Here is a 144,179-nt window from a genome sequence, read left to right as displayed (position 1 = left end):
AAGCAAACATTCACAAACTAAAACTATATTCACATATGAGATTAGACAAAAGAAACAATTAAGGAATGCAAACCCAAAAAAAGGGAAACACTCCATGCTTTCTTGATTTTGTAGATGTGTCCTTTGATGTGGATGTATGCTCAAATGCTCAAAGTTGTTTCAATGGTGGAGATGGATAATAGAAAATTGGTAGCTTTGTGAGCTCTCAATTTGGCATTATAAGGGTATGAGTATGACTTTTGGCTCTCAAAAGGGCATGGTAACTTTACCTCAAAGATTGTTGATGAAATGGCTTGGGATGGGATTCAATTTATAGGCTAAGGGGTAGAGGGATGGAGGCCTTAGATGCAAGGATGGATGAAGGCTTAAGGAGGGCTAGGATGCACTCAAAGGAGAGCACATGGATTTTGCTTGTTTAACACCAATGGGAAGGTGACACTTGTCACAAGGAGGATGAGTGTGAGAGGGTAGGGTAAAGGGTTGGTTAAAGGCATGATGAGTGGGGTTGAGTATGTAAGAGGGATGTAAGAAGAATGAGTGTGGAAGATGGGTGTAAGAGTCATGAGTGGGCTTGTAAGAGTCTTTTATGTTTTTTAAGAGCACTCATGACTTAGTGGTTGGGCTTTTTGAGGGGAGACTTTGGTTTGGATTAGGAAAGTCTTAAACTTGTTTAAGGAATGTGACAACATTAGGGGGTGGATTAGGCTTGGGTTTAGGATTAGATTAGAGATGTTAGAGATGTGCAAGTGGATGGCATTAATGAGGGTGGGTGAGTTAGTGGCTAAGCTTGGTTAGTATGGGTGGATGGGGTGGATTAGGCTAAATGGAGGATTAGGGATAGGTTAGGGGTTTTTGGATTTGAGGATTTCATTTATCAAATAGATTTATTTAATAAATGAGGATTTTCGGAATTAGATAGAAGAATAAGATTTAATTGATAAATAATAGATTATTTGATTTATCAATTAGGACTATAGATGATTAATTAAATTAATCAACTAGGGATGGCAAAGGATTAATTAAATAAGAATTTAATTAATGATGCCTTTAGAGATGGCTAAATTAGATTACCAAAGTAGTGTAATCAAATTTAGGTGTCTACACTTACATCATGTGAGCATATCCAAGAGTCATATGTAGACACACAGATCAACTACTTCCTATTATAGGCCAGAGAGCTCTGGTAGCCATTGGCCATCAGAGTGTAGTGATAGGCATTGTGATAGATAGGGCCATTGGCCATATACGTATGAAAACTTAAATCACTTTGTGATGAATGAAAAACTTTTTTTATTATTTAGTTCTATGTTTGATATAAAACTTAATAGAAAGAAAGAAGATGCATAAATATATTCAATATGTAATTTTACTAAAACTACATAACCTATAAAACAATGTCTGTAAGGAATATATAAATGTAGAAAGAAAAAAAGAATAAAATTCAGGAAAATAACATTTAAGATGCACTGGTATCCATATCAACAAGTTATAAGCACCCGAACCAAAATCTTCAATAACAACAAAAGGTCCAAGCCAATTAGGGCTAAACTTTCATTTTTCACCTGGTAAAGCATTCAAATTTCATTGATTCTCACATAAAACTAAATCACCAACCAAAAATGTTTGTTTAGTTACCTTATGATTATATTTCTTATGTAAATATTTATGATAAGCTTTATATGTTTTAATGCATGTATTTTTTGTTCATCCAACATTTCTAACTCTTGTAAATTTTGTTCTCGAAAAGTATGTTTGTGAATAATCCCATGAAATGAAACACAAAAATAAGGTATTTCTAACTTAAAAGGTATAATAGTGTCAGTACCATAAATGAGATTGTAAGGAGAAGTGCCCGTGGTAGTACAAACACTTGTCCTATAAGCCCATAAAGCATATTTCAATTGAGTATGCCAATCTTTCACATGATTGTTGACTATTTTTCCTAAAATTTGACAAATGATTTTATTTGATGCTTCACCTTGAAAATTAGATTGAGGATAATAAGGAGTTGAGAATTTACATTGAATTCATTATTTCTCCAAGAATTTTGCGACTTCTTTCTATAGTCACCTAAAAATTGCCAAAGACCTAAAATAACACAATTTTGATCAAACGTCACAAAATTAAGGATAAAATTAGAGAAAAACAATGGACTTTCAAATCAATAATTACATTAGGTCATTAATCAATTAAATCATCCATCAAATAAAAAATGACCTAAATCAACTTTAGAAAGGGGAAAAACAATTTAAAAAATCATAAAATGAAATAAAAAAGGAAAAAGCAAAAGACAAAAGTTGAAAAGAAATGGAATATTTATTAAATCAATAAATCCATTTATCCTCACAAAAGTGAAAATCTTCCTTTTTACATTTAAAAGAATTGAAAAAACCTCTTTTATCCTCACAAAATAGGGCTATTGGACTCATCCTCTTGGTTCCTTATTATATATTTACAATTTTACCATTACTCTCTAGTCAAAGATGGAATCTTGACCTTTACCCCAATCCCTTATGAAATCCTATAAATAGGAGGGAAACTCAAGAGCAAATAGAATCATGTTTTAGGCATCTGCAGTTCAGGAATATTTAGACTTATCATCTTTTAGTGTAGACATTATAGAAAATTCATGTCATTTTGATAGCATTTCAGCATTCTTTTCATGTTTTTTAGTATCATTTAGCATATGATTAGTCTATTGCATACTCATATCATAATATTCTAGGGTTATTATACTCGTATAATCTGAACTTTCACATAGATCTTGCATACATCTTTGTAGATCTACATTTATGGCATATTCTTGTTCTAGAACTATCATTGAGATGTTGGTCTAAGGGAAATCTTAGCAGTCGTAGTTAGGGAAACATAGAATGTTTGTAGAGTATCTATTTGATAATGGTTTTTTGGGTTTAGATTAGTTTGTTGTTATTTTATTTGCACTCTGCTCTAAGGTCTTATGAATATGCAAATCCACCATGTACAAATTGGCATCAACCATGTGGCTCAGTCTTAAAGCCTCTCTATTCTTCCAGTTTTTTTGCTAATATTTTCTTTTTCTTTTAGATCTATGTTTTCCTCTATTTTTTGGTGCAAATATGACCTATTGCAAGTTCTAAAATGTTTGGGAAGCTCCATAACAAGATCAATAGATTAAAAGATGTTCCCAAGCTCATGAAGACTGGATCTACCATTTTCTTGATTTTGTAGTGCTTTTAAACATTTTTTTAATGCTTTTGACTAGTAATTTAATGCATTTGAAGTGCTCTGTAACATAGTTGAACTCAAATGGACTCAGACTCTCTCAAATAATCTCCTTTTGTAAAAACTCATGAACTTTCCTATTCAACTCTTCACTTTCTGCTAGTGTCATTCTATGTGCTGTGTTGCTTGGAAAACTAGCTCATGCAACTAAATCCATTTGGTGACTGATCTTCCTCATTGGGGGCAATCCATTAGGTAAATTTTTTGATACAATATCAAAAAACTCTCTTAACATTTCTACAATTTTGCAGGTACCTCCTCTACATCTTCTTTACTATCTTTAGGAATTATAGCAAAACACATATGCTCAGACCTCATACCTTTGAGAAACTCTTTTCTATCAACAAAAAATATTCTAGCAACACTACATACCTTTTCTTCTTTCTCCTTTAATGGCTTCAACTTATATTTCACTCCATCCTTAGTTAGAGTGTAGGTATTTTCTCACCCATCATATACAACATGCCTGTCAAACTACCATGACCTACCCAAAAACATATGACATATGTCCATAGGTATGATATCACATATTACCTCATCTTGGTAGTTTCTGATCTTGAACTTCATTGAGCATTGCTCATTGACCATGACTTTGTGGCCATCTTTCACCCAAGCAATATGATATGGACATGGGTGTTTCTATCTCTTTAGCTTTAACTTGGTGACCATCATTTCTAACACTAGATTGTTAGTACTCTCACCATAAATGATCACATCACAACACTTATCTTCACATCTACACCTTGTGTGAAACAAGTTTAGGTTCATTCTTGACACTCCACAGGAATCTTCTGCTAACTAGGACTTCTCCTCTTTCATTATCTTTAGAATGTGATGATCTAATATCTTCATCAACATGTACAACTCTTGCTTGGCCTTCTATTCTTCAATTTTCCCTTGCTTGGAACTGGGTACATTCAAATTCTCTATACCATTCTTCCCACAATGAAAATATTTTAGACAGAAGCCTCCTCTTTTAAATCCTTGTCCTCTACCTCCTCCTCTTTTATCTCTATTATTTTGATCATAGAAATGATTAGAATTGTTTTCCCTTGGTTCTAACTACTACTCCCAGCCTCATCCTTGTTCTTTTGATCATCATTATGGCCTCCATAAGATCGTCTACTAGATCTTCCACCATGACATCTTCTATCATTCTTGTTTTCAAAGTTCGTGCTTAGTTTCTCCTCCACCCTTAGGAAAAACTAGTTTTCCTCCTCAATACTGTTCATTTGAACTAGACTCAACTATTCCTAAATACTTGGCCTTAACCCATTAAGATAATAGGCCACTTTCTCCTTATTAACTTTTGCATGGCCGGTTCTAATGAGAACTCAATAGAACTCTTTGGTATACTCCTGAAAAGATTTTTTGCTTGCTTTAACCTTGCATTTTCTTCAATAGATCAAGCTCATAATCTATGGGAATGAATTGTCACTTTAGTTTAGCTATCATCTGATCCCATCTAGTGATTTTGTCCTTTCCCTTCCTATTTTACTCCAACTAAACCTCCTGCCACTAGATCTTTGCACGTCCTTTTAGTTTTGCCTTCACAAACTTGACCCTATCAGGATCCTCAATATCTTCATACTCAAAGTACTCCTCTAGTTCATTGATCTAATCAACCAACTCCTCTGGGTTAAGATTTCCCAAAAATGTGGGAACTTTAAACTTAGGTCTTTTTCAAATCTTAGAGATGGCCCTAAAAATTGTCTCTTTCTCTAGGTTTAGAACTGCCTTTGGTTTGACATTTTCTTCTACTTCATCCTCATCCATTCTTTCATCTCTTTTAGGAATATTTATTCCTCTATGCATTTTTTTTTTCTAATGCTTGCATTTTTCTTTGGAGGGCTCTAAAACCCTCAAGTGTAACACCTACAACTATTTTTCCACGTACTCTTCATGGAAGCATTTTCATGCATCTGCTAAAACCCTAGTGCAAACTACCTCAAAATTGGTGATTTGTCTACATGCTCAGCCCAAACTATAGTCATGATACAAATTATCTCATTGTCAATAATTTGTCCACACACACAGGAACTCTAGCTCTCCCCTTAATACCATAAACGATAACAAAAACAAACAAACAATAACAAATGTGAGAAGAAAATAGGGACTTCTTATTTGTGCCACAAATGTAGAATTATAGAATTCACAAGTAGAATATGCTAACCCACATGGGCACCTTCATTACAGTAATCTGTAAGACTAAGCTGCAAACTACTATCAAAGGGCTTGTTTGGTTGTTGGAATATGATTTGAGGATTGGCATTTGAAATCTTGGATTTGGGATTCTAGAACTTGAAATCCAGATTATAGTTTTGAGAGTTTGATTTGGTATAGTTTGGTTCAATAAGAATTCATCATGAGAATACACATTTGCTCCATTTGGTTGCACATTAGTAGAATTGGAATACCAACTAGAATACCTTGGTCAAAAAAAGGTTTGTATTTAGATCGAAATTGATGAAGAAATGACCCTCATTTTTCACCCTTGTTTAGCCTAATACATTCAAACAAATAGACAAACAATAATGGGGTGTCTGCATATGTGGCATCCTCATTGAGTGGGCTAGGGATGATGAGTTTATATGCATTTTTGGCAGCATCAAACACAGAATCAAACCAAAAGAACCACTCTATGAGCTTTTTTTGCACATCTCCTTAGCCTTAAAGTGTCACCCACAAAATCAAAATTAATTCCAAGAAGGATGATATCTATCACCACTTCATCCACACCAAGGTTTAAATTTTTTGATTCTTACTTTTCTCTGTGCTGGCCAATTCATCTTGAAAGCCTGATCTTCATCAATTTTTGTTCTTCATTGTCATCATACTCCTCTTCATCATCATCAAGGGCATCTTGGTATTGCATGCACTCAAAGACCATATCATTCTTATTGCTCTCAACATCAATGAACTCCATCAACGGTGGCAACCTGATATTGTTCTCATGCAAAGGTAGAAAAAATTAACACAACAACATGAGTGATTATAAGGCAAAGCATGTAAGCGAAAGACTAGGATGGACTTAAAAAAAAATTCATTTTTAGTTATTTTGTAATGCTCATTTTGAACAGATTGGAATTAAAATGAGAATTAAACCAATAACACCTATTTAGATGGAAGACATAATTCGAGGTTTGAGGGATAAATGGGGATACCAAGTTCTAATTTTTTCCAATTCTAATTCCAATTTTGCACACATAAACAGTGAATTTGAAATTTTTAAAAATTCCAACTGCCAATTCCATTCTAATTCTAGCAACCAAACGAGCCCTAAAGCTATCCTAGAAACTGTTTAGGCCTTTCTTAAATAGGAAATTTTATGTTGTTCGAGAAGATTCTAGACATTGAAAATTAATACCTAGGGCCAACATACCCTAGCAAAACATATAAAGTTAGCCAAGTACATATTTGACAATTATTTTATAAATTTTAGATAGCCCTACTTTGGAATCTTGCTTCAATTGGCTATTATAACTACTTTTCATAAATGCCATCTCCTAATCTAGATGCTTGAAATAATGCAACTACCCTTTCATCAAGTTTTTAGACCTCATCTGGGCAGTATAAGGCCTCCAACGATGAGCCTAAAGATTTTTTTGCAAACTTTTCTTTTGAAAATTCGCAATAACTTCTTTGATACTTAGCTGGAGCAATGAAATTTTTATGGTAGGCTTATAAGTCTAAAATTAACCTTCATATAGAAAATGATAACATTCTACGCTCATATGACAAAGTTACTAAAAATAGAAAGTTCCCATAATTAGTAACCACCGTATCTACTAGTCCTTATTAAAATGGAAAAGACTATAAAGAAAATATTTTTGGGTTATGGAAGATTTCTCTTACACCTAGGATGCCCTTGCATAAGACACCCGTGAAAATTTGAGAAGTGAATCCATCATGTCTTAGGCATTCAAAGGAAAACCAAGGTGGTCAACCTCCTCCTTTGCTAACCATGATGAATCCTCTACTAGCATCCCTTTCAATTTGACTAGGCATTCCTTATAAATTTTGTTCCTTGTACTTTTACCAATATAACTATCCAACATCTCCTCAATCTTCTTTGTAGTTGACCGAGTTGATGTTATAGTCCACTGCGTATTTGCAACTTCATCACCATCACCTCCTTCATAATAATTTTTCATATCTAAAATGTTAAATACTGGTGAAATATTCAATTCACCAAGAAAATCTGCCTCATAAGCATTTCCTGAATCATGCCTTTTCACTATCTTGCATGGTCCAAACTTCTTCATCTTTAGTTCATTATATGTACCCACTGGAAAATGATTGTTTCTCAAATGAACCATGACTTCATCTCCAATCTAAAATTACTTATACCTCACTTTCACATGTGCCTTAGCCTTATGCTATGTATTCATTTTTATGATGTGCTTCCTCACCTCCTCATGGATGTCCTTCAAATGTTCAACAAATTCTTATGCTTGAACACTACTTCTCTCTCCTATATCCAACTGTCACAATTCCGAAGCATTTATGGGACTATTCCCATATACAATCTAGAATGGTGATTTATTAGTACTCATTTTAATTGAATTTTTATATGCAAATTCCACCTGTGGTAAAATTATATCTCATCCTTTTGGCTTGTCACCAACCAAACATCTTAGCAAGTTTCCCAAACTCCTATTCACAACTTCTGTATGTCTAGTAGTCTATGGATGATGTCATGAGCTAAACTTCAAATCTATCTTCAACTTCTTCGATAACATATGCCAAAAATATTAAACAAATTTGGCGTCTTGATCTAAAACTATACTCTTTGGCAGACCATGTAGTGTCACCACTTCTTTGAAAAACAACTCTACCATATGGACAACATCACTAGTCTTCTTGCAAGGAATAAAATGTTCCATATTTGAAAACTTGTCAACCACCATAAAAATAGAATCATGCTCACATTGTGTCCTTGGTAATCCAAGAAAAATTCCATGTTGACATCCTCTCATGGATTCTCTAGTATAGCTAATGGCTGATACAACCCTATATTCTACTTCACTCCTTTCACCATTTGACATACTTTGCAACTTTGTACGAAATTCTTCACATCTTTCTACAACTATGGCCAATAATAATTATCAGCAATCAAAGCTATAGTTTTATCTCTCTGAAAATGTCTAGCCAATCCTCCATTATGTTTCTCTTTGATGAGATTCTCTCTCATTGAACTTTTGGGAATGCATATCTGGCTTCTTTTGAAAAACATACTATCCTGGATCATGAAATCCAACCAATTTGTCATGTCAATTGTAATAAGTTCTGTACAAGCTTTCCATGCTTCACCAAACTCAGGATCATCTAGATATAAAGTACTGAGTTCCTTGAACCCAACCACCTCTATCTACATTTTTGTCAGCAAACGTTGTTTTCTACTAAGAGCATCTACAAGTCTATTAGACTTCCCACTCCTTTGTTTCAAAAAAAATCTATAACTCTGCAAAAACACAACCCACTTCAAATGCCTTTGGTTTAATTTTCTTTGATTATTCAAATATTGCAAAGCTTGATGATCAATATACAAAACAAACTTCTTAGGAAGAAGACAATGTCTCCACTTCTTCAATGCTTGAACTATAGCATAAAATTCCTAATCATAAACAAAATATTTTATTTTTGCATCATTTAAATTCTCATTAAAATAAGCAATAGGTCTACCTTCTTGGCTCAAAACATTTCCTATTGTAGTACCACTAGCATCACAATCTACTTGAAACATCTTGTTAAAATCTAGAAGTGCTAAAACAAGTTACTTAGTAACTTTCTATTTCAAAAGATTAAAACTCTTATTTGCTCCTATAGTCCACTTAAATTCTTTCCTATCCCCTCTCATTGTTTTGGTCAAGGGTCAATAAATACTTCTCAAGCCTCTTATGGACTTTCTATAAAAACTATCTAGTTCATGAAAAAATCTTACTTGTCACACTTCTTGTAGTAGGCCATTCAAGGATAGCTTTCACTTTCTTTGAATCCATTTTCAGACCTTATGTTGAGACTAAAAATCCTAGGCATTCCAACTCTTCTTTACAAAACTACACTTCTTTATGTTTATCAACAAATTTTCTTCCCTCAACTTATCAAACACCTTGTGAATATGGATCAAATGCTCCTCGAATTTCTTATTAAAAATCAAAATAACATCTAGGTAAACAATGAAAAAATTACCCAAAAGCTCCTTTAGTACCTCACTCATGGGCCTCATGAAAGTTCTCAGTACATTGGTTAGCCTAGAAGACATGACTAACCACTCATATAGTTCTTTTTCCTTGAAGGTAGTTGTCCACTCATCACCATCTCTAATATGAATCTGATGGTATCTACTCTTCAGATCTATCTTGGTGAAATACTTAGCTCCACTCATACAGTCCATAATATCATCCATCTTTGGAAATGGAAATCTATACTTAATTGTGATCTTACTAAGAGCACAAGAATATGTGCGCATCCTCCATTTTCCATTCTTCTTAGGTGCTAATATGACTGGCACAAAAAATGGACTTAGACTCTCTGAAATTAACCCCTTTTACAAAAACTAATGAACTTTCCTGTTCAAATCTTCACTTTCTATTGGTTTCAATCTGTATGCTACCTTGTTTGGAAAATTGGCTCTTGGAGCCAAATCCATCTGGTGATTGATCTTCCTTGTTAGGGGCAATCCATCAAGTACATTATCTGATACAATATCAAAAAAATCTCCCAACATATTTGCAACTTCTTAAGGCACCTCATCTACTTCTTTACTATCTTTAGGAATTATAGAAAAACACATATGCTCACACATCACATGTTTAAGAAACTCTTTTCCATCAAAAAAACATATTCTGGTAGCACTACATACATTTTAGGTATTTTCTCTACCATCATGTACAACATACCTATCAAACTACCATGGCCTACCCAACAACATATGACATATGCCCATAAGTATGATATCAAAAAATACCTCATCCTAGTAGCTTTCAATCTTGAACTTCACGGAGCACTACTCATTGACCATGACCTTATGGTCATCTTGCACCTAAGCAATGCGGTATGGACATGTGTGTTTTTGTATCTTCAACTTCAAATTGGTGATCATAATTTGTAACACCATATTATCAATACTCTCATCATTAATGATCACATCACAACACTTATCTTCACATCTGCACCAAGCTCCTTCTTTGATCAAGTTCTTTCTCACCACTCATCATGACTCTTCTTTTAACTAGGACTTCACCCCTTTTAAAATCTTTAGAATGAGATCATCTAACATCTTTATCAACATGTGCAACTCTGGCATGGCCTTATATTCTTTGATCTAACCTTCCTAGGCACTAGGTACATTCAAATGCTCTATGCCCTTCTTCCTCGCATGAAAACTTTTTCCACAAAAGCCTCCTCTTCCAGATCCTTGTCCTCTTGCTCTTCCTCTCTGATATCTATTATTCTTATCCTAGAAATGATTGGAATTTTTTTCCCTCTAATTTTGACTTCTAATCCTAGGCTCATCCTTTTTCTTTTGACCATCATCATGTTGTCCATAAGATTGTTTTCCAGATCTTCCACCAGACCTCTTCCACTATTCTTGTTGTAAAACTTCTTGCTCAGTTTCTCCTCAACTCTTAGGGAAAAATGGTATGCCTCCTCAATACCATTCCTTCAAACTAGACTCAACTCATCTTGAATACTTGGTCATAACCCATTAAGATAACATGCCACTTTCTCCTTATCAAATTCTGCATGGCTAGTTCTAATGCAAACTCAGTAGAATTCTTTAGTATACTCTTGAGTAGATTTTTCTAGTTGCTTCAACCCTTGCATTTTCTTCAACAAATCAAGCTCATAATCCATAGGAGTGAATTGTCGCTTTAATTTAGATATCATTTTATCCCATCTAGTGATTTTGTCCTTTCTCTTTCTATTTCTCTCTAACTGAACCTCCTGCCACCTAATCTTTGCATGTCATCTTCATAAACTTGACCCTATCAAGATCCTTGATATCTTCATACTCAAAAAACTCCTCTAGTTGATTGGTCCAATCAATCAACTCCCACAAGTTTAGATTTTACAAAAATGTGGGAACCTCAAACTTAGGTCTTAATCCAATCTTGGAGATGGACCTAAAAAGCCTCTCTTACTTTGGGTTTAGAACTGCCTCTGGTTTGAAATTTTCTTCTACTTTGTCCTCATCCTTACTTTTATTTCTTACAAAAAGATTTATTTCTCTCTGCATTTGTGCTTCCATTGCTTGCATTTTTCTGTGGAGGGCTCTAAAAACCTTAGGTGTAACACCTATAGCTCTTCCACCATTCTCTCTTCATGGAGGCATTTTTGCACTTTCACTAAAACCCTAGTGTAAACTGCCTCACAATAAGAATCCTATCCATATGCTTAACCAAAAACATAGTCCTAGTGCAAACTGCCTCATAGTCGATGATCTGTTCACACACTCAAGAACTCTATCTCTAATACCACTTCATGAAGGGTGCTCTTGTTAATGCCATAAACCATAATAGAAAAAAATAAACAACAACAAATGTGAGAACAAAATATGGACTTCTTATTTGCACTGTAAATGTAGAATTACAAAATTCACAAGTAGAATATGCTAACCCACATAGGTGCCTTCATTATAGTAATCTACAAGACTAAGGTGCAAACTACTACCCAAAGTTGTCCTAGACAATGTTCAACCCATTCTTAAATAGGTAATTTTATGTCACTTGGGAAGGTTCTAGACATTGAAACTTAATACCTAGGGCTGATAGACCCTAACAAAACATATAAAGTTGGCCAAATAAATCTTTGACAATTATTTTAGAAATTTTGGGTAGCCCAACTTTGGAAGACCATAACTCATGAACCATTGCTTTGATTGGCTATTATAAGCACTTTTCGAAAAAAACAACTCCTGATCTATAGGCTCAAGACAATAGAAGCAACCTTTTATCAAGATCTCAGACCTTATCTAAGCAATCTAAGGCCTCTAATGGTGAGCCTAAAGATTTTTCTGCAAATGTTTAAACCAAAAAATTGCAATAAATCCTCTGATACTTAAGATGGACCAATGATATTTTTATGGTAGGCTTGAAAGTTTAAAATGAAACTTCATGTAGAAAATGAGAACATTCTGAGCTCATACAAAAAACTTACTAAAAATAGAAATTTCTCATAAATAGTAACCACCCTATCTACTAGTCCTTATTAAAATATAAAAGACTGTAAAGAAAATATTTTTGGCTAATGCAAGATTGCTCTTACAATTAGGATGCTCTTGCATCAATATACTCAATAGACCAAAACTTGGTGAACTGTGAAAAAATATATATACTCATTGAAATAATGCATCCAAGACTTTCTATAGTGTATTTGAGAAACATCCCAAAATAGAGGCTATCTGCACATGTTATTTTAAAAAATGAACTACATATTTGGATACCCTTTTCCCTTGTTGACATTTTGCGAAATTGAGAGATTCAAAATTTGACTATCACCATTTTTCAAACAAGCAATGTTCTAACTCCAAAAGAGAGCCTTATCCAATATTTATTATTATTTTATCCCCACACATCAAGTTAGAAACAAAGTAGAAACACACATCCATTTCCTACCTGACTTTGCAAGCTTGAGTTTCACTATTATCAACATTGTCAAGTTCAACTTTTTTCGACATAGATTGTTTCTTAATGAACTACGGTCTACAAGAGACTCTAATGTTTTCACAATGAAAATGAACTAAAGGAATCCTATCTACATCTCAAGCCACTACAAAAAATCAATAGAGCCATGAAACTAAAATGATTACCTATATAGGTGAGTGCCAGAATAACCAAAAGAACCATCCAATGCACACAATCTCCAAACCTCTGTGAGCTTGCTACACCTACCAATTGTTCACCTAACACAACTACCCATGAATCACCCTTGTTCAACTAAAACTAATAGCCATTTTCCAAAATGGGTTCATCCAACATGTGGGATGAGAAGAGCATCAAATTTTTTTTTGAAGATTTTCAGCAAAACCATGAACTCGATGATATCATGGACAAGATAGTTGAAAAACACAAAGAATGATACTTACTGGCATTAGCACAATAGGGTGCCAAGATACCACCCAATTTTGATGTTTCAAATCTTAAATGAGATGAGGAAGAATTACCATTATATTTTCTTCAACAAAAACTACAAGACTTATAGCTAGAAATGGAAAGGATGAAAAGAGGGAAAGCCCAACCCATAGAATTTAGCCTTGAGAAGGTGTGTCCCCTTTGTTTTGAGAAGAGTATCACCTGTACACATTTTTTTTAGAATGTACAACTACCAAAATACGATAAATATTTTGTTACATCTTATCCTCAAGATCACCTTAGACAATTCTATACTCTAAGTATGGAATTTTTCCACAACACAACTTACCTAATGCAGCTATTTCCTAGAAGCCTAGGAGGACAAGCCATGTAGTGGTTTTCAAAAATCCCCTCCAACATCAAATCATTTGATCAACTATCTATTATGTTTATCATGGAATACTCATATAACATTAAAATGGAGACCACCATGATCGACCTATGTAACACCAAACAACTGTTGGGAGAATCCTTCAAAACATTCCTACAAAGATGGAGGCATACCTTTGCCAAATATCATTGGGACATCCTTGATAAAGAAAAAATAGATATATTCATTAATAGCCTCTCCAAAAAAATGAATTATTGGCTACAATTTCAAGGTTCTAAGGACTTTAAAACTACATTAGAAAATGTAGCCAAAGTAAAAGAGATCTTGATAAACAAGGATATCATAAAGCTATCTAAAGATGGTAAGGGTTTCTCAAACAACTCCTCACTGACTCACAATTCATCTAATTGGTCCACCGATAAACAAAAGTCATGGTGATGAAATAACAAAAAAAATATAGTAAATTGTGTGGTGGTTGAAGCTAACCATGTTAAACAAAAAACTCAACCCCATCCAAACCAAGAGTATCATATTGTCAATAACACCAGTGTAAACACTAGACAAAACCCACCCAAACAAGATGATATTCATCCATTGTACTAATGCAATCTGGCTACTCTTTCAACATCCAATCAACAAGTAGCTTATAATCAAGATCCTCCCTTGAGAGGATACCAATCTTTAGATATACCTAAAGAATATACACCTATTGGAGTGTCTTAAAAGAGTACATTGCAAACACTATTAACTTATGAACTCATTGTACTCCTTGAGGCTAAGCCCTATGAACCACAAATTAAATCAAAGTGGTGGAGTGGGAAGCATATTTGTGCCTACCACCAAAATAGGGGCACTTAACCAACAACTATCATGCCCTTAAAATGGCTATACAAAAATTGATCAATGAAGGTACTATTGAAGTGAATAATCTCTGCAATAATGAAGACCACACGACCTTCAAAAACCCTTTGATGATCCATCAGTAGGGTGAATCCTCTAGAACAAACCAGAACACATCTTCCCATAACAAGGTTAATTATGCTCATCATTATAATAAGACCATCGACATGATCTCTAGATTTGATGACATTGTAAATGTGATCATAATTAAAGATAAAAATAAGAAAAACTAATCAAACACTATTACCTAAGATCAAGCATCTAAAGTAATCCTACTAGGGTCCATGATAGGTTTCAATCATGCAACTACAAGTTCCACTAGTTAGCCAACACTCTTTCCCATATCTCTTTTCAAGTTGCAAATTTCAGCTAAACATAAGGAGATCCTCACCAAAGCCTTAGTTCCAAATAATCTAGATGTTACCAGACTTCAAAATATGGTAAGTAACCTTGTCACCCCTCATTGCATATCTTTCTAGCCCAAGATGACATGTCTGTCATCCATCCAAAAAATTCTCCATTGCACATTAAAGTCTTTATCCATAGAAGTAGAGTCAAGAGAGCCTTGGTTGACAAGGAGGCAAACCTAAATATTTGCACATTGAATTTGGTAAGGGCCTTAGGATATATGGAAGATGTAGTTGATCCAAAGAAGAAAGTCACCTTTAAGGCTTATGAAGATGAGAAGAGATACTCCAAGGGCATGGTTATTCTACCAATCAGGGTAGGTCTAGTCATAAAATAAATTGTTTATCAAGGCTTGGACTTAAAATTAACTTACAATATCCTATGGTTGTGGATCCAGGACATGAAAGTTGTTCCTTACACTTACCATCAATGTGTCAAATTTACATACATGGGTCAAGAGGTGACCATACCTAAGTGTCAAAACCTCTCCCAGTATTGAAATTCCCTTGTTCCTCATAATAGAGAAGAAACTAGCACCCCAAAAGATGACATCAATCGGTCCACATCAATAGATACTTCATGTTCCACTAGCCAAGACAACGACCATTTATCTACATCAACTAAGGGTAAAGAGAAAGTTGGTTATTCAAAATTTTTCATTCCTTCACAATCATCATCAAAAACTATAAACAATTACATTATGAGGAAATGGATAGGTTAATGAAGGAGTTTGATAGGAAGTACAAACTACAATAAGGGGTAGGTGAGTCCTTAGTCTCATTATTTAATCCCCCTCTCTCTCAAAGATCTCATGACAAACCATCATGCACCACTCAGTCTTATCATGTACATTTTGTCAAAGAAAGTATTGTATCTTTAGGTCCCATAGAGGAAACTAGTGAACAAATACAAAATATTGACATCTTCCCTCACTTAAATGGGAAAGGTTTTGATTTAATGAAAAAGATGGTATATAAGGGTGATGTCCCTTTGGGGAAAGGGAAAGGTATCATCGAACCCCTAGTAGCATAGTTTAGGTCTAACAAATCAAAAATAGGGATAGGGTATAGTGAAAAAGACAATGCATAGACCACTTCCAAGTCCCATTCCAAATACACTAATTGCTCCTCTTCCACCTTGGTATGGGTACCCAAGGAAAAAGATGCCAACAACAAAACAACAACTAAAAACAAGAATATAAACCTATCCATCTTGGATCTACATTCTACAAGGGAACCATTCATGGATAGCTCTAATAATGAAGATGATGATGATTCCACCAAGTGGGAATTCAAATCATTATTTGAAGAGTCTATTCATAATAAATAATGTGATTTTTTTCACATTACCACTTCCAATAGTTTCATTACACAAGGATCAACCTCTCATTTAGACTTTATTTCACCAAGGGCCAACATACATCAGAGCAACTTAGAGGCTAATATAGAATAGACACATCACATCACATCATATGAGGATGATGAACCTATTGATGGGTTTTAGTTTCAAAATTTATTTCTTGACTTATTTCTAGCAAAAGTCAAAGATGAGTACTATGAGCCACTCGTGAGCTCTACTTTTCCTAATACTTTAGAGTAAGCACATGTTATAGACCTAACTGATACAACATATAAACTATTCAATGAGGTAATGTCTTTAAACCCTATTTAATCCTATTCCTATTATGAACCACTCTCCTTAGTCCATCCCAAGCTCACTAGCTAGGATACAACCAACCCTCACTATATTCCTAATTTTGACACTGACCATGAAGTTTTCATCTACGTTAATGTAGTTGAACCATCTTAGTCATAAAAAACAAGAAAAATGCACATAGATGGTATGATATCAATCATCTTATTCATACTAGAATTGGTCGAGTACATCAAAGTATTAATAAACACCACAAGGTCATCACTGATCTTGAGAAAAAAATTGAAATAAATAGAAATGACACATCCCAAGGTGAAAATCCAACTTTGGCACCTATGGATGAGATGATTGATACCTTACCTAAGAACTTAAAGGAAATATTATCTATCCTAATTGAACCTATAGAAAAAATCAACATTGGAACATAGTAGGAACTAAGGATAATCCATTTGGCACACTCTTTAAACTTAGAAGAAAGAAGTGAATTCATTTGCTTCTTCAAAGAGAGGAAAATAAAATTTGTATGGTCTTATGCAAACATGCCAAGGTTAGATCCAACTCTAATCTTTCATCACCTTAACATTTCTCCAAAGGATAAGCTAGATAAGAAAAAGCTAAGGAAAATGCATCCCCACATAGCCTTGCTAGTCAAAATAGAGATAGAGAAATTTTTCAGCACCAACTTCATTCGACCCTTAGCTTATGCATCATGGATCACAAATGTTATGCCTATCTCAAAAAAGGATGGTACCATACACATCTGTATTGATTTACAGGATGTCAATAGGGCACATCATAAATATGAATTCCCCCTTTCCAACAACGACATAATTTTAGATTGGACAATGGGCCATTCCATGTTTTCACTCATGGACAAATTTTTAGGGTACAACTAAATTTAGATTGCATTGGATATGCATATGGGGCACATTTTTTTCGAATGTCATGCCATTTTTCCTCAAGAACATAGGGCCACTTATTAGTGGGCAATGAATACTATCTTCCATGACATGATACACCTTTTTATGGAAGATTATGTTGATGATATCCTTGCCAAATCTCATACCCAATAAGATCATCTTCCCATCTTGGACAAGATATTTACCCATCTAGAAGCATTCAAAGTTAGGCTAAACCCTAAAAAATGTCCTTTTGGTGTATAATTTGGAAAAATCCTAGGGTACATTTTTTTAGCCAAAGGGATTGAAGTGGATCCTAAAAGGTACAAGCTATAATAAACAAACAACCTCCAAAGAACTTGAGTCAGCTATGTTCTCTTCAAGGAAGACTTCAACTAGTCCGTCACTTCATCTCTTAGTTAGGAAAAAAGCATGTGCCTTTCACCCACCTTCTCCACAAGGAAATCATTTTTAAATGGGATGATCAATGTTAGATGACCTTTGATTTACTCAAAAACTACTTGATGAATCCACTTCTATTGGTACCTCTAGTATCTCACAAACCATTGTTGCTATATTTTTCCCTAATAGATAAATCAATTGGAGCCCTCTTGAAATAGGAAGATAACCATGGAAAAGAAAGGGCCATTTATTACATCAGTCACACCTTGTTTAACTATAAGCTCAATTACACCTTTATTAAAAAATCTTGCTTGGCTGTAGTTTTTGCTTCACAAGAGCTACACCTTTATCTTTTGACACATAAGGTTAAACTCATTTCTAAGATTGATCCCCTCTTAGCAAGACAACATTAATAAGAATATTGGCCAAGTGGGTAATGATCTTGAATGAGTTTTATATTGAGTATGTCGATAAGAAAGAAATAAAAGGACAAGCCATTGACAACCAACTGGTAGATGCACCCATAGAGAGTTTGAATCCTTTCCTACCTGATTTTCCATCTATTCACATTCTTCAAATATAGCTAGTCACTTGGAAGTTCTACTTTGATGGTTCTTGCACACACCATGGTTTAGGTGCTAGTATTTTTTTTATTATGCCCTTAGACATTACCATCCCCAAGTCCTACAAACTACTTTTCCCCTGCACCAACAACATGGTAGAATATGAAGCCTTGGTTTTAGGTCTCAAACTAGCCTTAGAATAGATGTTAAGAGTTGTAGAAGTCTATTGGAATTCTTAGTTGATCATCAATCAAGTCATAGACACATATCATACCAAAGATGAAAAATTATTACCTTACAAGCACATGGTTGATATACTTAAGGAATGTTTTGTTCATATTACTTTTGAACAAATTCCTAGATATAGGAATAGAGTAGTAGATGCCATGGCCACCTTGGTCTCTTTACTTCAATTACCATAGCAACACAAGTGGTATGAGTTCTTAATAGAAGAGGTGGCTCAACCCACATTTACTCAACCTAATTCCATCATTTTTTTCCATTTAGACATCCTTGACTCCCTTTGGTATAACTCCATCATTACCTACCTCCACGATAACATCATTCCTAATATCTCATGAAACCAAAGACATAATTTCATCTAATAGACCTTGTGCTATACTTTGATGGCTGATACACTATATAAAAAAGGTCTTGACGGTACTTCATTTAGATGTCTTGAAAAGGATGAGTCAAGAGTTGCTCTATAAGATGTCCATGCAAGCATCTATGGTTCACACTCTAGTGGGTTTATGCTAGCAAAGAAAATTCTTAGGATGGGCTATTTTTGGCCAACTATGGAAAATGATTCTATTGACTATATTAAAACTTGCAAAAAGAATCAAATCCATGGTAAACTTATTCATGCACTAGCCGAAGAGCTCAACCCTTTAGCCACACCATGGCCTTTTTATTAGTGGGGCTTTGATTTGATTAGAGCCATCCACCTGCCTTCCTCCAATAGACATAAATGGATTATCACAGCAACATAATATTTTACCAAGTGGGTTGAAGTAGCACCACTTGTCGACTCTAAAGGAAAACAATTTTCTTCCTTCATTCTAAACCATTTCATTTGTTAGTTTGGCATACCTCATGCCATCCTAATGGATAATGCCTTGTACTTTAAAAATCAAATAATTGAAAAATTATGTGAGAAATTTTATATTATATACCATTCCTCGTCAATCTATTATCCCCAAGGCAATGGCCAAGAATAGGCCACTAACAAGACCAATATCAACATTCTTAAGAGAATCATTAATGATATTGGCAGAGACTAGAACCCTACCCTCTGGGCCAATAAGATGAGTGTTAGGTGTAATCACCTAAAAATGGTCATCTAGACTATTAGCCCCCCTTCTCAGCATTTTGGCTAAATTAATTTAATCATTTATCTAGACGAAATTGCTAATAATCAATTTATTTGTGTCACACTCTAAGCCCTTCTATCCAAACAATTCCATGAGTTTGGAATGCTTGGATGTCAGCTTAGAGCTCCCTATCCACAGAGTGCAAGAGAGTGTATTTCAAGTTCAAGGACTCTCAGTTGAGCCTTAGGACTACTTTTCTTGCTAGTAAACCATGCAATGGGAGGTTCCAAAGACAAGATGCAAGAATGCAAATGTCTCAAGGAGTTCTTCAAGAATGCAATGCAAGTGTGGAAACTAAGCTAAGATGATAATGCAAAATGCAACTATGCTAGAACATGGATGAGAGTGTTACAATACAACTATTAGACTATATGATTTAAGCTACATGTAAAAATGAAATCTAAGCTAAGCTAGAATGCCATGGATGAGAGAATGTAGACAAGAAAGAGAAGTTCACCAAAAAGCTCCAAAGAAAATTGTTAGAAAACCTCCACCATAACAATACTCAAAAGATGGATGGATCCCTTGAAGGGGAAAGCTCTCTCCCTTTTAAAGTCGTACGGACAGTAGAGATCAAGATGAAGATGGTGGATGATCAACGGTGGAATTCAAAAATAGGTGTGATCCATGTACACACACAAGTCAACCAATAGAATATAAGTTGACTTGTCATATAAGACAAAAGTCTCACAAGCCTTTTCTTTTAATTGTAAAACAGAAAAATGACTTTATGTGTGCACTTTAAGTGGGTTAGAAGAATGGGGTGTTTTATTTAATTAAAAGGGGACATGTTCTTTTAATCAAATGATGAACTTAGGATAGCATAGTCAAACTATAGGTTATAATCAAATAAATTGATTACTAGAAATTTGGTCTAGATAAATGATTAAATTAGTTTAGCCAAAATGCTAAGAAGGGGGGCTAATAGTCTAGATGACCATTTTTAGGTGATTACATTAGGATGCCTGCAAGTGCTACACCCTTCTCCTTCATTTTTGGTTGTGAAGCTATTCTTCCTTTAGAGGTTGAGATCCTATCCTTTAGAGTTACTCTTCATGATATTCTATTTGATGAAGACTAAAGAGTGGCCTTTCTAGAGCAACTGGAACTCTTAGAAGAACATCAATGTACAACACATGAGCATCTCAAGGTATATCAAAATAGGTTATCCAGACACTACAATAAAAAAGTCAAACCTTGTTTCTTTCAAGTTGGAGACCTAGTTCTCTGAGAAAACCCTAAGAATTAGGTAGCTAGATAAAAGAAAGGAAAATGGGAGGCCAATTAGATTGGTTATTACATTATCATAGAATCCTTTGGGACTAGCACCTACAAACTTTTAGATTATGATGGAGAAGAACTAGTAGAGCCCATCAACAATATCCATCTCAAAAGGTTTTATGTCTAAAGCTTTGAGGAAACACCTCATCATTGAAAATACAAAAAAATAAAAAACATCATTAAATATTCCAAAAAAAAAAAAACTACTATAGAAGGAATGAGAAAAACCACCTTTGGTTTAACAAGAGCAAGAGATAACACCTTTGGACTTCCCTAAACAACACAAGTCCTTTAATGCCAAAAGAGAGCAAGGAATGACACAAGAAAATCTCTCTAAGATAAAATTTTCTTGTTTTTAGCCTTCTCAGAGTTGAGTTAATTTTACACATACCCAATTGAGAAACACTTATGGGTTACAATTCAGTGCTTTTTGAGCATCAGACATAGTTCATAGTAGCAAAGACAACCGACAAAACAACAACAATGGGAATACTAGAAACTTAGAGGAAACGTGGAGTTTGATTATGTTCTAAGATATCATAGACGTGAATTGTAGGAAAATTAGTGCACATCTTAAACCTCCACCATGGTCCATAGTTCCCATTATTTAGCCTTAATAACATCCATTTGAAGTTCCTATTATTTAGGAATTCGAGATTCAATATGGATCGTAGATCCATACCTAACCCTAAGTCTTCACATTCTTTATAAGGAAGATGAATGGACCATTGTATGTGTAGAAGAAAAGTTGCATAACTAGAGATTATGGTGAAATATTAGTATGAAATAAAAACTTAGTGAAATGGATAGCAGTTATATTCAGTTGACCATAGTAGAACAATAGAAATATACAAAGATTAGATCAAGTGAGGATTAGAAGAGAAAGAGTAGATCAAATGCGTGAACCCAACAATTCAAGATTGCATTCAATTAGGTCAATAGTTCTAATACTCTCTCACAATTGTATTAGAAATTGAGATTCTACGGTGGTAGGTTAGCTTCACAGCTAGATAGGAAAGTTTTTGGATAAGGACAAGAAAATCCTATTTATTAGGTAGGCTTAACAACCTTTATGTAAATCCTTCAACAGGGTGACACTTCATGTAAAGTGTTACTAAATCCTTTCAACAGGTCACTATTGACATAGTGTAAAGCTTTTAATAGGGCAGGCCTTTAACAGGGCAAACCATTAGAAGTGGTTGAATTCATTGCTGCAGTAATTTTGTGGGTGTCATCCCTACCCCAGTTTTACCTTCTTATTCCTTGAGGGTTTCTGAGTAACCAAAATCTATTGTGTTATGTGTTGATGCATGCTCTCATTTTATGTTTGTTTACTTGTATGCATGCTAATTTCAGTTATATGCTACTATTAATTTGAAAGAATGAAAAATTGGTACTTTTGATTTACCCCCCTTCTCAGAAGCACTCTTCCCATTTGAATATTCCAACAATTGGTATTAGAGCCACTAGTTCTCATCAGGAGAAGCCTAACAACTTGGAGAAAAAGGTTAGAAGATGGAAGTATTCAAACTTGGGAAGGTCATTGACAATTAAGTGATTGATGTGCAACTAGCTCTACATAAAGTAGAGGAAGCCAGGGAGGAATTTAGAAAATCTTTGAAAAGAAGGAAGGAGATAGCCATAGTTGAAAATGACATACACTACAAGGAGATTCATACCACACACATATTTGCCAATGGAGATTCCAAGGAATTTGATGTAGCAATAGCCAAATGAATGGAGAAAAATAGAGCACAAGCTGAAGAAATCAGATTACTCCAGCTTGAACAAGAATCACAAGCCACAATTTTTTGTGAAGTAACTGAACAAAAGAAAAGAGCTATTGAAGAAAAGGTCATGGTAGAAAATGAAAAGAGAAATCTCATTATTAAATTGAAAGAAAAGACAATTTAATTTGAAAAGATTTCAAACATGCAGCTAGACACCTTGAGCCAGATGATGAATGCTCATCATGAGCTGAACATGAAGGACATTGAGATCTCCACCTTGAAGATGCAAAATGAACAATTGCAAAATGAATTAAAGAGAGAAAAGGAAATAGCAGAAAGGTACAACAAACCCAATGAGGCCATCAAGTATTTTGAACAATTGCTAAAATCACCAAGGGCTAGTAATGATACTTCAAGACTTGGCTACATCAGCACTAAACAAGGAGAATCATCTAAGACTATAGAAGAAAGAATAAACAAAGGTAAGAACACTAAACCCACTTGTCATTGTTGTTGTAAAAAGGGACATACCTATAATATGTGTAGAAGCAAGTTTTTGTCACAAGTACAAAAAACAAGGACATCAAGTGCATGAATGTAGACCCAAGACACTAAGATTTGAAGGTCATTGCTACAACTACAAAAATATGGACATAGAGCATTTGAATGTAGATCAAAGCCTATGTGGACACCAAATCAGTCTACAAGAAGAACCAATCATACACATTACTACAATTGGGATTATAACACCAAGTACAACTATCACTATTGTCAAGATTATGGACACATTCCTGAAAATTACATAAGAACACATTTTAAGGGAAATTACAGTAGATGGTTAAATGAAACTACTTGTTTTAGTTGGTTGAAGACTGGTCATATCAATAGAAATTGTCCAACAAAAGTCAAAGCACCCAAGACTAAAGTTAATAAGGGCAAATAAAAAGTTAATGAGGAGCACATTAGGGGAGATATGAAGAAGACATGAAAGAAGAAAGGTGAATGCAACACATCAAATGGAGAGACCACTTCACCCAAGAGGTCAAGTGATCACACCTCATCAAATTAAGAACTAGAAAGGCACATAGGGCTGATACATATAAATATGTATCATACATCAGCCCAAAAAAAACATAGGAACACTACAAAGAAGAAATAAACATAAGTTAAGATGCCAGGATAAAAGTTGGAAGATGATGCTAAGCTATCTTTGGTTGCCGAGTAAAACTCTAGTTCAGACTGAGTTAAATAGATTAGTGGATGCTGAGCAAAGTGATAATAGTAGCTGTCGAGTGAGTGGAAAAATGTTGATGCCAAGCTCAGCATATGACTATAAAGTATGAAAGCAATAAATGCTATGTTTAAAGACTAATAAAAGTGAAAATCGTTCATTTTCATGGCATTCAAATGAAGAGAAAAAAAATTAGGAGAGCTAAGAGGTGATCAAGCAGCTATCTTATAGGCACTCGCATCAAACAACATAGAGATTCAACATGAACTTATCCATCTAATGGTATTTATCAAGTGCCAAGCCTGCAAAGCTTTAATTTTTAATACATTTTAAAGCCCTAGTTTGGTAATATGGCTTCTAGCTCAAGAAACCCTAAGGCTAAGGGAGATCATGAGATTCAACTAGTTAGCAATGAAGTTAAATAGCCTAAATTCAAACCAATACCCAAAGTAACCTATGAAAATGACCCGATTGGTGCACTATCTATCATTCCACCCAAAGTCATTATGGTTCAAGACATAAGGAAATGCTACAATTGTAAAATTGGTGCTATAGGTGACCTAGAAATCTTTAATGCCTATGATAAGTTATGTGAGAATAAGATATTAAAGGATGAGTTTTCAATCATTCAGAAGAAGGGTTTAACTAAAACCATAGTTTTTCCCATAGTGTTTAAAAAAGAATGGATCTGCATTGTTCTGAGCCAAATTTATGATGGATGTTTGTGGCTAGAGTCAAGACCGGTGAAGATTACTAAGAGGATTATGCATAGGGTTACTGGTCTTCCAACCCTAGATCAACCAAAAACATTGAGAAGTGATAGAAAGGAGGTAATTGAGAAGAACACAGGCACAAAATGGAACAACAGGGGAATGACTATTGATACTGTGAATGACCCCCTACTTGACTTTGCTGTAAGGATAATCTCACATAAAATTTATCAATCCAGTAGACTAAACAAAGTTCCCTGTATAGCTATTGATGTGACATACAAGTTAGTGAAGAAAGATCACACCTATGATCTAGCTGAACTCATGTTGCAAAAAATCAATAAGAACTTAGGAGCCATAAGGAGATCAAAAGGTGCATAGTGTAAATTTGACTCAGTTCTCATGTGCACATTCTTTTATGTGATGGAAGAATTCCCTTCATTTGGGAAGGTAAGCTAGAATTCTAACAAGATAGAAGTTAGTCAAATTAATGAGTTTATTGATAAAATGGGTGACAATTTTGAAGCCCAGATGACTAGCTATTTTGAGGATTTAAAGAAGTCTATGAAGCAAAGGATGAGGATACTAGTCTCACTAGTTGAGAAACATGTAAATGACATATGCTTCTTAGTAGATATTGACTTCACATATATTCAAGATGCAATACCAAGGGTAAGATGGCTAAGGCCATTAGGATATGAACTGGATAATCATGAAGCCTCCATAGCAATCACAACATTGTTAGCAGAAGAAATTGATAAAGTAGCTCCTCACTTTGTAGTTTATGATTTTGTTAAGTCCAAAATTGAGACAGAACTAAAAATTGCTTCAATTGTTAAGAAGGATAAAATGGTGAGGAAAATAAATAAGAACTTTGGAGCAAATATTGGAGAAGAAGTAGAAGAAGTGGAAGGAGAGAGTGAAGAAGAAAAATAAAAAGGGCAAGAAAAGGACAAAGAGGAAGGTGTCAAGGAAACAACTACATCTGCCAAGTAGAAGAAAAGAAAGGCAAAAACATAGCTTGCAACTCAATCAAAGCCCAAGAAAGAAACAAAATCAGCCCCAATTAGGCTACCTCTAACCAAGCCAACAACAACAAGGGTCACAATAAGAGCATCAACTCAAAAGGCCAAAGAAGCAACAAAGCAAAAGAAGAAAGCTACTACATAGCTAGTAGAAGAGCCCAAGAAAAGAAGAAGATATGTGGCTCAACCAAACATAGAAGATGAAAGGATAGAATCTGAAGATATAAGCCAATTTAAAGTGGTAACTCATCGACAAAAGTCTTCCATTGACACATTATGTGCTAAGATTAAGAATGGAGACTTAAATGATTTGAAGAATGTAAATTTTAATAAACTCACTAAAGATGAGCAAAATAAAATAGAGACATCTATCTATTATATGATGGTAGAATATAAACATACACCTCTTGAACTAGATAGTTCATTGCCAAAGGAATTATACAAGATTGTAGAAGAAAAATGGCATTTTTGTTTGCAAACTAAGAAAGAAATAAGGGAGTCTACCTTAGCAAGGATGTTGCCTAATTTGACTAAAAGTCAAATAACAAATGCAGTCAAAAGACACAATAGTAGATTTACTCCCAAATATAGAGAATTTAGTATTTTACAAAATAAAATTGAAGAGGTTGTGAGTAAAACCAAAAAAGTGTGGAATGTTATCTACAATAAAATTGATAATGTATTTGATGAACAATATAAGGAAAAAGCAAGTGCCAAAACAAAGGAAACAAAAGAAGCAAGAAGAAAGAAAATAGAAGAAAAGAAAGCGGAGGAAGAAGAAAAGGATGAAGAAGAAAATGAGGAGGAAATAAGTAAAGATGAAGAAAAGGGGATAGGTGAGCAACACAAAAAAAGTGTCCAAGACACACAATTGCCACCTCCCAGTCCTCCTTACTCAACTACTACACCTACAGAGATACTCATTATAAAAGATGTTACTAACAAAATAGTTCAAAAAATCAACCCACTCAATGTAGAGGATCTCTCAAAGATCCTTCACCAATCTACTCTTTAGGCACAATTATGCACAAATCCTGTATTGGTGAGTGTATCTATGAAATACAAAGAGTAGCAGTAGCACCACAAAGAAAAAAGCTGAAGCCAAAGGTACAAACTTTTACATACACTAAAGCAAAAGCTTTGATGTTTCCACCACCACCTCCACCATGTTTAAATATGGATAATGCTCAGATGCCGAGTACAGAGGCAAGTAAAGTTGATGAGAAGGATGATACAACAAGAGAAAAGGATCAGGTCACCATTTAGACATTGGTAGAATTACAAAAGACTGGCACTCCTACTAAGACTATTCAGGAGCTAAGCACTAAAGCTATTCCATTGAAATTTTCCATGCCATGCTTGAGTTCAATAAGAGTGGCCAAGGTACTTCACTATGGAGATCCTAAACTTGATAAAGAAATTGAGATACCCTCCTATGATTCAAAAACTATCACAATGGCATAAATGATTGAAATGAAAAATGAATTGGAATAGAAGGATGAGGCAGAAAATTTTGAGAAAAGAGTTCAAATAAAAGCAAGAACTTCATGATATCAAGGACATCTTCATGGATGCCTTTAGCTTGCAATCACTAGATGAAGGAAAACATATAATTGAGCAACTATCAGATATAGTTAATCAGGTGACAAATGAGGACCAGGACATGAATGTTAAACTAGTGGAATGGTCAAAAAGAAAGTTTCAAGGAAACTTTAATGAGAAGATATCAAGTGGCATTGCACTTGAATAGGTAAAGTTGGTCAAAAAAATTGATAAGGCCAATATTGTTCTTGAAAATATTTTTTCATTATACAAAAAGTTGTGTGATTTTTAAAATTTCACACAAGAAACTAATCAACAAATAATGAGCTTGGAAAGGAACTTGAAAATCTCTAGTATGTAATTATCTAGAGATCTAGCTCAAAGTGAGAAGCATTTTGCACAGACACTTCACACACAAAGGGAGTTAGCTCTGCTAAAAGCAGAGGAGACAAATATAAAGGCAAAAAAATGTAGATCTAGTCCTCTATAACCCCTCATTTAGAAATCCTCCACAAGGAAGTGGTCTATGCTGAGACAATATTAAAGAAAGATCCCAATCTTTCTACTCTTGATAGACTTGTACACCTTGCTATAGAAACTACCATCCAACACAAGTCATTGGAAATTGCTTTGGAGAATTGGGATGCAGTTTTGAAAACAATAATGTAGGTAAATAGAAATCTTTTGGCTAAATATGGTATTACTCCATAGAACCCTTTGATATTAGTGTCAAAAAGGGGGAGAATGAAGAAAGAAGGGGACATATATTATAGGGGGAGTAATAAAAAGAGGAGGAGAAGATATAACATTTACCAAATTTAGACAAAATTATGACAAATTTTGATCATTCTTTCATTTTGAGAATAAAGTGGAAGGACTGTGTATAGCTATTTGACATGAGTGTCAAAAAAACTTATCTTATAGCTCCCCCCTAATTTGATTATGCCTTTGAATTTTGAAATCATGTACCAATATGCCTGATCCTTTCTACCCTTTGATCTATATGATGTGCCTGTATTCCATGTGGTTACCAAAAGTTTACATCTCTTCTTCACTCCTTTATTCCTTGTCTCCCAAAGTTTACCAAAAGTTTACATCTCTTCTTCACTCCTGTATTCCATGTGATTACCAAAAGTATAACACATGCCGAGCAAGACAAGAATTGTTCATGTGCCAGGTAATGGAATCATTTAGATGTTGAGAAACTTATAACAACATATGCCAAGTGATACAGGACACAATAGATGCTGAGAAACCAGGAAATGTAGTAGATGTCGAGCAACCCAGAAATAGTATATGTTGAGCAACACAAGATCAACATAAGAGTTTGTGCCTACAAGAACTAAGATGCAAATCATTTTTGGAGCCGACTTAGAGAAATCTCAAAGGAGAAAGAGGATAAGGATGAGTCATTTGCAATCCCTATGAAATCTACATGCAACCAATCAAGAAAATTTTGAAGGCATGCAACCAATAAGAAAAATGCAAAATCTGAGCGAGAATTTGAGATTCAATATGGATCATATATCCATACCTAACCCTAAGTGTTCGCATTCTTTATAAGGAAGATGAATGGACCATTGTATGTGTGGAAGAAAAGTTTCATAAAGAGAGATTATGGTGAAATATTAGTATGAAATAAAAACTTAGTGAAATAGATAGCAGTTATATTCAATTGACCATAGTAGAATAGGAGACATATACAAAGATTAGATCAAGTGAGGACTAGAAGAGAAAGAGTAGGTCAGGTGCCTGAACCCAACAATTCAAGATTGCATTCAATCAGGTCAAAAGTTCTAATACTCTCTCACAATTGTATTAGAAATTGAAATCCTATGGTGATAGGTTAGCTTAACAACTAGATAGAGAAGTCTTTAGATAAGGACAAGAAAATCCTATGTATGAGGCAGGCTTAACAACCTTTATGTAAATCCTTTAACAGGGTGACACTTCATGTAAAGTGTTTCTAAATCCTTTCAACATGTCACTATTGACACAGTGTAAAGCCTTTAATAGGGAAAACCATCATAAGTGGTTGAATTCATTGTTATAGTAATTTTGTGGGTGTCATCCCCACCCCAGTTTTAGCTTCTTATTCTTGGAGGGTTTCTAGGTAACCAAAATCTCTTGTGTTATGTGTTGATGCATGCTCTCATTTTATGTTTGTTTACTTGTATGCATGCTAATTTAAATTATATGTTACTATGAATTTGAAAGAATGAAAATTTGGTACTTCAGATTCACCCCCCCTCTCAGAAGCACTCTTCCCATTTGAATATTCTAACACATTCTTCACCAACTTGTTTATTCCTAGTATAGTAATCACTTATTGTGCCACATCCCACTCCTATTCCATTTGATCACTCACCATTCTCTAGTGCTCTACATCCACTTTCACTTCACTCAATTGTTACTATAACTACCTCACCTTTGACTCACACAATGCTAACTGCTGTTGCAACTGCAATGGTAGGGTAATAAATTTTGTGATTGCCTCCCTAAACAACTAAAATTATGCTTGAAATAACACTAGTTCATTCTACATACTTTCCAAACCCACTTGTGCCATCCTTAGTGACTCCTACAATCTTTGTACTCATAAGCTCTACCCAGAAACCTACATTATTTCCGTCTACTTGCAATTGTTTCACTCGCAGTTCCACTTTACTTCTATTTTTGCTCTATCCTTGTGATCTTTCTCCATCAATCCCAACAAAAATGAAACTTCTTGCTCTACATTATCCACTTGGAGTCTCTCCGTGGCTAGCATTTTCTAGAAGTACTCCACCTCACTTGTCACATGTGTTCCTCCCTCTACTTCTGCCAGTGGCTTCACCACACCCAATCCACCCCCCTCCTCTTTCATCAACTTTTGCCCCAAAATCCCAAGGCTAATCAATGGATTTATTGCACTTGTTACATCACCCATGCATATGTCTTTGTCCTCTCTTTGAGCTTTCCTCGTAATCTTCTCAAACAAATCCATCTCCCCCATCTCTACCGTTGCTGCTGACACATTCTTAGTCACCTCGGATGGACTAGTCTCCGCTTATGCCATTGGTTCCTCATCCAATAACACCTATAATGCAAACTATTTTGTACTCCTCAACAATTTCATTAATGCCTACAATGGTGTTTCTTCCACTCTAACTCTTGAACCCCCATGTTGCACTTGCACTAGTCCTGCATGACTTTATTCACCTTGCTCATGGAAAAATGCTTGAAATTTAGCCTAATACACCAATTCACTAGAGGTTTTCCAAATGCACTTGGCCCTTTGTACTTGCCTCACCCATCCTCCCTGGTTCACCTCACCCTTCTGTTATGACTAATCTGGTGAGCCTGACATGCTCTCACTTACACAATTCCTCAGAATTCTTAGTAAAATCAATGACTACACTATCCCCTTCATCATCCTTCATTTCATTTACATATTATCTAGCTATTTATGTACATCACTCATCACATCTCACACTTTACTAGTCTAGCCACGTGTCTACCCATTGCATCTCACTACACCAGTACCAAGTACACTTGCCACTTGACTCTGATACTCAGACACCTTGATCTATGCTGACACATATCTTTTGCCACAATTGCATGATCTCACTACTGAATCACTACCGACACTGCTAGATTCCTACATTAGTTGCATCCACCAAGAATGGAATAAACTTGTCACTATTGTACACAATTGTCAACATTAGTGATCCACAAACAATAGTTTTTTTCCTACTATTATGAGCTTCTAGTACCTTGATGATGTACTTGACTAGAGGTACCATGATGAAGTCATGATATTTTATTTTCCTTTGGTTTTTCACTATTTTTCTCTAGTGATTCTTTGATATTCTACATCATTGGTGTCTACTTGTAAGTGCCTCCTCTCATCTAGAAGGCCATGTGTACCTCAACCACTTTTGTACAATATCTTAGGTGGGGTTCTTTATTTGACATGTGACTATTTGCATGCCTATTTACCTTTGCTATAGCTATAAATTTTGTTCTTAATATTTTTCATGTCTTTCATGTACATTGCATATGTTTAGTGGTACTTCTCAGTGTGATATAGTATTCATATCACCATAGTTGAGCTAGTGGTGGTTGTCCTAGGTCACTTTATACTAAACACTCTATGATGACAATTAATTTACATATCTTTATAAAAAGAGACAGATAGTTGCATTCATTTAGATTGTATTTTCATCTTGGGTCCTTGAAAACAAATGGTTGGCACAAAATACAGACAATCTTAACAAACACCATTCAACAAAATAGCTACACAATTTAGAAAAAGCTATCAAATAGTAGAACACAAAATAACTTGTGCATGGTTAACACTAAATTATTGTGGACTTTGTCTCATCCCAAAACTATCATGTTGCATCACACTTCATTCTCACATATCATTTATTGCACCTACTACATTATGTGACCTTCAAATCTCAAACAATTTTGGTCACTAATTTCTGCTATTTTCATCTCATACTTCATTGCACCACATTATCTATTACATTGTATGACCTTCGAATATCAAACAATTTCTGTCACTATTCATTACAACATTCATCATATTATATGCATTCACTATTTCACCTATTCTTACTTGGATCTTAAGTTTCATTTGTGACTTTTCAATCTCAAATGTTGAGTCCCATCCCTTCACATATTTTTCATCTCTAGCACAATCATTTCCTTCCATTTTTCACTTCCATTCATATTATTTTCCCTCTTCTATTTTAATTTCATTATTATCATCTCATTTTCATGTCTCCTTTACACATTCCATTACATCTCAATTCATTGCATTTCGTTTTATTATATTTGTTTTCATTTCATATTTCACTTTACCACATTTCATTTTATCACATCACATACCATTTTATCATATTTTATTCCATTATATATTATCACATCATATTTCATTTCACTTCATTCCATTTTATCACATTTCATTCCATTACATATCATTACATCGTATTTCATTTCACTTCATTCTATTTCATCACATTACATTCTATTTTATCATGTTACATATCATTGTGTCATATTTCATTTCATCCATTACATTTCATCACATTTCATTTTATTACATTTCATTTCATTTCATCACATTTCATTCCATTTATGCATTTCATTATCTAACATTTCATTCATACATGTCATTTATCTAGTTCATTTCTACATTCATAATCCACATATCATGTTATTACATTAAGAAACTATATACTACATTAATCATTCATGTTACATCAAAATCTATAACTACCATCTCAATCAAATCACAACATACATATATGCATCCATCCATAACATTAGATATTTAAAGTCCATGATATAACAAGTGCACAAATCTGAACATCAAAAAGGTCAAATATGTCATATATCAAAAGATCAAATCATCAACATCAAAGGGTCATTAATATCACCATGAAAAGGTCATCATCATAAATGACATACATGATAAGCCAATAAAATGAACACAAAAACTCCACAAATCAACCTTGTGTCACACCACCTATATCATCTGTCCATGTCTAATCCGAAGATCCCTGCTCATTGGGGGCACTCATCCCATCTTGAACAACTAAACACTGAACAAAGACATCTATTTTTTTATCACAAGTGATCATCCTACATCAATCAAATCTCAACATCTAGCTATTTAGCCAATGGTTCTATCTTGAACCTATTATTTTTCGTACTCTATATCGTAAGATAGATATGTTAGTTTTCCCTACTCTATATCCTGAGGGGGGCACTATTTTCTATCTATCCAACATCACCTAATGGATTTTTATGCATCGCTTTGTTGAAATTCATTGTTCAACCTATTATTTTTTCCACTCTATATCCTAAGATGGACATATTAGTTTTCCCTACTCTGTATCTTGAGGGGGGCACTATCCAACATCACTTGATTGATTTTACACATCATTTTGTTGAACACAATGTTGAACCTGTTATTTTTTTTGCTCTATATCTAGAGATAGACATCTCAATTTTTTGTACTATGTATCCTGAGAGGCAGAACTTTTTTTTATCTATCAATATCATATTATTGATTATACACATTACTTTGTACATACACATTCCCTATCCATTGTTCTCATCAAAATTTTTAGAAATAAAATTGGAATATCCCTATTTTGACCCATCACTTTTTCCAATTTTATTTTTGAGGAGGCAGTATACTGGGGCATCAAAAAAGTTTCAAATATAAAAAATGTTCTACTCTAGGGCACAATTTTTTTTTCAAATATAAAAAATGTTCTACCCCAGCCAACATTTTAACATCAAATCAAATAGGGGCATCCAATCAAGTTATCCTAAACGAAGGATTTTAAAACATCAACATTGAATCAAACATCAAATTGTCAGCTATTAGACATCAAATCATCGATAGTCAGATGGAAAATTATCGACAATCAAGCATCATATCAACCTCATATCAATCAAACATCATTGATCTAGAAATTTAGTTATCAAAATTTGACCTAAAATTAGAAATTTAGATATTCTTTGAACTAATATGCTTCACATATTATCTCAAAGAGGGGCATTTGTAGACACCTAAAAATTGACAAAAACCTAAAACAACACAATTTTGATTAGATGATGCAAAATTAGGATAAAATTAGAGGAAAACAATAAAGTTTCAAATCAATTGTTACATTAGGTCATTAATCAATCAAATCATCTATCAAGTCAAAAAGGACATAAATCAACTTTAAAAAGGGGAAAAACAATTCACAAAATCATAAAATGAAATAAAAAAGGAAAAAGGAAAAGATAAAAGTTAAAAATAAATGGAACATTTATTAAATCAATAAATCCATTTATCCTCACAAATTAAGTCTGTTGGACTCTTCCTCTTGGTGCCTTATGAGATATTTATAGTTTCATCATCACCCTCTAGTCAAAGGTGAAATCTTGATCTTTATGCCAACCCCTTCTGAAATCTTATAAATAGGAGGAAAATTCAAGAGCAAATGGACCCAAATTTTAGGCATCTACACTATAGGTACATTTAGAGTTATCATCTTTTTGCATAGTCATTATAGCGAATTCATGTCATTTTGATAGCACTTTATCATTATTTTCATGTTATTTAGTATCATTAAGCATATTTTTAGTCTATTATATGCTCATATTATAATATTCGAGGGTTATTATAGTCGTATAATCTACATTTTAACATAGATCTTTCATACATCTTTCTAGATCTGCATTCATGGCATACTGTCATTCTAGAACTATCACTGAGATGCTAGTCTAGGGGCAATCTTAGTGGTTGTAGTTAGGGAAACATGGGATGTTCATAGAGTCTCTATTTGACAATGATTTCTTGGGTTTAGATTAGTTCACCATCATTATATTTGCACTCTGCTCTAAGGTCTTATGAATGTGCAAATCTACCATGTAAACTTTGATTTTGAAAGAACAATTGTAATCCAAAACTAAATCACAAATAACATCCACTGTTGTTGAATGAAGAGGAACAAATTTAACCTACTTCATAAAATAATCCATAGTAGTTAGATGGAATTATGTCCTTGAGAAGAAGGTGGTGAGATTTTTCCAATAATACCAAAACCCCAAATACTAAAAGGCCACGGACAACCTTGATTATGAAGCTCATGAGTAGGGGCATGAATCAAATTACTATGTTGTTGACATTGAAGATATTTTTTAACAAACATAAAAGAATCTTGCTCCATCATTTTCCAATAATATCCCATTATGAGTAATTTATTAACCAGAGATTTTCCACCAAAATGCCCCCCACAAGAACCAAAATGAGCTTCTCCCAAAGCAAGCAAAATTTTAGTTATATTGAAACATCTTAATAACAATCTTTTGTAAGAGAGTTTGTAAAGAGTATCTCCAAAAATTATGTAACACACTGCAAGCTTCCTAATAAAATTATGCATGTTTCTTGTTGCTGATTTAGGAAAAGTACCATCTTTCAAAAAATGAAAAATGTGAGAATACCATTCATCCAAATGCAAGTTAAAAAAACTAGAGGTAATATTTTTAGAAACATTTAGGTTTTCAAGAATTTGTATAGTAAATTGAAAGTTATTTGCATTATTTTTAAGACACAAAAAAGAAGTTGTGCTTTCCATGATGTCCTCATGTTGATTATCTTTTCTAAGTAAGATTTGAATTGTATAAGAAGAGAATTGTGAAAGCACATCAAGAGCTAAATCTCTATATTGTGTAATTTTATCATTCTTAGTTTGATAACCTTCCTTAATTTGTTCAACAATCAATTGTGAATCTCCATAAATTTGCAAATGTTTGGTGTTAATGGATGAAGTTTATCGTAAACTTGCTATAAGAGCTTCATACTCCACAATGTTATTAGTACAAGGAAAGGTTAATTTGTATGATAAATGTATTGTCTTTCTCATAGGAGGAATTAAGATAATAATAACACCAAATCATGTCTTAGATTTAGATCCATCAAACTACAATTCCCAAATATCATCTTGTTGAATAGTGAGAATATTATCATCAAGAAATTCTATTGAAGTAGAAAAAGTTTCCAAATAAGGACAAGGAGCTTTAGCTAAATAATCTATTAAATCTTTTCCCTTAATAGATTTTTGACTAAAGAAACTAAGATCAAATTCTATAAGTAACATCACCCACTTTGAAAAATGGCCAGAGAGACCAATTTGTGAGAAAAGATGTTTCAAAGGATCAAACTTGACAATCACATTAACTTCAACATTTATAAGATAATGCTTGAGTTTCTGACATGCATAAACTACAACAAGACATTGTCTTTCAAAATTTTTGTATCTTATTTCATAATAAAGTAAAGTCCAACTAATGTAATACACAAGTCTTTCCTTACCATCATCATCATTTTGAACTAACAAGGCACTCATGCCATTCGAAATCACTAAAGTATATAAGTGAAATGACCTATAAAATTTAGCTAGTTGCAAGATACTCCTTCAATTGCTCAAAAGTTTGTTTACATTCATCATTCCAAGAGAAAGTGGTATCCTTTCTAAAAAAGGAAGTAAAAGGAATTGTTCAATTAGCTAACTTAAAAAAAAGAAACAAATAACTTGTAGCGGAGAAATATTCTAAGGAGGAGGAATATTAACAACAACATCAATCTTTTTAGTATCAATCTCAATGCCTTGCTTATAGATTATAAGTTCTAATAGTTTACTAGAGTAAACTCCAAAAAAATTTCTTAGGATTCAATATCATGTTGTACTTCTAATCCATTCAAATATTGGTCATAAAATAGTAACATGATCTTCTCCTTGTATAGACTTGCTAAAATATCATCTACATAGTCTCCAAGAATCTTATGGATGTAATCATAAAAAAGAGAAGTCATAGCATGTTGATAAGTTGGTCCTACATTCTTTAATTTGAAAGGCATCATAACCCAAAAAAATGTTTTGCAAAGTTTTATAAATGTAGTGTTAAATTAATCTTTAGGAGGAATAAAGATTTGATTATATCTAGAAAAACATCCAGAAAAGATAACAAAGCATGACCTATTGTTGAATCCACATTCATATCAATAGTGGGTAATGAGAAATCATCCTTTAAGGATGCCATGTTTAAATCTCTAAAATTAGTTCACATCCTTATCTTATTCTCTCCTTTTGAAATACATACAATGTTTGAAATCCAATTAGATTAATCAATAGAATGGATAAATCTAGAATCCAATGACTTCTCAATTTCACTTTTGACTAATAAAGCAATCTGTTGATTCATCTTAAAAATTTTCTACTTCATAAGCTTCATATTTGGTTTTAAAACAATATTATGAGTAATAATCTTAGAATCAATACCCAACATATCCAAATATGCCCAAGAAAAAATGTCCTTAAACTCCAGTAAAAGGGAACCTATTTGATCACGTTCATCCTGATTCAAACATTTTCCAATCTTTATTATCTTCTCAGGGTTATTCTCATCAGTTTGAATATCAACAATGTCAGTTATTAATAATTCACTTCATATTAGAGTATCTATTAGTAAAGGAAGAATATCCTGATTATCATGTTATCCAAAATAAGCATTGATACTCAAACAATAAGGCTTTCTTCATTTGTGATGGAACTTAGGTAAATCATCATAAATCCCCAAAAAATTGATTAACCTCTCATCTTCAAGAAAAAAATCCAAAGTAGGTGCTTGATTTATGTCAACAAGTAGTGGGTTAACCAATTTAAACTGACCACCACATATATGATTGACATTAAGAGGAAAATCCATGCTTGTTTATATAGATTAAACCTTAATCCATATGTATGATCATAAATTTCATTATCCAAAGGTACTTGTATACCTTGCTCATATTTATCACATCCTTTTCCATTAAACCCCAATTTCTTAAGAAAATGATAACTAGAACCATACCAATCAACCATTTTAGATGGAGTCCAAGGAGCGGCATATATCACAATATCAAAACAATCAAGTTTTATCATTTCAATCATTTCATTAATTGAAGTAGCAACAAACTTACTGTTTAGTTGCTTAGAAAGTGGAGAAGGAATAAAAACTTTTTTTTCAAATTTAATTTGTTGCTTCATGAATTCCAAATCAAAGACCTTATATTCTCCAATAAAAGTAGGATTAAAATCCAACGTCACCCAATCATCCTCAGTTAAAGAAGAAGATGAAGTTTTTGGCTATTGAATCTCGGGTTGTTTTATCACAGGTTGATGTATCTCAAGTTGTTTTTCAATCTCTTTACTTGATTGAAGAGGCTCAAAGATTTTAACATATTCTAAATTTAAGCAAGGATTCAGCCCATCATCCACATGTAATTTATACATTAAGTTTTTCTAAATAAATTGAACCTTACAATGAAGAGTAGAAGGAACCATATGCATAGTATGCAACCAAGTTCTTCCTAAAAGAAGATTATAACAGGTGTATTCAGAATAGCTAGACTAACTTTAATAGGTCAAGAAATAATGCCCAAAGTTTCATTCACAATATTATAATACCCTCATATAGGAACATTATCAAGTTGAATAGTAGTAAGACCAACCTTACTTCCTTTAAGAATTTCCATGTGATAAATATTAAGTCTAGATCCATTATCAATTAATGCTCTTTGAATGATACTCTAATTAATATAATCAACCATAAGAGCATCATATTTGCACCTCAAGTGAAGGTAAAACATTATTAGAAAATACAATAGGAGGCATAGAAGGCATAGCATGCATGCAATCCAAATAGAATGAATGTGTTCTTGATTAGGAGGAAAATAAGGAAGATAAGATAAAGATTTTTGCAATGCCTCATAATATTTTAGAGAAGTTTGAAGTAACTCCCATAAAGATATTTTAGTAGTAGTATCACGTAATTGATCAACTAAGTTATACTCCTTAAAGGTAGAAGAAACCTTAGGATTTTGAGCAAGAATAGGTTGAGAAGGCAGTAAAGATACTAGAACAATAGGCTAAGGGTTATTCTATGTGTGATAAGCATGGAAAATAGAATTAGTATTATCAAATAAATCCAAATTATTTCTAGGTTTACCCTTAATTATTATTCGAGGACATTCCTTAACCGTCATAAAAGGTGTAGGATATATCATCTTAGGTTTATCAATATTGCATATAGTGGAACATGAAGGTAACTGTGCACACACCCTATGGTAAAGGTCAATTGGAGAGGTTGTGGAGGAGAGTTAAATAGGAATAGGATCAATGGATCAAAGGATGAACTCAACCTCAACCTAGGTCAGGTTCAACCTTAACCTTTCCCTAGGTCAATATTGACCTAGTTAACCTTACCCTAGGTCAAGGTCAACCAAGGAATCATCATCAGGTAGAATAGAAAAAAATGGGGATTCTGAGGATGTCTAAAAACTTAGAAATGATGTTAGAACATGAATAAATGCCCATAATAGAAATCAAGTCCTATAAAGAATATGATAAAGGCTAGGAGGGCCTATTCCAAAGTCCTACCCAGAGAATAGAGCAATTGAGGAGGCAAATTAAGGAGAATCTTTGAGATCTTAACCCTAATTTCATCTAGAATGAAGGAATCAAATGCAAAATACATCCTTAATAATAATATATCATGGTAAATTTACTAAGATAGGGTACTAAACCTACCACAATGGAAGAGGTTCCATTTTAAGATGATAGAGGAACAAAAAAAAAAGATAGAAGAGATATCTTCTAAGTTGAACCCAGATGTTTTTGGGGACAATGATGAGTTAAGATAAAAAATTCAAGAGAAGGAAAACCTCTTAAAAGAAAAAGAAAGGCTAGTCATATCTGAAGTCCAATCTTATAGGCCTATTGAGCTAGAGGTCATAGATCTAATAGTGAAACACCCCAACAAAGGAAAGTAGAAGGTTGTGGGAATATAGATAAATGAACATTAAGTCATTTGTAGCAAATATACAAGTGAGGTCATGGCTAAACTAGATTTAGTCTTAGACAAAGAAAAGAAGGAGAGGGAAGATTTAGCTAAAGATCTTGAGAAGGTTGAGAATGAAGCCCAAGAAGCTAAAACTAGAAGGAAAATACAATTTATTAAATCTAATTTTTCCTCACAATTTGCACCTTTTGTCCCTTCTTGTATACCAACAATACCTAGCCAAAACATATCATAGTCAATCCCTTCTTCATCTTCTACTACAAGTAGTCAATACCTACTACTCAAAAAATTAAGTAACCTCAAATCCCAATAAAAACTTAAGCTATTGGACCAATCACATCAACTATTGTTGGTTTCCACAAGAGACCCATTTATATGGAGAAGTATAAACACATGTCCTTTCTAGGAATTCCTAGGTTTCCACATCCCATTTCCAATGATTTGAGAGATAAGGTCATAAAATTTTTAGGAAACAATGCCATTACTATTGAAGAGCACCTCAAGAAATTTAGTGACATTCTTAATTATTATGAGGTTGAACTTGAAGATGTGGTGAAGAAGTTATTTGTTCATTCATTGACTGAAGATGCCAGGGATTGGTTCAGGAGTTTTCTTGATGACAACATTAGTTCATGGAGTGATTTGGATAAGTTTTTTAAAGAGTAGTGTGAGGATAATACCAATGATGGCTTTATGCTAAATGACTTTAATAATATAAAGAAGAGTCCTAATGAGTCTACTTTTGACTTTGATGTGAGATTTCAAAAGGGAATGTACAAACTATTCCAAGTGATGAGACTAAGTGAAGATGTTTGTCTCACTACTTACTTCAATGCATTTGATAGTAAAATGACTTATACCCTCAGAGACAAAGATCCTAGGACACTAAGAGATTCTATTAAGATGGCTATGAATATTGAGAAAAATATAAGAGGCTCTAGTAATTTGGGAAGAAGGGATGACCCAAAATTGTCTAATCCAAGAAACAATAAGAAAGAAGGTGAAAATCCTACTATAGGTAAGAAGCTTGAAGAGGATAAAATGGGTCAAGTTCTAAAGCTACATAAGTATATGAATCCACCAATATACAATGCAAATAAGCCCAATATTAGTGAGAAATCCCCATTCAACAATAATTATAATAGGAAAAATAGAATGCATAATTTTCCCTATACCACTCAATGAAAGGATGAGAAGCTTGTGGTTATCATTTTTTGTTGATCAAGAAAAGAATGAGAACAACTAGGTTATGATGGTGGAGTTGAAGATATTGGATGTAATATGGTTGGGTCATATTCTAATAATGCTTTTGAATGTGATGGTAATGAATATGATGTTCATGACAGAAGGTATTTCAATAGTACAATACACTAGTAGATTTTCTTAATTGAGGAGGATGAGGATGATACTATTTTGAATATGATGTCATCAAAAAATCATGTCACCTTGAGAATTCGAAAAAAGGAAGAAATTGACCAGATCACTGTAGACATGGTTGCTCATGTCTAGACAAGAGGTATGATGCACAAGGCTGAAGGTAACAATATGTCTATTGTTTTTATTAAGAAGACTTATCCAAAAAAAATAAAGATTAGTAAGCCAAAGAATAAGAGCAATATCAAGGTAAAAATTGTTAATAAGAAGTGGGAAGCCAAGAAAGAAGATATTGAAAAAGGTCCTGAAATTTAGACTAATGACAATAAGAAATAAAATGGATCATTAATGATTACTACTGTGAGTGAGAAATAGAAAGGTCAAAAGAATCCAAGCTCATCTGAAAAGCAAAGGGAGATGAAAGGTATGTCAATTGATAACTCTACTACCCCTCCTATTGATATGTTTTCATTATTATCAAAAATCATAGTAAAAGTTTCTTTATTAGAATTAAAAAGAATCACTGAATATAAGAGTAAAGCCATAGCATGGGCCAAGGGTGTAGATAGAAAGATTAATCAAGATCATAACAACAATTATATCCTTGATGAGCCTAAAAAGAAAATAGAAATTGAGGTTGTATTATCCCAAATTCCACCTATATATTTAGATGATTCTATAAATTAGTGTCTAGGAAGTGTAGAATCTTTCTTTCTAAGTATCATTGTAAATGGAAAAAATTTGAAAAATAAAATGATTGATTTTGGAACATCTAATACTGTCATGCCTTATGAGGTAATGAAGGGGCTAGGACTAAAAGTGGATACCCCTTAGGATAGGTGCTATGCTATGGATAAAAGCGAAGTTTCTATCATAGGGACCATAAATGAAACACTTACAAATTACTTGCCTATCTTGGAAAGGAACAAACCATGAGTGTGTTAGTTGTAGACATCCCACCCTAGTATGACATGTTACTATCTAGAAAATGGAGTCTAGTAGTGGGGGGGAAGTCTGCAATGTGATATGTCACATGCAATGTTTCAAATTGATGATAAGTTGGTGAAGGTAAATAGAGAGCCCAAAAGTATCTACATGATTGAGCAAGAAGTTGAAGATGATATGACATGCTTTATAGATACTGATGTGAATTCTTTTAGGGCTGAAGTTTTGATAATGAATAAAGATAAGATAAAGGAACCCATTACAAAAGAAGCTGATTCAAAATTAGAAAAAGGTGACCAACAAATGATGTACATTGATGGGGCTTGTTGCAAGGAGGGATTAGGGGTAGGTATTCTTTTGATTTGTCCTGAGGATTGTACTTATAAGTTTTCTTTTACTATAAATTTTCCATGAACAAATAATATAGCAGAGTATGAAGCCCTATTGCTAGGACTGAGATTAGCTCATAAACATGGAATCAAATGCTTGTATGTCATTAGTGATTATGAACTGATTGTTTCTCAAGTTAGAGGAGTATATGTTTCAAAGTATAAACTATTGAAGCAATATAGAAATGTTTTTTGGGATATGATTGAATGTTTTGATGCTTTTGGGATAATATGGAAGGATAGAAGTAATAATAAGATGGAAAACCTATTAGAAAATATTTCTATTAGGCCCAAGGATGTAACTTTTTTTTGTCTATCAAAAGTGGAAGTATAGATAAGACCCTCAGTCCCTGATAACATCCAAAATTGGTAAGTCTTTGAAGAAGACAAAGATATAATAAGATTTTTGAATTGTGAAGAATAGTTTTTGGGGGAATAAATTGAGTGTGCAACTTATGTAGAGAATATTTATGGTAAGGAATTTGTCTTTGGACATGAGGTTGTGCAGTTAAAAACCAACAAGATTCCAAAAGGGATGGTTGATTTAGAGACTATCATTCATAGTCATGACAAACCTAAGGTGGAAAAAAAAGAATTTGTGGCTAAGGATCTGCAAGACGTGAATCTATGAACTAATGAAGCACCTAAGAAGGTATACATTGGTAAAAAATTAGCCCCTAAGGTTAGGCAGGGATTTATTGGTTTATTAAGAAAATATAGAAATGCATTTTCTTTGTCCTATATGATTTAAAGGTGCATATAGAAGATTTATTTTAATATGAAATTCCTTTGAAGGATGGTGCAAAGCCTTTTAGATAGAAGGGTGATCCCACAATAGTGGATGCCAACTTTTGACTAATTTTGACACTAAAATCAATATTTTTCAAATAAACCTCACATTTGAGTGACTACATCTCTAAAACTATGAATAATTTATGTTAGAATTCTTTAGAATAATTGAGAGGGTGGGGGTGAATTATTTATCCAAGTCCTATATGTACAAATAAAACTTTTCAAAACTTAGTGAACCTATAAAACATTTATCATGATGCATGTATCCATAAGATTATGCAATCACTTAAAACTTGTAGGGTACTATCAGATCAATTTGCAAAAATGTAAACATGAAACATAGCAGATTCAATAACACACTTGACACAATGATTTACATGGAAACTCAATTACTAGTAACATGCTACTCTTTCTCACTCTTTTGAAGTGATGCTCTGTGAAAGACCAACCCTGTTAAAGGTTACACTGTACGCTGTTAAATGCGAACTAGTTAAAGGATTTTAATCACCCTATTAGGAGTGAGCCTTGTTAGAGGACTTTAGGTCATTCACTTGGAATGTCACTTGGTTAAAGGATTTACAAATGACTATTAGGTCAACTTTAATCCAAACAATTTACCCTAGAATGATACAATTATTAGAGAGTAATAGTAAGGCTTGATCTGGTAATAACTTAAAAATCCATATGCAGATTACAAAGCTCTAATATAGTCCTCGATTCTACTTGGCTTTCACACAATTTAGCTCTAATAGCTTGTTCATCCTTTAGGCATCTATACCATTAAGTCTTCTTGCTTAACTTGCTAATGCAAACTCTTTACTTAGGTCACTAAATGAAGCAATACCCTAGATTCCTTGTCTTCCTTAGGTTATTGCGCATGACAACCTTTTCTTCTGACTAACCATCCCTATAAATAGAGAATTAAGATATTTTTCTATTTATTCTCCATCTTCCAATTTAGGGCTAGGAAAGATTAGGTAGGATTCAATGAATCTAGCCCTTTTTTTCATTTCATTCTCATTCTAGAAACTTCTCTTACAATCCTTTTTGAAGTCACCTCAAAATGGTTTACCATGAATTTTGTACCACCAACTCATCAATCTTATCTTCCACATGGTTCACACAATCCAATAAAACAAACTTGTCAGCTCAGATCCATCAAACTCACAATATTTCTCATAATGCTAATGCTCAACATTAACTTTCTTTTGATGCTCAACACATACTAAATTTCTCAAAATCCTCTAAAAACTTAGTTGGCATGAACTAAAGTTTACTGATGCCCGACATCAACTGAGCTTTACTTGACATCAACTATTTCACTCAACTTACACTAGAATAGAGTTTTACTTGGCTCCAACTAATTTTCTACTCGGCTTGCACTAACTTTATTAGGCACCTACTATCCACCCAGCCAAGCTTGGCAAACAAACTTTGTTTAACTTGTTCTTTTGAACTTTCTTAGTGGAACCAACCTTTGCAACCTTAAGTAGGTAATAAATGCACTATGTTATCACTATCTTAGCTAATTCTTGTACTCTTTTTCATATCATAACTTAGCCTTTCCTTTAGTTTCTTTTGTTACATCATTTTATCAAATCCTTTGCATCAATAAAATAAGTGATAGTACTTAAGTCATATAAGTAGTTTTCCTACCACAAAAAAGTAGGTTTGACATCAGTGACAAAACAATGATTGGAACACATTTATCATACTTGTATCAATCTATTTTCAACAATTTAAATATGACGTAAACTAGTGATTTCTAGTACTCTTTTCCTACTTTGTATCCATATTTTTTAATTAAGCTTTTTAAAATTTAAGTCAATATTTTGAAAGAGAGACAATCATTTTGACAAGAATAGCTTTTTTTTTTTGTATAAATGATAATGAGGTAATTTTTTCAATGTTGGATTTGTAACATCAATATCTATGGGATGCATCTTGTTTGATTCAATTTGGTTGAATATTGTATTGTTTATGAAGTTTTGAAGTGACATCAATCGTAATTCAGACATATGTTCATTTTGACAAGGATAATTTGAACTCAATTTATCATAAATATTTTTTTTTGATAAAAATCTATATCAGTATCATATTTCATAGATATTTTTAAAAATAATTGACCTAATTTACAATTTTTTCTGAAGTGTCAAAGTCAATTGATGTTGAATCATTAATCAACCTATAATGAGCTAAACTCATATTTGAAAGTCTTAAATAAATAATACCTATTAAAATTATAGTCATTGGAAAGTTTTCTTTGAGAAGCAATATTTGACATTTTTAGATTTATGGTAAGAGGTCATTTGATCCTATTTGTGTGGGTCAAAATGCAATTTTTTTTCTTTTTTTTTTTGAAAATAACATAGGTTTTTTATTAAAAAATATGTTCACACAAACATGTTTTTTTTACAATTATGTATAAAGTTGCAAGATTTTTTCAGTATATGTTTGCACAAACATGAAAATTATGTTCGTGGAAATACATAATGAAATAGTTTTTGCCTAAACAAAATTTTAATGTTTGCAGGAACATGTACAGTTTGTGCAAACAATCTTAATTCATTTTTAAAAAGAATTTGCAATTGTTTTCCTATTGTCCCAATATTGTGGGATAAGCCAGAAGAAAAGACCAATAAATCCCACTCTTGCACCCAAAATGCTGAAAGAATTGACAAAGTTAAGAGATGTTGAGATCATCAAGCCTATCAGGCATTCATCTCGGGTCTTAGATTTGGTTCTAGTTAGGACGAAGAATAGAGATATTTGGTTATGTGTTGATTTCAGAAACTTAAACATATCTTCATTTAAGGACAAATATTATCTACCTAACATGGAGGCAATTTTACAAAGAGTTAATGGAGCAGAACTCATGTCCATGATGGATGGGTTCTTAGGCTATAACTAGATGGTTGTAAAAGAATCAGTGTAGTATAAAATAACATTTACAACACCTTGGGGCACCTATGTTTACAATAGAATGTCATTTAGCTTAACAAATGTTGGTGCTACTTTCAAAAAAGTTACAAATGTAGCCTTTGTAGATATTATTGATGATTTTTAAGTAGTGTACTAGGATGACTTGACAATTTACTTAAAAGACGAGAATTATCATTTCATGCACCTTGAAAAGGTATTCATCAAAGCTTTAAAGTTTGGTATCTCTTTGAATCCTAGGAAGTGTGCATTTTTTTTTACCAAGGGTAAGCTATTGAGGTACTTAGTTGGAAAAGCAGTTAGAATAGATCTTGAGAGAGTTAAAGCTATAGATAAAATTTAGAAGCCAAAGAATGTAAAGGGTATTTAGTAATTCTTTGGAAAAATATTTTTTCTTAAAAGATTTGTCACCAACTTTTCTTAGATAAGTAGGCCCATTTGTAAGATGGTAAAAAAGGGTCCAGAGATCAAATAGGATGAAAAACCAATCATTGCATTTCATAAGATAAAACCAACTATCAAGGATGCCCCTATTTTAAGAGCTCCAAATTATGCAAAGCCTATGCATATATTTTCCTTTGCATCTTTTGCAATAGTTGTTGTTTTATCATAGAAGAATGAGGATGGTTTTGAATAGCCAATTGCATTTTTCAGTAAGTCTTTGCAAGATGAAAAAATTAAGTATGATATAAATGAGAAGTAGACCTATGAATTGGTTAAAGAATTAAAGGCATTTAGGTGCTACTTGATGGGAGCTACTATAATTGTATTTGTTCCAAGTGTTGTAGTGAAAGATATTTCTCATAGTGAGAGGTCTCAAGGGGAAGATGTAGATGGATCAATTGAATCCAAGAGTTTAATATTAATATTCAAATTAACAAGTTGGTTAGAGGTCAAGGCCTTGCTAAGCTGATGCTAGAGGCTAACTTAGAAGCAAATCAGGTTAATCAACTTGATGATGACTGTAGGAGTGATCTTTGTGACATAGAAACTTCTAATTGACAAAGGTATACCATTTTACCTACAAAATATGAAGGCTTCATCATTACTCACTAGAAACTAGAAGAGGGCTTTGAAGTTGCAGGTCATCAGATATATTATTATGAGAGGTTAGTTGTGGTGGAGAAACATAAAAGGTGTTCTTCTAAAATGTATAAATGAAGAAGAACCAAAGAAGATCTTGAGTAACATGCATGAAGTAGTGTGTGGGGGACATTATATGGTGAAAACAAAAAAACATAAAGTCCATAGGTTTGGCTTTTGGTGACCTACATTGTTCAAAGATGCACATGAGCTGGTATAGAAATGTGATGCATGTCAAAGATTTAGTGGAATATTGAAGTTTTTGAGAAATATTCCATTGAGGCTAGTAGAGGTGCAAGCAACTTTCTAGTAAAGGAGTATTGATTTCATTGGTGAAATCTCAAATAAGTCCAGTGGAGGGCATTCTTGGATCTTGGTTTCCACAGATTACTTCACAAAATGGGTAGAGGTGATTCCTACTAGGAATGCATCCAGTAATGTGGTAATAAATTTAACATTGAATAATATCATTATTATATTTGAACACCCATAGAAAATTGTCATTGATAATGCCTTGTGCTTTAGATCATATGAGTTTAAAAGTTTTTGCAAGAAATATGGCATCACTAGATCTACATAATCACATTACCATCCTTAGGGAAATGGTCATGATGAGTCTACCAATAAAATTTTTCTCAAGATTGTCACAATAATTTTAGGAGAGAACAAGAGAGCCTAATATTCTAAATTACCTTTGGCAGTATTGGTAGATAGGGTTGTATTGAAAAAGGCTATTGGTTGTGCCCCTTTTGATTTAGTATATAGGATCCAGGAAAGGTTGCCTCAGAACAGCCTAAATGAGATGTATAGTTTTATCCAAGTTTATAATGAAGATATTAATGATTAAATACAAGTAATAATGGATGATATATTACAGTTGGATGAGATAAGGAGGGATGCTTCTACATAGAATGCAAGATTACAGAAATAGGTGAAGTATTTCTATGACAAGAGTGCATTAGATAGGAAGTTTCAACTTGAGGATCTGGTATTAATATGGGATGCTAGATTGGAAGAAAAAGGAAAGCAAGGTAAATTTGATCCCATCTAGCATGGTCCTTATCTAATTTATGGTAATAAAGGTGAAATAGAGAACTATTTGGTGATATTCTTGAGCTGCTATTTCATGGATAGTTCTTGAAGAGTTATTTTTGTTAAAATACTTAAAATTCCATGAACAATAGCCTAAGGTTTTCTAAACATCCTATAAATTTTGTAATGCCTCTATAAATTGTTGTGTAATATTTTTCTTGTGTGGTTTTGTGTTTTCCCTACTTATTTAGAAGTGTTCTATGAAGAAGTTGTCATCTTTTGTATCTAGTATGTGGTCTACTTATCCATCATCCCTAGATAGAACCACTGATGGCTTGATTTTTTACCTACCCAAAATTTTGTGGAATCTTGTGAAAATTTGGAAGAATTTTATTCTCATTTGCTTAGGGTTTATGAAAACTTGTCATTCCTCATGAAAGAACCCTAGGAAAAAAGGTTATGTTCTATGCCTTGTTGAACTATTCATAAGTTGACTTGAAGCACCAAATAGAGATAGCGAAAAAACATTTCTTATGCAATTATATCCCTAAGTATTGTTGCATTATATTTTATGCATCTCTTATTTCTTAAGTTGCAACATTGCGATCATCTTTTAATCACAATATCACTTTGATTTGATTACTGACCATTTTGAAAATTTTAAGTCTTTGAAATAGTCTTAAGGATGTGAAATAGTCTATCTTAAGTTTGGTGTGGCTTCTTATTAGTGTTAACTATCAAGTTAAGGGTGTGAAGAAGTTACATAATAGAGATTGCATCATTGAATATTAGTTGTAACTTAAATATTTTCAAGTTGTGATGGTGTGAAGGATATAGGTGGTAGTTTAAATTTGGATTAGTGCATGATCACAAGTATTAAAATTAACTCTAAATTCTAATTTGAGATGCTAAGAATAAAAGGAAATAGTTAGCTTCAAATAGCTATCTCAAGGTTGCAAGATAGAAAGCATTGAGTATGTTTTAAGTTGTGAAACTACAAAGAGTATCTTACAATCAAAGTCTAGGTAATTGCAACATCATTGGGCTAAAAGACATGTTAGAGTTTAGAGTTTTGAGGATGTGAAAGATAATATTGGTTATGTTTTAAGATTATCACATGTTCTTAGATTGTTAATAAAAAATTAGGTTAAGGTGGCAAGACTGCAAAAGCTTGTAATCATGCCTCCACAAGGTTACTTTTCGAGTTAAGTGTTTAAGTTGTGAAGCAGTGGCAAAGGAGAAAATCGTCAAGTTAATAGTTCATCATAGCATCATACAGGAAAGATAGAAGCTAATGTTTTAAGTTGCGAAGCTATGAGGACATCAGATGGTTAGAAGAAATAGTTTTTACTCTTTTGAAAGGGTTTGAAGTAGAATGAAAACTTAAGTTGCAATGATGTAGAAAGTAGTCAAGCAGTCAAAATTCAAACCATCACAACATCACAAGGATTAGCTAAGGTTAAGATGTTGTGGGAGCAACATTGCAAAGTAAATTGGCAGTTAATATAAATGGTTGTCACAACATCATATATCCAGGCAATTCTTTGTATCTAATAGTTGTGAATGTGCGAATAGTGACCTGACAGTTAAGGTCAAAGAAATTGTAGCATCATAAGGAGTCAAAGTTGACTTGAGGTCAAAGATACAAAATAGTGAAATATTCATGATCACATCCTCACAAGTTAGAAGTTGTGGTTAAGAAATGAAGTTGGAAGCTTTTGAACAAAAGAAAATGTTAAGGTTAAAGGGTTAGCATAGTGTCACATGGTTTAAGATAGTTAAAATTTTGAGTTGCGATGTTGTGAGATAAAGTAGAAGATAAGGAAAATGGTCAATGAAATGTTGCATGGATAGAGTAAGAATCATGTCTGACAGTTGTGAGGAAGCAACAAGGTAATTATATGAATCATCACATCATTGTGGCTTTTAGTTTTAATGCATAAAATAATTTTCAATGGCCATATTTGAGCTTGATAAAAATAATATGAGTTGGAAGTATGAAATATGAAAAAGAAAATATTTTTCCATATTTTTGATGATTGATAGGTTTTGAAGTCTATCAATTTAAATTCCATTAATGAAATGCTCCTATTGCATAGGTAGATAAATTCTATAAGTCATGAAGATTGTAATCACTAGTTGCATAATTGTTTTAGTTTTCTAAGAAAAATTTGAGTTGTAGAGTGATTTTTAGTGATTATCTAGCATATATCATTTAGAATTGATTGAATTACTTGGAGAAATGGCTTATAAAGAAGGTGAACTAATTACACAGGTCCAAATTAAAGAATCTAGATTACAAACAAAAAACACTAGTTTTTTTGTGGAAGAATGGATGCATATTCTACTTGGTTCTACTAATGCACAATCTGCAAATGACCACACCTTCAAAGATCCATATGCATTCTGTAGAGATGTAGAGGTTGCAAATAGGAATATATATGAATTTTCTAGTTCTTTTACAAAAAAAATGAAGAACATACTAGTTTGCAACCCTTGGGTTAGAAATTTTGGTAAGCTAATCATGCGAGAAGTATTTGTGAATGTTGACTTGGTAAAGGAATTAATCAAATGTTACAATATAGTCAGCAAGCCATTCCACTATAGAGATAGAAGCATTTTCCTAGCTCTAGAGAAGTAGACATTCATAGAGGCATTTGACTTGGGAGGCCCAATGTCATTGCCTATTGACATTAATGACCTAATTGAAAATTTCAAGAGTCAAAAGAGCTCTTATATGGGTAAGGAAATGACAAGACACATCCCTATATCTAGAAATGAAAAGGGAGAGATTCCAAAGAAGAAGGAAGTGGACAAAATCATGCCTCTTGAATTATTTCAAATGTATTTCAAGAATATTGTTTTTGGCCTCAACAAAAGTCCTAGGTTCAGATGGAACTAAGAATGCCCTAGAAGGACACTATTTCATGACATTGAATATTCAAGGCCCTAACATCAATGTTGGGTATAATTATGTGACATACATCATCGAAAAGATTCATGAGGAGATTATTACTGCACAATAGGGACAATTGCAGAATTTTAGGTTCCCTCACTACTCTTTGATCATGCATTTGATCTTGTTCAAAAATGTTGATTCCTTTGATCATAGTTTTTTTCAGTGTATAGAGGAAGGTGGAGAAAGGCTACTAGTGCAAAGGTGGACAAGGGTATGGAAAAGATTATATCCATATTCAAATATCATTTCTTTTTATAATGATTTTGTGCATCTTATTTTGAAAATGATAGGATTGGTTAATGAAAGAATACCTAGAAGTGTTAGCAAAATTGTTAAACCTAAAATGTGTTTTGATGCTGGGAAACAATTGACAAATGATTGCAAAAGTATTTTTCTATTTGAAGAGTATACTATTATAAAAATATATGGATGCCCTCAAGAACCTCACATTCTACCCAAATATATCCCAGAGAGACTAGGGTTTGTAGAATTTTTCTTGCAATTCTCATTAAACAGGTCATAAAAGCATAAACCTGTGTCACACTTTTACAAAGGAAAAGTCTAAAAAAGTATAAGTGTTCACCTTCAATGACATAAAACTAGTACTATTGTTTATAATTTGAACATGAAGTAAACTAATAAAATGTGTAGAAATGGATGAATTTTAGGATTATAATTTTTAATAATTATTTGAAATAAGAATTGATATATTTTCCTAATTTTTATAGATAATTTTTGAGTTGCTAAAAAATGCTAAAAATTAGGGCTCTAGTTCCCACCACAAAACTATATGAAAATAAATTTATTTCCCTTTTATTTCAAACTATTTTATAGATACCATATATAGCTATAAAAAAAGGGAAACAAGAAAATTAAAGTTGATAAGGTGGTTGAGGTTGTTGGAGAGGATTTTGGTGAGGATATTGGGGGAAAAGCAAGAAGAAGGTCTGGTAGGTTAGCTAAGTCCCAGGCTAGGGTTAAGAAAAAGTCCATCAGATACCCTGTTGAGGAAGTTGAAGAAGATAGCTCAAGCAATAAAAGTGATAGAAGGGAGGAGGAAAATATTTCCAACTCTAAAAAGGATGAAGGTAATGAGGAGGGGGAAAATTTTTTCAATTCTGGGAATATTTCGATGGATGATAATCAAACTCAAGTGTCAAACGACAAAGAAAGGAATACTAAGACAACCCATATTTTAACCAGCTTCTCACTTAAACATATTACTTTTTGTGAGGAGATGAGGAAAAAGGATAATTCCCCAATTACCATTTCTTCCCCTATTAAGGAAAATTTGAATATTTCTTCTAACCCACGAGTGCTGCAAGATAAACCACAAGGACAAAAAATGAAGGAGGTTGTTGCAAAGAAGGTCGAGGAGCATAAAGAGGAGACTAAGGTGGTGGAGGAGCATTACATGAACCTGGAGAAAAAGGGTCAAAGATTTGGAGGAGGGGTTTTTCACCTTCTCCAAGTTTGGACTTAAAGTTACTCATGCTGCTACTACTACCCTCCAATTGTTGGCATAGGAGAAGGAGGAAGCTGGCTTGGACATAGAGGACAACAAATTACTCTTCAAGTTTCTTGCCAATGATTGGGCCCAGATTCTACTTCATGCAAGGGGAAAAGGGAAAAAAGAAATCTAAGTCTTTTTTAGTTCTATTTAGTTATGGGGATTTAAGGATCCAAAGACTTTATATACTTTTATGGCAGTTATGGTTTTGCTGGTAATCAGTTGTATTTAAGATTTTATTAGGCCTGGGTAGCTAGGTTGTTTCCTTTCTGGTTCTAGCTTATTTTTGGTTTAAGGTTTAAGTCTCTGCTTGCTGGTACTCCTGTTCTATTTGTCTATTTTTGTTACTAGCTAGTAATGTGTTTGTTACCAGCCTTTTGACTATTAAGGACCAACCCCCTTATTTTTGGTCACTTTTAATTTCAAAAACATATATAGCTAGAACAATAAAAAATAAAAACTGTCTTTAGACCTATATTTTCTCTTTTATAATGATTCAAAATTTACCTCGCCTGAAATTGATAGTTTTCATCTCCCACCACATTTTCAAAACAAATCTATTCTAACTAGAAGAAAAATTTATACATTCTCGAAGAGGACTCTCTCCTCTAGGATGTCACTCATTTTTATTTTATTTTGATATGATTTAATAGTTTTTCTTTCTCAAAATTGACATCATTTTGAGTGTTAAAATATGTGCTTGTAGAATTTATTCAATTACAATATAGTTTATTTGATTAAAACACTATAAACTCTATATGAGAATATTCTTGTCTTTGAGCTCTATAAAATGGTGTTTATATGTTATTAAAAATATATCATACAAATTAGTAAGAGTTATTGAAATGTTCGTTTTCTAAAATAATTTTATTTCTTGAGTTATTGGATATAGACTAGTATAAAACATGTATTTAATGGACATTTCCAATCGAAAAAGTGTGAGACCATATATAACTTAGCTAGAATGAATTTATCTAGATCATATATTTGAAAAAAAATGATTTTTAGATAGAAATACTAAAATTTAGTCATTATGACAAGTTAGCTTGAGAGGTGACACAACTTTGTACTTTTACCCATGAATATTTAGGAAAACTTGTCAACAAAGGAACACTTTTGTGTAGATGCATTAAGGTAGGAGATTTTGAGATAGGTAAGAATGCTATGGAGGAGACTAATAGCTATTTGAGAGGCTATAAATTTCCAACTAGACTAGCAAGAACATATGCCCCCTATAATGTAGTTAGACATTCCCTAAAGAACATGAGGGGATAAAATATGCCTCCTAAAAAACCTCTATGGGAGGATGATGTCATTGCTAACAAATTGACTGAGGACATTTGTAGAGAAAGAATGATGAAATAGAGTTATGTTCCCAGCTTTGAGTAGGAGATGAGAAAAGTAGATCCATCCTTTAAGGGATTATATCCTAAAGAAGACTATTGGTCAAGGTTGCACATGTGTGTGCATAATTTTGATGAAATATCAACACAATTGCCTAAAGAAATAAGGAAGAAAGTTGATCCTAACTACTTTGATGAAGACATTATAGTTGAAGCCAGTGATAATGAGGAAGATCAACCTGAGAGTGTAGAATTGGTAGAGCAGAGGAATAAGAAATAGAAGATGGTGGAAATTCCACAAAAGGCTCAACAAAAGGCCTTGCAAATCTTGCCTAGGGGTAGCTAGTATTTTGATGATGTCATAAGAATATATTTGCTAGCTTAGGCTTTGAGGATGAACAAAGGGCTAAGAAACTGAAACTACAAGCTTTGATGATTGATGACAGAATCATAGAAGAAAGCAAATTCATGAGTAATGATAAATTCATCAAAATAGAAGAATTTAAAAGCTTCATGTTCAAGTTGAAACAAAATGAGCTATCCCTACAAATGTAGCCAAATGATTTTGATGAGGTGGTTGTTGAGTTAGTATAGAAACTATAAGAATATGGTCATGCTAGTGAAACCCTCAATGTAGAAGAGGCCAGAGACCTAGTGAGAAGAAGTGGTATGATTTTCTTCCTAGGATGTGATATTAGTTCCTCTTTTCTACTAGACTAGATGAGGAGATAAGACAAGTCAATCTCCATTGAATATGAAAATTAGTTGGGAGATTTGAAAGGTTTAGGATACAACATTGATGCTCAAACAATGGCTATATGGAGTCTAGCTCTAGAGCATCAAAAGCCTACCCTGAAAGAAATCAAAGAGTCCCTTAGAGGGAATGTTATATTTTGGAATGTGCATTCCACATAACATAGCTAGAAATATGGAATGCAAACTTTAGTGGCACTATTGGGAAAAAAAAAGAAGATGTTCTTGAAGCATAGCTAGAGGAAGCCTATGAGTGGTACATCAAAACTAGGAGGCACTATGAGGAAGAAATGAAAAAGACTTATGTCTTGGAATAGAAAACCATCAAGTTGGAAAATGAAATAGTAGCACTAAAAAATACTTTCAAATTAGCTATAGAGGTTAAAGACCAGGGCATCTAGATAGAGGGCCAAACATCTAAGATTGAAGGCACATCAAGTTAGGCCATGGAATTTTATGAACAAAATATATAATTAGGGAAGGAGATTGAAATTAGAACCATCAATAACTTTTTGGCTCAAAAAATAAATGCACTAAAACTTGTCTCCCAGAGTGTACATATCAACTATCTTATTTTGCAGGAGGCAAACTATAGGTGTTTAGAGGCAGTTGCTCTGTTATCTCCTCTTTTTACCACATGTGGTCCTTATACTCCATTTTTTGATAGTCTTTTACCTATATTGGCATAGAAGAAATATTTCCCCAAGATAATTGTTATAAATACCATAGTGATCAATAAGGTAAAGGATCTGAATGGTTTCTTTGCTAGAAAAATGCAACTAATCCAAAAATAAAATGAAAGTAATTATCACAGGAACACTGAGTCTTGTGCATACAATTTTGGATAAAGATGGAGGAGTTAAGGATTAAGTGGAATGGTTAGCATTTTTTCAATATTTTGAATCATCCTAGATTCCTTGCATATTGCAATGATGATGTAGGTGTAGTAGTAGTTTATGGTTTGAGTTACATGCTCTATAAGTTAGAAGAAGAGATGTCAAAGATAACTAGGTTAAGGAAATAACATATGCCAAATGGAATGAATGTCTGAAAGAATTAGATGCAGTTAAGGATGCCACCTAGCTTGATGTATATATAGACATAGCCATTTGTGAAGTCATTGCAAATATTCAAGCTTTAACCATCTGGTCATAGTGACTAGGTAGTTTAAGGATGCAGTTAGAGGAAAAAGAGATAAAAGGAACAAAGAAAAGATAAGGAATGCAACAAGAGCTTGAAGACCAATAGAAAGATGCTCAAGAAAACTACAAAAAATGCCACCTACCTATTTTGTAACTACATTCTATTTTGTGTTCCAATATAAAGATTGTTTACAAAGAAAAATATAAAATATCTTTGTATTTGTTTTTCAACGAATTTGTTACATGTGTACTCCCATTTGAAGCTTGTTGCAATCCTTCCTATAAAAGGATTTCCAAGATGTGTAGTGAGGGTCTGAAGTTTGTACAATTTTAGTGTTTATGATATTTTGCAATTGGTATGGTTAGTGTTTTTGTCAATTTTTCAATTTTGCAATGTAGGAATATAGATAAATCTTGAATAACAATTTTGTCAGGCCTTTAGTTATTCTTGAGTTTATACTAGTAATGTATTATTTTCAAGGAAGATTAATACAAAGGAAGGTTCTACAATATCTATGTCTTTGGTTTTTTTCTCCATTTCCATATATCTATAATTTTGGGATTGAAATCAACAAGGTCCTTTCATTGTAATGCAACTTGGATGGGTTATATATCTTTTCATTGATTACTTTGAATTAAAGGGGTTAAGTAAATTCTTTCATGAATTGATAAAGTTTCTAGGTATATAGGAGGGATGTTATAAGAATTAAATTCATGGTTATCTACCAATAAATTTAATTGCAAGGCAATTAATTAGGTCAAGTTTTGTTGGTTAGACTTTTTATAACAATGGATAAGGCATTGATCATTAGTTTAGATGCAAATTGATAAGTTCATATGATTGCATAAATAACATCAATATCAAATCAATATTTACTTTTCTATAATGAAGAATCGAACTAGTAGTGATTACTTATTTGTAATAGTTTCCCCCTAAATTATAGTTAGCCATTGTAATAGAGGAGTCATTACAAATATAAGAAGAATTGTTGACCATGTTCTACTATAAGGGATAGATCTAGAGAGAAAATTATAGATGAATGATCTATGAAGAAGAATATTAGATAACCAATCATTTCCATCCATAAGGTGCACCTACCTTGGCCCTACAGAGCCTAAAGTGTAGAGAGTCCTCTACAATTCTATTAAAGTTGGTCTAGATCTGAAGAAAATTTAGTTGAATATAGGAAATAGCTAACCCTTAGATTAAGTCTTGTATTCTTCATCCTAGTATTAGGTCCTTTGCAACTTGGTAATTTTAAAACACCAACACTTCACATGAATTATAAAATTTAATCACATGTGGATGAATGTGATTATCAACTACTTCCCCCAAACATGATAAGGAAATAACTATTCCATTATCTTCATGATTGTAAACAACTAAAGTATGGTTGGTATGAAGAACATCAAAATCAGCATTAAATATATCTTCATCAATACTCTCCTTATCACATGAGTCATCATGAGCATGGAAACATATATTTGAAATGTTGTCATTTATACCTTCATGATAAAACTTTGGAAGAACATATTCATAATGAGAAGAATCATAATCAGGACAAGAATAGATGTCCTTAATACTCTTTGCAAACATTAGTTTCAATTCTTCACCATATGAGGCAACAATGAATCCATCTTGACTATGTGCACTATTATTATGCAATACCTCATGTTCATGTTTAGTCCCTTCAAAATATACATGTTGCTCATGAAAAGAATAAAAATATATATATTAATCACACCTTACAACTCTAGTGTCACTTTCATCCTAATGTAAAATCACATGTGCTGGTAATAACAACTTTGAGTGATCATCATATGCATACCTTTCAAAGTCATTGTTGGAAATATAAGAGTAACTGATAGGGGAGGGGTGAATTAGTTACCACAAAAATAAATTCTAGATCCCTTAGATTTCAATACTAATCAAAACATAAACTCTGATTAAATTGTATTCTACTATTACTCAACAAACACACAGGCACTTTGTTAACACTAGCAAATACCGTAACTTGAAAAGCATTGAATATATTGATCTTAATGTGATTAACCATAAACTTAGTTTAACACACATAAAATAAATAGCATGACCACAAATGAAACCAATATTTAACATGGAAATGTAATTTATGAAAGACCAGCAATTATAACTAGTTATTTTTTTTCTGTCTTTTGAAGTGAGCCCGTTAGGAACCAACCCTATTAAAGGTTACAAAAAACACTGTTAGGTGTGACCCTATTAGAGGATTTAATCACCCTATTATGAGTGGCCTTGTTAGAGGTCTTCAATATATTTCAAATAGAAATGCCATCTCATTCGAGGATTTACAAATAGTTGTTAAGCCAACTCTATTAAGAGACTTAAATCACTAATACAGTGGTTAGAGAGTAATAGTGAGATGTCCAAATTTTTGATGTAATTGAATTGCTAATTATAGATCTCAATTTTGGCTTTAATACTTGATTCTTCCTAATCAAATGTATCTTTGCAGCTCAACAAGGATATTTTGCTTATCCTTCAAATTCACTTCCTCTTGGCATCTTCAAATCTTCTATTTTCTACCATACATTCAATTCTCAAGTCGACCTTATATTTATATCTTATACATTTTCAAGTTGTATTGAATACAACTTAGAATACTTAATATTCATCTCCTTAGTAGGCTAGAACCAAAAAATAAATCAATTGAACTGAATATGCCAAAATAAGAAAATCCTTCATTAGCTGACCTTGCTTGGTAGACACTAAGACACAATTTTCCTATGTTAACCAAGTGAATTTGATAACACTGCATATTGAAAAAAATTCTTTGGTAATATAATGAGCTTGATTAAAATTGATTCCATCCAACATTTCCTTTATTAACTAAGTGAGCTTAGTTAACATGCAACTTTTGAGATATTCACTTTGGTGCCCGTGTGAACTTGGTAGACACTCTCTTCTGAACTTGGAAAAGTTTGGAATGCTTGAAAGACACAAGAAATTGTATTCATCACCCGAGTGAGCTTGACATTCACTAACTAGAAATGATATGAAATTTTGTGCAACATCAAAGACAATACACAACTAACCAATTGCTTTCAATAATCTCCCTCTTTGGTATTGATGGCAACACAACATGTCATAATACAATGAAATTTTAGAGCAAGAATAAAGTAAGGAACATATCCTTAGTTTCATTTTGATTCTCATCCATGAGAACTCCCTCTATCATTTTGAACTCCCTCTACCTTCTTTTGATTTCAACATCTTCTTTTGCTAGCAAACTCTCCCTTTTTGATATCAAACCAAGTTCATCTCCTTTCTTAGACATCTTTAAAAAAAAATTCTGTGAAATGTGTATGCTTGCTCTTTATAAGATTTTCTATTATATGATAGCAAACTCTCCCTTTTTGACATCTCATGCTAAAGACATTATTTGGAGAAAATTAGTGTACCTTATGTACTGATTCATATGCACTATGCCCTTTTCATTATTGCATCAACTGAGTAATTCTCAACATACTTTGGTTTATGCATCACCAAACTTCATTTAGTGAGCTTTAGATAGGAGAATGACCCATAACTTACCTCTGAGATACATAAATGCATTCTTAGGTAATGGCTTAGTGAATATGTCTACAAATTGTTCTTTAGTATTCATTAATTCCAATCTTACCTCTTTATCTTGTACCAATTCTTTAAAATGTGAAATTTAATAGCAATTTTCTTAGTTTTGGTTTGCATCACTAGATTATTTGATATGTTGATTACACTAGTGTTATCATAGAAGATAACCACTAGATCCTTTATTTTTATCTTCATACCTACCAATAGTTGCTTGAACCAAACAACATTGAAACAATTAACTACTACAACCACACATTTTACCTTTATTGTGGACTAAGAAATACAATTCTTCTTTTTTATTGTCCAAGATACTAGTCTTTTACCAAGAAATAATGCCCAACAATTGATGCTCTTTCTATCATCAATGCTTCCTATCCAATCAACATCAGTGATAGATTGTAACTCTAAGTTTCCTCCTTTCTTGTACCATAAGCCATAATTGATGTAGATACACTTAAGGTTCCAATAATATAAACTTAAATTAAGGTTCAATCTTGCATCCTCCAAAATTCTTATGCTTTTCTCTACCAAATTGTCTCCTAGGTATAGTTGATTTGATAAGGAATCAACTCACTCATAGGCACTAGTCCAACTAGTTCCAATCCTAGAACCCTGACCCACACTTATGATCTTAACCTCCTTGAGGTCTATTAACCATGTAGATACCCCCCTTTTCCTTTTTGATCTCACTTGTCACAACAAAATACTAAGAATGTCCCAACACTCCACTTAGGGTAGATAGGCCTATTATCCTTTAGGTGTAGTGACCCTATTTTTTTTCCATTCTTATATTTTATCCAAACAATCCTTTAAAAAAACTTAGGAATCTAGTAGCTATCTCCTAGCACACCAAGAAACCAAACTTTGATGGTTCAATGACACCCACAACCCTAATTAGTATCAAGCCCTAGTTTTCAGCCTTAACATTAGGCCTCTCATCCAATCAAAAAACTAAAATATTCCCAAAAGTTAGAACTCATCAACAAGCCTCCGTTCCTTTTTCATACTCACTCTGACATCCTATGTCTTCTAGGAAGACACTAGTTTTCCTTATCTAAATCATGGGTGTTGCCCTGCATTTCCATTTGGCAAACTGTCTAAGCTCACTGATTTCCAATAGTTAGCCTAGGGCTTTACCTCTTGGCTTCAAATACCATCAAAAAAATGAAAAAAAAAAGGAAACAATATGTCCATCTCCTAACCTATCACCCCATAGGTTTCATGCATTTTCTACCATGGGATGATCAAGTTAGAGGGATTTTATGCAAACAACACTATAAACTAGTGCCTCAACTAGTCAACAAAAAAAAACTTGAGGCTTTCAAAACTTAACCCTCAAACACCTAAATGACTATGAAATAGAATTGGTAAAGTCTAAGCTATCAAAAACATAAGATGAATTTACTATGCCAATCCGTACAAGACTATACAATTGGCTGAGAACACAAGATAACCTATAGAGAAATCTGTACAGAATTGTCTCATATGGAAAACTTATTGGTAATTCTTCCAACTCCTCAAAATATCATCTACCCTACTCAATAACCTAAGCACGGGTAGTTACAACAACTAAAATAGATAAAATGCATTTTCTTGCAAAAAATGCAAAAGTTGCTCAAGCAATGTTTTTGCAATTTTGCAACTTTGGAGCAACTTTTTGCTCACAAGACTTTGTGGAAAAATTGGCCCACCTAGGACCATCCTAGGAACTTAGATAGAATACATAGGAACTATTTGGATAATCAAAGACCCTAGTTACTGATCTCTTCTCAAATTTTCACTATTGAGCAACTTTGGCTCAATGAGCAATTTTTGAATAATTAAGGCCTAATGAGAATTTGAGCTCTTACAATTGGAGTAGTTGCCTTTCTAGGACATATGGAAGTTATTAAACACACACTCACCCTTGAAAACCTCTAATCACACCAAACACTCAAGTTTAGGGAGATTCCCTGCACCATACTCCCCCAGGAAAAAGAACTCAAGTACCTTGAGTTAGGAGGTCTTTAATGGTGATCCCATGTTTTAGACTGTCTACTTCAATCATCCAAGTGGCCTTAGCATCTGGTAGTCCCTTCCAAATTACCAAATAGTTCTTGTAGGTACCCTTCCTAGTCTTCTTGATCACCTTAGAATCCACAATTCATTTCAATTGTAAAGATTGATGTGTGGGTAAATCTTGTATCCAATCAGTCCCTTCCAAATTTGCAAGAGTATGGTTATCAATAGCCATATGAGTGCCCTTATATGGAAACAAATCACATACATTGAAAATAAGAGATATGCCAATGTTTGGAGAAAGTTCTACTTCATAGGCATTATTGCTATACTTATGGAGGATTCTTAAAGGTCCTATCTTTTTCATTAGTAGCTTAGTTGGATGGCCTTTGGGTAGTCTCTCCTTTCTGAGGTAGGCAAGTACTAAATCCCCCACTTTGAATTGAAAATCCCTGCTTGTCTTATCTACCCTTGATTTATACTTGTCCACTTGGCTTTGTAAGGTCTACCTTACTTCGTCATGTAGCTCCTTCATCTAATCAAGAAAAGACTCCCCTTGGGCACTCCTTTTTTCATGTAGGCTGAGATCCTTCAACTCTAAGATCCCCCTAGGGTGAGCTCCATGTACCACTTCAAATGGGGTCTTTCCAGCGCTCCTATTGATGGAGTCATTATAAGTGAATTCTGCATGCCCTATAACATAATCCCAAGATTGACCATGCTATTTGGTTAAATAACTTAACTGATTTCCCAAAGATTTGTTCACCACCTTTATTTTCCCATCAAATTAATGGTGGTAGGCTAAAGAGAAATAATAATTAGTCCCCAACAGCCTGCAAAAGGGTCCTCCAAAAGTGCCCTATGAACTTAGTGTCTCTATCTCTCACAGTGTTAAGTGGTAAGCCATGAATCTTCACTATTTCCCTGAAGAGTAGTCCTGCGATATGTTAAGCATCATTTTTTTATTTGCATGGAGTGAAGTGTGCCATCTTGGTAAAATGATCCATAACCAAAAACACACTATCATGTCCCCTACGTATTCTAGGAAGTCCTAAAACAAAGTCCATACTCAAGCAATCCCATGGTATGTGTGGTATGTTGAGTAGTTAATATAACCCTACATTATTACTATGTCCTTTAGCTCTTTGACACAGATGTCATTGCTCCACAAACTTCCTCACATCTATTTGTAATCTAGGCCAATGATAATACCTAGAAACTTGCTCCAATGTTTTGTCTATGCCAAAATGGCCTCGCAAGCTACCTTGATGCTTTTCCTTGAGGATATTCTCCCTCATAGAAAATTGAGGAATACGTAATAGATGTCCCTTAAATAATAACCCTTCATGTACCATAAAATCAATAAAATCAATTTCAAAACCTTGTTGAAATTTCACATATACATCATATGCTTCCTTGAAATCTTTTTCCTTGTAAAGGTCATTGAGGTCATTCATCCCCACACTTGGCAACTAAGTCTCTTGGATGGATAGAAATCTTCTACTAAGAGCATCAACAACCTTGTTTCTCACACCTTTCTTATGTTTTATTACAAAAGTGAATACTTGTAGATATTCCACCCTTTTGAGATGTATTTGATTCAATTTCTCTTGCCCATTTAAAAAACTAAGGGCATGGTTATCAGTATAGACCACAAACTCCTTTAGGAGGAGGTAATGCTTCCACTTGTTCAAGGCCCGCACCATTTAATATAATTCCAAATCATAGGTGTGTTGAGAGATTGTTAGAAGCATGAATGCTAATGATATTCCTTTTGGGGAATATTATAGATATATTACTATGATGATATGTTATTGTTAACCAAAATTACCTCCAACCAAAAAATTGAATTTAAATGTCAAATCCTACCTAATGATCACTTTCCATATTTAAATATTAAACAATGTTATGGAAATATAAAATAAATTAAATAAAAACCTTATAATATTTTTGTGTTTTCCTAATTTTATTTTTCTAGCCCCCACATGTTTCATCCAACGTTAGATCTCCCATAGATCTACGATAGTTTCTTTCCCACATTTTGGAATTTCCTAGTGTTTAATACATGTGGGGAAGTGTCCTTATGACACACATCCAAGGTGGAGCCTTGTTTCTTGTTTGTGGCCCATATTTTGACTATATTGACATATTGGTGTTTGTTGGTATTTTGATTGGTCATTGCTTTCCCACATTCTATGTTTTTTTAGAATTTTTGACAATGTGGGAAAACAACTTTCTACCATGTAGATTCATTGGATGAAGGTATTGACATGGATAGTTTTTTGGTTGCATATTTTTGGGCTATCCAATCTCAGATGGATCAACAATAGGTGCTTCCCCACTTCTTGATGATGTGATATGTTTAAAAATTGTAGGGAAGTGATAATGTAATGTATGGGATGGAGGACCTAAATCTAGTGTGGGCCTCTGAGATTTTCCAGTCATTTTGATTGGCCATCACTTTCCCACATTCTGTGTTTTGCTAGAATTTCTAACAATGTGAGAAATTAACTTTTTGCTCTGTGGATTCATGGGTCCAACTTCTTTAGTGGGCTACCACAGACAAGGTGGATGAGTTTTCAGAGCATATTGGCATATAGAGGTAGTTTGGTGTCATGTCATTGGTCGAAGATATTGACATGGAAAATTTGTTGGCTGCATGTTTTTGGGTCATCTATTCTTAGATGGATCAATGATAGGTGCTTCCCTACTTCCTGAAGATGCGATATGTTTAAACATTGTGGGAAGTGACAATACAATGCATGGCATGTAGGACCTAATTCTAGTATGGGCCTCTAGGATTTTAAAGATAGTGCTAGTTAGGGTGCTAGGTAGTGTTGAGGTGGAAATTATGTGCCAATTACTTCTTACTAATTCACCAGAAGGGTTGACATGCTTGATGAAGGTGGATGTTGAGTGTCTAGTGGGCCCAAAAGTTTTAAAAGAAAACACCATGATAATTGGGATCTTCCATGATGATTGATCTTATAGAGATTGAAAATTAGTACTTTCCTGCATTTTGAAGCTATGAGGATTTCAAATAATGTAGGAATGTTCCTAATCACCATGTGTCCTCATGGACCTAGTTTGGAAGAAAAGTAGTCATAGTTTAGGTTGACAGTTATGTGACATTATGGTTAAGTTGGAAATTTGGCATGGTTAGTAGGTTATGTGGTCAAACACATGAAGCATTTGTGGGGTGGTGAAAGAAATAGAACTATTGGCCCATGTGGCCCATCTTCGTTACAAGACTTAGTTAACCTATTGAATTTTCTAGTTTGTCGAGATAACTATAAAGAAGAGATATTTTCTTGCATGATCCAATCTTCATGATTGATTCCAACCACTCTCAAATGAAACCCATGCCTGGTAAATGAAGGAAAATACTCCACCATCTCTACTTTTATCCATCTACTTGGTTAGAGTGACCTAATGGTGTCATTTTGTCTTATCAAGGCTCTATTTTGGCAAAATTTGGGATTTCATTGCATCTGAATCTGTGCTAAGATTAGATTTTCTCCAAAGCTATGTTACTGTTCTCTATAAGACTTAATGGAAATGGTTGTGGAGTAATTTAGTAAGAAAATATCTTAGTTATGCCTAAGCTATAAAGGCATTTTTTGTAAATTTTATTAAAGTTGACTCTTCTCTATTTTCTTGACATTTCTCTACAAGTTTAGTATAAATTCCCTTTTCCTCTAAACCTATATGACATTCTACTTTATCTCCTCTAGATATTGATGCATTGTGCTAGACCTATTTGCCTCTCATTAGTGTATTTTGGATATTTACAATCTTGCATGATTGTATCTTCTTTTGACCTATGAATGATATATAAGTGAATTCTCTTCTTCCTTGTGTCATTTATTTGGATCTTCTAATCTACATTTGCATGTGATTTTTAGAGTAAAACAAGTCTATATGTGTATATCTTTTGTTGTCATGATGGTTCAGGCATGCATGTAAGGGTGGAGATTGTTTTGAACACTCTATTTTGGTACATCACCCCTTAGGCTAGAATAGGTAGATTTTCTTTCTATGTATTTCTTCTTCCTTTTCCTCTCCAAGAGTAGTTAGATGCACCTTGATAACAAAGGAATTGAAGCTTCTCTAGAGACTCAATCTCATAGTTCAAATCTCATAGCTTAGCAATTGTTTCCATGTTTCACAAGGTTGTCCTTAGGTAAAAACTTTGGACAAGGGTGAAAAATTTTGTGACAATTTTTTTTGGCATGCCTAGTGGGACAAAGAAGATTCAACTATATAAGTCTACTAGTTAGCTTATTGATCTGAATATACTAAGAATTTTGGTGTTATTCACAGTGCCATCAACCTTTGGAGGCATTCAATCAAACACCATGGCAACTATAGTGCAAATCTAATGGTTTCAAGTAGAAATAGTGCTGGTATTTAAAGATCATCTTTGATCTTTTGTGATTTTCAAGTTTTCTATGAAATTGCAACATTGTATGAAACTATGAGCATGGATCCATTTCATAGAAATAATTACTAATCTCTCCCCCATATTGCGAATTTTTTATTTCTTAGCCCTCACATTGCCAGTTTCAATCTCAAACCCAAACTATTTATAGTCCTTCTGCTTAAAATTATTATCCTCCCCCTACCGCTACTCCATTAGTCCCAACATCCTTATTTGAAGAACTTAAAGATATGTTGTTGGAATCCCAAAGGAAGATGGATACATGGGATAGGAAAGTAGATGAAGGCCATGAGAAAATGCTGCACCTTGATAGGTAACTTGATGAGATTGCAAGGCAACAACAATAAAAAGACAATAGGAGGAGATGGCTGATAAGGCCTATCTCCAACAAGAACAAGAAGAAGAGAGGGAGAGACACAGACATTTTGAGGAAAATCCTGCAAGGCAAGTTTCTGTAGCAAGAGAGGAGGAAATAAGGCTCCAATAAACTTATTTTCAAGGCAAGGAGGTAGATGCCCCCCCTTCTCTAAAGTATGTCATTCCAAGCTTCAAGAAGCCCCCTCCACCCCTTGTAAAAGAAAGTAGGGTTAGTCATGAACCCCAAAGACCTATCACTATTTTCCTATTTCAAGATGGACTAATCATATGGACTCCTAATGGTCCAAATAGGGATTTTTGGGAGAATGAAACAAATTAAGTAGAACCATAAGGGGAGGAATTGTAGCCTACTAAGGAGGAAAATGAGGTAGTTGAAGAAAAAAAGGAAGAGGATTCAATCCTCTTATTTGAAGAGCTTCCCTATTTTGTTGAAGAAGAATAAGAAGAAAAGGTTGTCCCTCCCTTTAAGGGACAAGTCATGACTTTTGAGCCTTTCAAAGAAGATAAGGATCTTTTGCAAGCTGGGCAAGAAGAGAACCATTCAATGTAGTGGAAAGTACTCCATAATATGGAAGATGGAAAAGAGAGCCTTAAGGATAGCTCTGTCCTTGAGGAGGAGCATGTTGATATGCATGAGGTTGCCCCCTAGCCTATGCATATTACTGCATCAGAGAAAGAATAATCTAATGAGTAGACTTTTTGAGATGAGATGGAGATGTTTTGTTCATCCCTGGACATGAAACAATTTGATCCTTCATCAGATGATCATGAGTTGCACCAGTAGCAAGGGGAGAGTCAGACCATACTAGTAGCTCCCAAGGAAGTGATTCTTAAGCATCATGAGCAAGATGTGGAGATTCTTTCTTCACAAAAGGAGAAGACACTTCCAAAACATAAAGATACTACCATTATAGAGAAAAATCAAGTGATCAAGCATGGTTCCTTTGGCCTTGTACCATCAAGAGGATGCCCCATAAGGCATCTAGCTCTATAACAAATCAACAAGTTTCCCCTAGTCATGCTTACACCTGAACATGATGATGAAGGTCACAAAGAGGAAAAAAGATGTTTTTTTCCACAAGGTTATGCCCCAATGCTAGAAAGCTTCATTTTTTTCATTATTGTGTAGGAGGTTTTGCATGCAACAACATGTTTGTTATGCTTGCTATTATTTTCAGCTGCCCTCCTGCATGGGAACAGAAATCAACTAGTAAGGAAAGGGAGTTACTTCAACAAACTAGTCAATGAGTTTGTTTAACCTTGCATATATGTAAGCAATGTACATAGTAGAGTAGTTTCCTTTTGTTTTATTTCTTTTAAAGAAGTGTCAAGCATAGGTTTTCTCTCTCTGAGATACCTAGTTTTTTGAAGTTTAGAAGTTGTAGATTTTTTTTTTGTAGTCAAAGGTAGAATTTTTGATGTTTTTCTATCATAGATGTAGGGTTAGGTTCATAATGCATAAGATCCATATTCCTATTACTCTATAGCCCAATGGGTGTTTTAGGCTACTAGTCTTATGCATAGTAGGCTTGCATCCCCTCTGAGTCACCAAAACTATTAACCAAAATTGCCTCTCGCCAAAAAATTGAATTTAAATGCCAATACCCACCTAACGGTCACTTTCTATATTTAATTATTAAACAATGCTATGGAAATAAAAAATAAATTAAATAAAAACCTTATAATATTTTCATGTTTTCCTAAGTTTATTTTTCTGGCCCTCACATGTTTCATCCAACATTAGATCTCCCATAGATATATGGTAGTCACTGTCCTGCATTTTGGAATTGCCCAGTGTTTAATGTATGTAGGGAAGCAACCTTGTGGCATGTGTCCAAGGTGGAGCCTTGTTTCTTATTTATGTCCCATCTTTTGACAATGCTAACATGTTGGTGTTCATTGGCATTTTGATTGGTCATCGCTTTCCCACATTTTGTGTTTTATTAATTTTTTTTAACAATGGAGGAAATAAACTTTCTACCATGTCAATTCATGGGTCCAACTTCTTCAGTGGGCTACTATAGACAAGGTGGAAAATCTATCAGAGCATGTTGGCATATAGATGCATTTTGGTGTTATGTCATTGGTCAAAGTTATTGACATGGATAGTTTGTTGGTTACATGTTTCTTGGCCATCTGATCTTAAATGGATCAAAGATAGGTTCTTCCTCACTTCCCATAGAAGGAATATGTTTAAACATTTTGGGGAAGTGACAGTGTGATACATGGCATGTAGAACCTATTTCCAGTGTGGGCCTCTAAGATTTAAAAGATAGTGCTAGTTTGGGTACCAGGTAGTGCTGAGGTGGAAAGTATGTGCTAGTTACTTCCTATTGATTCACTAGAAGGGTTGACATGTTTGATGAAGGTTGATGCTGAGTGCTTGGTGGGCTTGAAAGTTTTAAAAGAAAATGTTATGATAACTACAATCTTCCACGATCATTGATCTTGCAAAAATTGATGATCATCACTTTCCCACATTTTGAAGCGGTAAGGATTTTAGACAATGTGGAAATGTGCCTAATTGCCACATGTCCTCATGGACTCAGTTTAGAAGAAAAGTAGTCACAGTTAAGGCTAACAGTTATGTAACATCATAGTTAAGTTAGAAAGTTGGCAATATGAGTAGGTTATATGGTCAAACACATGAAGAATTTGTAGGGTGGAAAAAGAAATAGGAATATTGTCCCATGTGGCTCATCTTGGTTGCAGGACTCAGTTGACCTATTGACTTTGCTGGTTTGTCAAGACAACTATGAAGAAGAGATGTTTTCTTGCATGATCCAATCTTCACAATCAATTCCAACCACTCTCAAATGAATTCCATGCTTGGTAAATGAAGGAAAACACTCCACAATCTCTACTTTTATCCATCTACTTGGTTAGAGTGACTTAATGGTGTTGTTATGTCTTCTCAAGGCTCTATTTTGGCAAAATTTTGGATTTCATTGCATCTGAATCTATGCCAAGATTAGATTTTCTCTAGAGCTATGTGATTGTTCTTTGTAAGACTTAATGATAGTGGTTGTGGAGTAAATTTAGTCAAAAAATATTTCAGTTATGCCTAAAGCTATAAAGGAAATTTTTGTAAATTTTGTAAAAGTCAACTCTTCTCTATTTTCTTGATATTGCTCTACCAGTTCACTATAAATTCCCTTTGCCACTGAACCTTTATGAGATTCTACTTTATCTCCTTTAGAAATTGTTGTATTGTACAAGACCTATTTTCCTCTCATTAGTGTATTGTGGATATCTAAAATCTTGTATAAATAGATCTCCTTTTGACCTATGAATGATATATAAGTGAATTCTCTTCTTCCTTGTGTCATTTATTTTGGTTTTTTGATCTACATCTACATGTGATCGTTAGACTAAAAAAAGTTTGGATGTGCATATCTTTTGGTGTTATGATGGTTCAAGTGTGGATGTATGGGTGGAGATTGGTTTGAGTAGTTTATTTTCATGCATCACCCCTTAGGTTAGAATTGGTAGATTTTCTTTCTATGATTCCTTCTCCCTTTTCCTCTCCAAGAGTAGTTAGATGCACCCTGATAGCAAAGAAATCTGACCTTCTTTGGAGACTCAACCTCATCATTCATGTCTCATAGCTTGGAGGTTGTTTCCATGTTTCACAAGGTTTTCCTTAGGTAAAAAGTTTGGAAAAGGGTGCAAACTTTTGTAACAACAATTACATTCATGATTGAGTTTTTCATTGATGTCAAAATAGCAATTTTCTATAGTATCTAACATAAGAATAGAGGATATATCAAGTTGGTATAGATGACTAGTTGAGTATTATCACTATCCAAGTTTATGGAAGATACACCTAATTATTTAGTATATGTACTTAACATTGGATGAAGAAATGATAATTATAGAAGAAGTTATGTACATTTTGGTGATATGTGCTCTAGGATAGAGTTTATAGAGGCCTATTCTAGTAAACTTGTTATATTTCTTAGCACAATTATTATTCTAAGAATTGAGGTTTAGGATGTGAAGAAGACATGTTGTTGATGATGTGGCTAAGTTTTCTTATCATAATATTTTGTGTATGGAAAGATATATAAGTTGTAAGCTAGATGATAAATATCATCACTAAGTGTAATGTGTTCTTAATGTGGTCATATAATTATTAATTGAGGAGATCTAACATCTGAATCAGGGAATTGTTTAATGGACTTGTTATAAAGGAAGGTCATTTTCCTTTATCATCATATGGATGAGGATGATATTTTTAAGTAGCACATGAGAAGAATGTGAAGTTGAGCAGAGTAGAGTGGAAGTGAAGGAAACTTCATTGCCAAGGTTTTGCTGAGTGATTTGAGGTTTGATATTTGGATTAAAGGTTTGTGACCTAGTCTACAAGGTTTGATAGTGTTTGGTTTAGTTGATAGAATAAATGATGGAGACACAACCCAAGAATAGAATGGACACAACAGAAAAGGGAAATTGTATTAATTGAGAAAATAAGCTAGTAAAAACAATATAGAGAAAATAAACTTCAAAACATGCCCTAAGGGCTTACAATAGCATAAATCTGGAGATAATTTCTCCTTTCAGTACCTCCTCTCAAACTCCACTCCGAACTACCTTTTACAATGCCAAAAATCTCCTTAAATAGACCCCGGAGGGTTAAGGACTAGGAGTACATTCTAGAAAGTGCTAGTAGGCACCCACCGACCAAATAGAAGGTTTCAGAAGCTGTGGTAGAAGTCGGCGCAAATCTAGAAGAATCTAGAAACAGTAACCGAACTTTAAGGAGGCATAAATTTTGAACCGTAGCTCCAATTGACGAACTGTTTATATTTATGGAAAGCTCTCGAAGCACTCTATAGCCTTATGGACCAGATTTTCTTGTCCCCCATATTTTGACCCTTTTCAAGGTCATTTAATTCCCCTAACCTGACTTTGAAGCATTCTTAGGAGGTCTCAAAAACTCAAAAAACTGCAATAACTTTCAAACAATGGGGCCTTTTGACCTGATTCTTTTTCTGGAATGCTCTAAATCACAATTACATTCATCTGGCCAATTCACACCTTCTAGGTCACCAAAATGATGGCCAAATTGCATGCTCCTATTTTTTTGAGATTTTTTAGCACACTAATAGTTGATCTGTGAGAGTTGGAACTTTATTTGACCCAAATGGGTGTCCAAAAATGAAAACACATGAAATAGAAACTAAGTCTAAGTACATTTTTTTGGGTGACACAGGATTGCCCTTATACCTTTGGATGCTCCTGCATCAATGAAGGAAAGAAGAACATAATAGTAAATTTCATGTTTGAGTAGTGAGCTCCTCTTGTAGTTGAAATTACATGTTTGTGCAGTGGGCTCTTCTTGCATACATTGTACTACAACTCCTAATAGGGTTGGGACAACTTCTAATAGGGTTGAAATCTCCTAACAGGGATTCAAAGTCTCCTAATAGGGAATCATATGTACCAAATGTTTTAATTGACTCCTAATAGGGTTGATCCTCTAACAAGGAATATTTATATTAATACATCATCTTGTGGGAATCATTCCCCCTAGGGTTTTCCCTTTGATCAAGGGTTTTTCTAGTTAACATATCTGGTGTTATTATCTATGTGCATCTTATTATGGTTGTTGTTTACTTTAGTTGAAGGGTTAAGTTTTTTTAAAGAAGATAAATGTTTTAATTTTTGGATAACTGATTCACCCCCCCTCCTCTCACTTATCTTGGTGGACTGTTGCTTCTAACAATCGGTATCAGAACATTAGGTCCTTGAAGAAAAAGTTTAACAAATTTGGGAGATCCATGGGAAGCATGTTTACAAAAGATATTCCAAAGTTAGATGGAACAAATTATGATGGATAGAAGGAAAAGATGAAGACACATCTATTGTGTATAGGCCCAAAAAATTGGATCTTGAAAGAATTAGTGAAGACAATCATTGCTAAAAAGGACTTGAAAAATTGTACCAAGGATGAAAGAGATATTTTTATGTGCAATAAGAGAGCTAGAGAAGCATTATTATTTGCACTTCTTAAAATTGAATACAATAAGGTAAAATCACTTGCTACTTCACATTTGATTTGGAAATCATTGGAAACTAGTTTTGAAGGTGATGAACATTCTAAGAAGTTGAGGTTACAATGTTGGCTTTGTGCATTTCAAGATGCTAGAATGACACAAAGTGAATCTATAAGAACTTATGTAGTTAGAATATCAAAAATTACTCCAGGTATTAAATCTCAAGGAGGAACCAAAGAAGATAATAATGTTATATGGAAGATATTGAAGACTTTAACACAACCATTTAAGTCAACAATTTAAATGATACAATTTTTGATATCTTGTACCAAAGATTTCACAAAGGAGACATTGCTTGGAAGACTTGAAGCAGTTGAGAATGAGCTTAGATAGTCTAGAGAATTGATTAGAATAGAGACAACTTTTAGTGCCTTGAAATTTCAATCTAGTTTATCAAGGAGCAGAAGTGCTAGAGGAGATTTTGCTAGCAACAATAGATCCAAGGAAGATAGGAAGATTGAAGAAGGAGTAGCCCTTCTAATAAGAAGACAAAAAAATGCAAAGAAAATATTTTAATGTTAAACTTGTGATGAATATGGTCATTAGGAATCTAAATATCATTAAAGATCAAAAAAGTATAAAGAAATTATAAACCTAGAAGAAATAGAGAGTGTTAGTATGTAGATGAAGAAAATGATTATGATGAACAAGAAACAAGTGCTAGTGATGATGAAATTGGATTTTTGGCAATTAAAGAAGAAAGTCCAGAAAAAGTAGCTTTGGTGTCATAGGTTGAAAATAAATCTAATTAGATAATTGAAAGTGATTGTTCAGATCACATGACTAGTGATACGAACAAGTTTGTTGACTTCAAAAGTTAGGATAGAGGCATTATCAGAGTTGGAAACAATGTAACATGCCAAGTTAAAGGTATTAGATCTATAACTCTTGATGGTGTAAGGAAACTCAGGTGCAAAAATAGCTTCCTACACTAATCTCATAAGGAAAGTATGATGCAAATCCTATTAAAATATTCTACACTTACAGATTCAATATCATGTAAACAACAATATTGCAGCCAACCATGCATACAGAAAATAGATAGAGAAAGGAACACATAACACAATTCAAGATGTCGACACATCAACATTATTTGCAAGAAATACATTTTACAAAACAAATAATAAGAATAGGAATTATACAAGGTTGAGACACCTTATTCCTAACAGATGGTAAAACTAATATTGAGGATGTATATTTTGTTGATGGTTTGAAGCTCAAAATTTTGAGTGTCGAACAACTAGTGGAAAAAGATTATCAATTGTAGTTCACAAAAAAGACATGTATGATCAGACACAAAGATTCAAAGGTAATTGGAATAGGAACCAAATCTAGAGGTAATGTATTTCATTTGAATCCTACTAAAATGACAGGTTTGGTTGCTAAGGTAGATGAAAGTTGATTATGGCATAAGAGATTTTGTCATATAATTTTGACAGTATTGTGAAGACTAGTAGTATGTTTGCAATTAAAGATTTTCCTAAGATTATAAAACCTACAAACACAATTTGCAAGGAATGTGTGTTGGCAAAGCATATAAAAACTTATTTTCACTATAAAAAGTTTCCTACTACAAAAAAAATGCAGATTGTATAGACAGATCTTAGCAGCCCTAAAAAAACTAAAGGATTCTATGGAAAAATGTATTTTATGATTCTAGTTGATGAATTTTCTAGAATGATGTGAGTTGCATTTGTTAAAAATGAATCTAAGGCATTTGATAAATTCAAGATATTCAAGAATAGAGTTGAGAATGAATTTGGTATGAAGGTTAAATGTTTATGATCAGATAGAGGAGGAGAATTTACTTCAAATGAGTTTAACATTTTTTGTGAAGAAAATGGAATCAAAAGATAGTTATCAGCTCCGAGAAGCCTTGAACAGAATGACATTGTAGAGAGAAGGATTGGGTTAGATATAGAAATAGTAAGAGTTATATTAGGTGAGAATGATGTATCCAAGATGTTTTGGAGAGAAGCTGTGAATACAACAGTTTACACTATGAATAGAGTGCAATTTAGAAAAGATACAAACAAGATCCCTTATGAATTGTGGTTTGGTCACTCACCTACAATTGAAGGAGAGAAAATGTAGGAACACATCTTGGAACCTTCAATAGAGCCAAGAGTTGAGATAGCAACACCTACTTTGGGAAAGAATATGATAAAGAATCACCCACTTGAGTAGATCATTAGAAGCAAAGATAAATGTGTGATGAAAAGAAGCAGAGTCAATGAAGAACTATGTTTGATATCTAAAGTTAAACCTAGGATTGTAGATGAAGCATGTAAAGATAATTATTGGAAACAAGCTATGAAAGAAGAATTGGAACAGATAGTAAATAATGAGACATGGGAATTTGTCCCTAGACGAATTGACAAGAATGTGATAGGAACTAAATGGGTATTCATGAATAAAATGAATGAACAAGGTGAAGTTGTAAGGAACAAGGAAAGATTGGTATGTAAAGGTTACTCACAATAAGAAGGAATAGACTATGATGAGACCTATGCTCTAGTGGCTAGAATAGAAGTAGTAAGATTATTCTTAGATTGTACAACACAAAAGAAATTCAAAGTAAATCAGATGGATGTCAAGTCAACATTTCTAAATGGAGAACTTGAAGAAAAGGTATACGTTGAACAACTTGAAGGTTGTCCTTTTATATATAACAAGGACATAGTATGTAGACTAAAGAAAGCTGTAGTGCCTCTGAAGTTTGCAGTCTATGTCTTGTCTATTTTGATTCGAGAGATACTTGATACTCTTTTTATTTTGTACCTTATGATGACCCGAGGGTCGGATGTTATACTTGGATTCAGTACCATAGATGCTTTACTGCTATACTGTTCAGTTTATCACATTTGCATGTGGATGCCATTTTGAGATGATAGTAGATCTATGATGATATCTAGTTATATGATGTATTGGACCTAATTGTTGATTATGTTATGAGATGGGTTCTATGCTATGGTTATTTACTTCATTCTTGTATCTTCACATTTTCTGCGAATGTGAGTGATGTAAATGGATTAAATAGGTATTTTAATACATGTTGCTTCGGCTATGATATTATTTGCCATTGCACTTGATCATGTGTTTTAGTGTGCAGGAATTATATCCCTGGCAGTGGCACATGGAGTTAGTGATTTAGCTATTCATATTTACCCATTTCATTCCTATATGGTCGACAGAACCTTATTGTTATTGTTTAGATCAAAACCTTTCGGTGAATAGTAAATCCGAACTCATTTGCATTATGTGATTAGACCAGTGAGCATGTTTGTGCATTTAGAAGTTCACATTTGTTGCGAAAGTGTTAAGTGTTTTACTATGTTTTTGGGGTTTTCAGGTTTTAATCTTTCCAAATTTAATTTCTGGCAGCTTTGCCTTAGGTGAAATCCCGTTGTGGATAATAACCTATTTTCGTTTGGGTCAATTCAGAGTTTAACTACTCTAGCTAGCTATTTTCCAGAATTGACTATTCACCCAAAAAGTGAATAAGTATTGGAAAAGTGATTTCATAAATCACTAATCACAATTTGAAAATTGAAATTTGGAGAGCAATTTGGAAATCCTCTTCTGGAGGATTCTTGTTTTGTTCATTTTGGAAGCTGTGAGCATGGGATCTTTGCGAGGTTGGTTTCGTTGGATTCAGCTTGAGGAGTTCTTGCTTTGCCGTCAATTTCAGCAGTTTTGGCAGACTAATTATTTTATTGTGCGGGTTTTGGTTTTTGCCCCTTTTTCCATAAGGTAGGGCCTTCTCGTTTTATTGGTTTTACTTTGTTTTTACTTCTATTTCTTGTAGCTATATGTTAGGAGGATGAGAACTAGTGTTCCCCTTCATTTTTGTTTGTTGGTTCTGCCCGATTGGTTGGGTATGAACGTTTTCCTTGTTTTTGAAATGGGGGTTTGGGTTTTTGGGCCGTTATGCTGGCCGTTTTTGTATACGGTGCCCGTTTTCAATTATTTTTGGATTTTTGGGGTTTTTGGACCCAAAGGTCAAATGAGTTTTAATTTTGGAATTTTTTCAAAATTTGGGGTTTTTACCTCGTTTTGCATGCCACCCTGTTTTCTCAGGTTTTCTTGGCATATTGTGATTCGTGGACTTGGATGATCTGTTTGGATACCAGTTGGAACACTTTTGCATCTTTTTTTACTTTGGGATACGTGTAGCATCCGTCATCCCGATTATGTTTTTCAGTCGATTGACTTCTGTTTGCATTCTCATCCTGTCCTTGTGTATGATCTCTGTGATGGTGGTGCGCCACACACATGTACATTGTCGGGTGACCTACGGGGCTCGATCTTTTGTGGTACTTCTAGAAGTTGTGATTATTGGGGTTGGGTTGGGAGCTTGCATGCCTACGAGCACTCATCGTTGGATGAGCCTGGGTAGGGTAGGGTAGCATATGGAGGGGGCTTCTACCTCGTAGCCTAGTGATCATTGTGCCCAGAGGGTTGGCGAAGGAAGCTTTAATTAAGTGAAAATTAAATAAATATTGGGTGGTAAATATCTTAAGATAATAAAATATTTGGGGTGCAAGAGCCTTTCTGTTGAGGGATGTTGAATCTGCGCAAGTCCTAGCTTGGGCTTTTCGATGCCAAGCGACTCTCCATGATGTTAGTCCCTACATAGTAAGCCCATTGAGGTGTCTGACTAGGACCTATAGTTTATGCATTATCTATGTCTTGGTTTCAGTCATCATACTGCATGGCATGAGTGTTAGCCATGGTTGTTGTGTTTTTGTGTGTTTGTGGTTGGATCATTATCTCCATCAACATGGCGAGTGTGGACTTTTGGGTGCCACATGGTTGGGAGGCATAGCTACCTTCACCACTACTAGGGCCCAGTGTACAGAGACGGTCTATTGTTCTAGCATGATCGTTGCTGATGTGTCACTTGGTACTTCGATTTGTAGAGTATGCTTTCTAGTGATTTATGCTTTCATTGGGATATTGTGTTCCATGTTTACATGATGTTGGTTTTACGCATTCCTTGTTATGATGTTTAGCATATAGTAGATGATGTCATCTGATTACAGGGTTATCTTATGTTACTACTAGCATGTTAGATTTTATTTACTTATATTGTAGCATGTTTAGTAGTGATGTCCCTATCACGACAGCTCCGATGATCTAATCGATGACTTGGGATGTTATGCACGGGGGATGGCTAGGGCCCATGATGGTCTTATGACACCATTGATGGTTGGGAGGAACCACATATTTAGTTGGTTATTTTTCTCATTGCAATGTTATCTATATTATTGCAATGTTATTTCAGTTGTCGTGATGTTTCCTTTCTGTACTTTCCCTTCTTTGTTTGATAGATGGTTAGATTTCATTTTTTGTATTTTTGTTACTCAATTTTGGTTTGAGTGTTTTGGCCTCAAAATGTGGATTTGGTACTCCTCGGTGTGAAGGTTCATTTGTTAGTTTTTCCCCATTTTTGAGTTCTGGAAGTGTTTTTATTTTCTATGGGCGACATTTGTTCAGCATTGTGTGACACTGATAAAGTATTGCACGCCCATAGAAATAATGTCGTACAATACTATAAAGTGTCACACGCATTACTGGAGAAATGTCATGCGACACTGGAAGAGTGTTGCATGGCTTCATGAGAAATATCACGCGATACTTTTCTAGTATCGCACGCCTTTTTGAGAAGTGCCGCACGCAGTAAGGGAGAAGTGTCGCCCTCCCTTAGTAAAATGTGTCATATGCCTTTTGGTTAAAACCTGCGCATGCCAATAGTGGGCACTTTTTGTAGTGATCTGATCATTTTGAGAGTTGATCTAGATACCCTTTTGGGTGTTCTTCAAGCCTATGTTGTTGCATTCTGAATTCAGGAGGTTTCTTTTGAAATTCAATTTTTGGGTTTCTGTTGTTGTCCTTCGGGGTTTAAAATATATCGTTTAAGTATAAGTTGACATATATTTTAATATTTTAAGTTGAAGTATAAGTTTTCCTTATACTTAAGATATATTTTAATATATGTGACGATTCATTTGAGATGGGTTTCAGACCTCTGTGAGCTAAGGTGTAGATTCTAGGAAAAATCAAGCCTTCAAAAATTCAGACTTAGCCTAATTTCAGGGCTTCAAGATTTCAAACTTAGCCAGTTTCCTAGAGTTAGCTTATGTCTTTCAACTTGGTAGGTCTTTGTGATTTTTGTGGTTGTGTTCTGGTTGGTAGTGGCGTTTGGAGATCCGTTGGTGCTTGGTTGTCTTTCAGTCTTCCGTTGCGATCTTTTGGTTTGTGTAGGTTGTATCTTGTGCACTTACACTTGTCAAAAAAAAAATTGTTCTGGCTTGTTTTCATCCTTGTTTCCAAGGATCTTCGGGTGGGGCATTACAAAAGCATTGTATGGCTTGAAACAAGAACCTAGAACCTAGTATGCGAGGTTCAACAAGTATTTGACAAAGCTTAGATATAGAAAAGTTATAGCAGATAGTAATATATACTAGAAATAAATTGATGATGGTTTGATAATTTTGGTGATATTTGTTGATGATATCATATTTGGAGGAAATGATGAGGAAATTGAGAAGTTTGCAGAAGAGATGAAGAAAGAATTTGAGATGAGTATGATAGGAAAAATGAAATATTTTCTAGGATTATAGATTATATAGAATAAAGAAGGAATCTTTATTTCTCAGACTAAGTATTTGAAGGATTTACTGAAGAGGTTTGGTTTGGAAACATGTAAACCCATTGGAACACCTATGGTAACTAGACACAAGTTATCTACAAAGGATGAGACACATACTTTTGAGCAGAAGATGTATAGATCTATGATTGGAAGTTTACAATATTTGACTCACATAAGGCCGAATATAGAAAATATAGTTAGAATTTTGGTAAGATCCCAAGCTAATCCTAGAAAAGCACATTATTCAATTAACTAAAGGATATTTAGATATCTAAAAGGAACATTTGACTTCAAATTATGGTATGATAGATCTAATGATTTTATTCTAATTGCTTATACTGATGTTTATTGGGTAGGAAGTATGGATGAGAGAAAGAGCATGAGTGGTGGAGCCTTCTTTCTTGGAGGAAGATTGGTTTCTTGGCTAAGCAAGAAGTAGGATTGTACATCAGAAAACAACTGGAATCAAGTTGTTTAGATAAAGTAGATGCTAAAGGATATAAGGATAAAAATTAGTGAACCTATTGTCATACATTATGACAACACAAGCACAATAAATATGTCCAAAATTCTAGTATTTTATTCAATGACTAAGCACATTTCTATTAAGTATCACATGTTGAGAGAGAAATTTGTAGATAAGGAAATTAGATTGGAGTATGTGAGAACTAAAGAGAATATTGTAGATATCTTCAGATAAGGAAATTAGATTGAAGTATGTGAGCACTAAAGAGAATATTGTAGATATCTTCACTATGCCTCTTCCCAAAGAGACTTTTGAGTATTTGTGAGGTATGCTAGGGGTTATGCCCCTTCCTACATTAGAGTAAATGATACAAGAGTGCATTAGTCTAGTGTAATAGAGCACCATTTTTTTCTAGACTAAATGTTGATGCTTCCTGTATGGGGGAGTCTTTGTGATGGACAAAGTCATCGAGGACTCTTGTTGGATGTTGTTTTGAACAATGTCTTTGGACACTTGAGCTAGTAAGAATTAGTTATTGCTGAGTTTTAATGGTTTTTGAAACCATTAACATTGATGTCAATTGGGAAGAAGTACAACATGAAAAATATCATATGAACAACATGGAATGTCTATTTGACAAAAAGCACATTGAGGTATATCAATGGGGAGAATGACCGATGAAGAGGATTTGAAAAGTAAGATGAACAGTCTTTTGTTGGTATTCTTGGAACTAGATATTTTTCATCTATGTTGCCATCAATGCTAAAGGGGGAGATTGTTGAGAGATTGTTGGAAGCATGAATGTTGATGATATTCCTATGGGGGAGTATTGTTGATATGTTACTATGCTGATATGTTACATTCATGACGAATTTTGTCATTAATGTCAACATAGCAATTTTTTGTAGTATCTGACAGAATAACAATGAGAAGATCAAGTTGGTATGAACAACTAGTTGAGTGTTATCACTATCCTAGGTTATGGAAGATACATCTGAGTATATAGTTTATGTAGTTAATTTCAGATGAAGAAATGCTAAGTATGGAAGAAGTTATGTATGTTTTAGTGATGTTTTTTCTGAGATAGAGTTTACAAAGGCATGTTCTAGTAAACTTATTATATCTCTTAGTAGAATTGTTATTTGAAGAATTGAGGTTGACTATGTGAAGAAGACATGTTGGTGATGACATGGCTAAGTTCTCTCATCATAATATTATGTGTATGAAAAGATACTCAAGTTACAAGGCAGATGATTAATGTTATCACTAAGTGTAACACATTCTTAATGTGGTCATATAATGATTAATTGAGAAGATTTAACAACCAAATTAGGGAATTATTTTATGGACTCAATATAAAGGAAGGATATTTTCCCTTATCATGATATGGATGACGATGATATTTGTAAGCAACACAAGAGTGGAATGTGTAGTTGAGCAGAGCAGAGTGAAAGTGAAGGGAAATTCATTACCAAGGTTTTGTGAAGTGATTTAAGGTTTGATATTTGGATCAAAGGTTCATGACCTAGTATATAAGGTCTGATAGTGTTTGGTTTGGTGGATAGAACAAAGGAAAGAAGGACATAACAATAAATTGAATGTCTGAGAAGCTAGCTCTTCTTGTAGTTGAAATTTTATGTTTGGGCATGGGGCTCTTCTTGCATACATTGTACTACAACTCTTAATAGGGTTGGCATAGTTTCTAATAGGGTTGGAATCTCCTAACAAGGATTTAAAGTCTCCTAACATGGACTCATACATACTAAATGTTGTTATAGACTCCTAACAGGGTCCATCCTATAACAAAGAATATTTATACTGGTACACCATCTTATGGGCATCATTCCCACTAGGGTTTTCCCTCTAATCAAGGGTTTCCTAAGTTAACATATTTCGTGTAATTGTTTATGTGCATCTTATTATGGTTGTTGTTTACTATGGTTGAATGGTTAAGTTCATTTAAAGAAGATAAATGTTTTAATTTTTGGATAACTGATTCATCGCCTCCCCCCAAAGTTATATTGGTGGACTATTGTTTGTAACAAGGTGGTGTAATTTTATTTGGCTTCATTTAGCTTCTTTAAGAAGAAAGCCACAGGATGCCCTTCCTGGATTAGAACTGCCCTAATGGCTAGCTTACTAGCATCACATTCCATTAAAAAAAATTGATTGAAATTAGGAAATCTTAGAGTAGGAAATTTTGCTATCCTTTTCTTGAACATTTCAAATCCCCTATATGCTGCCTCTATCCACTTGAATTGGCCCTTCATGCCCCCTTTAATTGTGTTCAATATAGGTGCACATATATGGCTAAAACCTTTGAAAAACTTCCTATATTAGGATGCTAACCAATGGAAACTTTTGACATCCCCCACACTCTTGGGAGTTGGCCATTCTTGGGTGGAGTTGACCTTATTAGGATCCATCTTGATACATCCATTAGCAACAACAAAACCAAGGTTCACTAGTTCAGTCTTTAAGAACTTACATTTGTCTTGATTGATCAAAAATTTCTCTTGTAACTACTAAAGATTAGAATGCCATCTAAATACACAATTACAAAATTACAATTTTTTTTAGCTAACACCACATTCATGAGTCTCATAAAGGCAATTGGAGAATTGGATAGGCCAAATGGCATTACTAGGAATTCATACAACCCTTCATTTGTCTTAAAGGTTTTCTTCCACTAATCACCAAGACTCATGATGATTTAATGATACCCTAACTTTAAATCTACCTTGGAGAAGTAACATGGACCTCCTAGATTGTCTGATAGGTCCTCAACCCTTGGCGTTGGAAACCTATATGTGATAGTGATTTTATCTACTGCTCTAGCATCCATACACATCCTCCACTTGCCATATTTCTTGGGTGCAAGGATTGTATGGATTGCACAAGGACTCAAAATTTTGTAGAAGTTGTGAAAACCAACTTCATAGATTGCCAAGATCTCCTACATGCAAATAACCTACTGAAGAGAAACCAAAAAAAGAAGGAAAAAGTAGAGCTTGGAGAAACTCAACAAGATGAGATAAAAACTATATTCCAAGATTGATTGAATACTTACAAGAGTTCAACCTTAATGGTGAACGAAAGCCCTAAAGCCTAAGAAAGCTAGGTTGCACAATATAATTAATATAAAATATTAATTATATGCACCTACAATATAGCTTAAGCAACTAGAGTAATAGGAAACTTAATTAATTAAATCAAAGTAATTTAATTAATAAGTGCGAACAAATAATTACTCTAACACCCCCCTTAAGTGAAGCTTAGGAGATAAGCTAACCTAGCACAAGTAAGAAAGTAAGAAAAAATGGGTCCCGACAACTAGGCCTGATCAGGTACCCAAAACAAGGAAATCTCTGTAAACATGTGACAAAGGAGAAAACCTAGTGGGAAAAACCCCTCTCAAAAAAGAGGTAGCAAAGAATGTTCTAGAAGATAGGAACAAAGAGAAGATCATGAAAAAAACCACTAAAGCAGAAGAAGCCGCAAACTTTGTCAGAAAGAAACTGCTGATCTAAAGATCCTGCATGAAAATATAAGGCACGAAACAAGAGTGTCTATATGGAAAGTGATCCATCTCACTGAAATACATAGGTAGCCAGCCACTACAATTGCCTAGTATATAGGATCAAAATAATGAATACATAGCTCACTGCAATGAACCATTGAACCAAGGAAGCATTAGAACCAACAATATAACCCCCCCTTAATGTAGACGGGGTGAGGTGACAAAAAACTAAAAAGATGGGCCAAAAATATCCTAGAACACAGGAACCAAAAGCATCAAGAGTGAGGTATAGACACCTATCAAGGCACATGTCATCGACACTGCATGAGGAAAAAAGAGGAAGAGGGCACAAAATTGGCAATCAACTATTCCCCCCTATGGCACTTTATAAAATAGTGTGAGTACAAAAAACCACAATGATGAAAAGGATCCCAAAATGCAAGAGTGGGACTTTATCTCAGTGTGTTTGCATAAAGATGCTTACAAATGATATCAACAATGATTAAAACAAGAAAAAAGCTAATACAAAAGATAGTACAACTCAAAAGAAGAGATACCATGCCAAGAAAATGATCCCTAGACTTCAAATACCCAAGATATCCATCATAGAGAAAAAATGCCAAAAACATGATAGAAAGAGCATGGGGTAGAATCTAGAAGAGATTACATCATTTCTAAAAAGTAGACAAAACCAGCTTTCCAAAAATATCACGTTTTCAAAAAATAGAGATGGAACGCACAAGAAACGCTTGCTAGAGTCAAAAATAGAACTTTGGACTTCAACTAAAAAAACAAGAAACTAAACTACATCAAAACCAAAAAAATCCTATACCACTATCTCTGCCTCAGAACCAGCTTTTTTGCACTTCTTTTGGATTGGAAAAAGACCTTCGTATGCTCAAGATATGGCCAAAAAACTGCGAGTAGGTCAAAAAAGGACCTAGAGTGTTGGCAGGGGTGTTGATGTAGGATGATGTCATGCTAACATCATCAAAACCTTAGCTTAAATTTGATGGCCTAGGGGCCATTACATCCAAAAAGAAGGCCACGTGTCATGCCACATGGTAGTGCCACGTGGATGACACATGGCAAAGGGTTGACTCGACCTGGTGATGTGGCAGGGTCCACGTGGCAGATGCCAACATGGCACCTGGAAACTGCTCCAACTAGTTGAAAACTCCATGCTGGCTAAGCTAAGATGGCAGGGCCATAGGAGGGCAATTGCTGCTAGTGGTGGTGGCCACAAGGGCAGCTTCAGCTGGGGGCACTACTTGGAGGGTGGAGGGCTGGCGGCGGCTGCGCGTGGGCTGGGTTGGGCAGTCCTTTTGTGGCACGTGGGTGGCTGCTGGGTGGAGTGGTGCAAAAAAAAAAAAAAAATTTTTTTTTGAAAAATCGCAATAAATGCGTCTGTACGACCTCCCGAGGGGCAAAAAAGTTTTGCCTGATGGTACAGAAGCCAAAAAAGACAAATTTTATATGGATCTTGACTATAAATGATCTTCTGGATCCAATGGTAGCATCCATTTGGGCCCAAAGTGCTCTAAAAATTTTCTTTTCTTCCCGATTGAAGAAAAAAGCACAAGTAAACTTGGGTTTGTGTCTTTGAATCATGGCTTCAAAAATCATTCAATAGAGAAGTAGTAGGGAGGCTCAGAGACCATGTAGAAGTTGTGAAAACTAACTTCATAGATTGCCAAGATCACCTGCATGCAAATAACCTACTGAAGAGAAATCAAAAAAAGAAGGAAAAAATAGAGCTTGGAAAAACTCAACAAGATGAGAGAAAAACTGTATTCCAAGATTGATTGAATGCTTACAAGAGTTCAACCTTAAAGGTGAATGAAAGCCCTAAAGCCTAAAAAAGCTAGTTTGCACAATATAATTAATATAAAATATTAATTATATACACCTACAAGATAGCTTAAGCAACTAGAGTAATAGGAAACTTAATTAATTAAATCAAAGTGATTTAATTAATAAGTGCGAACAAATAATTACTCTAACAAATTTTCCTTATGAGCCCTTTCTACAACAAATCTTGAATTTATTTTTCTATCTCTGCATTTTGTCTTAGTGTCATTATGTAAGCTACCTTCTTAGGTACGTTAGCCCCTGGTATTAGGTCCATTTGATGATACACTTCCCTCATAGGTGGAAGTGCACTAGACATCCCACTATCCACTATTCCATGGCATATTTCCAAAAAATACTATACTTCTTGAGGTATACTAACCTTCACCTTGGTCTCTTCCTTTGGCTTCACAATCACTACACAAAACACCCCTTTGTCCTTCTTCATGAATTTTAGAAACTCTATGCCACTCAATAACATAACACTACTCCTAACTTGCTTCTCTTCACTAGGTTCTACCAAAGGGTCCATTTGATACTTCCTACCATGTTTGGTTATAACAGAATTATTCCTCTCACCATCATGGATGGCCTTTACATCATACTACCATGGAGGCCCCAAGATGAGATGGCATGCATCCATAGGCCCGCTCATCCACCATGACTTGTTTACCTTTACTCAACCAAGACACCTTGTATCGTGTGGTATAGGGTACTCTTCTAAGTTTCAACTTGTCCACCATTTCAGTAGATACTATGTTTTTAGTGGAGCCTAAATTTTCTATTACCTTGGAAATATTGTCATGTTACCTACAAGTTCTCCTAAACAAGTTTTTCCTTTATGGTGGCTCAATCACACCAGGAACCTTCAGCAATGTTCTCCTCAACATTAGATTTTTACCATCTAGCATTAGGCTTGCCTTAGGGATAGGTGATGTGACACTTTGAGTGTCATCTTCTTGCACTAACTAATTCCTCCTTTCTCCCATGGATGAAGAAGAGGCCTTCTCTAGATACCTATCCATTGTATGTCCCACTTGATTACAATTGTGACATCTTCTAGTAAAAATAGTGCTACCCTTGCTATGTGACTAAAATCTGCCTCTTGGTGATCCCTTCCTTTGAATCCACCCCTTTAAGATGACCATCTATATTGGTTGTTCTCACTATTGTAAAAAAAATATTGTTTCATCAGTCCTATTAGGACTTTTTCCTCTCCCAAAGTTACCTCTACCTTTGAACCCTTTATTATTGTCTCATCCTCTTTGGTATGAGTCACTCCTCCTTTTAGCCTTTCCCTCTTCTCTCAATGCCTTTTGGAAACATTTATGCATACTACCTAGAGCCATCATGGTGATCTCATCTTCGATCCTTGCCTCAAGCCATTAAGATATCTTTCTACCCTTTACACCTCTTCCTCTTGTCTTCTATCGCTAAGGCTCAACTTATGAAACTCTTTAGTGTAAGAACTTACTGTCATATCCCTCTATCTTATATTTTTCAACTTTTGATATATTTGGATCTCAAAGTTAGTGGGTAAGGATTGAGTTCTGATTCTGATCTTCATTCTCTCCCATGACACTATCTTCTTCTTCCCTACTGCTATCCTATCATCTTGCATCATGTTCCACCAAACCAATGTTGATCCCTTGAGTCTAGCTTTGGCATAGCTGACCCGCTTCTCCTTTTGTACCTCTTTGTAGTCAAATTGATTTTTAATGGCATGTAACTAATCTACCAATTCATCCCCATTCAAACTACCATTGTAATAAAGAATATTCTCCATACTATCCTTGTTAAGGGACTTGAAGGCTTGCAAAATCACCTTCTTGTCCTAATCCACCTCCTCTTTTTTGTCTGATGTCTCCACTATAAGGGTTTTAACTTCCTCATTAATTTCATGTCTCCATTCTATGACCTTTTTATTGCTTTTGTATTCTTCTTTATTGGCCTTGTCTAGTAAATCCTTGACTAAGTCCACTATGGCACCTTTTCTCATTGCCTTGGGTGGCATATTGTTGGCTTCTTAAATTCTTGACTTTGTTCCTTGTTAGACATGTACCAACCTAAATGTTGGCTCTAATACCACTCTAACATAGAGAGGCTTAAGGTTCAAATCAAATAAACTTCAATTAAGATTCAATCTTGAATCCTTCAAGATTATTATGCTTGTCCCTTCACCAACACAAGCCTCCAAAGATTCTCTACCGACTTTCCTCTTATGTATAGTTGATTTGATGACGACTCAACTCCCTCATAGGAACTAGTCTAACTAGTCCTATTACTAGAACCCTAATCCCTTCCTAGGATATTAAACTTCCTTGGAGTCTACTGACCATGTAGATATTCACCTTTTCCTTCCTAATCTCACTTGTCACTTTTGGTCCAAAAAAAATATTGAGAATGTTCCAACACTACACTTAGGCTAGATATGCCAATTGTCTTTTAGGTCTAGTGACCCTTTTTTGCTTCCATTCTTCTATTTTCTACATACAATCTCCCAAAACACTTAGGAATATGATATTTGTCTCCTACCACACCAAGAATCCAAACTTTCAAGGTTTTATGACACCTACAACCCTAATTATTATCAAGCCCTAGTTTTCAGCCTTAATATTAGGCCTCTGGTATAGTTAGCAAACTAAAATCTTCCCAACACTTCAAAATCATCAAAAATACACCATTCCTTTTGCATATTCACTCTAATATTCTAGGGCTTCTAAGAAGGCACTAGTTTTCCTCAACTTGATCATGCGTGTTGCCCTGCATCACCATTTAGCACACTGTCTAGGCTCATTGATTTCCAATAGTTAGCCTAGGGCTTTACCTCTTGGCTTGGAATACTATCAAAATAATTTAAAAAAGGAAAAAATATGTGTGTATCCTAATGTATCACCCCCATAGGTTTCATACATTTTCTAGCATGGGGTGATCAAGTTAGAGGCATTTTGTGCAAACAACACTATAAACTAGTGCCCCAACTAGTCAATAAACAAAAACTTAAAGCTTTCAAATCTTAACACTCCAACACATAAATGAATATGGAAAACAACCAGTAAAGTCTAATATATCAAAAACATAAGATGGATCTACTATTCCAATCCATGTAAGATCATACAATTGGCTAGGAACACAAGAAAACTTGCAGAGAAATCTACATAGAATTGTCTCACGTGCAAAACATTTTGGTAATTCTTCCATCTTATCAAAATATCATCTACCCTACTCATATACTAGAGCATGGGTGGTTACAAAAACCAAAAAAAATAAAGCATTTTCTTACAAAAAATTACAAAAGTTGCTCAAGCAACATTTTTGCAATTTTACAACTTTGGAGAAATTATTGCTCACAAGACTTTGTCACCAAATGGTCCCACCTAGGACCATCCTAGGACCTTAGATAGAATACTTAGCACTTGTTTGGATAATAAAAGACCCTAGTTACTCATCTCTTCCCAAATTTTCCTTATTAGGCAACTTTGGCTCAATGAGCAATTTTTGAACAATTAAGGTCTAATGAGCATTTGAGTTGTTACAATTGGACAAGTTGTCTTCCTAGGACATGTGGAAGTTATTGAACACACACTCACCCATAAAACCCCTAATCACACCAAAAATCAATTTTAGGTAGGTGCCTTGCACCAATAATCTTTAGTTCCCTTTAGATACCTCATGATTTTTTTGATTGACACCATGTGATTTTATTTGGGATTTGTTAAGGATCTTGCCACCATACCAATTGCTAATGCAATATCAGGCCTTGTGTGCACTACAAAATGCAATTTTTCAATCATTAATCTATATGTAGTCTAATTTACCTCTTTTGAATCATCATTTTTGGAAAGCTTATATCTAGTAGACATAGGTCTTTTTACTAGTCTTGAATCTTCCATTCCAAATTTCTTTAGTATCTCCTTGATATATTTAGACTGAGTAATGTAGATACCATCTTTCTTCTATTGAATCTACAATGCAAAAAATAATTTTATTTCTCCAAACATGGGCATCTCAAATTTTTTATCCATCTCTTTTGAAAATGCTTTGCACAAGTCATCATTTCTAGTAAAAAATGTGTCATCCACAAAGATTCAGCCAATACAATCTTCTTGTCTAGTCCTTCTTTGATAGACAACCTATTGTTATCATTTGTTCTTTGAAAACCAATCTTTCTCAAGTAGTTATGAAGTATTCCATACCAAGCTTTGGGAGCTTTCTTGAGACTATATAATGCTTTGTGCAATTCATAAACCATATCCTTTTTGCTAGGATCCACAAAACCTTTAAGTTGTTCTATGTAAACTTCCTCTTCAAGAATTCCATTAAAAAATGTAGATGTTACATTCATTTGATAAAATTTAAATCCTTTATGTGTTGCATATGCTAGTAAATTTCCAACACCTTCTAATCTTGCAATCAATACCTTCTTCTTGAGAATAAACTTTTCATACTAACCTTGCTTTGTTTCTAGAAACTTCTCCATATTGATTCAACTTATTTCTAAAAATCCACTTTGTGCCAATTACATTCTTATCCTTTGGTCTAAGAACAGGAGTCCAAGTCTTATTCTTCTCTATCCATTATGTTTATTCATTCATAGCTTCAATCCAACTTTCATTATCCAAAGCATCCTTTACTGATCTAGTTTCAAATTCGGCAGGAAAACATGTAGCTTTCAATTTGATTATTGTCATTATTCCATTCAAATTATCTTCAATGATTTGATAAGGCACATGGTGACTTCTGGCATATCTTCCTAACATAGGTACTTTGGATTTTGAATTTTCTCCACTAACCTTACCATGATCTTTTGTATCAAGCTTGGGTTCCATTGTCTATGACTTGGGTCCATCAAACTTAGTTTTTTGTAGCAATGGCTTGGGAGCTTCTAACTATGACTCGGGTCCTTTAGACTATAACTAAGCAAGTGAAGTCTTCTAACTTCCAATTTGATTTGACAATGTATCAGGTTAATAATAAACAAATATTCTATAATTCTTAGGTTCTTTGATGCTTTCTTTTTCACTCTTTTATGCAAACTCATCAATTCTTACATGTACAATTTCCATGATCTTATGATTAGTTAGATTTAAATAGTTGTATGCTTCACTTCTGTAGGAGTATCATAAGGATATGAATTCATCACCTTTAACATCAACTTTACCTTTCTCTAGATTCCTTCAAGATATAACATTTTCTACCAAATAATTTCAAGTAACTTACATTAGGTTTGTATCCATACCATAGTTCATAAGGAGTTTGATTTGAGTCTTTCTTTAGATATACTCTATTCAAGGTATGCATTGCAGTATTAATTTCTTCCTTCCAATATTTGATTGCAACATTCTTTTCTATCATTAAAGTTCTTGCACAGTCCATGATGTATTTGTTCCTTCTTTCAACTATCCATTTTATTGTGGTGTACTAGGGCCTAATACTTGTCTCTTAATTCCTCTTTCAATGTGGAATTCATTGAACTTATTGGAGATGAATTCACCACCTTTGTATGATCTCAAACACTTCAGCTTCTTTCCAATTTCTTTATCTACTCTTGCTAGATACCAGTTAAATTTTTGAAAAGCTTCAAATTTTTTTAGATACATTATAGTCATCATTCAAGAATAATAATAAAAGAGAAAAAAATACTTATCTCCATTGTAACCCTATATTCCAATGGGTCCAAATAAGTTTGTATGAAGTAGCTCCAAGACTTCTTGAGAATGATAGTCCTTGCTTTTGAAACTTGTCTTTCCCATCTTACCAATTTGAACTTTTACATAGAGCCATATCAGGTTTCCTCAAACTAGGAATACCTCTTGTTGGTCTTAGAATAGTTTTGATATTTGAGTGTCAACACACTTAACCACTTTCTACATTGAAGTTGAGTACACTATGTATGTCAAGCCACAATGTGTGCCTAGTCAAATTTCCAATAGGTGATGAGTCACTTTAGGTGTCGAGTAAGCAATAGATGCCAAGTGATATATAGGTGCCAAGTCACAGTTGATGCTGAGAAAACTAGGATGCTCTATATACTGATTGAGCTAGAGTCATACATGTGTTGAGCAAGACAAGATGCAATAGGTGCCAAGCAAAGCAGGATAGTATATGTGCTGAGCACTAGAAGTCTAGTATGTGCTGAGTAATATAGAATCAACATATGAGTTTGTGCCCTCACATATTTAGAAGTAAGCCATTTTTGGAGCTGACATAGAAGGATTTTAAAAGAGAAAAATGATACGAATGAATCATTTACATTTCCTATGCGATCAACATGAAGCCAATCAGAAAAATGGAGAAGGAATGCAACCAATGAGAAGAATACAAGGAATGAGCAGGAACTTAAGTCTCAATATGGATCATAGATCCATACCTAACCCTAAGTCTTCACAATCTTTAAAAGGAGGATGAAAACCCCATTGTCTATGTGGAAGAGAACAATGTATGGGGAAACTATAGCAAAATTCAGAGTGAAGTGTGAAAGACTTAGAGGAACAAAGTAGAAATTACACATCCAATTGATTAGAACAATATAAGGGACACAAATAGATATCAAATCAAGTAAGGATCACATCAGAGAGAGCAGATCAAGTGCCTAAATCTAGCAATTAAAGATTGCATACTATTAGGTTTATTGTTCTAATACTCTCTTGCCATTGTATTAGATGTTGAAAATCCTATATTGATAAGTTAGCTTAATAGCTAGGTGGAAGAATCTTTGGCAAAGGTGATTGAAAATCCTATTGAATTAGGTGGGTTTAATAGCCTATTGCAAATGCTTTAATAGGGTGACACTTCATGTAAAGTGTTTGTAAATCCTCTAACAAGGTCACTATTGACACAGTGTAAAGCCTTTAATAGGGCATGCCTTTCACAAGACAAACCATCAGAAGTGGTCAAACAATTATTATTGCAATAATTTTGGTGGGCATCACCCCCACCCCAGTTTTACCTTCTTATTACTAGAGGGTTTTTGGGTTACCAAATTTGGTGTTATGTGTGTTGATGCATGTGTTATTCCATGTTCATTTAATTTTTTTACATGCATATAGTTTACTTTCAGTTATTTTTTAAAAGGGATTTGAAAAGGTTAAAAGTGTGTTACTTCTTATTCACCCCCCCTCTCAGAAGTACTCTTCTCATTTTGTACATTCGAACAATTGGAATCAAAAAACTAGTTCTCACAAGGGGAAGCCTAACAACTTAGAGAAAAGGTTTGAAAATGGAAGTCTTCAAACTTGGGAAGATTATAGACACTTAGGTGATTGATGTGCATATTGCTCTACATAAATTGGAAGAAGCGAGAGAAGAGTTGAGAAAGTCCTTGAAAAGAAGGAAGGATATAGCCACAACTGAGAATGACATACACTACAAGGATATTGATACCACACAAGTATTTTCCAATGGAGATCCAATAAATTTGATGTAGCAATAGCAGAACTGATGGAGAAAAATAGAGCACAATTTGAAGAAATTAGAATACTCAAGCTTGAACAAGAATCACAAGCCATAATGCTTTGTGAAGTGATTGAAAAAAAGATGAGTCATGTTAGAAGATGAGAAGAGAAATCTTACCAATAGACTAGAGGAGAAGACAATTGAGTTTGAAAGAATCTCAAACATGCAGTTGGGCACCTTAAGTTAGATGATGAATGCTCATCATGAACTGAACATGAAGGACATTGAAATCTCCACTCTAAGAATACAAAATGATCAAATAAAAAATGATTTGAAAAGAGAGAGAGAGATATATAGTAGAGAGCTTCAATAAATCAAGTGAAGCCATCAAGCACTTTGAACAATTGCTGAAATCACCACGATCTAGTAATCATACTTCAAGACTTGGTTACACTAGCACTGATCAAGGAGAATCATCCAAGACTATAGAAGAAAGGAGTAACAAAGGTAAGAACACTAAACCTACTTCTCATTTCTATGCTAAAAAAGGACACACCTCTGATGTATGCAGGAGCAAGAACAGTCATCAGTATGATAAGCCTAAAAGTGCAAGCTTTTGTCACAAGTGCAAGAAACAAGAACATCAAGATTTGAAGGTCATTGCTAAAAGTAGAAAAAATATGGACATAGAGCATTTGAATTCAGATCAAAGCCTATGTGGACACCTAATCATCCTATAAAGGGAAACAACCATGGTCATCACTACAACTAGGATTACAACACCAGGTATAGCTGTCACTATTGTCAAGAGTATGGACACATTCCTAAAAATTGCATAAGGACACATTTTAGAGGGAATTACAATAGATGGTTATGTCAAACTACATGTTTTAGTTGCTTGAAAATTGGTCATATCAACAAAAAATTTCCAAGAAAGTCAAAAGCACCCAAGATAGAAGTCAACAAAGGAAAAGAGAAGGTTGATGTTGAAAAAATAAGAGGGCAAATGAACAAGACTTGGAAAAAGAAAGATGGGTGCATCACATCAAATGGAGAGATCACTTCACCCAAGAGGTCAATTGATCACACTTCATCCAACTAAGAAAAAGAAAGATGTATGGGAGTGGTATGAAAAGTTGTATCCTACATAAGTCCCAAATAACAAAGAAGTATTGTAAGGAAGAAATCTTCATGAACAAGGATGCCAAGTCAAAATTTGAAGTTTTTGCCAATATTGCCAAACTTTCCTCAGATGTCAAGTAAAGCTCCATTACATGTTGAGTTTCTAATAGCGACTGAGCTGATAGTTGAAGCTGAGTGAAATAGAAATCTAGTGGAAGATGAGTAAATGAAATGCAATGAGATCTGAGTCATGGTGAAACCTTCAAGTACCAAGTTTACAGCTATATGCACTAAGCATTTAATGCTAGGTTTTGAGAAGTATAAAGCAAAATTTTGATCATTTTCATGCCATTAAAATGCAAAGAAAAGACAAGAAAAGAGCAAGAGCAATCATACAACAAGTTTGAAGATTTTTGCATCAATTAGAACAGTGATTCAACTACATTTCAATGATCTAAGGTATTTATCAAGTGTCAAGCTACACAAAGCTAAAGTTTTTAATTAATTTAAACCCTGGTTCAGTAAAATGGCTTCTAGTTCAAGAAACCCAAAAGAAAAGGAAGGTCATGAGGTCAAGTTAGTTAGTAATGAGGTCAAACAACCCAACTTTAGGCCAATTCCTAAAGTTTCCTATAGAAACAACCTAGCTAGTGCATTATCCATTATCCCACCAAAAGTTGTCATGGTGCAAGATGTGATAAAGTGTTATAATTGCAAGATAGGTGTATTAGGTGATCTAGAAATATTCCAAGCCTATGAAAAACTATGTGAGAACAAAATTATGAAGGATGTATTCCAGATTGTCGAGAGAAAGGGTTTGACTAATGCCCTAGTTTACCTTACTAGTTTCAAAATCAAATGGATAAGGATTATCTTGAGCCAAATTCACAATGGATGTTTTTGGTTGGAAACTAGACCAGTGAAGATTACAAAAAGGATAGTACATAGGGTTACAAGTTTCCCAACCCTAGATTAGCCTAAGACCCTACGTACTGATTCCAAAGAGATCATTGAAAGGAATATTGGAGCCAAATGGAATAAGAGGGGAATGACCACTGACATTGTTACAAATCCTCTTCTAGATTTTATTGTGAGATTATTTTTTCATAAATTCTATCAATCCAAAAGATTGAACAATATGACATGCATAGCTATTGATGGAGCATACAAACTGGTAAAGAAAGATCATACTTATGATCTGTTAGAACTTATGTTGCAGAAAATTAATGAAAACTTAGGAGCAATAAGGAAATCAAAAGGAGCTTAATGAAAATTTGGTTCAATCCTTATGTGTATATTCTATTATATTATGGAAGAGTTCCCTTCTATTGGAAAGGTGAATTAGAACCCTAACAAAATTGCAATTACACAAATCAATGAGTTCATTGATCAAATGGGTGACAATTTTGAGGCCCAAGTGACAAGTTACTTTGAAGATTTTAAGAAATCCATGAAGCAAAGTGTTAGAGTACCAGTTTCCCTAGTGGAAAAGCACATAAATGAGATATGCTTCTTGGCTGACATTAACAACACCTACATCCAAGCAACAATACCAAGACTAAGATGGCTAAGGTCATTTGGATATAAGCTTGATATAGATGAAGCCTCAACAGCAATCACAACATTTCTTGTAGAAGAAATAGATAAGGCAACTCCTCACTTTGGCACATACGATGTTGTCAAATTAAAAGTAGACCTAGTGAAGAAGAAGAAGAGCAAGGACCAGACCTAGTGGAACTTACATAAGGCTTAGCAAAAGACAAGGAGGAAGGTGCTAAGGAAGAAGAAGCCAAGGAAGCACCTACTCAAGCCAAGAAAAAGAAGAGAAAGGCTAAAACTTAGCCTATAGATTAGTCAAAGGCCAAAAGGGCGACAAAGCCCATTCAAGAAAAACCAAAGAAACCTACAAAAAAGGCTACTACAAGGGCAACAACACAAAAAGCCAAAGAGGAAGAAAAAGAGAAAAAGAAAGCCACTGTGTAGCCTACTAAAGAGCCAAAGAAAAGAAGAAAGTATGTGGCACAACTAGATACTAATGATGAAGAGAGAACAGAGTTAGAGGACCACAACCAATTTAGAGTGGTAGGTCATCCTCCAATGTCTACAATTGATAAACTTTGTGAAAAGTTTAGGAATGTAGATTTAAATGATTTAAAGACTCTTGATTTTAATAACCTTAGTAGAGAAGATAAAAGTAAAGTAGAGGAATCTATACATGCCATGATGGAAGAATTAAAAAACACACCTCTAGAACTTGACAATACCATGCCTAAGGAACTATATGAGATAGTTGAGAATAAATGGCATTATTTTCTAAAAATGGAAATGGAGATTAGAGAATCTACCTTAGCTCAAGTAAAGCCTAACATGGAAAAAGGATAAATAACAAAGGCTAATAAGAAACATGGTGGAAAATTTGCACATAAGTATAGAGCCTTCAACATCCTTCAAAATAAGATTGAGGATGTAGTAAATAAATCCACACAATTGTGGAAAACAATTTATAAGATAACTGATAATAAGGATGATGAAGTAAATAAGGTAGAAAATGGTGCCAAAGAAAAGATAGAGGAAAATAAAATAGGAGAGGAAGAGAAGCAAGAGGAAGAGAAAGAAGCAACAACTAGAGTATATGAAAGGAATAAGAAAGAGGAGGAAGACAAGAAAGATCACAAGGATAAAGAAAATGGTGAGGAGGAAGAAACAAAAAAGGAAGAAACTATGGCAACAATTGAATAGCAGCAAGAAGAGGAAAAAAGTGTGCAAGACACACAAATGCCACCTCCTAGCTTTCCTCATATAACCATCACACTTGCAGATACAATAACTATTAAGGATGTTCCTGACAATTCAGCTCAAAACATCAATCCCCTAACTACAAAGGATCTCTCCAAGATCCTTCACCAATCTACTCTTCAGGCATAGTTATATACAAGCCCTATATTGGTGAGTGTAGATGAACTAAAGAAGGTAATAGGAGAACCAAAAGAGAAAAGGTGAAACTAAAGGAACCACCTTTCACTTATATAGCTACTAACACTAAAGTTTTGATGCTTCCATCACCTCCATCAGTAGATAATACATTACAGAAGCCAAGTGTAGAGGAAGGAAAATTTGATGAGAAGGAGGATACCTCAAAAGAAAAGGAGCAGGCCGCTATCCAAACATTGGTAGAAATACCAAAGACAGACACTCTCACAAAAACCTTTCAAAAGTTGAGCCCTAAATCCATACCCTTGCAAATCTCAACTCCAGGCTCAAGCTCAACTAGAGTGGCCAGGGTACTTCACTATGGTGACCTTGAATTAGATGTAGATATTGTAATACCTTCCTATGACTCCAAGACCATCACCATAGCTCAAATCACTAAAATGCAAAATGCTTTAGATAGAAGGAAGAGGTAGGAGATACTTAAAAAAGAGTATAAACACAAGCAAGCATTGGATGAAATTAAGGACATCTTTATGGATGCATTTAGCTTGCAATCACTAGATGAAGCAAAGCCCATAATAGAAGAACTATTTGACATAGTTGACTAGGTGACCAAGAAAGACTAGGATACGAATGTTAAACTTATGGAATGGTTTGAAAGAAAATTTGAAGGGAAAGTAAATGAGAAGATATCAAGTGGTATAGCACTTGAACAGCTAGAGTTGGCAAAGAAAATTGACAAGGTTAAAGCTATACTTGAGAAAATTTTCTCATTGTACAAGAAGTTGTGTGATTTTTCCAACTTCACACAAGAAACAAATCAAAGGATATTGAGCTTGGAAAGAAATTTGAAGAGTTCTAGCATGCAACTACCAAAAGATCAAGCACAAAGTGAGAAGCATTTTCCACAATCGCTTCATACTCAAAGGGAGTTAGCTATACTCACATCAAAGAAAGCCAATATAAAGGAAAAATTGATGTAGATTCAATCCTTTATCACCCCACATTTGGAGGTCTTCCACAAGGAACAAGTTTATTCTGAAACTATTTTAAAGAAAGATCCAAATCTTTCTACATTGGATGGACTTGTACACCTTGCTATAGAAAATTCCATCTAGCACAAGTCACTTGACATTGCTTTGGAGAATTGGGATGTAGCTCTGACAATAATGATGGAGGTAAATAGTAATTTTTTGGCTAAGTATGGTATTACTCTTTAGAACCCTTTGACATAAGTGTCAAAAAAGGGGGAGATAATAAGGAAGATAGGGGGAGAAATAACAGTGAGGAAAATATATCTAAGGGAGATAAATATTAGATTTTGATTAAATTCTTTCATGGGGAGAAATAATGTTTTGAGGGAGATATGAATAAATCAACATAGGTACATAATATAGGGACATGGAAAAAGAAAAAAGAGTATCAAGCACATAAGCATAGAATTTTGGTTACAAGAATGTTAAGGCACAATTAGCTCAGGGGGAGTAATAAGGTATTTTGAACAAATTTTGAAATTTTTCATATATGCTGAGCAAAATGAAAAATGTACTCATAAGGTCAGTTCAATAATGCATAGTTAAGTGTTTTTGACACTCATGTGAAAGGGGGAGATTGTTGGTCTTAGAATAGTTTTGACATTTGAGTGTCAACACACTTAACCACTCTCTCCATTGAAGCCAAGTACACTATGTATGCTGAGGCACAATGTGTGCTAAGTCAAATTTCCAATAGGTGTTAAGTGACTTCAGGTGCTGAGTAAGCAATAGATGCTGAGTGATATATAGATGCTGAGTCACAGTTGATGCCAAGAAAACTAGAATTCTTCATATGCCAAGTGAACCAGAGTCATACATGTTCCAAGAAAGATAGGATGCAATAGGTGCTGAGCAAAGTAGGATAGTATATGTACTGAGCATTAGTAGTCCAATATGTACTAAGTAACACAGAATCATCATATGAGTTTGTGCCCACACAAACTCAAATGTAAACCATTTTTGGAGCTAACATAGAAGGATTTTGAAGGAGAAAAAGGATAAGAACAAATCTTTTACATTTCTTATGTGATCAACATGGAGCCAATCAAAAAAATGGAGAAGACATACAACCAATGAGAAAAATGCAAGGAAAGGGTATGAACTTAAGATTCAATATGGATCATAGACCCATACCTAACCCTAAGTCTTCACAATCTTTAAAAGGAGGATGAAAACCCCATTATGTGTGTGGAAGAGAATAGTGTATGGGGAAATTATAACAGAATTTAGAATGAAGTGTGAAAGACTTAGAGGAATAGAGCAACAATTACACATCCAATTAATCAAAATAGTATAAGGGATATGAACAAATATCAAATCAAGCAAGGATCACATCAGAGAGAGTAGATCAAGTGCTTGAATCCAGTAATTAAAGATTGATTTCTATCATGTTTATTGTTCTAATACTCTCTTGCCATTGTATTAGATGTTGAAAATCCTATATTAATAGGTTAGCTTAACAGCTAGGTGGGAGAACTTTGGGAGAAGGTGATTGAAAATCCTATTGAATTAGGTGAGTTTAATAGCCTATTGTAAATGCTTTAATAGGGTGAAAATTCATGTAAAGTGTTTGTAAATCCTCTAACCAGGTCACTATTGACACAGTGTAAAGCCTTTAACAGGGCAAACCTTTCACAGGGTAGACCATCAGAAGTGGTCAAACAATTATTGCTGCAATAATTTTTGTGGGTATCATCCCCACCCTAGTTTTACCTTCTTATTCTTGGAGGGTTTTTGGGTTATCAAATCTGGTCTTATGTGTGTTGATGCATTTTTTTATTCCATGTTCATTTAATTTGTTTACATGCATATAGTTTACTTTTAGTTATTTGTTTAAAGGGATTTGAAAAGGTAAAAAGTGTGTTACTTCTGATTCACCACTCCACTCTCAAAAGTACTCTTCCCATTTTGAACATTCCAACACCTCTTACTCTTTTTTTTTTCTTTCTTATCTTGACTAGATTTTCAAAGTTCACATGATAAAACTTATTATGTGATAACCAACTTTCTTCTACTTGAGCAATAAAACATGAAATTTCACTGAGATCTAGGTAGAATAGGTTACCTTTTGTTTGTTTTCTAGACCCAACTAGATTTCCTTTTCCATCTAGTAGTTTGGGCTTCCTAATCATGAATTCTACCTTGAATCCAATGTTATTTGATTGTGCCACACTCAGTATATTATGCTTTAGTCGTTCAACCCAATATGCTTTATCACATCTAAGTGCATTGGTTAGTGAGATATAATCTTTTCCTTTTATGCAACAAGGTTCATTATTTCCAAATCTAATAGTTCCACCACCATAGTCTTCCATATGTTCAAACTTTGATTTTTCACTAGTCATATGATGAAAGAAACCACTATCAATAATCCATGTATTGTTCATACTAACATAAGAAATAAGTTCCATTTCATTTGACTCATCATTTGATTCATCTTTTACAACAATATATACCATTTCATCATCTTCACTACTATCTAAATCTTTAGCCATAAAACAAGATTTCCTACTTTTGTCTTTGTAGTCCTTGTAGCTTTGGAATTCCTTCTTGCCATTGAACTTATTTTCTTTTCATCTTTTCCTTTTTTGTTGGGACATCTTGAAGTGATGTGACCAACTTATTCACATTTAAAATAGATTAGAGGAATCTTACTTATTTACTTTTCTCTTCCTTTGGAATATTTCCTTGCAACTAGGGATTCAACAACTTCAAGATCACTATCTGAACTTTCTTCCCTTCTTCACTTTTTGATTGTTTTTTCTTTTGATTTTCCACCTTTTTTCTTGAGTGAAAGCTTGTCTTCAAATGTAGACTTAATATCTTTGGAACTAGGGACATAGCTATCATAGCTATCCAACTCAAAAGCATTCAATCTTCCCTCTAAAGAATCCATATTTATCTTATTATTTGGATCACATCTCATCTCTTATGTAGTAGACACTCTAATTACATAGATAGAAAGAAGCATTCTAAGTACCTTTCTTACAACTATTTTGTCATTAATGTATCCTCAAAATGCTTTGATTACACTCTAACTTACTCTAATTCACTCAACATACTTTGCAATTTTTTCATTCTCACTCATCTTCATTTGATCAAACTGGCCTCTAAGACTTTATACTTTGGCTCTGCTTACATTGTCATCACCTCCATAGATTTTTTCCAATTTGGTCCACATTTCATGAGCAGTAGTTCAACTTTTTTACCTTACCAAATTCAACATAATTTAGAGCAAAAGAAATGTCAATCAATGTGATATTATGATTTTTCTTTTCAACAATATGTTCCACAGTAAATGTTCTAGTAGAAGTTTTGTAAGCATTTTTCAAGTATTTCAAACATGAACCATTGATGGTTTCCAAGTGCAACCTCATGAGTTCTTTCCATGTTGCAAAGTTGTCTCTATTCAAATTGGGAATGTCTCTTTTGTAAGACATCCTGATCTTTAGCTTAGGTCCTTGAAAACTTCTTTGCAAGCACCTAACACTCTGATACCAATTGTAAAAAAAGAGAGGAGTAACTGAGAGGGAATGGGTGAATCAATTACCATAAAAATAAATCCTAGATCCCTTAGATGTCAATAGAAATCAAAATATAAACTTAGATTAAACTATATTCTATTATTACTTGGCAAACACACAAGCACTCAGTTAACACTAGGAAATATTGTAACTTAGCAAGCACTGAATATATTGATCTAAATGTGATTAAATTTAAACTTAGTTGCATACACATAAATAAAATAAATGAAAATAAGTGACACAAAGATTCAACATGGAAACACAATTTGAGAAAACCACCAATTGAAACTAGTTACTATTTTCACTCTTTTGAAGTGAGCCCTGTTAAGAGCCAACGTTGTTAAAGGTTACAAAACACAATATTAGATGTGACCCTATTAGAGGATTTAATCATCCTATTATGAGTGGCCTTGTTAGAAATCTTCAAGACACTTCAAATAGAAATGCCACCTTGTTAGAGTATTTACAAATATTTTTTAATCCAACCCTATTAAGAGATTTAGATCATTGCTACAATGGTTAGAGATTAACAATGAGATGACTTGATTTATGATGCAACTGAATTTATAATTATAGATCTCAATTCTAGCTTTGAGACTTGATCCTTCCTAATTGAATGTATTTTTGCAACTCCACAAGGATATTCTGCTTATCCTTCGAATTTGGTTCCTCTTCGCATCTTCAAATCTTCTATTTTCTACCATACATTCAATCCTCAACTTGACCTTATATTTATATATTACACATTGTCAAGTCAACTTGAATACAACTTAGAATACTTAATATTCATCTCCTCAGTCAGCTAGAATCAACAAACAAATCATTTGAACTCAATATGCAAAAACAAGAAAATCCTTCATTAGCCAACTGTACTCATTAGACACTAACTTAGATGTGATTTTCTTATGTTAACCAAGTGAATTCAATTAACACTACATATTCACAAAGTTCCTTTGATAACCAAGTGAACTTAGTTAACACTAGTTCCATCCAACAATTCCTTCATTGACCAAGTGAGCTTGGTTAATACTCAACTTCTATCATATTCCCTTTGGCACTTGAGTGGACTTGGTAGACACTGTCTTTAGAACTTGAAAAAATCTAGAATGCTTGGTAGACATAGGAAACTATCTTCATTTCCTGAGTGAGCTCAGCATCCACTGACTAACAATGATATTAAATTTTGTGTAACATTAAAGACAATACATAATTAACCAATTGTTTTCAATAAATGAGCATGAACATGATCCATATAATGTGGAAAAATTATAGCAACAATAACATTAGTGGAGTAATTTGAACAATCAGGTTCATTATCACAAAACACTTCCTCTCCCCTACATGATGCTTCAAAATTAGGTACATTATGATATTCATTTTCATCACAAGAAGAGTGATCCTTAGTGTTGTCATACTTTTTCTCCTTTTCATACATATTTTCATAAAAGGGAAAATTAGTCACTTGCTTATCTTGAAAGTGTTGATTACATTCATCTAATTCAATAAGTTGGGAGTGTTTATCTTCACAATCATAATGTGTATCATCTTTATAAGATCCATCATATTCACTAGAATTTTCAACACTTTCACATTCACCATCAGAAGATTCAATATAGTGTCCATTTTTAAATAAATAACTCTCAATCTTCTTCAAAAATTCCTCAACATGCATATCCATTTCTAACCTCATTTTTGCTAACCAATTAACTAAATTAGGTATGAAAACATCTAGGAAGACAATAGGGCATGAAGCCTCCTTAGATCTCAAAGAAACATGAAGATTCATGAGTGCTGATATAAACTTCATATAAAATTGAACATAAGTTTGATCTTGAATACTTCCTATTTCATTCCTTATAACTATAATGAGCTGATTATAGAGCTCTTTACTCAACATAGCAATGTCTTCACAAACACTCTCATAAATTGGCAAACCATTTTCAGATATGAGATCCGACTCCATTTTAAAACTTAAACCTCTTTCTCCTAGTGTTTAAATCACTAAATAGAGGCACTTTTTTTAACCATTTAATTTTCATGAAGTGAAAACACATGAAAATTAAAATATCTTGAGTGTTGATGCTAAAAATCCATCTACTGATTGGGCACTACTATAGGCATGAAACTTTCTCACATAATACATGAAAACTATGTAGAGGCACCACTTCCTTGAATGAGGACAACGAAACAACAATTTTGAATCATATTTCAACATTATAAATTCATAAAACAATAGATGTATACAACACTCAAATTTTTCTATCAAGCACTTATAACTTCTATTTTTAAGAACTTCAAAACTTCCCAACAAAATGTTGAAATTCTTTTAATTTTTTATATGAAATCAATTGCAACTGGCACAGAGATCTTTGACTCTCTACTCATATTTGTGATAAAATTTTAAAACATGATTCACTACTTTGACAAATTTGCACAATATTTTCAACTTGTGGGAAACTTGCAGATCATCATACCACTTTTGGAGATTTACACACTCAGAAAAGAGAAAACAAACTTGATTATCCTTGACTTAGAATTTTACAACCCCTTGCACACAACTGAATTGATTGAAAATGAATTCATTGGTAACAATACAATTTACATTCAACTCTTAGAGCTACAATTGTAAATAAATAAAGCAATACTAGGGAACAAAGAATTTCTAGCAAGGATATGAAAAATACATCACAACCTTTTTTTTTTTTTTTTTAAAGATAAAGTGGCAAGCCACTATAATATTTATTAATCTGATTCAACGAGGTCAACTGGGAAAGAATCAGTGAAGAAAGCCCAGCATCGTCCCTAAAGTTTACATGTAGGTATATATTAATAGCAAAAAATTACAAAGGGTTGTCACCCATATGAATATAACCCACTCTAAACTTCTACATAATATAGATACAATAAGTTTGGCAGCAAATAGATTTAGAGCAGCAACATAAGAGATACCCCCAAATGAAAAAAAGGGTAATTTCTGAGATGAACCCTTAAAACAATGCTTTGTAGTTCTGCCCAATCTGTAAGAACATGAACAAAGGAGCCATAGACCAACAAAGGGAATTTTGTAGTCAAATCATGAAACTAAACTATGTACTAGCCAATCTAAATTAGAATTTGGCACATCGATAGAGTCCCAAAGATTCTGTTCTAGTGGTTGTGGAGTTACTACCAATGCATTCAGCTGAGTGGGGGATGAACCATTAGGATCCAATAGCAAGTAAATCATGGCATTTCCAACTAACATGATTCTTTCCACCATCCGCTCACCCAATACTCGTGGATTAGAAGGCAAAGATTGTTTCAAATAATTGATATTGCCGTTATCTATGGTTTTCTTCATTGCCTCAAAAACAATATAATATTCATGCTTTTGCAAAATTTGAAAATGTGAAAATAGACCACCAAGTAAAGCCATACCATTCCATAAATCATATTTCTACATGGCCATCTCCAACTTATAATCCATTAAGAAATGTGGCAGAATTACCTTACAAGCCAATCCTTGAAGTAACTTCGGAGATTGTAGAAGATCCATGGAATTGTAAAGGAAAATAGATATGACTTGGGAGGGATATAAAAATAGAAGTGCTAAGGGACAGAGAAGCTCCTCACCAATGATACCCTGAATGGTTGAACTGACCAAGAGTGAGTTCAGAGTGAACATTTGATATAGCACCTCATCCGTTATATGCCTACAAAGTACAACTTCATCTAAGGCCGATTGTAGCCAAATCCAAATTTTTTTTGGCATAACTAAATGATGTTGCATATGACATGTTGCACAAACCAAATCAATATCCCACCCAAAATTCATTTTTCAACACAATCTTAGCTTACAGACTGTATTTTCCTAATTAACCCTTTGTAAATATTTTTTGAGATGATGTGAAGAGTCTTACTAAAAAATCAAGTTGCAACTTGTCATTTAATATCTCTAGTGATGACTTAATCCTGCCTATAAATAGTACTACAAACATTACTCCTTAAATATTCAGATTTTTTCACATGAAGTAATCGACCAACATGACTTCAAAATTGAATATCATCAGATAATAAAATATTTGGATCTTGTAAAAAGTACTTTGAAAATCATATTGGTGTAAATGCTTTGAATAAAAGAATGCGACATTAAATTCATTAGCATACGACACCAACTTATAAATAGGGTAACTCAACATTTGATAAGCATAACTCAACATTAGAGACACTCAAAGACTCGACATCTGAATAAAGTCTCAATAACTTGGCACTAAATACTTTTATGCCAACTCAACCCCTAAAAGGATCCTGTATACTCGACGCTATTGAAGAGCTCGACACCTGAAGCCTGGAGAACTTGGCACCAGTTATCAAAATGCCAACTCAGCACCTAAAAGATCCTGTACTCTTAACACTGTAGAATAACTTGACACTTGTAGCGTGAGGAGCTCAGCATTTGAAAAGATGATCGAGCTTAGCTCACAATGAAAATTACTAAGGAGCTTGGCACCTGAAGGATGATGTATAGCTCGGCACATGAAACAAAATTACTCGGCTTCTTAAGATAACTTTCTCATCTCAAACAAAACTTGGCACCAATTAACAAAATGCCAACTTGGCACCTAAAAGGATACTGTACTCTCGATACTGCAAAATAACTCGGCACCTATAGTATGAAGAGCTTGGCAGCTGAAAAATTGATTGAGTTCGGCTCACAATGAAAATTACTGAGGAGCTCAGCTCCTGAAGGATGATGCATAGCCCGACACATGAAACAAAATTACTCAGCATTTTAAGATAACTTGCTCATCTCAAACAATACTACTATCAGGTGTTGCCATGTCATCATGAATAAGATTTTTTAAGACCTTATGTTGCTCAATAAAAGATAGAGAATGAAATGTAGAGACATTAACCCCATCACATCCCAAATTTGATAAAAAAATCTACAACTTTATTCCCTGCATGATAAGTGTGCGAGAGGCAAACTTCCAAACATTCATCAAGGGGTCTCCAGATTTGATTGAGAACATACTTTAGTTTCTAGGAAATAATGTGTCTATGAATACAAGTATCAATGATAACTGAAGAATCCCCTTCAATATGTAGCTTATTAAAACAACCTTGTTTAGCTAATAAGAGCCCAGCCAACAAAGCATGGGCCTCAATAATATTGTTTATGTCAATAGGTAGGGGAGATACACTGATTGCAACAACCTTACCAAAGGAATTTTGAATACAAACCCAAAAACTTGAAGGACCAGGATTATCTCTAGAAGCACCATCAGAATTCAGCTTCCAAAAACCAGAAGATGGAGGTCTCCAATAGTTCTTCTTGAGTAAGATTTGAGATGGTGATGGACTAATCTTCCACCCATTAGGGATAAATAAAATTTTCCATTCCTGGACAAGCTGTGAATCCCAATGATCACAATTAGATTAAATTTAGTCCTTTTCAAACTAGAATTAGTCACTTCCAAGATAGAACTTTCAATACCATTTAAGACAATTTCTAATGGAAGGGATTCCTTTCTAAAGATACATTTATTTCTTTCCCACCAAATAGCCCAAACAACCAAGGTTGGAACACATTTCCATAGGTTTGCAGACAATGATTTTTGATAAAGAATTGGCCATGCTTGAAATAGATCCCAGAGATTGTTAGGCAAGGGAGTAGAATACTTAAGCTTTCTCAAAATAAAGCACCAACATTGATAAGAAAATGAACAAGAAACAAAAAAATGATCCACAGTTTCGTCTTGTTCCTTACAAAGAATACATTTAAATGGCTTAGCAATTTGTAGTCTATACAGTCTGTCACTAGTTAAAATCTTGTGTTTTAATGCTAGCCATGCAAAACAACCTGCTTTAGGTAAAACTACCAAATTCCAAAAAAATGAAAAATCTCTGGACGTAGGTTTATTCAAATCATTATGTTGTAGAATTGTGTATCCCTCTTTCACTAAATATTTACCATCCTTAGCTAGAGCCCAAAAAATCTGATCTTGGTCATTAGAAAAGTAGACTGATCTTGAATTCAGAACATTTTAAAATTGATTAATTTCCTGAAATGAAAGAGGCAACTTATTTGGGTCTTTCCAAACTATTTTATTTGAAAATTCAGAAACATATTCCACATATTGATTCAATTGGGTGCCCTAATGGATTTTTGCAACATGAATAATATTAAAAGAAATCCCACTTTTAGATAAGGGAATTTGACCAATCCAGGAATCATTCCAAAAGTTAATACTAAGTCCATTGTTAACTTCCCAGGAAATATAGTCAATTATGATTTTGTGTGAAGCTATCATTGTTAGATTGTGGTGACTGATCAGGAAAGTACTGTACATTCTTCATAATTAGTGGGGTTCACGAAAATTTTTTTTGGTATAATTTGCCATTCGTAGAAATTTTTTGGTACTATTCGCCATTCGTAGATTCGCCACTAAAGTTATGGCCAACATATGGTCGACATGTTGTAACCCTAAAACAACATAAAATACTTGTATAAAAGGGTTTAGGGTTAGGTATTTTTCATTATGTTGTGATGCAAAATTGGTTCTTGCAGCGGTATTGAGCTTTAAGAGATTATGGATTGTAATCAGGTTGTAATAAGATTGGACTTGCTGTTTGGTGGACATAGCCCAGGGATTGGGTGAACCACATTAAATCTTGGTGCCTTGTGTTCATTTTTGTGTGATCTATTATTTTCTGTTATTGGTTATATTTGCATGTAGTTTTTTATTTTTGTCTGTGGTTTATCCTAATAATCATAAAGTCTCAAACAACCAAACCTTTTGGAGGATTAGAAATCATTAGGACTCTAGAAGGATCATTGTTATCTAGATATTTTTGCTGCATAATTTTACACCACATGGACTGAGACTTAGAATACATGTGCCAAATCAATTTCCACCAAATGCCTCATTTTTGAATGAAAGATCATGGACTCTAGCTCCTCTGACATTAGAAGTGTGTGACATATCTTGCAAAGAGACAAGTGGAATCTTTCAAGAATCATCCAGGTTACCCAACCAGAGGAAAGCTTTGATCAATTTTTGAATTGTAACTAGAAATTTGGATGGAATCTTAAGGACAACAATAAAATAGTTAGGGATAGTAGCTAAAATTGATTTAATCAACAAAATTCTTCTAGCCAGTGACAACCATCTAACTTTCCAAGATGTAATTCGACTTTGGATACCCTGAATAACTAAAGACCAATACAAAGATTTATTTGAACCCATGAAAAAAGGAATGCCTAAATAGATTGAAGGAAAAATCTTTTGAAAAACCCAAGACCTATTTAACTTTGTTAGAAATCAATTTGACAGTATTGAAAAAGTAAATCTTGGATTTCTGAGCATTAACCATCTGACCAAACACTGTTGAGTAAAGGTAAAGTGTATACAAAATCTGGTGAGCCTCCTGTACATTTGACAAGCCAAACAAAAGAGTATCATCCACAAAAAGAGAATGTGTAGTGGATATGTTTGTACCTAAAATGAGAACTCCTTTCCATTTATTAAACAAAGTTTGATGTGAGATGGTCCTACTAAAAGCTTCAGCCATAATAATAAATAGAACTGGAGATAAAGGGTCCCCTTGTCAAATCCCTTGAGTAGAAGGTAAAAAACCCTTAGGCTTCCCATTAATGATCAATGAAAACCAAGCTCCTGTAATACAAGCCTTAATCCATTTTCACCAATTTTTTGAAAAGCCCATTTTGGTAAGTACTTGTAGTAAGAATTTCCAACAAACTCTATCATATGCTTTCATCATATCTAGTTTGATGACAAAACTTGAAGTCTTGTTTGAATTAATAGAATGGAGAACTTCATGAGCGACAAGAGCCACTTCCATGGTTTCCCTGCTTGGCACAAATCCACCTTGCTCTGGGGAAATAAGACGTGGAATAAGATGTTGAATCCTAAGATATATGGCTTTGGTAATAATCTTATATGATAAGTTGCATAAGGAGATTGGTCTAAAATCCTCAAAATTTTGGGGGACCCTCAATTTTGGAATGATAGAAATATTTTTAGTATTAAAATATTTCAGCATAGATTTAGACTTTCTAGATTCTTCCATCGCCGCCCATAAATCCCAACCAATAATTTGTAGTCAACTTTGATAAAATAGTGAAGAGAAACCATTTGGCCCAGGAGCTTTGTCAGGCGGAAAAGAAAAGACAACTTTACGTATTTCTTGAATAGTAAAAGGAGCCATCAAAATATCATTAACCTGATTAGAAACCACTGTAGGAATGGAATCAAGGAGTTCATCAACCTATGATGTAGTAGGGGAAGGGAAAACATCAGGAGCAAGAAGATACTTGAAAAAATTAATGCCTTCATTCTTGATAAGATGTTCATTAGTTAGGAGGATACCAAAGGCATCTTTGATATGAAAAATTGTATTGTTAGTTCTTTTTTGCTTGGCTGAGTTGTGAAAGAACTGAGTATTTCTATCCCCATCCTAAAGCCATAATTCTCAAGATTTTTGTCTCCAGTACATCTCTTCTCTAGAACACAATTCCTCCCATTGTTCCTGCAAATTCTTTTGAAGAGAATGTGTTTCTTCATTCATGCCCTCTTGGATAATCTGGTTATAAACTTCTTCAAGCCGATCTTTGACTATGACCTTTTGATGAAACACATTTTTGAAAACTTTTTGGTTCCAAATATGAATTTGAGACTTGATATGTTTCAATTTCATTGCAAATTGATGTATTTTCCATCCTTCATTCCACCATTGTTGAATATTGTGTAAAAAACTTGGATGTCTAAGCCACATGCTTTCAAATTTGAAAGAAGAATGAAAGAATTGATCAGAGAAATTGTTATTATAATTGAGATTTAATGAAATAAGAAAATGATCAGATCTTGGAATTGAAAGGATGTCTGAAGAAATATCTGAACAACTCAGTTGCCAATCTTTAGATAAAAGAAATCTATCTAGACGAGTAGCAATATTTTCAAAACCAAATCTCTTGTTAGTCCAGGTAAAAACTCCATTATTTGGATTAACATCCATCAGATTTTTATTATCCATGAAAGCATTAAAATCTTGAAGAGTTTTTAATGGGGGGATAATTCCACCAATTTTTTCTGATTGATATAATATAGCATTGAAATCACCACCAATAACTACTTGCTATTGATCTAGCTATTGAAGGGAATGTGTGATAGACTCCCATAAACAAGCTTTCTCCAAGGTTGATGTAGGCCCATATACATTAATCAGGATAAAAGAAATATCAAATGCAGTTATTTGGATCAACTGCCAATTACTTTATTGTTGAAGAAGCTGAGTGTTAACTGTGAGAGGATTCCAAAAGATTGTTAAGCCTCTAGAAGCACCCAAACCTTGCATATGAAATGCTTTCCATTTTTTCCAAGATGCAATGATTTTATCAAAATTATTTTGAGTCAACTTGGTTTCTTGTAATAAAATAATATCTTCTTGCAAAGAATCAATAGCTTGTCTGATTATATGTCTCTTGTTAGAGGCATTTAAGGCTTTGACATTCCATGAGATGATCTTCATTGATGACAAGGAGAACACCTAGTTCTCCTTGTCAATCTTCTAACAATAGTAAAACTACCATCCAATGTAGTTTGAATACCTGCAGCGATTTCTTTCTTAATTTTGGAACCCTTCTGTCTACCTCTAGCCTTTGGTAATTTAGAAGGAAGAGTTATTGTAGATGGTGTTTGGAAGATAGATAAAGGATGAACTTTAAAATTATCTTGCATGGGAGAATCTTGAGACTGAGAATATAGAGGAGACAAAAACCTAGATTTTTTCACTAATTGATAAATATTGGTCTCTAATCCCATGGAGTCTCCAACCACTGAATTGATCATTCCTACATTAGAATCCTGAGAAAAATTATTAAGAACTATCTGATTGTCAAAATGTTTAATAACTATTAGTTTTTCAAACATCTGATTAGGAATCAAATTGTTCCAAAACTAAAATTCTAGAAGAAGATTATCAATCACAGGTGATTTATAGTTCTCATCCTATAAGCCTTCTTCTTTTGCAATATAAAAAATGATAGAGGTAGTAATGTCAAAAAAAATTTGATCACAAATAAAAGTCAATATGACAGGAGAAGGATAAATGGAAAGACACCATATGGGCTGCCTTAATATTGACAGTGGAAAACTTCTGTTCTTAAAGGTGATCAAACTGAAAGGCATTGTAGATACACTTTGTTGAGGATTTGATTGCACACAAGTAAAGGAATCCACTAGAGAAGATGGGGAAAATTCCAACATGAGGAATTTACAATTGCAGCACACACTCTTGAGAAAAACAAAGAGCCAAAAAACTTGATGGAGAAAGACTTGGAATGAGTTTGACAAAACTTGAGCTGCAAGTGTATTCTCTTCATAAATAGAGTTATCTGTTGGATAATCTGGATCCTTTTGAATGATAACTATGGAAGATATGTTTTTATTCTTCACTAAAATTGTCATAGAACAAGCCTTAGGATCTGAACAATGGTTTGGACAGACTTGTAGCACATTATCTTGACCAGGTTGGCACATACAGCTAAAATGACTAAGATTATCTTGGGATTTTAGAACCACAGAAGAATCCTACACTAATTGTATCCATTTTTCCCATTTGGATATGAGAACTATAGATTGAGGCAAATATTTGCCACTCAATAAGCAACCCCAGCTTCCAAATGAGGGGATTCATATGGAATCAAATCATGTTTTAGAAAAATTCTCAACTTGTTAGCTATGATTTCCAATATCTCAAGATCACGGTACTTTAATGGAAAAGAAGGAAAAGAAATCCAATATGGAAAAAATTGGATATGGATATCTTTGGGATTAAAATTTGGTATCCACAACATAGTGTATAATCCAACACCCTAACAAAACCAACCCTTTTGCCTATTTACAACATCTCTTTCTCCTTTCAAATTAAAGATAGCAATAAAGAAATTGGATTCAGAATCATGATAGAAAATATCTATAAATCCAGACCAGAGGTTGAAAGCCCAATTTTCAATATCTAAAAAAGGTAACGAATCAGAGGAAAACTTACCAATGAGAGCTTTCTGCTGAAGAGTGGACACCAAATTTTCTAACATTTGGTTTGGAAAAGTGACATGCACCTGTTGGTGGGAAGAGTACAGATCTTGATCCAAATATTGATCCACATTATTCTAGGATTGCTATTGATTGTTATCCTATAAAGTAGATTTATGTGCGACTTGCAAATAACCTTGATCTATCTTACCTTGATCTTTTTTCCTCTAGATCTTATTTGGCTTAAGGGGGGCTCTATCCAATTTGGAATCTAGCTTCTATCGAGCCAGACCATTTTGGATCTGAACAGTTTGTATTTGAACAGAATGGCCAAGAGGGGCACCTTGACAAATATCAAATACTGGCTATTTTTTGAAGTTCTTCCTAATATGATTCTTTTGAGAAAATGTAGATTTATGAAGACCTTTTCTGAATTAATAGGCCACTGAAATGAATGATCCATTGAAGGATTGTTGTGCAAAGGATTATCGCGCCGAAGAGAATTTGAAAATTGAGGCTACTGTCAATAATGAGAAGATTCGCCCTTTTCAAAATAGGGAGAGAGCCCAGGTTTAGCAACCATTGCAGATTGAGATGTCATCAACGACCGACGATCATAAAATCTAGGGTTAAGGAAAAATGGTTTTTTAGGTTGAACAATTGCTTTCCCTTTGAAGATAGACTTATGTGAAGTGTTTAAAACCCTATTTGAATTAATATCTTTGAAAGAACATCTCTGAAGCAGAAAAGGATTAGATTTGGGATCGACTAGCTGCATGACTAGTGTAGTAGAGAAGATATGACTGAAATCATGATCCTGAGCTAGTTGAACAAAAGTTGTGGATGAAAATATGAAAGAGGGTTCTTGGAAAATAGGACCTAAACTAGTGTATCGAGACCTGTTACACTCAAAATCCGTGTTCCTGCAAATGCCCTCAAAACCCTTCCCTATGCGCTAAAAACCCTTCCCCATGTGCTCTATCCTTGGTTTCAACCCCAAAATACATCACAACCTTACTGTTGCAGAAAATTTTCCATGTCTTTCTTCTTGCTATATTAAATCTCTATTTAGATTCTCAAGGTTTGTCTACTAGAAAGATTCAATACATCCCCAATAGAGTCGTTATTTTGTTAGCTCATGGTTTAACACTAATTTTAACTAGCAAGGAGCTAACAAAAAATATATCTAAGGGAAGATAACTCCTATAATGGATACACTTTGTTTAGAAACAAGACCAACTATAAGACTTAACTCCTTCACTCCAGACTCTGCAAAACCTAGGCGGGGAGATCTTAGATTCCATTATGTTACCAATACAAAAACCATAAATCTAAATCTATATTAAATAAAAAAAAAATTCCAAATCCTTCTATGATTATGCAATGACAAAGGCATAAAATAACTAGTAACATGACCTATAAGATTGAAAAACTAAGTGTGGGGATCCTTTTCATCTCCAATATGAAAGGCAAAAGTATTTTGATTATAAATTGATTTCAGCATAACCCACATATGAAACAACAAGAAACACATAGATCATATGACTCATCAGTGCCCTATCCATTAGGTATTCCACAAATCACAACACACATCAAGATATTAGTGATCTATCCATTCACTTTATGAATTAGACATCAATGTTAACATTGAATCTCATGCTCATTATACCCTTCCATGAAATCTGCAACCTTATCAAGACATAACAAATGTTTACTTGATTCTTTGAATCAATGAAAAAATACATCAAGACATACAACCCAAAATGAGTTGCAACTGAGATCTATGTTCTTTTCTCATACATCACAAAAGATTGCAAATAACAGAGATAGGAGACAAGAATCATAATGAAACTAAGTGATTTTATTGCTTTGTATTCATTTCCTTGAAATATGTACATTCAAGATGCATAAAAATTACTCATAAAACACCAAATAGACTAGAAATTTACACTATAACTTCATTTTCGTTGTTCATATAAAGAGGGAATGCTAAGAAAAGTGGTGGAATCATAGCTATGGAAACTTTTCCAAAACATTGGAACCAACCTTGTATAATGAAAAGAGAGAAGAATATGTAGAAGAAGAAAAGAGGATCATATTTGATTAGATCATACCACTTGTCTTCTTGATTCTTCATAATCTATTGAAGGAAAACCTCTCTCCTCTCTCCTCAAATGAAATCCAAATCTAATCTTCATCATTATTGAAAGAAATTGAATAATGTGAAAACCCCGTTTGAAAAGATCCATATATACAACCCAAAATTCCATTAAATAGATTCAAAGACAAAATGGCATCACTAACATGACCCTCTCTAAGTATGGTGGATACCCATTTCACCATTTAATCACAAACTGATACTAAAATCCAAAACCAAAATATAGTTGGAAAATGAAGCACACTAGAGAGATCTAGGAATAACTTTCACCCACTACTATATGCATAAGATCTAATGGGAAAACCAAAAAATATACTCCTAGATCTTTTCATTGATATATGATAATGCTTTATTTTCTTAAAAATCAGACCTAGGGTGTCTAGTTGAACATCTCAGACAAAATGGATGGATATGCCACTAAAATTTGCACATATTTACTTTATTATAAAGTTAATACTTTATAAAAGCCTTTCATTTATAAATGCATGTGCATTCAAATTCTATGAGGGAAAAATAAAATATTATTTTGAAAATCATTTTGAATTTCCCTTCCCTTCAACTTTGGGTCAAACTTGGTCAATAGGCTGGTGACACACGGTATCTTCACATTGGCTTTTTCTATCCTAGTCTCTACCATGTTAACCTCCCTGTCAGCATCTACCAAGGCCCTCTTCTACCTAGGTACCATGTGGCACTTCTTGATTCATCGAACATTCTGCCACATCACAAAGACTTGTTGCCACATAGAGACCTTTGATTGGGTTGCCTTGTCGTATTAGTCAACTAACATGCAACTTCCCATGGAAACTAAGCAAGAACCATCGATCGACTACCACATGTCAAAATCCTATTACATTTAGTCATTAGGTCCACACTTCCAAATGTCCAGATGTAATGAAGCCACCTCAACATCTACCATTTCAGGTGTGACATAGTGACATTCCTTTATGTATCTACATCATCAAGGCTCCTTTGATTGGGTTGCCTTGTCATATTAGTCAACTAACATTCAACTTCTCATGGAAAGTAAGTGACAACCATTGATCGATTACCACATGTAAAAATCCTATTGCATCTACTAATTAGGTCCAGACTACCACATGTCCAAATTTCATGAAGCCACCTCAACATCTACCGTGTCACTTGTGATATAGTGATGTTCCTCCATGTGTCTAACATCTATTTTGTTAGATGAGGTATCATACCTCTTTTTTGTGCCACATGTCACTTAGTTGAAAAATTACATTACACTACTCACCATGTCAATTGCAACTTAACAATGTTTATCCAAGTATCACCTTCAACACTTCATTAAGCCAGTTTCTGTGCTAGGTATCATGCTTTAACTCACTGTCTAGTTGACACATCACCATCCTTGCTATGCATTTTATCATTCAAAATTATTTCTCCACATGTTTGAGTTTTACATCTTAGAAGACCAAAGTCTTTTAGATTCTCATCTTGTGTTGCGCAAGTATAAAAATAAATTGAAATCCCAATATGTAGTGAATGTGGGATAATACTCTTTTCATCTAAAACTCCAGCTTATGAAGTGCATGCTCGATCCAACCTTGAAATTTTTATCATTGGTCTCTATAAGTGGCTATGAAAGGCTAATAGAGTTCCTTTTGAACTAGCATAGTAGTTCATTCATATTTGCCAATGATCTAGGCCTCACCATGCCTCTAATTGATGAGGAAAAAATAAGGATAAAATCTACAATATCTTCACTATGAGATGGAAAGAAGGAACTAGAGAAAGCTACAACAATGTCATGAGATGAATGATAGAAACATCAAACAAAAACAACACCTTACAAGTTCCATCCATTCATTTACAACAAGCACATAGAGATGTTGCCCTTTCACCACACATGTGCCACCTCTATTTGTGGCCAATTCCTGCACTCAACCAAAAGCAAAGTATGGTACATTCTTCCTACCTATTCTTCAACATGTGCTAGTCTATTCAAATGAAAATTACACAAGCAAGGGACATAATCTCTCAAAATATTTTCTAGACAGCAGTTCAATAACTCGTGCCCTGGCTACAAAGATCTCATTACAATATAGAATTTAAAACATTGGGACTCAACACACAGAGATTAAATAAAAAAATAATAATAAGAGAAACTGTAGAAAACTAGAGTTTTTGAATCTCTTATTTCATTCCATAGAACATGAACAATATCATTCAACTTCTTTCTCAGTCTTCTTTGCACTAGAAAAGAAAAAACCATCCTCTCCTAGAGGTTTTGGAGAGAATATATAAACATGGGTAAATAGTTAAAAACTATTTTTGGCAACTACTAGACCCATAAAGGTTTAATTCAATCCTTTACTAAAGTGATAAAAAAAGATTAAATCATATCCTAAAATTTAATAATAACAATATGCCCTAAAATAACAAAACATTAAAATACCCCCCATAAACAATATAGAAACATTATTCCTTTTCCAAGCACCTGTAGCTGCTCCTGCAACACTCATCCCTTTATTCTTATTGGCATCCTCTCAGAGAAATTGGAATATGCACAAAATGATTCACACTACCTCCTATTGCATTTGGTGCCGGTGATTTTACATTTGATTCCCCTTTTATTTTCTGGTTTTGTGAAAGGAGTAACTTGCACATTGCATTGGCTATGTTTGGAAATAGTCAATGTCCTCAAATATTCCCAAAATCTCATTCATTCAATAGAAGAAGCCAACACTATATTTCTCTCTTTCAAAATTTTTGTAACCACCCTCTGGCTGTGCTACTTCCAAAGTCTTCAATACATATGATTCTCTTGCAAAGGACTTTGATAGAAGTTTCAAACAAGACTACTTACAAGATGAAAGTCAATGAGTGTGAGCCAAAAGCCTTCCTTGCAAGTTCACAAATAGTGGCTTCAAATTTTTAATTTGGTTCAGCCCTTCTACAAAGAACTCTTGCCATTTGCATTCTTGTTTCAGTTAAACAAACTAGGTAATAGATTTGAAATGTGTGGAGGGAGTGACATTAATAATTAACTAGCTCTTCATACATGAAGTGATGTTTCTTATCCAATTGCTTTGTATAACCTCCTTAGTTGATTTTTATATTTTGTCTTCTTGTATTTCAATGAGGAATTGAAAAGAGGGAAATGATAAAATACATTTCTTATAGCTGGCCTTCAAACTTATATCATCATTCCTACACTAAACTTTGCATTCTCATCCTCCATAATACATCCCATTTCCTCTTTCACTATACATTAGTCAATGCTTGTATTCTCGCACCCTCGCAATTCTTAAGTTGCACATACATTTGCAATAAAGAGAGACAATCACACATTTACATAACAATGCATCTCCTATATTATAGGTATTAGTTTCAATCTATCCCTTAGCCTACAAGATGATCTCTAGTGCTCAGTTGGAACCACACCATTATGTATTCAATTTCTTTGTGTTTTATTTTTTGAATGTGTGTGTAATCCCATGTAGCCTTCTAATCTCAAAGCATGATATGTGAAACTTGGAAATGAGGGGTTAAAGTATGATCCTTTTGAAATCAAACTCTTGAACACACTCATTAACTTAGATAAAGTTCATCTTAGTTTGCACTATCATTTCTAAAGTCACTTACACACTTCAATTCTTTGCAATATCATTTAATTATGATGGAATCAGTCAAGTCCCAAAATGGGTTCAACTAAATATTTTTTCAAACTCAAACATCTAATTTCAAAACATGCCCTTTTAGCTCCTCATACTGATTAGATTCAGAATCAATTACTGCTTGATCATTTTAAACTCATTTTAATCCTTTAGTGAACCTATAACTTTCATGTCAGTGGCCCTCTAAGTTAGCCTTAAAATTTGATAGAAACACTTGATTAGGCTTTGATATCTAAAAAATATGCTTTTTGGTTCACATACTTTCACCTTGCAAAATTTCACCTTGTGATGAAATTTGGGTTGAAAGTTATTAGGTGTCAAAGTTACTCATTCAAAACTGACCTTGCAAGCAACATTTCAGAAACAAAAATGACGTTTGGCTTTGACTAAAAAACAACTCAATCACTTGGGAACCTACAACTCAGGATATTAGTAGAAATTTATATGGAGACTATAAATCTATAATTTGGGCTCATGATGGATAATTGAAATTTTTTGGAAAATACATGAAGTTGGCTGCTTGGAATTGCAGAATTGGGTAACTTGTCAAAGCTGAATTTTTTGCAAATGGAATGGATCAAGAAAAGCATGGAAATAAATTTGTGAAAATTTGAAAATTGGAATGTTTGTATAATATTTAAAGTATAAAATAGTGGTAGATTTTTTCATTTGAAGAACACACAATAAAAGTTTGTGAGGTAAAGAGGAAGTTAACTATATTGGCTGAGGTAAAACAAGAATCTACTGATGCACCTAGGAAGAAAAGGATGAAGGCTATGGAAACTGGTCCTAGAAAGAGACACAAATAGATAATGATATTTGAAACTAAGAATATGATGAGAGGTCAAGTGGACACTCCCAAGGAGACTAAGCCGTAATAGTAAGAAGAAGAAGAAGCAATCAAAGATTGCGAGAAAAGGAAGAAAGGCTTGGAAGCCTAAAATTGAGAAAGTGAATTGCACTATCATTAATGAAGGTAATTTTGTTTAATTGAACAAATATTTCCATTTATACATTGATATTGAGAGATTAGAGCTTGAGAATGAAATTATTAGACATGATCCTATCTAATGAGAAATTTGAAGATATTCAAGATCAAATTCTTAAAGACTTGTATGATAAATCACTACTAAATTTAGACATGAATTACGATGGTAGTGCATAACAATTGGGATGGTCACCCATCACCCAAGTGATAGAAGCATGAATTGGCTCTCATGAGATAGGCATTAGATTTTTTTTGCAAGGTAATCCATCACAATTTTGATGGATAAAACTGTCATGACTTGGAAGAAGGAAGGGACAAGAGTTCATGTTAATGATGTTGCAATTTTGATACCCTTGTGATAACTTCACTGTGGAAGTGATGTTGAGCCATTATAATTGCGACACTCTTATTGTGCAACCATTCCATCTCACTTGTGGCTAATAGTCAAATAATTAAAAAAATATTGCTAGAGAATATTTTAATATATTTCAATATGTTATCATTGCAGTCATTATTCATTAAATCTAACTAGTTTGTACCATGTTTGTCTAACACATGGACATGTTACTTATAGATGTCTGAGGTGGATAAAAATATCATATTATGCATCAGTGATGGTTTTTTTTTTTCCTACAGTCAAATTTAACTATTTGTGGAAAAAATGACACGCAAGCTAAATATTTAATTTTAATTGACTTCTCTCAATTTTGTAACACAACACCAATATATCCCATGTTCATTTATTATTTTTGGGGATTTTTTCTCCCCTTCCATCTATTGATTGTTCTCATTCTATTACTTCATGATCAAGTTGCATATAAAGTTAGATCTTTATTTGATATTTCTTCCTTCTATACAACTTAGCCACACTTTTGCTGGGGTTTAAACTCTAATGTTAAAATCTAAGTTATGTCTGAACTCTTAAAAATAAAATCTTTGTAAATATTTGACATTGTTCTTCTTTGGTTCCCTTGTAGTATCTATGCCCTGTATCTATAATTTCTTTTCCCCTTCTAGTAATGATTTTTCTTGTTTTTTACCTCTTCTTGCATGCTAATATCTTGTACATGTTATCTTGCCTTGTATCTAAATTGCTCTTTCTTTATTCCTAGTTGAATGTTACATGTTAAATTTTATCATTCCCACCTTTTGAATGTATCATTTTTCTTGCATTAGTTGATAAGTTCCAACTTGTAGTTTTGTGTTTGGAGTGGAATTAGTTCAACAACTACATATATTTTAAATTGATTTTTTAAATTATTAATGTTTTTTGCAGTCATTGACAAGGTCAACCACAGTTTCAATTTGCTTCATCACCCCTTTTATTTTTTACATGTTCCTTCTTTTTATTGTCCTTAAAATTTGTAGTTTAGGTGCATCCTATAGGAGTTGAGAATCCGACTCTGGAAATGCACCAAGATCGCCAACAATGCAAATAGCTTGCTGAAGAGAAACCTAGGGAGCAGAGAGCTTGAAGCAAATACCACACAAGAGAATATTTCACAATAGGAAATTAGAATTTCTATGTGAATGGAATGAATTTACAATGAATGAGATACCAAATAAAAAGGCCTCATGGGAGCTTGTAGAACAAGCTGGAATGAGGTAGGAGATAAGGTTGACAAATAAGCACACATCCACAAGAGGTGGATAGGGAACAAACTCTTGTGTTGTCAACAACTAACCTCAACTACATACATTAACCTAAGTAAGCTTAAGTAAATAGAATAAATAATTAAAAATTAATTAATTATTTACTCTAACTCCCCCCCTTAAGTGCAACTTAGGGAATGCCTTAAGCTCACAAAACAAAGGAAAAAATGCAAAATGGGTCTCGACAATGAGGCCATTTTAGGTACCCAAGTACAATACAAGAAAATGCAACTTCTGTAAAATGGGGAAGGAGAGAAAACCACATGGGAAAAACTCTCCCCCAAAAAGAGGTAAAAAGCAACATGCTAAAAAAAAAATGAAGTGAAGGAAAGATGGCCTCAACCAATCCCCCCAAGGACAACTTTTGTAACCCCGAGCATTGACCATAGCTAAAGAAAGTAGGGTGATGCAAAAGGCTTAGTGAAGATGTCTGCAACCTGACCAGTAGTAGGAATGTACTCCAATGCAATAACAACATCCTAGATCAACTGACATATGAAATGCATATGCAACTCAATGTGCTTGGTACGTTGATGCTCCATCAGGTTGTGAGAAATGTGGATGACACTCTTATTATCACACCACAAAATAGTGGGCTGATCAGGAGGAAAGCCAAACTCAGTCATCAACTAACAAAGCCATAAAGCCTCCTGATCAGCAAGAACTGTGGCCTTGTACTTAGCCTCTGTAGATGAAAGTGCTCGAGCATGTTGCTTCTTGCACGACCATGTGATGGGATTAGAGCCAAGGAAAAACAAAAAGCTAGAAGTAGACTTCCGATCATCAACATCATTGGACCAATTTGAGTCAGTGTAGCCAACAATGTGTGGAGTCCCCATAGTGTAATGAATTCCATACATGAGTGTGCCTTGAATGTAGTGTAGAATACACCTAGTATCTCTTTAATGACTCTCCTGAGGGTCCTAAGAGAATTGAGAGACTAGGCTAACAATAAAAGAAAGATCAGGGTGGGTGTGTGTTAGGTACAATAGGCTGCCAACCAACTGCCGATACAAAGTAGCATCCACTGTAGATGAGGATCAGGAGGTAGAAAAAGTAACACCCAACTAAAATGGTTTAGGATCAACCTTACAATCAAGCATGTGAAAGTGATGAAGCATGTGAAAGCGATGAAGCATGTTAAGAGCATACTTCTACTGATACACAAAAATGCCAGTAGGAGACTGATGAATCTGAAGACCAAGAAAGTAGTGCAGCAAACCAAGTTCAGCCATCTCGAACTGGTCCATTAGTTCATGCTTAACATCTTAGAGCATGGATGATGAACTACGTATAAGGATAAGAACATCAACATACAAAACAAGAATCATAATATCATCACCAAGATGCTGAATGTACGCTATGGGATCAAAATAGTAGTGAGTGAAGCCTGTAGATAGTAGAAAAGAGTCCATCTTCTCATACCAAGCCCTAGGGGCTTGCTTGAGACCATATAATGAATGTGGAAGCCTGCAAACCTAGGTGGGATCCTACACAAAACCTAGAGGCTACTCCATATAAATCTCCTTTGTGAGATCAACATGTAGGAAGGCATTTTTCACATCCATTTGATAAACTAGCCATCCCTGTGAAGCTGTGAGGGACAAGAGAAGGTGTATAGAATTCATCTTGGTGACACGGGAAAATGTCTCAGAGTAATCAATACCCTCAACTTGCAAAAAACCTTCACAACAAGATGAGCCTTATACTTATAAATAGAACCATCAGCAGCATACTTGGTGTGATAAATCCACTTACAACACACTAGCTTTCTCCCCTTGGGAAGAGAACAAAGATCCCATGTGTGGTTCTTCATCAAAGAAAAATATTCCTCCTCTATTGCACTGTCCCATTTAGAATGTCCTGTCGCTTCTACAAATGTCTGAGGATTAGTACTAATAGCATGACTGAGTAGAATAGGACCCACATTGAGAACGGGTGTGACGGGTTGTGGATGGGTCACCAGCTAGAGATCCTACAGCCTCAACAGTAGCTTTAGCCCATTTAGGCATCTGGGGAGGATCCTATGTTGGAGGTATATCAAGATCACCATGATCATCATCCTCATCATCCATGAAACAAAGTGGAGATGAAGAGGGAGTAGTGGGAGCTAAAGGAGTTGCTAGAGGCAAGGAATGTATTGCAGGAAGGCTCTCATCAAACTAGACATCCCATTGAATTAGGATCTCTCTAGAATCAGGATCAAATAACTTGTAAGCTTTTTCATCCTCGCAGTAGCCAGCAAAAATCAATGGTTAGCTTTTTTATTCCATTGCTTTCCTCTAAGCATCAGGCACAAAAGCATATGTCGTACTCCCAAAAACTCTAAATGATGATACATTAGGCTTGACATGGGACCAAGCCTCCTTAGGAGTCATATGTTGAAGTGCATTGTGAGCCATCTAATTCTAAATGTAGTTGGCACAATTGACTACCTCTACCCAAAAACATGAATCCATGGACCTAGGCTGAATCATGCAATTTTTCATCTCCCAAAGGGTTCTGTTCTTTCTCTCAACCACACCATTCTTCTAAGGAGTGTAGAGCACTGAAAGCTTATGCTAAAGACCATGCTTAGAATAGAAATCTCTGAAAGCCTAGTTCACATACTCCTCCCCATTATTCTTACGTATGTGCTGAATAGAAAGCCTAGACTACATCTCTACAAGTTCCTTGAAAACTCAAAATGAGTCAAAGACATCAAACTTGTACTTAAGAAAGTACACCCATGTGCATCTGGAGAAGTCATCAATGAATGTAAGCACATATCTAGCACCCAAAAAAGGAGTAGGAAATGACATGAGGTCACTATGAATCAACTCCAAAGGTTCTAGAGCACGAGTGGCTCGTCCATGTGAAAAAGAATCCCTCTATTGCTTGCCAAGTGCACATCCTTAACAAACACCATTTGGATGACAAATCTGGGGAATCCCAAGAATAAGTGCCTATGTGCTAATCTGCTGAAGATATCTATAATTGACATGCCCAAAACATTCATGCCAAAGTCTGTTTATTGAATCTACATGTGCTACTAAGCATGAATCTATGTCATTAGAAGACTCAAATCTATCAAATCTGTAGAGGCAAGATGCAGAGTCAACACTCCCAGTTGCCACAATCATCTCTGAATCATGCAAGTCCCAAATAACCACATCATGTGGTGAGAACTTGACTATATTCCCAAAGCTAGAGTGGAAAATCTGATAGATAGATAGAAGGTTCATCAAAATATCAGGAACACAAAGTACATCCTGTAGAGAGCCCCCGGCCAAAGCAACAGTGCTAGAACCCAAAACTGAAAGTTGTGAAGAGTTCCCAATTACAATTTGTGAGATGGAACAAGGAGCAAGTGAAGTAAGCAACTTAGGAGTGTTTTTTATGTGGTGAGAAGCCTCAGAATCAAGAATCCATAAAGGTGCTAAAGTCATAGCTCATGCAGAAAGAACATGACCTTTCCCTATAGGTGGAGATGAAGACTGAGGAGCTGAAATGTGATGCTCCTTCATGGCTTCCTCTAAAGCCTCCAATCATTTCCAACACCTAGAAATTGAATGTCCATCTTTCCCACAAAATCTATAGTTCTCACTTGATTTCTTCTTGGTCTTAGAGGTAGACTCACTTGACTTTGAAGAATCTTTACCCTTAGGAGGGTTTGCTGGAGGATTAGCTGGAGGCTTATCAGATTTTGATGTGTCTTTCTTCGATTTTCCTTTCTTCTTTTGTTTCCCCTTAGAATTTTGAGCAACCAATGCTTGGCTTGAAGAGCCAGAGCCATCCACCTATTGCATCTTTGCCTGTTCCCTAGTCAACCTATCACAAAATGTCTCAAATGTAGGCATTCTATGTCTATCTCCAACGACATCCATGGTGGAGTAGAAAGTAGAAGAAAAAACCTGATACTACCCCTTCAGCTTTGAGAGTATCAAGAATATGCACTCATCATCTATTTTGTTCTTCCCACATCCCTATAAAACTACACATAGGGATTTGAACTTCATCAAAAATTCCTCAATGGTGGGAAAGTTTCTTGGTGACAAAGAAGTCAATTTTTCATCCAATTGAAGTGCTTTTAACTCATTCACCTATCCAAACAAAGTTTGAAATTTTTGACAATAAGCCCATGGAGTAGTCAAACCATCCAAGTGAAATAGCAAACTATCTAAAATTTTGAGTGCAATCAATCCCATGGCTTCATTCATTTTGTTCTTGTGATGTAGAACCTCAAAAGGTCACGTAAGAACTAGATAATTCTCATCTAGACAAGACCATAGACCTCTTGACATGAGAAGCCTAGTCATTTGTGCCTTTCAAGTGTGGTAGTTGTGTAGTGTGAGATGGGTCATAGATGGATCTTCCATTGAGAGAAAGAAGAAGATAGAAGTAGAAGGGTCTTAGCTGATGTAAATTACAAAAAATAAAGACACACCCCCCAAAAAATACAAGAATATCTCCCAAATACAACAAAAACAATAATGAAAAGTAAGAAAACTGGAAAAGAACTTGGATTTGTTGATGTAGAATAGGAGGAAACATAAGCCTCAACTTTGACACAAAAATGGGAGCTCAAATGAACTTAGAATCTTATAAAACTAGTACTAATGTCTTCATCTTTGGGTTAGCTTTCTGAAGCTTCTTTCAGATTAGAAAAAGACCTCCAAATGCTCAAGTTATGGCTAAAAAATTGATTGCTACTCCAAAAATGCATCTTGCTGGAAAATTACAGACACTGTGTTAAATTTGATGCCTGTATGGCCGTCAGAAGACCGTTAACATTAAGATGATGTCAGTCACTAGAATGATGATGTCATTAGATGAAAAGATGATGTTAGCTCATCAAAAAATGACATCTACACAGTTGCTAAAAAAGTGACATAGGCGACCGGTAAGATGACATCATCAATGCACAGTTGTTGTGAAATGATGTAAGCAGGTCAAAAAAGTGATGTCATAGGTTAGAGTAGCTATAGGGCAATAGAATGGAGAAAATTGCCGATGGCAGTGTTGCCCGAGAGGAAAACTTGATGATGCCACTGGTGGCAGTTGGCTCCCTGGTGGAGCTTCGGTGGAGCTTGGCTGCGTTGGAGCCGAGCAGGGGAGCCGTCGGCTGAGCTATGGACTGGAGGCAAGTGAGACACTGGGTGGCCACCAATTGGTGTGTAGGCTACCCCATGGTGGCCGAGTGATTTTTTATTTATTTATTTTTTGCTCTGCATCCGTACAGCAGTGACCTGGGAGGCTAAATTTTTTTCAAAAAAATGCCTGGAGCCAAAAACAAAAAGTTTTATATGAAACTTGACTACAAACAGCCTTCCAAATCTAATGGAAAAGTTTGTTTGACCTCAAAGTACTGCAAAAAATTGATCTACCCATGATTTGAAGAAAAATGCATAAGCAAACTAGGGTTTGTGACTCCAAATTTCAACTTCAAAAATCTTTCGAACAAGAAGTAGTAGGGAGGCTCTAATACCATGTAGGATTTGAGAATTTGACCAAAAAATGTGCCAAGATCACCTGCAATGGAAATAGCTTGTTGAAGAGAAATCTAGGGAGCAAAGAGCTTGAAGCAAATATCACACAAGATAATATTTCACAATAGGAAATTAGAATTTCTATCTAAATGGAATGAATTTACAATGAATGAGAGACCAAATAAAAAGGCCTCATGGAAGCTTGTAGAACAAGCTGGAATGAGGTAGGAGATAAGGTTGACAACTAAGCACACATCCACAAGAGGTGGAAACGATAAGTATGCTAAAGGGAACAAACTCCCATGTTGTCAACAACTAACCTCAAATACATGCATTAACCTAAGTAAGCTTAAGTAAATAGAATAAATAATTAACAATTAATTAATTATTTACTCTAACACATCCTGATTGTAAGGTGTAGGTGCACTAAAAGTACCCCAAGTTTTAAAACTTTTAAGTCACCACCCATGATAAATTTCCACTAATGCATTCTTTGATTCTAAGAAAGTCTCTATGAAGGATTGAATTGTTACTAAGTTCAGATATGCAAATGTGAAAGTAAATGGAAGTCAAAGTTCATTTTTCTACCATGAGAAGCACTTCTTGAATTTTCCACAATGGAGTAGTCAACTTAGGATTTTCCACTGAAGGGAAAAGTGTAGTGGAAAACTCATTTTCTGCTGCGCCTTTCGCATTCATTTTTAAATTTTCCATTGGAGAAGCAAGTGTTTCATTTTCCACCAAAGGGAAAATCATAGTGGAACACTCATTTTATGCTATGCCTTTCGTAGTCATTTTTAGATTTTCCATTGGAGAAGCAAATGTTTCATTTTCCACCAAAGGGAAAAGCATAGTGGAAAACTCATTTTTTGCTATGCCTTTTGTAGTCAAAGTTCAATTTTCCACATGAGGAGAGAAAAAGAAAATATCAATCCAAAATGAAGATATAGGGGGTCTAGCATCAAGATCACTTAAGAAAAGTAATTTATGAATCAATCTAAATAAAAATTGTGCCCACTGCATGGAGGTGGAAAATTGAAGATTGGGTTCACTTTTCGCACTCAAAAATGGAATTTCCACCAAGCATCAAATCTACAATAGAGAGATGGAAAAGATCTCTTAATTGATTAAACAAAGAATGATAATCTCATAATGATTTATTGCTTGAAGATTTGGGCATCAACATGATATTAAATATGAAGTGGAAAATTCATTTTCTACTACACCTTTCACAGTCACTTTGGAGTTTACCACAAAACGGAGAAGACAAAAATCAGATTTCCACCAAGACTAAAATTGAGTGTTATATAACCAGTGACATGATAGCAAAGAAGAAGTATTACTTGTTAATTATTTACATAGTGTAGTTGTTATTAGAATGTGAAAATTTCACCTACAACAAAGAAGTTGAAAATTGAGAACTTGGTACACTTTTTGACTTCCATTCGGGATTTTCCACCACAAGAATTCCAGAGAATTACTCCCAAAATTTAGTAGAGAATCAACATGGTAAGCATGTAAGAGCATACGGGAAAATTGAAGACATTTGGGTTACAAAGCATTGAAGGAAGAGTGGCTGGAAACTTTATTTTATCAATTCTGATTTTGCAACAATCATATAGACTAGCATTCAATAGCTCATATCTTTTGACTCAATGATTATTTTTTCAATCAATTTGGTCAACATACAAAAAACTAAGTTTGAAAAAATATATCCAAAGATGAGCTTGATCCAACCTTGGAAGAAAAAGATATGCCCCTTGAAACATGACCACTTTTGACTTGGCAACAGTATTTATTTTGTTGCCTTCTCAACAAAGGAAAATTTTTCATATTGATTTAACATATTTATATATCAATTGTTAAAATATGATTTAAATATGTTAATATATATCATTATTAACTTTAAAAGTTAATAAGCATATCAGTTTTGAAAAGGAAAAAGATGAGAAGTCAAAGAGACAAGAGTCGGTTATAGAACTGAAAAGTCACCAGAAGAAACCAAACGATTGCTGGAGATTATATTTATTGTAAAACCTTTTCATCTGCAAATGGTTCTTCTTTTCTATAAGAGTACGTATTTCTGGAGTAGAGGGGAGAAATTAGTTTATGTTATGTATTTCATTTCATGCATTTAGGGGTTTATGTTTTTATTTCTATAAAAGACTTGGCTAGAGTTGTAGACAAATAAAAATCAGAGCATTGTATTTGTTGTGTTAAAAAAAAAAAGATTTTTGCTTCAAATCAGAGGATTTGGGTATTATTTTTTGAATATATTCAATCAAAGCATTGTTGTATTTCGTTTTGGACATTATCTTCCATCTTGTGTCAAATAATGAATGTGTTGTAGATCAGAGTATTTGCATGTATTCCTATTGTAGAAATCTAAATATTAAATCTTCATTTCTTTATTGCATTCACATAATCTACATCCATATTGCATTACCAGTATCAAGAAGTCATAAGAATTGTGGGTTCTTGGCATTGGCTAGGTTTAGAAGCTAAAATTTGCCTGAGTTAGTTTTGTCTAGGGCTAGCTTGGTTTTCCTCTTTTGTTCTCAGGTTAAGAACGTACCCAATTAGTTTAGGAACAAACAAATTCATTGAATATCATTGATAAGGGAGATGCACCTTTTAATTCAAAGGAAATCTATCAACCTCATGATAGATTATCCAATTGCTGGTATCAAATTGTTTCTCATAGGTTTGGGATTTTAATAGTTACATTAGAAAGAACAATTTTTTTACCAACAAATTTTTGGCGACTTTGCTAGCGAAGCAGAAAAGAAGATGAGTGCTAAAGTTTTACTTCCTCAACTTTTATTATTATCTATGCTTGAGATTAGTGACTCTGTTTTGATTCTCATCATTTTTGGTTGAAGAGTCTAGTGCTTTCATTTTTAGAAAAAAATTTTATTATCTCTACTTGCAGTAGATTGGTGACTCTATTATTAAAAGACCATGCCCATTAAAGTTGTGAAAGGAAGAAGGCCAGATCCTTCTTTGATTGAACCTCATCAAACACATGATCTAGTATTGCATGATTTGTTTGATGCTTTTAGAGAAAGCATTACTCATGGGAGAAAAATGAACTTGAGTATTAAAGAAGATCATGCACTAGTTGTGTTATGGAAAGGTGTATGTGGCAGGTATCACAAATTGAAAGAGCTAGAGGTGAAGAAAAAGTTATTACAACACAATAAGAAAAGGGTGTTGCAGATAAGTAATGAATTAAAGGTGGATGATGAAGTGATTTTAGAAGTCCCACCTAATTTTGTTTCCTATAATTTTTCAATCTTGAGTGAGCAAGAAGTTCAACGAAGAAAGCAAATCAAAAGGAAACCCACATTTGAAGAAATAAATGTTAAGAGTAATCCTAACTTACAATTCCTTTGGACTGCATTTAAACAAAGTATTACTGAATCTAAATGAAAAGGATTAAATCCCTCAAAAGATCATCAATCTACTCTATTGTTAAAGTGTGTGATCCAAAGATACTTTAATGTTGAAGGCTGAAGAAAAGGGAAGTATGTTTCAACAAGTTTACCTGAAGAAAAATCAGTAAAAGAAGAACCAATACCAAACAATTGCTTGGTTCTTGGAGAACATGAAATACCATAGTTTCTAGAAGAACAAATTTCCATGGAGAAAGGCATCCTTGACATCTACAAGGAATTGGTAAGCATTGTAGAAAATGAAATTTTGACCATGCTTTATTTTTCTCCTAATAAAGAAAGTTCCAGATTTGACGAAAATAGAGATAATCTTTTGGATGAGGTGTCATTTGAAAATCATTCTATGATTAATGCACTTCCAAACTATGAAAAGTTCAATTTTGTTGAAGATTATGACAGAAATGATTTTCAGTTTTCAAAAGATTGTAACAATCCTATACTACAATCATTTTGTTCTAAAGACCATGCAAAGTTGAGTGTTCTGGAAGAAATTTGTATTGATGGTAAGGCTGAAACATTTATTGATAATTCTTTCACTAATTCTAGAATTTCAGTTGAAGAAAAAGATGCAAGAATAGATTTTGTATAGGGATCTTTAGTGGCTAACAAAATGTTGTAGCACCATGAAGATGATTTAGAGCTAGATTATATTTTTTTTTATCACAAATGGAAGCTAATCAAATCTTGATGCTAGCCAAATGTAAGTCTTCTTCTAAAACTAATTCAAGTATTGAGATTTTAAATTTGGATGAAAATTTTTCAAAATTGATAGCCACGAAAAGTGATGAAGTTATTTTGGTTGATTTTGACCCTATGTGCAATGAAGAATCATTCTATTTCAATCTCGGTTTGAAATCTAAAATTGCTATCAAAGATGACTATAGTGAATGTGACTATGATGAAACATATGTTTCAGAATTATGTGGAAATTTAGATTTTTGCAATCTCAATTTATCTACTGGGATTTCTCTTAAGAGTGATCAAGCTGAAAGTTATGAGTGTGAACTGTAATCACCTAAAAATGGTCATCTAGACTATTAGCTCCCTCTTCAACATTTTGGCTAAATTAATTTAATCATTTACCTAGACCAAATTGCTAATAATCAATTTATTTGATTATAACCTATAGTTTGACTATGCTATCCTAAGTTCATTATTTGATTAAAAGAACATGTCCCCTTTTAATTAAATAAAATACCCCATTCTTCTAACCCACTGAAAGTGCACACATAAAGTCCTTTTTCTATTTTACAATTGAAAGAAAAGGCTTGTGAGACTTTTGTCTTATGTGATAAGTCAACTTATATTCTATTGGTTGACTTGTGTGTGCACATGGATCACTCCTCTTTTCGAATTCCACCGTTGATCATCCACCATCTTCATCTTGATCTCTACCATCCATACGACTTTAAAAGGGAGAGAGCTTTCCCCCTCAAAGGATCCATCCTCATTTTGAATATTGTTATGCTGCAAGTTTTCTAACAGGTTTCTTTGGAGCTTTGTGGAGAACTTCTATTTCTTGTCTACATTCTCTCATCCATGGCATTATGGTATTCTAGCTTAGCTTAGCTTTCATTTTTACATGTAGCTTAATCTCACATAGCTTAATAATAGTATTGTAACACTCTCATAAATTTTTTAGCATAGCTCCACTTTGCATCTCATTCTAGCTTAATTTTTATTTGCATTGCATTCTTGAGGAACTCCTTGGGACATTTGCATTCTTGCATCTTGTCTTTGGAACCTCCCATTGCATGGTTTACTAGCAAGAAGAGTATTTCTAAGGCTCATCTAAGAGCCCTTGAACTTGAAATACACTCTCTTGCACTCCGTGGATAGGGAGCTCTAAGCCGGCATCCAAGCACTCTGAACTCATGGAATCGTTTGGATAGAAGGGTTTAGAGTGGGACACAATTCGAGTGTACATTTTTGGCACCCACCGTGGGGCTTGAATCAAATTTCTAGCTCCATTTGCTTTTATTTTTCATCTCTAATTTTTTACAGTAGCATATTGGATCTAATCAAGTGCTTTTGTAGAATTATCACTTGGGTTTTAAGGCCAACCCATAAGTAGATTGGTTTGAAGGCCAAAAATCTAGTTGGTTTAAAGATTTGATCATATCTTTTAAACCACTTGGATTTTGGTTTTGAAATTTTTTTTGCAAGTTAAGTATGTGTTCAAAATGTCTTAGTCCAATGTTTAGAGCATTTTGATGTGATTTGCGAGAGTTATAATTTTTTCTTTTTTTCCCATAAAAAGTAATTTCTGATCACAAATCAGCGCATTTGTCAGAAAAAATTATATTTTTAGAAATATTTTTGAATTATAGAGGGGTACTCTCTTTTTGTTTTGACTTTTGAGGTCGTATTAGGGATCAAAAATTCAATTTGATAAATATGGCTTATTTTGACAAAATTGGTCTCTAGGGAGCAAATGAAGATTTTTTTTTGAATTTCTTGCATTTTTGGAAAGCTCTCTAATTTTTAATAAGAGTCTCTTCTTTTCATTTTTGATTTTGGATCCAAAATAATAGTAAAAAAGTATAATCTTGTTGACTAGATCAAAAGAAAAGAGTAAAAATGAGAGCATTTGTGATTAGTTTGCCCTTTCTTTGCATACACTTGATTGGAAGATAACTTCAATATTTGAGGCAACTAACCACTTTTTATTTTAGTTTTTTATGTTATTTCACACTAACTTGTGGTGCTAACAAGTTGTGATTGTAGGTTGCCATCATTGTAAAAAAAATTGAAACATTGCATAAAAAGAACGCATGTCAAAGCTTCAAATGCACAAGGGCTACTAACGATTGTTTGCAGGGCTGCCCAACGCATAAAAATCTAATTTTACTTGTTCTTTACTTTTATATGTGTGGCATATACTACTTGTTTATTTTTAGGCACATTAAAACTTACAATTGGGATCTTTTGGTGATAGGAGAGTATGCTCTTCACCCTTGTGGTGAATCAGAAATCTTGACTTACCATTTGATTTTAAGAGTAAGAGGCAACTGAAACTTTTTGGTGTGTTTGGGAGAAAATTATTGGAATAGGAGAGTATGCTCTTCACTCTTGTGGTGAACCAGAAATATTGACTTCCAAAAGTTGATCCACTCTTTGTGTAGTTTAGAATCCTTTAGAGGGCCTGCTCTCGGACAGCCTGAGAGGAACGACCCAAGTGGGGACAAGCGGATTACCTGGCTCTTCCAACCCACTATAAACTCAAGGCTATCAAGGACACAAAACCTTGGTAGACATAGTGATTGTCTTCGCCTAGTGTGATCGCTTATGATATTTTGCCCATAGGGAGATCACTAGGCAAGAATGCTTAAGGTACTCTTGTGGTTGCGAGATCGATTACTCATCGCAAGGTGAGGTGTCCCATAATTGGGAGCAAGAGGAACACTATGAACAAAAGCCCTATCTAAACACCCTAAGTTAGTAACTACCTTTTTTTAGTCGCTCAACTTCTTGGTGCAAGGATCGATCCTAGTGGACTACCCGGATCACCCCAAGATTTTACACTCACCATATATGTTCCCTTGGTTATGCTTATGGAATTTCCATGACAAAGCCAATATCTCTTGTGGGCAACCACTTGGTGTGAGGCAAAGGAGCATCAAGTGTGGGCCAAGTTTTTGAGTAATGAACCATGTCCTTTAGGTAGATATTGCTTGATGTGTTCTTGGATGTGGTATACCTGTGAAAATATTTTGAACATACACATGACGATAATTCTAGGGAATTCTTTTGAGACCTCAGATATGCTTGTATCATACAAGGTTGCTTTGTCCCTTGCTTGATTGTTTGAAGACTATTCCATCTGTCACTATCTTGCTTGGAAAGAAATTGCTTTTGAACATCAAACTTGCTATGCTATCAACTATTGTCAAACTTTGTCAACCAAGTCAAAACATCAAATGCAAATATTTTCTTGTGTTTCTTGCTAAGGGGAGTCTCATCATTTGATTTTTATTTTCTATGTCTCTAGTTCTTGAACATGCTTAAAGTGACTCTTTGGTCTTGGTGCTCTTGGTCTTTTTGTCTTCATGGTCTATGTCCGCTTGCTAGTAATCCTTTTGCTGAAATGGTTACCTTGATTTCTTGACTGCACTCTTAGGTTGGGAAAGTTGTTCACTTGTCACCCCACTTGCTCTATCTACTTAGCTATTGGCTTCTTGCCTAGCTCTTGACTTGAGTCACTAGTTTCATAAGTAACTTGGACACTTTCTTGACAAGTCACGTTACTCTATCATTACTATATTGGCAAGTGAATAATCTACCTCTCTAATTTGGACATCAAGTTATCTTGTGTCACCTTATTAGCTTCCTCTAGTCTCCTTCATGCTTTATTATCTATCTATCACTATGGAATTCAAAGCTTGTGCTACCAAACCTCAACCAAATCTAGATGATCATGATATCCTCCATGTCACTAAAGAGTTTCAAGATCTATATGCACAATATAAAGAACTAGAAGAGACTAATGATATTTCTTACCTTCATCTCTCTAAGTGCATGATAGAAATGAAGTCTAAACTTGAGAAAAGGTTAGAGGAGAAGATTGCATCATTACATAAATCTTCCTTAAGGTCTTTACATGCATGTGAGTCACCTTCTTTGAGGTCATCCTCTTCTTCTAGGTCTACATGCTCTACTTCAAGACATCAAATGTCTTCATCTTCTAGATCTAAAGACCTCTTTAGAGAACAAGCAAGTGATACCTCATTTGAGCCTATGCCAAAATTTCATGATGGACCTATCTTTGACCAAGATAATAATGAAGACATGGATGCATTCTATTCACTTGAGAAACAACCAAAGGACCGTAGACATACTTTTGAGAGAAATTTTACTCCCTTGGGGAATTCTTATGATGACATTTTGAGAACACTTCTTGGCACCAAGCTCATCATGTTGCCTAAGTCTAGCTCCTATGAAAATCCATTCTTGGATACCTATTGTGCCTATCATCAATCTAATGACCATGCTACTTCTGATTGTATAGAGCTGAAACATAAAATCCAAGATCTCATTGATGATGAGATTGTTGATCTTGGAACCTCTAGTGACTCATGTGCTGAGGATACTTCTCTTGAGCAAGATTACATTGATGAACCTATGTCTAGTAGTGGCTCCATTACGTCTATTACTTCTTCCAACACTCATGCATCTCCCAACACTTGAAAGCTTTCCAACATACCTCTATCAAAAAAGGAACCTAATGCTTTCCACATTGACTACGTGTATCCTCAACGGCTACCTCTAAAAGAAACTCAAGCTAACCTTCACTTGTTTGCAAACCTTTTCCATGCTACTAATCCTAAACATCCTCAACCTTCATGCACTACTCCATTCACTTGTCATTCTCCCTTGTCCTTGGAGGTGGCTCCATGTCAAGAGGACTCTCAAAAAGAAAAAGCTATAAATTTCAAGAAAGATCAAGATCAAGCACCCTTTCATCTCTTTCAATATTTTTCCCCTCCATATCCTATATCTTGTCCACCCCCCAAGTATGATGAAGATACCACTTCCATTATCTCCCTTGAGCTTACTAAAAATTATCAGAAAAGTTCTCTTCATATGCTATCCAAAGCTACTTGTCAAGATCAAAGCATCCCCTCATGTTCTAGTTCTCCACATCCACTTCAAAATTATGCTCAAGCTTCAAGTGCTTCTATTAAAAATGTTGTTCCTATCAAAGGTACTTATGAGTCTATTGATGGCTTTGACCATGTTGCTCATTCTAAAGATGTTGATATCCCTTCCCACTATCCCTCTGCATCTTCTAAATCTATCCTTGGTCCATATCCATCTAAGCTAAAGCATTCAAACCTTTCATCCATATTGGGGCCTTATGTTCCTTTATCTCATACATTCACTCCTAGCTCATTCCCTAGCTCCCCTATAATACCTCAAGATCAAAAAAGACACTCATCCTTGATGACTTTTCACCCATCTATACATTTGAACCAGTCATATCATCCTTATTCATTCACAAATCTCAAGTCCTTTGGAAGTGAGAATAAACATAAGAATTCATTGAAAAAGAAAGATCACTATGTCCCATCTAATCAACATGTGAATGTTAAGAAGGAGAATGCACAAAAGAGACCACAAAGGTCCACTATTAAAAAAGCTAAATCAAAGAAAATATGGGTTCCTAAACCCATTATTGAAGAAATGTGTTTTGAAGTATCCAAAGGAAAATCTAAAACTATATGGATTCCCAAGTCTCTTTTAGAAGACTTGAATATTGAAAACACTTCAAAGTTGACATTCAAGCTTCCAAAGGCTTCCATTCCATCTTCTTCCAAAAATATTTTTTAAAATATTCCAAAACCTTCCACTCCACTTTTTTCTAAATCTCCTCTACCACCTCATACATCTAAACCTCAAGCTACTTCATCCATGATTCCTCCATTGTTCCAATACCCTTCAAGGTGTGTGTCAATTTTGATCTTGTCCAATATTTCAGCTACCCTCATGAAATCCTCCAAAGCTTACACTTACTTTCTATACATGAACTATTATCCTCAATATATTCTTCCTACTACCATTTCTCTTTCATCACCCTAACAACATCTTTGAGCATACCTTTCTATGGTCTTGTCTTATCATTACTTATATTTCCTAGAGGAGAACTATCTACATTCAAAAAGGTTGAGCTCTTTCTAAAAATTCAAAAAAAGAAAAAAAAAATTAATAAAATTAAAAAAATGAAAATGTGCCTTGGTGAAAACCACTTCTTGTGGCACATTGGTAGCAAAAGTAAAGAGAAATAAATGCATCCTATGGTGAAAACTACATCTTGTGGTACCTTGGATAAGTACCACGATGAAAACTTGGCAAACAGGCATCATGCGTAATTCTTCCACCATCCATCTATCCCCTCTTCTCTCTTTGATCTTCACAATTTTAAGCTATCTTTGCATATTGGCTATCTTATCCATGAGATTCTCTATTTGCGCTTTCTCTTTCCCTCATAGCCTCCATCTTGAGATTTATTCTTATTTCTCTATCCCATTAGTATCCTATCTAGTTGACCCTTGAGTCTTGATCAAAATAAATCAAACATGGTTCTCATAGGCCTCTTGACATGTCTACTCTTTTGGACTACACGCTTTCATGCTATCTTACTCATTAGCTTCCATCGCTTATCTTATATGCTATCACACTTGTTGGCTTCACCACTTATCCTACATGCTATCTTTCTCATTACTTCCATTTCTTATTCAAAACATGCTTCATATGACTATTTCACCTCTTTCCCTAGCTTGGGTACTCTTGAGGAGTCAATCCTTGAGGATCACTTTCACTTGCTTCATACTCCTTTTTCATCCATCTTTGCTTATCCACTGGTTCGTTGCTCCATCATATCTTATACCTTGCTAGACATTGGGAGAAAATGATGTGATCTTGCTTGAGAACTAGTAATCTCTAAAAACCTTCTAAAAAATACAAAAAATCATATATGATCCTGAAAAAAATCCTAAAAATTAGAAAATGTCCTGAAAAAAAGATCTTCTTAGTGAAAACCTAGCAATAGGCACTTTGATGGATCACCAAAAAAATCAAAAATAAAAAAAAATACAAAAAAGTTGAAAAAAGTCCTGAAAAAATGTGTCAAGTGGTGAAAATCTAGAAACAAGTGCTACTTGAGACCCTTGCACCTCTGTCTATCAGTCTCAATCACCTATTTTGCTACACATTTCCTAGCTTGAAATTGTTTCTTGTCCTCGTCTTGGGGGCACAACTGCTTAGCCTATTGAGGTATTCTTGTGCATTAGAGTTTCTTGGACAACTCACAAAATAGTGTTTCTCAACACTTCCCCCACCTTGACATCAAGTGTTTTTCAACACTTTTCAGATAGTTTACCTACGGTCTCCAATGTTGCAATATTTTTCACTATCAGAATCAAGTCTTGAAGAAATGGCCAAGTGACTTACACACACGCACTTTAACACTTAAACAACTAAGCTATGCTGATCTTTATCTACTTTGTGTGCTGTCTATGACGATTTATTTACTATACGTTCCATCCCTAATAGTCTTTCAAGGATTTCATTGACTAGAAAATTGGGGGCATGGGGCATGTTTTCTTGATTTCTACTTGTGGGTATACTTTGTTTGTCTATAGTGTTGTAAGAATTCGTGCTTGTCCTATTCAACACTTTGACTTATAAATGTATCATCCTTGACTATTTCACAAGACCGCACTTGGGGTTTATCCTAGCGCTTATGCCTTGATACAAGTGTAATCTTGCTAAATTAAACTTAGGGAATCTAATCGCATAGTTATCTTGACTTACATGTCTCTGATGCTTAGATTGAATTTCCACATACCTATCTGATATCGATCATATTCATATCCTCATAGTTATACTAGTGATGGTTGTATGATCTCATGATGTCTCTAATAAATGCTCAATGATGAAATTAAGAGTCTAAATGTTATGCACTTCTTGCTGGTAAACCACTTTTCATATTATCTTGCATTTTAGGTTCATTTTCTAGCTTAGTCTTGCATTCTTGCATATGGGGAGAGCTCTCTCTTCATCTTTTCATAGACATACGACTAACTCCTTTCATATATTTCTTTACTTTCTTCTTGTTCATGTCCTTTACCTTCTTAATCTTTCACTTCATCTCTTTTCTATATTATCATCACATTATATAAAGTTTTGACCTCTTAAATAATTTCAACATCGTAGATTCATTTTCGAGATTGAAATCCAAATTCAAGTTCATCTTGATGGTCAAAATTGTCTTTTAAAATTCTACTTTCTTCTGAGTAGTTAGCTAACCTTTTCAAGTCTAATCTCTGAATCATCACTGGGGCATCTTCATTTCTTCATGTCTTCATCATTTCCATACTTCATATCTACTTCAATTCACTGTTTCATGTCTAAAATCACCTTTCTACTCATTTTGACCTAATTTTTATGCTATATCCTTCAAGGTCAACTCTAGTCAAATTGGGGCATTTTATCAATTTTTTAATAGTCATTCTTGGGTTCTAATCATCTATCTGTCATCTTGGACATTGCTATATTCTATTTTTCTCATGTCCAACCAGTTTTTGCATCCCCTTACCTCATTTCAATTTTGATCCCGAGGGGGTAGAAATACTCTATCACTGATTGCTACAACTATCTATTTCTTAGGAACATTTGTTTGATCTTCTCACTTGTTCTTGATCTATCTACTTTGCTAAGTGTTAGCATTCTTCTTGAATTCTGACATCATATTTTCCTAGTGTTCAGTACTACCACTATCAGGCTGTACATTTAGGACTTGCTATCTTTTTCTACATTTCGTTCTTCAAAATCAGATATCTATATCTATCACTGCCTACTTGGCTTTCTATTTTCTTTGACATAATGTGTTCCTAGATCGATCACACATTAGTTAAAGAGGGGAAAATGTAATCACCTAAAAATGGTCATCTAGACTATTAGCCCACTTTTCAACATTTTGGCTAAATTAATTTAATCATTTACCTAGACCAAATTACTAATAATCAATTTATTTGATTATAACCTATAGTTTGACTATGCTATCCTAAGTTCATTATTTGATTAAAAGAACATGTCCCCTTTTAATTAAATAAAAGACCCCATTCTTCTAACCCACTTAAAGTGCACACATAAAGTCCTTTTTCTATTTTACAATTAAAAGAAAAGGCTTGTGAGACTTTTGTCTTATGTGACAAGTCAACTTATATTCCATTGGTTGACTTGTGTGTGCACATGGATCACTCCTCTTTTCAAATTCCACCATTGATCATCCACCATCTTCATCTTGATCTCTACCATTCTTATGAATTTAAAAGGGAAAGAGCTTTCACCCTCAAAGGATCAATCCTCATTTTGAATATTGTTATGCTGCAAGTTTTCTAACAGGTTTCTTTGGAGCTTTGTGGAGAACTTCTATTTCTTGTCTACATTCTCTCATCCATGGCATCATGGCATTCTAGCTTAGCTTAGATTTCATTTTTACATGTAGCTTAATCTCAAATAGCTTAATAATAGTATTGTAACACTCTCATACATGTTTTAGCATAGCTCCACTTTGCATCTCATTCTAGCTTAATTTTATTTTGCATTACATTCTTGAGGAACTCCTTGGGACATTTGCATTCTTGCATCTTGTCTTTGGAACCTCCCATTGCATGGTTTACTAGCAAGAAGAGTATCTCTAAGGCTCATCTGAGAGCCCTTGAACTTGAAATACACTCTCTTGCACTCCGTGGATAGGGAGCTCTAAGCCGGCATCCAAGCATTTTGAACTCATGGAATCATTTGGATAGAAGGGTTTAGAGTGGGACACAATTCAAGTGTACATGAACATGTTGCAACATCTTTCCCAAAAGTTTTTGATTATTTTTCTCTTCAACAAAGAATGGTTGAATACATGAGAAGTAATGTGCAGATGAATTCCAAAAAATCAAAGGTCTATGAAGAGGCATGGTTGTTCGAGAAACATTTTTTGCTCATTTTTGCCCACTAATTTCTAGCACTATATTAGTGTGGCATTCAAACATGAAGAGTTTTCCTAGAGGTCTTGGTTTTGGTTCATCCTTGAAAAAAATAACCCACTATACTAGAGAGGCTCATACTTCTCTTTGCCAATTAATGGTAATGCTCCTATCAATATTTTAGGCATTGATCAAATCTATATCTCTATTTTAAATGAAAGATTTTTAGATTTGATGAAAGAAAAGGGTGATAAAGTTATCTTAGTCAAGATTTATCCTCACCCCGAAGAAGCAAATTTTTATGTTGAGAGCACCATGGATGCTAGAAATTATTTTGAGTATGGTAGTCTTAAGTTTTTGGATAATAAAGATGATATGATATTTTCCTTGGAGATGTCTAAGTCATAGTTTGAGATCGAGCATGATTCTAAATCTTACATTGAAAAGGATAAAGAAGAATAAAAAATTTATGACAAAGCATGGTTACTTGGAAACTATTTTTGGGTCACATATTTTTAGCATGCTTCCGGATTCACTTTCAACAATGATGAAGTCATTAAAAGGCAATGGTTTTGTTGCAACTTGTTGGAGTGGAAGTTTCTTTTCTAGAAAGGATCATACTTCTCCTTTCTGGTTAATGGTTATGTTTGAGTTTCTCTTTGCTCTCTTTCATTTTGGTGAGACCTCCTCACCTATGTTTGTAAATAGGATTTTGTTTTTGTAGCTTTGGTGTGCTTAGCTTAGTGTTTCCCACTTTCTTAGTTTTTGTTTTGCCTTGCTCTCCTTTGACCTCCCAACAAGAAATTTTTTGACAGTCCTATTTGTGCTTAGACTCTGTAGCCCAATGGATAGGCACTTGTCTTTTGTTAGAGATACTGGATTCTTTATGCACTTTGTAGCACATAATCCCCATTCAGAGCTAGCTATAGGTGCACTAAAAGTACCCCAATTTTAAAAACTTTTAAGTTGCCACCCATGATAAATGTCCACTAATGTAGTCCTTGATTCTAAGAAAGTCTCTATGAAGGATTGAATTGTTACTAAGTCTAGATATGCAAATGTGAAAGAAAATGGAAGTTGAAGTTCATTTTTCTGCCATGGAGAAGTACTTCTTGAATTTTTTGCAATGGAGTAGTCAACTTGGGATTTTCCACTGAAGAGAAAAGTGTAGTGGAAAACTCATTTTCCACTATGCCTTTTGTAGTCATTTTTAAATTTTCCATTGGAGAAAAAAATGTTTCATTTTCCACCAAAGGGAAAAGCATAGTGGAAAACTCATTTTTCGCTACGCCTTTTGTAGTCATTTTTAGATTTTCCATTGGAGAAACAAATGTTTCATTTTCCACCAAAGGGAAAAAAAAGGGAAAAACGTAGTGGAAAACTCATTTTTTTCTATGCCTTTCATAGTCAAAGTTTAGTTTTCCACATGAGGAGAGAAAAAGAAAATCTCAATCCAAAATTAATATATATGGGGTCTAGCATCAAGATTACTTCAGAAAAGTAATTTATGAATAAATATACATCAAAATTTTTCCCACTACATGGAGGTGGAAAATTGAAGATTGGTTGCACTTTCCGCACTCAAAAATGGAATTTCCACCAAGCATCAAATATGCAATAGAGAAATGGAAAAGATTTCTTAATTGATTAAACAAAGAATGATAATCTCGCAATGATTTATTGCTTGAAGATTTGGGCATCAATGTGACATTAAATATGAAGTGAAAATTTCATTTTCTACTATGCCTTTCGTAGTCACTTTGAAGTTTTCCACAAAAGGGAGAAGACAAAAATTAGATTTCTACCAAGAATGAAATTGAGTGTTATATAACTAGTGACACGATAGCAAAGAAGAAGTATTACTTGTTAATTATTTACAAAGTGTAGTTGTTACTAGAATGTGAAAATTTCACCTACAACGAAGACGTGGAAAATTGAGAACTTGGTACGCTTTTTGACCTCCATTCAAAATTTTTCACCACAAACATTCTAGAGAATTACTCCCAAAATTTAATAGAGAAGCAACATGGTAAGCATGGTAGAACATACTAGAAAATTGAAGACATCTGGGTTACAGAGCATTGAAGTAAGAGTGGCTAGAAACTTTATTTTATCAATTCTGATTTTGAAATAGTCATATAGACTAGCATTCAGTAGCTCATATCTTTTGACTCGGTGTTTATTTTTCCTATCACTTTGGTCAGAATGCAAAAAACTAAGTTTGGAAAAACATATCCAAAAATGAGCTCAATCCAATGGTGGAAGAAAAAAATGCCCATCGAAACATGACCCATTTTAACTTGGTAGCAATATTTATTTTTTTGTTCACCCAACAAAGGAAAGATTTTGATATTGATTTAACATATTTAAATGTCAATTATTAAAATATAATTTAAATATGCTAATATATATCATTATTAACTTTAAAATTTAATAACATATCAGTTTTCAAAAGGAAAAATATGAGAAGTCAAAGAGACAAGAGTCTGTTACAAAATTGAAAAGTCACCGGAAGAAACCAAATGATTGCTAGAGAATGTATTTATTGTAAAACCTTTTCATCTGCAAAGGGTTCTTCTTTTCTGCAAGAGTAGGTATTGCTAGAGTAGAGGGGAGACATTAGTTTATGTTATGTATTTCATTTCATGCATTTAGGGGTTTAATATTTTGATTTCTATAAAAGATTTGGCCAGAGTTGTAGGCAAATAAAAATTAGAGCATTGTATTTGTTGTGTTCAAAACAAACAAGTAAAAAAAATATAACTGAGTCGGCCCAATGGTAAAATAAACTCAGGTTCTTTAGATAGACTTGATGATCTTCTGATACGCGGCATCCACTACGTTACTCGACATCATCATGCACTCGATAGAGGTGGGGGCTCGGTTCATACTAGTCATACAACATTGCCTAGAACTCGATAACTATTGGTGATTCGGTAGATATAGTGTCACTCAGTAGAAACTAACTTCTTCGATAACCTTCGAAGCTCGATTATCACTGAGTGTTTCCTCACTCAGTCATCACCGAGTGCTTCCTCACTCGGTTAATACTAAGTGCAACTTTACTCGGTTGACACTAAGTGCAAGTTTACTCGGTTGAAACTAAGTGTAACTTTACTTGGTTGACACTAAGTGCAACTTTACTCGGTTGACACTAAGTGCTACTTCACTTGGTTAAAACTGTGTCTTTGATGCTCAGTTGAATTGTGTCGCTAGTGCTCAGTTTGAACTGTGTTGCCATCATTCGATCTGCACTGTATTACTCGGTGTGAACTGTAAGATGAGTGTTGTCACTAATGGAAAATAACTTTATGCCAACAATCTCCCCCTTTGGCATTAGTGAAAAAAAAAATTACGTGCAAAAATAGACATACAGTTCTGAATTTTCAAAATTGCTCTTTGCAAGTCTTATTACACATATCTTTCTTACATGTATCTCCCCCATACAATATGCACAGTATTTACAAGTCATTACATAATGATTTATCTCTTGGAGTGTGCTATCTCCCCCTTTTTGACAATAATGGCAAATTAAACAATATGTATTTACACAAAGAGTCCAAAATGAGAGATAAACTTAGAATGTACCTTGAGAATAAGAGCCAATGTCTTATCCCAATTTTCTTGCAAAAGTTTGCTGGTGGAGAGTGCTATTTGAACTTCTGCAGAGAGTTCAATCATATGATCTGCAATTGAGAAGTTTTTGTCATGAATCAATGTTTTGGAATGGCCAATATGCTTTTGCATTATGTCCATGATAGGAAGGATCATATTTTGGATGTCAATCAGGGTACACTTGATCCTTGCTTCCTCTCTCAACAATTCTGCCTATTTCTCTGACAAAAATCTTATTCTGAGATGATGGGATGAACTTGAACTGTGGTCAAGTTGCAACATTTGTGCACTGACCTTCATATCCTCATCAATTTTATTCAATTTTTCTTTGATTTCCTTAGTATACTCGGTAACATCACAAAGTTTGCCAAAAAGTGAAGTTACATTATTAAAAGAATGTTCAAAATTACTCAAAATTGTAGATAGTTCTACCTATTTTAATGCAATATGCTGAGCAATGTGCTCAAGCACCTTATTATCAAATTTCTTCTCTGCTTTTTCAATCAATTTTTCTTGGCCGGAGGTATCCTCATTGAATTTATGTACAACCTCTTCTAACTGATTCAAAATGTGTTGAGTAGAATCTACTTC

The sequence above is a fragment of the Cupressus sempervirens genome, chromosome 9 (genome assembly GCF_028749045.1).
Source record: "Cupressus sempervirens isolate cs-2001-9-10 chromosome 9, ASM2874904v1, whole genome shotgun sequence".
NCBI classification, from domain to species: domain Eukaryota; kingdom Viridiplantae; phylum Streptophyta; class Pinopsida; order Cupressales; family Cupressaceae; genus Cupressus; species Cupressus sempervirens.
The sequence above is the reverse complement of the archived record's forward strand: the minus strand, read 5'-3'. Positions refer to the sequence as shown.